General features: G+C 38.5%; 14 protein-coding genes and 2 long non-coding RNA genes across 24 annotated transcripts in view; 12 read left to right on the top strand and 4 right to left on the bottom strand.

Moving 5' to 3' along the window:
* Positions 1–561: 561 nt before the first annotated feature.
* LOC144049966 (uncharacterized) lies at positions 562–2,864 on the bottom strand. The gene is made up of 3 exons (XR_013293743.1): positions 2,544–2,864; positions 1,336–1,546; positions 562–1,244 (listed from the first exon to the last, which is right to left on the bottom strand). It is a non-coding gene; the product is annotated as an uncharacterized LOC144049966 (long non-coding RNA).
* LOC144049965 (actin, alpha skeletal muscle A) lies at positions 1,396–6,113 on the top strand. 2 transcript variants are annotated; one of them, XM_077562734.1, is made up of 7 exons: positions 1,396–1,453; positions 2,569–2,705; positions 3,370–3,694; positions 4,023–4,184; positions 4,306–4,497; positions 4,575–4,756; positions 5,617–6,113. In XM_077562734.1, the coding sequence occupies exons 2-7, from the start codon at positions 2,577–2,579 to the stop codon at positions 5,758–5,760; spliced, it is 1,134 nt and encodes a 377-aa protein (XP_077418860.1). In that variant the 5' UTR covers positions 1,396–1,453; positions 2,569–2,576; the 3' UTR covers positions 5,761–6,113. The 2 variants fall into 2 exon arrangements, with proteins under 2 accessions (XP_077418860.1, XP_077418861.1); XM_077562735.1 differs by lacking the exon at positions 1,396–1,453 and having other exon boundaries at positions 2,565–2,705.
* Positions 6,114–7,376: 1,263 nt separating this feature from the next.
* On the top strand, positions 7,377–9,919 carry ccsapb (centriole, cilia and spindle-associated protein b). 3 transcript variants are annotated; one of them, XM_077563187.1, is made up of 5 exons: positions 7,377–7,513; positions 8,281–8,607; positions 8,690–8,791; positions 8,977–9,200; positions 9,552–9,919. In XM_077563187.1, the coding sequence occupies exons 2-5, from the start codon at positions 8,289–8,291 to the stop codon at positions 9,732–9,734; spliced, it is 828 nt and encodes a 275-aa protein (XP_077419313.1). In that variant the 5' UTR covers positions 7,377–7,513; positions 8,281–8,288; the 3' UTR covers positions 9,735–9,919. The 3 variants fall into 3 exon arrangements, with proteins under 3 accessions (XP_077419313.1, XP_077419312.1, XP_077419311.1); XM_077563186.1 differs by having other exon boundaries at positions 7,430–7,513; positions 8,243–8,607; XM_077563185.1 differs by having other exon boundaries at positions 7,449–7,513; positions 8,260–8,607.
* A 1,560-nt stretch (positions 9,920–11,479) lies between these two features.
* Positions 11,480–17,357, bottom strand: rab4a (RAB4a, member RAS oncogene family). 2 transcript variants are annotated; one of them, XM_077563190.1, is made up of 8 exons: positions 17,214–17,357; positions 16,584–16,664; positions 16,322–16,436; positions 16,007–16,069; positions 15,751–15,905; positions 15,579–15,674; positions 13,356–13,482; positions 11,480–12,668 (listed from the first exon to the last, which is right to left on the bottom strand). In XM_077563190.1, exons 1-7 carry the CDS (start codon positions 17,227–17,229, stop codon positions 13,367–13,369), a joined length of 642 nt encoding a protein of 213 aa, XP_077419316.1. In that variant the 5' UTR covers positions 17,230–17,357; the 3' UTR covers positions 11,480–12,668; positions 13,356–13,366. The 2 variants fall into 2 exon arrangements, with proteins under 2 accessions (XP_077419316.1, XP_077419314.1); XM_077563188.1 differs by having other exon boundaries at positions 16,999–17,331.
* Positions 17,358–18,057: 700 nt separating this feature from the next.
* Positions 18,058–27,613, top strand: phf10 (PHD finger protein 10). Its single transcript, XM_077563184.1, has 12 exons — positions 18,058–18,230; positions 18,843–18,952; positions 19,046–19,176; positions 19,300–19,383; positions 19,475–19,599; positions 19,680–19,829; positions 20,023–20,132; positions 20,571–20,709; positions 20,894–21,031; positions 24,175–24,283; positions 26,483–26,671; positions 26,755–27,613. Exons 1-12 carry the CDS (start codon positions 18,159–18,161, stop codon positions 26,850–26,852), a joined length of 1,455 nt encoding a protein of 484 aa, XP_077419310.1. The 5' UTR covers positions 18,058–18,158; the 3' UTR covers positions 26,853–27,613.
* Positions 27,614–28,274: 661 nt separating this feature from the next.
* On the top strand, positions 28,275–30,281 carry psmb1 (proteasome 20S subunit beta 1). The gene is made up of 6 exons (XM_077563516.1): positions 28,275–28,469; positions 28,772–28,879; positions 28,988–29,069; positions 29,171–29,300; positions 29,418–29,524; positions 29,721–30,281. Exons 1-6 carry the CDS (start codon positions 28,369–28,371, stop codon positions 29,904–29,906), a joined length of 714 nt encoding a protein of 237 aa, XP_077419642.1. The 5' UTR covers positions 28,275–28,368; the 3' UTR covers positions 29,907–30,281.
* Positions 30,282–30,509: 228 nt separating this feature from the next.
* On the bottom strand, positions 30,510–33,649 carry LOC144050362 (THAP domain-containing protein 6-like). 2 transcript variants are annotated; one of them, XR_013293834.1, is made up of 5 exons: positions 33,448–33,649; positions 31,898–32,096; positions 31,658–31,774; positions 31,243–31,522; positions 30,510–31,207 (listed from the first exon to the last, which is right to left on the bottom strand). XR_013293834.1 is itself a non-coding variant. In XM_077563517.1 (4 exons), the coding sequence occupies exons 1-4, from the start codon at positions 33,525–33,527 to the stop codon at positions 31,346–31,348; spliced, it is 573 nt and encodes a 190-aa protein (XP_077419643.1). In that variant the 5' UTR covers positions 33,528–33,649; the 3' UTR covers positions 30,510–31,345. The 2 variants fall into 2 exon arrangements, 1 of the variants encoding a protein (XP_077419643.1); XM_077563517.1 differs by having other exon boundaries at positions 30,510–31,522.
* Positions 33,623–38,002, top strand: mpc1 (mitochondrial pyruvate carrier 1). Of its 2 annotated transcripts, none has more exons than XM_077563519.1 (4): positions 33,623–33,917; positions 35,319–35,415; positions 36,629–36,761; positions 36,887–38,002. In XM_077563519.1, exons 2-4 carry the CDS (start codon positions 35,373–35,375, stop codon positions 36,906–36,908), a joined length of 198 nt encoding a protein of 65 aa, XP_077419645.1. In that variant the 5' UTR covers positions 33,623–33,917; positions 35,319–35,372; the 3' UTR covers positions 36,909–38,002. The 2 variants fall into 2 exon arrangements, with proteins under 2 accessions (XP_077419645.1, XP_077419646.1); XM_077563520.1 differs by having other exon boundaries at positions 33,623–33,921.
* Positions 38,003–38,731: 729 nt separating this feature from the next.
* Positions 38,732–44,601, top strand: kifbp (kinesin family binding protein). Its single transcript, XM_077564847.1, has 13 exons — positions 38,732–39,223; positions 39,665–39,763; positions 39,829–39,908; positions 39,991–40,049; positions 40,228–40,352; positions 40,512–40,605; positions 41,351–41,463; positions 41,542–41,691; positions 41,765–41,839; positions 42,115–42,277; positions 42,375–42,549; positions 43,302–43,487; positions 44,254–44,601. The coding sequence occupies exons 1-13, from the start codon at positions 38,768–38,770 to the stop codon at positions 44,390–44,392; spliced, it is 1,914 nt and encodes a 637-aa protein (XP_077420973.1). The 5' UTR covers positions 38,732–38,767; the 3' UTR covers positions 44,393–44,601.
* A 2,366-nt stretch (positions 44,602–46,967) lies between these two features.
* srgn (serglycin) lies at positions 46,968–52,766 on the top strand. Its single transcript, XM_077563887.1, has 4 exons — positions 46,968–47,136; positions 49,133–49,274; positions 51,974–52,152; positions 52,224–52,766. Exons 1-4 carry the CDS (start codon positions 47,082–47,084, stop codon positions 52,331–52,333), a joined length of 486 nt encoding a protein of 161 aa, XP_077420013.1. The 5' UTR covers positions 46,968–47,081; the 3' UTR covers positions 52,334–52,766.
* A 635-nt stretch (positions 52,767–53,401) lies between these two features.
* Positions 53,402–61,307, top strand: vps26a (VPS26, retromer complex component A). 2 transcript variants are annotated; one of them, XM_077563886.1, is made up of 10 exons: positions 53,407–53,920; positions 55,120–55,282; positions 56,224–56,373; positions 56,655–56,730; positions 57,542–57,698; positions 57,786–57,950; positions 58,038–58,144; positions 58,298–58,399; positions 59,788–59,897; positions 59,973–61,307. In XM_077563886.1, the coding sequence occupies exons 2-10, from the start codon at positions 55,280–55,282 to the stop codon at positions 60,087–60,089; spliced, it is 987 nt and encodes a 328-aa protein (XP_077420012.1). In that variant the 5' UTR covers positions 53,407–53,920; positions 55,120–55,279; the 3' UTR covers positions 60,090–61,307. The 2 variants fall into 2 exon arrangements, with proteins under 2 accessions (XP_077420010.1, XP_077420012.1); XM_077563884.1 differs by lacking the exon at positions 55,120–55,282 and having other exon boundaries at positions 53,402–53,920.
* A 428-nt stretch (positions 61,308–61,735) lies between these two features.
* supv3l1 (SUV3-like helicase) lies at positions 61,736–70,890 on the top strand. Of its 2 annotated transcripts, XM_077564898.1 has the most exons (17): positions 61,756–61,826; positions 61,987–62,193; positions 63,356–63,433; positions 64,075–64,182; positions 64,277–64,391; positions 64,465–64,633; positions 64,709–64,820; positions 65,014–65,091; positions 65,257–65,348; positions 65,812–65,992; positions 66,829–66,922; positions 67,692–67,811; positions 67,894–67,993; positions 68,099–68,179; positions 68,279–68,455; positions 69,088–69,236; positions 69,337–70,890. In XM_077564898.1, the coding sequence occupies exons 2-17, from the start codon at positions 62,052–62,054 to the stop codon at positions 69,749–69,751; spliced, it is 2,211 nt and encodes a 736-aa protein (XP_077421024.1). In that variant the 5' UTR covers positions 61,756–61,826; positions 61,987–62,051; the 3' UTR covers positions 69,752–70,890. The 2 variants fall into 2 exon arrangements, with proteins under 2 accessions (XP_077421023.1, XP_077421024.1); XM_077564897.1 differs by having other exon boundaries at positions 61,736–62,193.
* A 1,791-nt stretch (positions 70,891–72,681) lies between these two features.
* LOC144049936 (hexokinase-1-like) lies at positions 72,682–100,043 on the top strand. Its single transcript, XM_077562679.1, has 21 exons — positions 72,682–73,080; positions 81,232–81,394; positions 84,616–84,764; positions 84,839–84,958; positions 86,244–86,339; positions 86,410–86,509; positions 86,594–86,777; positions 87,808–87,963; positions 89,046–89,133; positions 89,412–89,557; positions 89,704–89,896; positions 89,976–90,087; positions 91,626–91,774; positions 92,531–92,650; positions 92,733–92,828; positions 93,795–93,894; positions 94,329–94,512; positions 94,943–95,098; positions 95,701–95,788; positions 96,513–96,658; positions 97,928–100,043. The coding sequence occupies exons 1-21, from the start codon at positions 73,018–73,020 to the stop codon at positions 98,073–98,075; spliced, it is 2,757 nt and encodes a 918-aa protein (XP_077418805.1). The 5' UTR covers positions 72,682–73,017; the 3' UTR covers positions 98,076–100,043.
* Positions 99,895–119,663, bottom strand: tacr2 (tachykinin receptor 2). Its single transcript, XM_077562681.1, has 8 exons — positions 119,399–119,663; positions 115,599–115,751; positions 115,197–115,492; positions 104,210–104,404; positions 102,755–102,905; positions 102,544–102,663; positions 101,128–101,204; positions 99,895–101,053 (listed from the first exon to the last, which is right to left on the bottom strand). Exons 1-8 carry the CDS (start codon positions 119,426–119,428, stop codon positions 100,861–100,863), a joined length of 1,215 nt encoding a protein of 404 aa, XP_077418807.1. The 5' UTR covers positions 119,429–119,663; the 3' UTR covers positions 99,895–100,860.
* LOC144049939 (uncharacterized) lies at positions 101,858–115,476 on the top strand. The gene is made up of 3 exons (XR_013293727.1): positions 101,858–102,238; positions 102,769–102,912; positions 115,166–115,476. It is a non-coding gene; the product is annotated as an uncharacterized LOC144049939 (long non-coding RNA).
* Positions 119,664–124,536: 4,873 nt separating the features above from the next.
* tspan15 (tetraspanin 15) overlaps positions 124,537–139,650 on the top strand; it is an 18,393-nt gene continuing 3,279 nt past the window's right edge. Inside the window, exons 1-5 of the mRNA XM_077562682.1 lie at positions 124,537–124,706; positions 129,036–129,221; positions 129,432–129,506; positions 129,983–130,078; positions 137,033–137,146. Of these exons, the coding sequence (XP_077418808.1) occupies positions 124,617–124,706; positions 129,036–129,221; positions 129,432–129,506; positions 129,983–130,078; positions 137,033–137,146 (561 nt within the window). The 5' untranslated portion in view covers positions 124,537–124,616. The remainder of the gene's footprint in view (positions 124,707–129,035; positions 129,222–129,431; positions 129,507–129,982; positions 130,079–137,032; positions 137,147–139,650) is intronic.

Here is a 139,650-nt window from a genome sequence, read left to right as displayed (position 1 = left end):
CGGCGAAGAACCAATTTGCTGCTTGTATAATGGCAAGGTCGTGAAAGGTGAAAACGTTTGTGCTCTTATTACTACATACAGGCTAAATGCTATTGTGCTAACTATGCTGCTAACTAAATTCCCAACATACATTTGATGACATTTGAGATTTGATGACTATTTCTGTTCCATTACAAAGTGCTCATTGCTTCTATACATTGCTATCCGTCTTTTCAACTCTATACCTACCAATTTATTGTATGTGTAAACTATTTATGCCATGGGTGATTATCTTTTTTATTTATTATTATTTTAGTTTATTAACCAAATTCTCATTAATCCTATTTTGCTTCCGTCTAAACATGCCCTCCCTTCTCTCCTAAATCCCTGGAGTTTATTTTAACCTCCTTGGCCGCTCCTCTTTCACTCCTTGCGGCCCCTCATACGGCACTCACACCTGCCAACAAACATATGTGCACTGCATGTACACACTGTATTCGCTTTCCAGCCTTCTTTTATGCACACACACATGCACAAACAAAATGGAGTGCGGCAGAGTTATAATTAATCAAAGTGCTCCTGTGATGTTGGCAGATAAGGTTTTTATTTACTTAGTTAATCTCACAGTTTTGATGTTGCTTGCTGTCTGTGGCATATTATAGAGGATTGAGGATTTGAACAGGTTAATGACCACACATTCCTGTTAGGGAATACTGTAGATTATTAGTGCAGATACTTATCTATAAATTTGCATTTAAAAAAAAAATTGTGCTAAAATTTGATTTGCAAAAAAAAAAAAAAAAGTAATTTTGTATGGACCAAGGTGGTGAAGTAATTACAAGCGCGTAAGTGCAATTTGAAAGATTTCTATGTCTTTTATGTCATATACCTGACTTGATAAGACTATGATAGTTGTTTTTAACCCAATGGACTTGACCTTCCACACATTTGGGCTGAGGCCTATATGTGTTCAGATGAGGCTAGCATTTTCCCATTTTAAGGCCGCATGAGGCCTACTAGCAGCAAGTCTCTAACCCTGCTTGGTAGCAACTGGCATCTCCCTCTGGAAACCCCACCCCACCGCCAGCAGCAGCACCCCCAGGGGTCCGTGTGCTCCTTATACGGCCCTGAGGAGTGCCCGCGAGCCTCTACGGGAGGTCAAAGCGACAGTTCCAAATATGGCAGGCGCTCCTCGATGTCGCGGGGGGCGCGCCGCGCTGTCACTCATGAGCCCCCTGGAACCTGATGGATGGCCGTCATGGACTCTACACCCCCCCCCCCACACACACACACAACTCCCCCTTAACCCCCATGCCCTGGCAGCATCCAAATATGGCAGAGGGCCGGGGTGGGTACCTTTGTGAATGGTGGAGGTTGTGTATATAAGCCGGCCTGGCAGCAGGGAAGAACGTAGCTGGTTCAGCAGTAGCATTGGTTGGGTCATTCTCTCCGAGCCGCAGACACTCTCCCTAAGGTAAGATGCTAATGCTGAGACTTCTGGGGGCCACACATCCAGGATAGGGGCAACCACACTGGGGGACACGCTTAGGATAGAACCACTCTGGAACTAACAGTATAGGGAAAGGGAAATAGAAATTGAATGGTAATTTATTGTTTTTAAAGAATAATCATACATACTAGTGATGGCCCCTAATGGGACCAGCTGAAAGATAGGCCTTATATACTAACACTTATTATCTAATGAAAAAGTGTACCTTTTTATTTAAACAGTTGACCAACCCATTCAACCATTATGAGACAGAAACAAAGCTTATAACAATAGATGTTGATAAATGTATTTTGGATGTTTTAATATACAATATATAATTATATACATTGTAACCGGCAACCAGTCGATGGTGTAGTCCACCTTTATTTCTCTGGCTTCCGCAACCCTTAAGAGGATAGGCAGTATATTAAAAATAAAAATAAAAAGTAATATTTCATTTAATGACATATTCAAAGTTGACTTAGACATACCACTATAAACTTTCTCTAAGCTTTTATGGTGTTTGCTCAGTTTTACCTATCTATAGTTTAAAAAAAAAAGTGTTAAGTGTTTTTATTTCCATTTAAATGTATTCTCACCGGTTCGTTTCAGTTAAAAGCCCAAAAATAAGATAATATTGCTTTCTATTTATTCTTTTATCTAGTGCCAAATGTTATCGGGCAATAGAAAGTAAGTTTTCTGTATGTCGTTTGCTCAGTTTTAGTAATAGATGAATTGGGGGGGGGGCATACTAAAAAGCTAAAAATAGGATATTGACTCTACTTAATATCAGCAATCTGTCTGCCTAGTGCCAAATTTTATTCGGCGATAAATCCCCTTTATCCTTAAAATGTAAAAAAATTATAATAATAAAATGCAGCATTATGGTATACACAATATAATTGTGTTGTATTGTATTGTATTGAGGTTCACGCCGTGTATATTCATTACTTTGAAGTGGCTAGAACAGAGTTTACGCAATGGTTTTACATTATATTTAACCCATTAAGCAAAACGAAACTTGCTGTAATCACTTTCACACATACTACCAGTGTATGTCAGTGTAAAGGCTTACCTTAATCGCCGTGTTTCGCCCGCAGAAGCCAACATGTGTGACGACGATGAGACTACCGCCCTTGTGTGCGACAACGGCTCCGGCCTGGTGAAGGCTGGCTTCGCCGGAGACGATGCCCCCAGGGCAGTGTTCCCCTCCATCGTGGGCCGCCCCCGTCACCAGGTAAGCAGGGCCTGAACAGTTAGCAGCCACCATATCACCACACAACAGTAAACTGTTAAATTTGAATAGTTTATCTTCACGGTTGCCGCTATTCATTTCTATTTAGAGGAATGGGCATTAATTGGGCACGCCTCCCTACGAGGACGTAAACCACGTGACTTAGCCCAGCCAATCAGGGAAAAAAGATAAGCATCTGGCCAAATAAATACACGTGCGTTATACGTGTAGATTTTCAAAACCATTATTTTATTTTTTTTTAATGATAAATAAACTTGTTTTATACAACAATAAATATATTTTTAAGTATTTTACACACAAATATATATATATATATATATATATATATATATATATATATACACACAAACCATATATATATCATTAAACATTTCATGCAGTGTTCAGGTTTGAATGACATAGAAAAGTCACTCTTTCTAATTTTTTTAGCATAGGGTTTATTGAGCTATCCTTTATTGTACCAGCGTGGTATTTGCTTCCTTGAGATAAAATTAGTCCCAAATGAGGTGACCTGCGTCGTTATTTAGCACCTTTACGCAATGATCACCATGCGCACCAGTGGAGAGAGTGATTAACAACAAGGTCATTCTGTTTCCATGCCCCGTGCAGACGTATCTTTTCATCACCCATTCTTCTCCCATTCCAGGGTGTCATGGTCGGTATGGGTCAGAAGGACTCCTACGTCGGCGACGAGGCCCAGAGCAAGAGAGGTATCCTGACCCTCAAGTACCCCATTGAGCACGGCATCATCACCAACTGGGACGATATGGAGAAGATCTGGCACCACACCTTCTACAACGAGCTGAGAGTGGCCCCCGAGGAGCACCCCACCCTGCTCACTGAGGCCCCCCTGAACCCCAAGGCCAACAGGGAGAAGATGACCCAGATCATGTTTGAGACCTTCAACGTCCCCGCCATGTATGTGGCCATCCAGGCTGTGCTGTCCCTCTACGCTTCCGGCCGTACCACCGGTGAGACAATCACAATAATCGACTATTAAATAGATGCATTATGTTTAATTCACACCGTCACATGCAAGGCAATAAGGCGCTAGTTAATCTGAGTATTTTACGCACAGCATTTACGCACAGCATTTACGCACGACTTTTACGCACCTTCACTCACCTACATTTTATATTCAAGAGTATTTGCAAAACTCTGCAGGATACACCTGTTATAGGCTACAACATCGTATTTTACGCACAGCTTTTACGCACGTGATCCATGACTCGCGTCTTTCTCATACTGTATTCAAGAGCCACAATATCTAAACCCCTTGCACCCTCTGCCTCCTTCTAGGTATTGTGCTGGATGCTGGTGATGGTGTGACCCACAACGTCCCCGTCTATGAGGGTTACGCTCTGCCCCACGCCATCATGCGTCTTGACTTGGCTGGTCGCGATCTGACCGACTACCTGATGAAGATCCTGACCGAGCGTGGCTACTCTTTCGTCACCACCGGTGAGCAGCGATAACAAAAATAAATACAAATAAAAACATAATTGCGCAGGGAATCAATGTGGGGGTTGTTTATTAAATAAAAAAAATGACTTAAAACTCTCATATTTTCCCCACTCGACAGCCGAGCGTGAGATCGTGCGTGACATCAAGGAGAAGCTTTGCTACGTGGCTCTGGACTTCGAGAACGAGATGGCCACCGCCGCCTCCTCCTCCTCCCTGGAGAAGAGCTACGAGCTTCCCGACGGTCAGGTCATCACCATCGGTAACGAGAGGTTCCGTTGTCCCGAGACCCTCTTCCAGCCTTCCTTCATTGGTGCGTTGTCTTTCCCCCTCCTCCGCACTTTCATAGCGCATCCTGCGAGTCTTAACATTTGTCCTCTTCAACCACAGGTATGGAGTCTGCCGGTATCCATGAGACCGCCTACAACAGCATCATGAAGTGCGACATTGACATCCGTAAGGACCTGTACGCCAACAATGTGCTTTCCGGTGGTACCACCATGTACCCTGGTATTGCTGACCGTATGCAGAAGGAGATCACCGCCCTGGCCCCCAGCACCATGAAGATCAAGGTAAATCAAATAATATGACTCATCAAACCTAACAACAAATCTAAATAAACTGATTCATGCAAAGATTTGGCCACGCCCACAAGGCATATATAACCCGGAAGTCAGACAGACTAGACACTTATTAAACTTTTTACACTAAACAGTACTACACCTAAAAAAATAATTACTATGTACTCCAAGCGACATCGTTAAAATACAGTAGTAAGATGATGTCCATCAAAAATAACAAGTATATTTAACATTATTATTATTATAACAGTATGCTTTTTAACATTAACACTGCACTTCAATTTAGGAAAATAAACAAGCTACTTAAGTAAAGGATTACATAAAATTTATTCTTCATAGCTAAATATAATATACCCTCATAAATCTTTATAAACAAACAGTTCTCAGAAAATAAATCCAACCGTAGCCTATTTTACTTGAATACTTCTTATTAATTAAAAACTGTACAGTAACTTTTAAAAAGTTTAAACAGGTGATATATATAGCTACAAGCTTCATTCTAAGTTTGTTTACAATTCTGTTGTGTTTTATTTTAATTAATGTTCCACTATCTGTGCCACATTTCAAGAATCACTAAACAATTTCTGTACTGTGAACAATGCCAATTTATGTAGGGCTATGTATTAATTATTTCCCTTTTTTTTTTTTTAAAGAGTGCAAAGAATTAAAGAGAAATTGTGTCCTCTCCACATTGTATTATATGAAAGATTATTGATGTACAGAATGCACGTTAAAGGCAGCGTTAGGGATTTGGGGACCCCATGAAAAGTGTCGCAAATTGGATGATGCTGATGAACGTTTAGTGCCGACCCGTTGCTGACCGACTCTCTCCCACTTTCTCCTTCACCCAGATCATTGCTCCCCCTGAGAGGAAGTACTCTGTCTGGATCGGTGGCTCCATCCTGGCTTCCCTGTCCACCTTCCAGCAGATGTGGATCTCCAAGCAGGAGTACGATGAGGCAGGCCCCAGCATTGTCCACAGGAAGTGCTTCTAAATCCCTCGTCTGCCCCGGCTTCCCCACCCTCTCCGCCACCAGCTTTGCGGAATTCGAGCGAGGGAAAGAAGCAGGAGAATCAACCTCTGCTGCACTGCAACACTCTGCTGTCAATGGACTGCCTGTCTGTGCTATTGACCTTCTTAACTATGCAATATTTCAACAAATGTGCATATTTTGTTGCTGTCTGTTGCCTGTGTTGTACGGAGAAAGGCTGTGAAAAAAAACACCACTGAACCATGCATCCAACCCAAAAAAACTTTAATAAAAAAATAACAACAACATGTTGCCCAACACATGTGAATGTAAGTGTATATACATATTAATAATTTATTAAAGTCCATCATTTGGTACATTTGACCCTGCTTTATTATTTACTAATAGATAACAAGGCAAATTTAATGATAGTTACAATGGCAATTTAGCCAAAGGGGAAATCCTAGACTGATACTAGAAATTGAGCAAAATATTCACCAAGGGGTCAAACAGGATTAACAAACTGTAAACATGTAAGGTATTAATCTAAGGAATGAATGACAGGGTCTCATCCATCAGAGCTGGGAAGAGGAGAAGGTCTCTCTCCCATTCCCATCAACCACTGCGGTTGGGTCGCAGAGTCCAGTAAGGGGAGCTCTTGCTTCCGAGTCTCACTTGCCAGGAATGTGCCTCAACAGCAAAAGCATGGGCAACTCCGTTTTTGGGCCCCGACTGGATGACAGACACTTGACACCTTGAGTCCTGTACTATGCTTTGAAAGGATCAGGGCCATCTTTAGGCAGAACCTGAATCCGAAGGCCACAGTGGGGGGCACCCTCCAACCATCTATACCTTATAAAGCACACAACCTTTGCTACAAGTTTGAGTATATGGACTTGAGTGTATGGGGGGGGGGGGCGGGTATCTGTGACACCCATTTCTAAATAATTTAGTTACGAAATGATTCTCAGAATCCCAATAATCTTGATTATCATCAGGAATTCCCAATTACTGTGCCTCGGTATACATGACTGGGAAATTTCACTTATAGTAATTGGTCTGAAAATTTGTTACTTACTACAAATAATGCGTCTTTATCTATGCCAGCGATGTATAGTGATCAGAGGAGTAATTAAATACTCCTACACTATGACAAAAAGTACAATTAACCTGTACATCCACGTTATACAGCAGAAAAATATCATTTAGTTCAACTAACACACAAAGTAAATTTGTGAGTGAGACAAGGTCATTCATTATTTGAGTATAGAGTGGTGCCTTGCGATACGAGTGACTCGAACTACAACCTTTTCAAGATACAAGCAGTCATTCAGACACTTTTTGCGTTGACTTGCGAGTGGGGGGAAAAGGCTTCAGGCTGTTTATTGCCAGCTGCATTTTATTGTGAAACTAAATCTAAACAAGGATATTTAATACACTATTTAGAGACAATAAGTCAGTCAGTAGGTAACAGTTCTAATATTGCATTAGAATTAATTGCTACACGAACAGCAAAGTAAAGTGTTGCATGTAACCAGTAACCACTGCAAACCCCTGCACTTATACTACTTTATTTATACCTCATCCACTACAAATCATTATCACTGCTCTGGCCGCATGCATCCCTGACAGTGACACCTCGGGCACCTGTTGCTGGATGTGTTTGGCTTTTTAAAGAGACGTCTCCAACTGGGCGGTGCTAAAGAGGAGCATTACAAACAGGCGGCTCCGACATGAACGCCATCTGTCCCCTGCTTCCGTGAAACCCGAGCCTAGTGTAAGTATAACAGTGCACCGATTTAGAGTCTTAGCCAACCGGATTTTCTACTGTAATGTTCTCTGGTGCTACCAGAAACAATATACGGCATTAACGAGACTGACAGCTAGCATCGGGTCTACGTACGCGGTCAGGTGATTAATTATTTGCGCTGAGGTTTCTATAAATAGCGCGGATATCCAATTTTATCCAGGTTTTAAAATTGCGCACTTTATATCTAGTTCTTACCGTTTTGCATTAATAATTGCGTCAGTTGTCTTTTGTTTGTTTACCGGGAATCAGAATTGTTTTAATTTGACAGACTGTGCTTTTTATTAATGTACTGTACTGTATTAGGGGGCGTGCTGTGCTGTGCTGTGCTGTAATTTTTTGACAGCCATTTAAATTTCTGCTCGGGAGGTGGCGGGTACGTCATTCTTTCGCGACGCGTCGGCTCAAATATGATTCGGTCGTTTTCTTCATTTACAATAATAATATTTTACAACATCTTATATAAATGCAAAATGTAATTTTGCTGGTTAATTTTTTCAAGGCGAAGGCATTTGTGTGTTTTTACGTAACAGCATAAATCCGGTTGAAGTCGGAAGTAGGCGTGGTCAGGAGCTCAGGCTTCTTCGCCATTGGTTGAAAGCTTCCTGATGTTTTGGTTTAAATAAATAACAGCGAAGCTCAGATCAACGATAAATAAGAGCTCTACTTTACATTTTATACAACAACGATGTTTTTCAGTCTCATATAATTTATAGATCGACTGTCTATTGGTTAAGGGAAGAAGATGGTCACCAAAAGGCTCCGCTCGGAGTACATGAAGAAATTTAAAGACCCCAAATGGGAGACTTACTCGAAATGTTATGAGGAGTTGCTGAAGTACAGGCTGGCTCGCAGACTTATTGAGCAATCGCACAACCCCTGGTTCTGGAGTGGATCCGACAGCGACTCGGATTCCCCTGCAGGAAATTCACCTCAGGCGGACAGGAGCCGTCGGGCCCAGTGTTGTGAGAAATGTGATGAGCCTGCAGGGGTCCAGCTGGAGGAGTGCCAGGGGGCCAAGTCTGACTTACCAAGACTTCCCGTTCTGGAGAAGGAGGAACATGGTAATATTTGAGTTAAAATCTCCAAAATGGAATATATTGATGCTGTTTCTATATTATCAAGCGTTTTTTTCTTTCCTGTTAGCTTCCCATCCTCAAGTAGTCATAGAATCACGTGCACCAGAGGAGAGAGGAGAACAGAGTGACAGTAAACACAAAAGTGCTGCTCAGAGGGAACCACAAACAGGTATTTAAAAAAATGATATAGTCATTTATGACCTGCACAAGATAATGTGTTACAGAAGATTAAAAGAAAAAATCTCCTAGATTGACTGACAGAGAGGTATTTGAAAGTGTACATTAGAACAGGAAGTCACTAGAAATACTATTAAAAGTTCTTCATATGATTCTGTGCTTCTTCTGTATGTTGAGTGTCTCATCCAGAAAAAGAACCTGCAGCTCCACACGCACCGCAGACAAAGCCACCGAGGCGTTCCAGGTTTGCAAGCGTCCAGCGGGTCAAAAAAGCAGCACCGGCACGGCCCCCGGATGAGGACAGCAAACATCCTTTTGCTATGTATGCTTCTGGTGAAAAGGACGCCGACATCGCCGGCAGAAAGACTCACAACGTCCGACCTGCTGCTTCGACCAATGAGGTCATTCATTTTCCTTTACTCTTTTTTTTGTGTGGACATTCTTGATAATCCAGATTAAGGTACATTTACTAGTATGCTATCTAGTAGGTCAATTTTGGCATATGAGATAATTACGTGTTACTAGTCAGGCAAAAGTGAGCACTAGTCGACTGTATGCTACTATGGAGCACTAGATGCTAACTTGTAATAACATATGTTGTTTCCCTGCAGATCTCACTCATAAAATACTAGTAATGTACTAGCGGGCCCTCATTGTTCTACTAGTTCCCGGAATTGTCATAATAGCTAAAACAAAGAGCGTACTAGTACAAGGCGGACCTTAAAGTAAAAACTGTTTTGTGTTGCTCGTAGATCCATGCATCCGCTCTGAGGGCAAAGTCCAGACGGGAAGTAGAGCGACAGGTCCAGACCCGACGATGCGAGCGGCGCAGAGCCAAGTCGGCTGAGTTGGACAAAGCCAGAATAAGGGTTCAGCCTGAGTTTGACCCTTGGCTCACTGAGTACATGCGCTGCTTCTCTGCCCGCTCTCGATGAAACACAACACACTTAACAATGCTAAGCTATTTGATGTTCTTGCCAAACAGGTTCATTGACTAGTGGGTTATCATTGAAAGTAATTTACTGTCATTCTAATGGCTTTGATGTAAAGACAGATATTTAGGAATTTTAAAGCCATATTTGGATCTACTCCCTTTAAAAATAAACACTCTGTATAAGTGTGGGTCTTAATCCTTTACTAGTAATTATAAAGGGGCAGCACGTTGCACTAGTGGTCATCATGTCTGCCTCACAGTTTTGAAATACAGGGTCCTAATCTGGGTTTTAGGCTACTTATGTTTTTTTTTTTTGCATGTTCTCCCCAAACTTGAGTGGGTTTTCTCCCACTTTCCTAAAACATGCTTATTAGGTTAATGGAAGACTGGGATAGGCTCCAGTTTACCTGCCAGCCTCGTGAAGACAACAACAAAAAAACACGAGTAGCCACTTTTTGATGTTTTTGTCATTAGATTGTGATCGCCACAAAGAATGTGCGTTCCTTATTGAATACGCAATAAGAATAAGACCATCAGTTTGTTTTTGCGTGTTGGACATGAAAAAGTTGACCCATTCCTGTTGTAAATAAGTTTCAACCACTAAGTTTGAATTGATTTTTCATAATTGTCATTTAAGTCATTCACTCTATAGCCGTCAAAAATTCATTTGAACTATTTCTATTAGTTTAACATTTTTCCCCACTTTTGTTAACAAGAGTTTTTATTTTATTAAAACAGATATAAAATCTGTGATTAATCGTGTGTTAACTAGTAAAGTCATGCAATTAATTACGATTAAAAATTGTAATCGCCTGACGCCCCTAATTTTTAATAATCTTTTCCTTATTTAAAAAAAAAAGATTATTAAAAATAAAATATTTAAAAATAAAAAGGAACGATTATTAAAAATGTGGGGTATCGGGCAATTAAAATTTGTAATCGTAATTAATCGCATGACTTCACTTGTTAACTCACGATTAATCACAAATTTTATATCTGTTCTAAATGTACCAAAAAAATATAGGTTTTCATACTCTTGTTAACAAAAATGAAAAAATATGTTAAACTAATAAGAAATAGTTCAAATGAATTTTGACGTCTATGGCTGTCAATGGCAGTGAATGAGTTGAAACAAATTAGACAATGGATGTTAAGCCAAATGAACTCTAATTGAAAGACGCTTGGAGGGCCAATCAGCTCTGTGCCATAAAATGACATTTTGTTTATATTGATGTAAGTTTAGGCTAAAACCTTTTCTTTAGTTCAGTATTCGGGATTCAGGTTTTTTTGTACTGTACATGTTTACTATAACTGAAAATCCAGTATGATTTTGTAAATATAACTTGGAACAAAAATGTGAAATGTGCAATATTAAGACACCGGCAAGAGTGTAAAGTTTGACAATCTCTGAACTGAATGTGAATGTTTGTCACTCTTTTGCTTACCTTGTTGTTGATTTAAGTTCTTTTCTCCATCAAGCAGATTTTGATTTGACAGTGAGGAATGTTCACTGATATTTGAATATATTAGAGCAGCAGATTTTCAGTCTGAATTGAAAGGTTTGGTTCAATGGACATGTTAAATGTTTTTGTTCTTTTGTCCTCTCATTTTAACACTAACACAATTTTCTCATAAAAAACAATGTTACAACAATGTCATGCTTACCTTTCAATATTTTAATAAATGCTGGTTCCAACATTTTTTTTTTTGTACCCACCAAGTTATTTATCTTAAGAGAAAAGTGAATCATGGATTTGCACTTTTTATTTTAAAAACATATGCTTTTATCATACACAATAAATTAAAAATTCATCATATTCACAATGAAAGAAAAGCGACATTGATGAATTGAATTGATGACGCAAATGCAAGACAACCTGATATCAAGCAGACAACGCCACCATCAGATTGATTAAACCTTGGTGTGCTTTAAAGTTTCCATAATAGGGACAATGTAAAATAAAAATACACAATGCTAATTAAATACAGAATTTATATCAAAATACATAAAAGAGGCCATGGCTAATTCTTCAAATGAAATCATATTTCGAAGAGAGTCGAAATAAAAACAGCTTAAGCCCCTTTAGGCAGTTTTACATTTGCAAACAATTGATGAAAAATACATCTGATTGTTGTTGTGTGTGTTTTTTTTAACAGCAGTTCAAGTCAGGGGTCGTGTAAACAAGCAACACAAAAAGTGAGGGACATCTACATTGAAATCCTTTGGATGAAACATGCTACAGTTTCAGATATGTTGCTTATGCTGAATGATAATAATTGTGAGATGTATTTAATTTACACATCAGATAAGCTGTATGATAGAAGGATAAGAATCTTTCTTACATTAGTTTTTTATTGATCATTATTATTATAATTATTATTACAAATATTATTAATTTTTAATTGAGTGCATCTACAACCGGTGCCATCCATTTACAAACTATACAATCGGCAGTCCATCATACTGCTTGTATACACTGTAGCTGAATATGATAATAATAATAAATGGGAGGGTGAGGGAAGCGCACGCACATATCTAATTCAATAACATGTCTTCATAATGAAATTGTCTGATATTTTGAGAAAACATGCGTCACGCTCTATATACAGTTTCATTGTACAGTGTAGAAGACGCTTCCGCAAAAGGGGAGGTGGCAGGTGTACGTACCTGTCAGTGGGAAGCGGAGTGAGTTGTGCACAAGCAAGAGAGGGAGGCCACGGTAATGTAACAAATACAGGTGAGCTGGCAGTTAAGAGTACGTACACGAATGCCAGTCGTTCTACCTCCGGGGCAAAAAGCGCAGAAGAGGGTCGCTGCAAAAGCGGATGCGGTGCGGTGACCAAGGAGCTCTGTTAATGGGGAGTGGCTAGCTGGGAAGGCTTCTCGGGTTCCTGGCTGGTGCAGGCATGGCCATTGGTGTCTTCAATATCCACTCTGAAACATACATTTCAAAATTTGCTCATTTGATGCTACGTTCTACCCTGAACTGCGTATCCTTCACTTCCATATACATTATTTGATTTTGTAAAAAAACAAAACAAAAAAAAACTGTACATAAAAATGTCATTGGAAAGGAAACTTTACACTAGGGGTGGGAATCTTTGAATGTCTCACGATTCGAGTCAGATTTTTGGGTGTGCGATTCCATTCAGAATCGATTTTTGATTGAAAATGATTTTTGCTTCAATTTATAGATGTTCAAGGAATCGTAATGATCTACTCCAGTCGGACTCGCTTATGCTAACTAGTGCGGCACTTTTATCACTCAAAAGAACGGCTCCACGCTGTAAAAAAACTGCTTTTATTGGAATAACTTGATCGTGACGTTTTCCTCCTACTCTCTAACTTAACAGTGTATCAGACCGCGTGGAACCACACTGCCCCTAAGTGGCCAAATTGGGTACAACATGAACAGCGCTCCCAATAAAAGGCATACACAAACAAAGGGAAGACAGTATCAAATCATTTAAATAAAATCAATTTTGGGACATTTAAAATCGATTCTGAATCGTACTAAATGAGAATCGATTTTTTGGCACACCCCTACTTCACACCTTTGAATAACGGACCAACCAGTTTTAAGGATTTGAACTGTACAAGCTTGCAATACAAGAAGCGTACCTGAGAGCCTACTAGCAGCCACACTCCTGGGTGCCCTGCGGCTGAGCGCGACGGGGGGAACGGAGCTGGCGCAGTGCAGCGTCCCCGTACTGGATGCCAGATCCCATCCTCTCTGGATCTAACTCCCCTGAAAAAAAAAGAAAAAGAAAAAGAAAAAGAGAGTAAATTAATGGGTCTTCCTGCTCCTCAAAACAAGAACTTGCAATAAAGCTCCTCAACGTCAACTTGGAATCATGAAATGATATAAAGTCAACACTCGTCAATTTCTCATTCTCACCTACTTGTGACGTTAGTAGAATGTAAGTGAAACTATTCACTGAAAAATGCACCTAATTTGTCAAAATAGGCTTGTTTCTTTTGTCAACCGCTGTGGAAGATGAGATGACACAAAAAAGATGTCAATAGAGTGGAAAAGTCAGATGCAGTTGAGATCTTGATTGATTGAGATCTTGATTGATTGAGATCTTGATTGATTGAGATCTTGATTGATTGAGATCTTCGGGACTTATAAGTGGGAAAAACTAATCATGGCGAATATGTCATGTCTTGTGGTGGCCTAATAAACAGCAACCCCTGGAGTTAAAAAAAAAAAAATCTCCATCTAATCTGAAAAACATATACAGTGGTACTTCAAAGTTTGAACATAACTCGTTCCTGCAAAGTGTTCAAAGTCCGAATTATTCAACCTCCGAAACATTTTTCCCCATAAGAAATAATGTATATGCAATTAATCCGTTCCCAAGCTCCAAAAACAGAAATTTCCTATTTTAATTTCTATTTATGTGTTTTACATTTACAGTACAGTACAGTATTTAAACAATAAAAATACCGTAACTTTTTTTGTTGTGGTGTGATGGCATCAGTGAATGATAAATGCTATGTTAATGCTTGATTTAGTTCGGTGCTGAGTTTGTGTATTTTACATTGGGCATATTGTTAGACTACTAAGTGGTCCTTACGTGCGTTGTTTAACGTCAGGCACGTTGTTGACCAGCAAAGAGGGGTCCTCATGCCAGTATTTACAGAAGTAGTCACGGTAGCTACAACGGCGCGATAATCTCCTTCCTAATTCCACTGTGGTTTGTAGCACTGTATGATTTTCTTTGCCACCACTGGCACTGTTGTCTTTCTTCGGACCCATGGCGAAGAAAATTGTCGTGGAAAAATAAAAATGCACTTGTGAATGTATGGAGCACCTCCGGGAGTATTCACGATTTGGATGGAAATGAGCAGATCATCGTCTCAACTACCGCAACGTGAGCATTCTGCATTGCTCGGCTTCTCTCGGCTTCACTCGGCTTTGCTTGGGTGTTGGAACTCCGAAAATGAGTTCAAACTCAAGAGGCATTTTTTACTCAGATTTTTGGGTTGAAGTCCGATTTGTACAAATTCAGAGACGTTCAAACTCCGAGGTTCCACTGTACAGGTAAGGCATATTTTTTCAGTTGTTATCATTAGCTAATTTAGCTATCTTTTTTCTTCTAAGTAAGAGCATTATGAAAGTTAAAAACGAGGCAAACTATTTTGTGTGCATAGAAGTCCCCCATTATGGCAAGTTAGCAAAACGATTAATGTGCTGTATACTACAGTGACACATGTTGATGGTTCAGCATTTCCTACCCTTGGTAATTTGCTAAAAATCATCTATTTGTTTTTGTGCTAGGCCAAAGCAACAAAATTATTACTTTGGCGCTACCTGGTGGATAGAATTTTGGTGTTAATACTGTTTATGTAAGGCGCTAGTGTGCACATTTATTTGGCCATAGTTCTGTTTCAGTTTGTGCTAGCATGTTATTGAGGCTAATATGCTAGCTAATACAATTTGATGAGCTTCATGAGAGGTGGTTTGTTTGTGTTGAATTCTTTACTGAATGCAATTGTTTATGCAACGTGGGTTTATGGTTGTGTACATGGCAGATGCATGGAACTGGTCCTTTTTTTTTTTTTTAAGTTCTTTGTTGCTGTCTTGGGAAATCTATACATTATTACAAACCCCTTTTTGGGGGATGGACGTCATTTATTTGCTTACTTCCACTATTCATGGCAGGAGTTGGTCCCTTTTCCCTTCACTGTATATAACTGACAGTAAAAAATAAATGTATTTAACTTACTTCATTTGTATTTAAGTAGATTGAAGTAAATGAATTCTACTGAGGGGTTCATAGGAGGGTCATTGGAGTGACGTCAATATTTGCGCTTGTGGATGAAAACGAGAGCTCCTACCCGATTCAATTTTGTTGAGAATTTTCCGAGCACACTGCACAAAAGCTTCTTCCACGTTTTCTCCTGTCAGAGCACTTGTCTCCAGGAACATCAGCTCTGAAACACACAGAATGTTTTTGTGAATGGAGCACTCTTCTACTGAATACAATACAATTCTGTCACGTCAATATACCGTTCTCCTGAGCAAAACGTGACGCCTCCAGGAAGGTCACCTCTCTATCAGCATCCAAATCCTTCTTGTTTCCACAGAGGATGATGACAATGTTCTGACTGGCCAGCATTCGGGCATCACTCAGCCACGTGGTGAGAGCGTTGTAGGTCTCACGACTGCAGGGGGGAGCGGCAAATGAACTCAAGAGAGCCGTCTCACAATGGTTTGTGATGTCTTGGAATAAGATTTTTTTTTTTATTGGGAATTGTGTAATTACCTGGTGATGTCATAGACCAGCAGGGCCCCGGCTGCTCCTCTGTAGTAACTTCTGGTCACTGACCTGCAACACACAGTGAACATTTAGAATAAAGTCACATCCCAATTAAGTGTCATTAAAATAAATGACAATTAAATTAATATATATTGTTGTCATGAGTTGTTTCTACTGCAAATGTATTATAGGTTTTCCAAATTCTTATTGTGTTCGACCCAAAAAGGATTGAGGATAAATTTACTGTGTCTGTCTCTTGTCAGTCTAGATGAAAGCACTGTATACTGTAGGTTAGTAAATAAATTATGGAAAATGCCCTACCTGAACCTTTCTTGTCCAGCTGTGTCCCAAATCTGCAGTTTGACAATTTTGTTGACCACACTGATGATTTTGGAGCCAAACTCCACTCCGATGGTGTGATTTGATTCATCCTTAACTGGGGTGGGGGACATTAAAATATACTGTGACTGTTTACCAAACCAGTAAAATACACATGATACTACTTATTCATCTATGTATTTCTTTTTTAGTACTTTTAAACAATATCACAATATTGTAATAGCAAAATATGTCGGACTCTTACATCTCTTCTCTATAAACTGGTGCAGCAAACATGATTTGCCGGTTCCAGCATTCCCAATCACCAGGAATTTAAACAGGAAATCTGAAGAGACGGAAATAAACAAATCATTTATGCTGGTGTCCTTAAAATCTAATGGTGAATTAAATATCCTTAATAGTATTTAAAAAAAATGGAATGTTGGAACAAGCCACATAAGCATACATGCAAATTCCAAACAAGCCTGAGCCGAGACTCGAACCCAGAACTGTGAGGCAGATGCGTTATTGAAAACACCATTAAAGCTGGACAAAATCAAGTTCTAGATACAGTAGTTTAAACTCAATAATAACCCAGTAAGAGCAGAGGAAGTTAACATCCAAAAGATTAAAAAGGGCAGACCGTCATGATGACATTTTCAAACAAATCAGATACATACTTGAAATCTTCAGATTTAAGTGCATTGCACTGTACGGGCGTCTTATGTGACCGCTGTTGTCAAATGGCCAGCATCCTTTTGCCAGCGGCTAGCTTAGCATGCCAGCTAATTATTTACGATGAGAAAAAGCCCCCTCGACACACCTGCCCACTTTCCCATCTCTGAGACTACATGGCGGCGTCGACTGTGGCTACTCGACAAAACCGACATCTTACCGTAAGACTCCGACATCGCCAGATTGGCGTGTTGTAACAGTAATATTGATTCTAGTAAGGATAGAGGTTGACAGATGGAGAGCTAAGCTAAGTGAAGAAAAATAGTCCTGTTGATGATTTCCGCAAATTGCGACTGAGTTTATGCTTCGACTTCCCGTCTGTTTTTTGTTGTTTCAAAATAAAAGGATATATTTGTTGCATTCTTTTCTCTTTTTTTTGGTAAATTAAAATACATTTAGTAATTATATTTAATAACAATGATTTATTATTTACGTATGATAATAATAATAATAATAATAATAATAATATACATTTTTCTTATTAAATTTAATTTATTTATCAATTGTTTAGATGAGTTATTGTAGATTGTGAAGAAACAAAGTTTTGTAAAATCAACAATTTATATATTTATTGTTATTATTAAAGGACTGTCCAATTGCTTATAATTAAATCAATTAAAAATTTACATTAATGATGATAATTAATAAATATTTAAAGAAAGAATTGTACATATTTAATTTAAAAAAATACATTAATGATGAGAATCAATAAATATAAGAAGAAACAATTTTACATATTTTACCTGCAATTTATTTGCTTTTTCGGGGGGGATGTTTAATTGTATTTTTATTTCCGTTTTTAAATTAATAATTGATCGATTTATTATCATTAAAATATTTAAATAAATAATACAATTAAACACTGACAATGTTTTCTATTCTTAGTTCATTATAACATTAGATACATTTTCACAACAAAACATTAGCATACAATCTCTATGAACTGTTTCTTTTTAAACTTTTCTCATTTCCTCCAGGTCACGAGGTGGCAGTATATCGCGCTTCACATTCACGAATAGCCAGAAAACCGTACAGAACGAAGACAAAAAGCGGCTAGTTTTGCTAGCTTCAAGCTAGCCCAGCAGCAAGCGCTAATTAATAAAACATGGCTACTGTGCTCACCCCGAGACCACCGTGCGACAGCAACCCCGCTACTCCCGGAGCACAGTCCCTAAAGGTAGTGGCGGTTCTGGTCAGAAAAGGCCAATTGCGAAAATAATTGTTTCGGGAGCTCCGCGTCTTTACATGTTAAGCTAACTGCTAATTAGCACACCAATGGCTGCCATTGTAGACAAATATCATCTGGTAGTTATTTTCATTTCAACGTGACATATTTTGGCGAATGTCCATCATTTCAATTTAATGGACAACAGTATGTCCGTTTTGACCTATTTTCCTCTCTCTCTCAACATTAGGTGATTAGACTGTTCTCTCACTTTTTCTCACAACAAACTGTGATCTTTCTGTCATTGTTGTTACATACCTGTAAACAATACAGTTGTTGTTATTAGTTACTGAAGTTAGTTGTGCAAGGCTTGGGATGCGCTGACTTGTTTAGCAGCCTGTTCTGCTTAAAGCCAAAAGGAAGTCAAGTAATACTCCTTCCATTATTAAATTTAAAACTATAATTATTACATCATACTCTAATACTGACATATGAATCGTTTGTAAGAAAATACTTGGTGAATTTGTTTCCACGGGCAATCAGATGATTTCCTGTGGTATAGTGGTTGGGAATAACTGCTAAAGACTATGTATCAATAATTTGCCTTGAAATTGTCTTCTTTAGGAGGACATAACAGAAGAGGAGTCCAATGATGGCAGTCAGCCCCCTAAAAGGCGAAGAATGGGTTCAGGGGATAGTTCACGAAGCTGCGATACCTCCAGTCAGGACCTTGGGTGGGTTTTGCTTGTAATCCTTGCAAAATTGTCTACCATGTCTAAATATGGGTAGATTTTAAAAATGCTGCTTTTCCCACTCACCTACTCCAGGCCAACATATTTCCCAGCGGAGAACCTAACAGAGTACAAGTGGCCAGCAGATGACACGGGAGAGTATTACATGTTGCAAGAGCAGGTCAGCGAGTATCTGGGAGTCACGTCCTTCAAAAGGAAATATCCTGGTATGAACTGGAGTCTGTTTAAGCATTGAAAAAAATGTTCTTGTGGGTAGAAGAAAAATGTTTGTCAAGCTTTTCAAAGCAAAGTATAGCTTTGTCATCTTTTGTATTTCAACTTCCCTCTAGATATGGAAAGGAGGGACCTATCACACAAAGAGAAGCTCTACCTCCGTGAACAGAATGTGATCACTGAAACACAATGCACTCTGGGTAGAAAGCATCACCCTTTAATTTGACTTTAGGATTTGTGTCAATGAATGAGTGTGAGGCTGACTGTGAATGTGTTATTGTTTGTTCCCAGGTCTAACAGCTCTGCGGAGTGACGAAGTGATAGACCTGATGATAAAAGAGTATCCCTCCAAGCATTCAGAGTACTCGGTCATACTTCAGGAGCGAGAGCGACAGAGGATAGCTAAAGAGTACTCTGTAAGTACATAAATCCAAATGAAAATGTCATGTCTCACCACTCCTCGTTTTACTGTCACGCGTCTACTGTCGCGTTACAGCAAATGCAGCAGCAGAACCCTCAAAAGGTGGAAGCCAGCAAGGTTCCAGAGTACATTAAGAAGGCAGCCAAAAAGGCGGCCGAGTTTAACAGTAATTTCAACAGGGAGCGAATGGAAGAGAGGAGGGCCTATTTTGACCTCCAGACGCATGTAAGTTCCAATTTAGCATTAGCGCAGTTCATGATGACTTACGATGGTTTGAAATCAGTTGTCACGCTTGAAAATATTGCTATTTTTTTTGTTTGCTCATTTCTTCATTTGTAATAGTTCATGATTTCCAACATTCGGGTTTGTGCTTTGAATGTTTTCCTAATGAGTCTTGACTTTATTTTCTTCCTCCCAGGTTATCCAAGTGCCACAGGGCAGGTTCAAGGTGCTCGCTCCAGAATTGACCACGACGGGGCCCTACCCGGTTGCTTTAATACCAGGGCAGTTTCAAGACTACTACAAAAGGTACTTCTATAGAAACAAGAGTAAACCTCAACAAACTATGTGTGGCAATGTTAATTTTGCTACAGCCTGTCTAATAGACTTAGGGTTGAATGTACAATTTCAAGGTTTTTTTTTTTCTTACAATAGTCACATAACAGCATAATCTTATTAGACTTAAACATTTAAGATGGCGACAAATTGAACTGGGGATGGAATAGTGGACCTCACTAATCGTGGGGCTTAGGGACCGGGTTGGCCCATGATTAGCAGAAATCCGTGTATAACTGCCGCAGATCTAAATGCAGAGCAGTTTTTTATTATGATTATTTTTGTAAACGCAGACAAATTCTTCTAAAAATGCGAATATATTTGGTAATATGTGGGTTTGCTCGTTGGTCCACTGTAGAGTACACATATTTTCTAACTCCCACCCTCCCCCTGCTGTATTGTGCCTAACAGGTACTCGCCCAATGAGCTGCGATACCTGCCTTTGAACACAGCTCTGTTTGAGCCTCCGCTGGATCCAGATCTGCCTGCGCTGGACTCTGAGCCTGACTCTGATGACGCAGAGGATGACAAGAAGAACAAGAACTCTTCTGTAAGTTAGACACAAGCAAATCTAGTGGGTTGTGGATGAGCGTGAAGGAAGTGGGCATTGTAAACTACGTCTTGGGCAATTAGTCCAATTATTGATTAAATTGAGGTTGTTGTTTTTTTTGACAGGACAAGTTTAAAAAAAATAAAAAATACATGAAGACTCACGCCACTCTTTGTCTCTGCAGGACAGTTCTTCAGGCAACACATCAGATGGCGAAAGTCAGGAGGGAGGAGGCCACAAGTCCAAGGCCAAAGACAGGTCGTCCACGCCGGGCAAAGATGGCAGCCACCGCCACTCCCACAAAGCCACCCCCGGGTACAAGGTAGAGGACAAAACCACCTGAACTCTTCTCCAACAACAGCAGCAGCACTTTTCTACCCCTCCTCCTCCTTTTTCTACTACTTCGACCACCTCCCTTACTCCATCCATCCCGACATCCCCTCCCTTTAGCTTTTCCTCACTTTGTTCTCCAGCTTCTACATTTGGTCTCAGCTGGAACCAGCACACACATTTGCCCTCACATTCCCGCTGGGGCTCCCGTCTTCACTTTTTTTCTTTTTAGGATTACTACATCGCTCTTTTTTTTTTCTCTCCTTCAACCAGACTGTGAGCAATAAGAACAATAAGAAAGGAACAGTTGAGTTTGTTTTGCATTGCACTTTTTTTTGTTGTGGACAAAATATTTTTTTTTTTTGAATGTCTTCAGTTAATCGCCTCACTTGTCTTTAAAAAAAAAAAAAAAAAAAAAAATGAAAGGAAGAAATTTGCAAGACAAGTCAATTTATCTTTTGGCTCTACATTTTCATTTTTGAAAAAAATATATGGATACAGATAATACATTCATTTTGTGTTTGCTTTTAAAAAGTAGTCAATATCAAAAGTAGAGAGTACTTAAAGATGTATACCCGAAGTGTGTAACACACCTAAATGTTTACTGTGTGCGTGTGTCGGTGTTAAAGATATGCTGTGTATAAACATGTGGTGTACTGTTGGCCTGTGGGTAAATATCAGAGAGCGCTGTATTGCTGTATTACAACAACACAAGTGCATCAGTGAGGCGATGACATGCTGACCTTGTTCACACTGAGCTCAAATGCTGGAAACCAAAACATCGGCTTGCTTCTCTAAATCAGGGGGCAGGGAACCTAACGTATGAAACCAACTACAGCATTTGATCTGGCGCGCCATACACTTACAAAAAATAAATTAAATATATAAACATCGGATCAACAATACAGTGGTGCTTTGAGATGCAAGTTTAATTCATTTTGGGGACAGTATAAGATAGACTGACAAACATTGTTCACTGAGACGTCTCAACTCCTCTACAGCTCATCGGTGCAGCACTCATATTTGTATTTCTATGCAGAGGATAAAGAATATATGGCATACTGTTATATTGTCCGTCTAAGGTGCTGCTGCACAGTTTATGTTCAATGCGTTGCTTAGAATATTAAAACACAGCAACATAGACAGTGGTGGGCGTTAATATTAAAGTAGCATGCTAAAAGGCTAAGCTATGCGGTTGTTTTAAATACGCAAGCTGTAGCTGTTTTTGTTTTATGTCCAGTTTCTGAGGCGGCAGAACAACTAGTGGAGTGGCACGGGCGCACTGCTCAGGGGGGACTTCCAGTAAACAGCCATGCTTAAAAAGTAAATACAACTCACTTTTTGATTGGTACCGGGGGTGTGTAGACTTACATGATAAAAGGCAAAAGGTCCTGCCGCGTCTGTTCAGTTAGACAGGAAACTTTAAATGGAAGTCGCAGTACAAAGCTTGAATCCTCCTTTTTTTTTTTTTTTATTGTTCAGTAATTGTATCTGCTAAACTCTAGCTTTTTTTAATTAGTTGAGTCACTGGCACCATACAGCGCTCGTATCTCAAGTCTGCTCTTGCAAGCCAAATAAAAAAAAAAATGGTCGAACTATGACTCGTATTTAAAATTAAAAAAAAAAAAAAACGAGTCACTCGTATCTCAAGGCACCAACCACTGTATTTAATAATAAATATTTATCCGACCGTTGCATCGTATTTTCTCCGTTACATATTTAGTATGTTTTTTTTAAAGGACTTCTTTTTTTAAACAAAATGGCCCCAAATAGAAAAAAAAGGTTCCCCACCCCTGGTCTTTAATATTACATACAGTGGATCCCCGCTATTTGCAGAGATTAGGGGGCAGGTCGGCCTGCGGGTAGCAAAAGTCTGCGTATAATTGATTGACGATCATTAAAACTGCATTTTGAAAAAAATATTTTTTAAACCACAAAAAAAACGGAAATCTTTTGAAGAGGCGGAGAAGTACCACCACTAAGTTTATCCATGACTTTTTTCTTTTGAGGTGAATCCATGGGTGTCGAACCGTGAGCATTTCGGGATCCACTGTATTTCATAATTACTCCAAATAAAAACTTTTATTATAGTCTAATTAGTGAAAGCCTTGCATTTGTGCTAAAAGCAAATATTTGAATTAGTCTTTAATTTACAACTTCAACTATTTTGCATCCGGTCTGGCTTTGCAGTGTGGACATGGTTTCTTTTCTTAGTGTGTTTCAATAAGACATTACAATATGTTAACGAGTCATGTTTTTGCACGTTTTTCTTAGTTGATGTGACATGCAGCTAAAATTGATCTGTGTCCATGTACTCTTTTTAAATGAGTGCAAACGGACCGAGAGTAATGCTAAATATTTATTTATAAAGTCTTGAAAAAGTAATACTTTTGTAACTATAAAGTACGGTGCACCTCCCTCTGGGTTACGTATATAAACACACATTTATATAGTTATTATTCATTGAAAAATATTTCCAGATTTTGTATATCACATTGTGTGTTGCAGGCTGGTTAACACTACTTAACTCTGGTCGGGCTCCAGTCGACATTACATTTTATGCAATGTTTTTTGGCCAAGTGTTTTGAATAATGTGATATTTTCACAATGCAGCTAATCAATAAAAAGTTATGATACAAAGCTGATTTTAAATGCATTAAGTGGCTGTACTTGCATTCCAGGTGGGATTAACGGTTCTTCTCATTCCAGTGCTTTAAATCATAAAATTAAAATGGTAGGTAGATAAAACTACGTAGTGGATTGAGCAGCATATTGGCGATATATTCCTGTTGTAAGAAATAAAATTTAAAAAATCTCTTAACTATGATCATGTCTAACATGGGAAAGGCTGAGTTTGCAACAAAATGGAGGACTACCTAAAAACAGACATCAACGAGAAAATTGATCCGCAATTGGGTCAGTCGGACACCATTTTTCCGCTCTGCTATATTTCCTCCATTGGTATTTTGTACATTTGTTGTAGCAGCTTTTAGCTGTCAACGAGTGTTTTATATGTACTTACATACATTATTGTCCTTTTCTGAACAATTGGCATTGGCCCAACTGGACTGTGTAGAGAACATGACGTAGCGATGCTGTGCTGACTGGTGTTTATAGCGTTGTTCTGCCTTGCAGCCTAAGGTCATTCCCAATGCTATATGTGGCATTTGCCAGAAGGGTAAGGAGGCCAACAAGAGAGGAAAACCCGAGGCACTCATTCACTGCTCCCAGTGCGATAACAGCGGTAAGTACGCACACATGCACAGCAAAAGACACTCTTTTTTTTTTTTTTTACATATTTAATTTTTCTTTTGAGTTTTTAGATTTTTAGGATCATGCAATTTTGATGTATTTGAAACGGGTTGTCGCCAGTTGTCTGGTTTTTGGCTTTTGAATTCATGCTTGTGTTGTAAATTAATTAGCATTAACTGATTAATTAATCACAAAAAATATTGCATTCCTCATTAATTAACTCTTTCACTGCCAAAAATTCATTTTTAAAAAAGATTATTAAAAATTTGGGGGAAGAGGCGATTACATTTTTTTTATTGTAATTAATCGCATGACTTCATTAGTTAACTCACGATTAATCACAAATTTTATATCGGTTCTAAATGTACAATAAAAAAAAAATTGGTTTTCATACTCTTGTTAACAAAAGTGGGGAAAAAATGTTAAACTAATAGAAATAGTTCAAATAAATTTTTGACGTCAATGGCAGTGAATTAAAAAAAAAAAGAAGAAAATATAAAAAATTTGGGGCGTCAGGCGATTAAAGTTTTTAATCGTAATTAATCTCATGACTTCACTAGTTAACTCACGATAAATCACAAATTTCATATCTGTTCTAAATGTACAATAAAAAATTCTAGGTTTTCATACTCTTGTTAACAAAAGTGGGTAAAAAATTTAAACTAATAGAAATAGTTCAAATGATTTTTTTTTACGTTTATAGCCGTCAATGGCAGTGAATGAGTTAATCGCACTATTAATTTTGATTATCCTTTAGCGTGACAGCGGATGGCTACGTTTAAGGTAGCACAGGTTGTTTGAGCAATAAACATAATTACATGCATTAAAGTAAAGCATTTAATAAATGTTTGCGTATGACATTTAGAATATTTGTTCATGTCAAAATATTGGGGTCATTTTTGTTCCCATTTTAAATTATGCAAGTAATTAACTGATTAGAAAAAGAGGAGGATGAGCGTGTGCAGTGGATCAAAAAATGTTGAAGACATCCTCATAACATTAAATGTCAAAAGAATTAACACAACCGGTGCTCTTCAAATTTGGCGAGAAAAAAGTATTGATTAAAAAAAGGCTTTTTTATTAAGTGATTAATCAAAATTCTAAGATGTGATTAATCAAAATTCTAAAATGTGATTAATCTGTATAAAAATGTAATCATTTGACAGCTCTAAAATTAATGTCTTCTATTTTTTATATCACACAAAGCTGACATTTGAGCCTTTTTATGTTCACTGTATATTAGAATGCTTGGGGAAAAAAATCACAGAAACTGTCCAGTGAGATGCATGTCTTACATTTCTCATCATTTGTAACTTATTTTTCATGCTGTTATTCATCTTTTAAAGTTCTTGTTTTGGAATGGGTCGATTAGCAGCCAGGCCGATATTTGGCATTTTGACTAATAATCAGCATCGGCCTTTTTACGAATCTGAAGGCCGATAAAGCTGCCATCTCACTGAGTGGTGAATACTTGCGAATGTAGCGCATTTTGGGTTTTCATCAGGATTTGTAAGATGTCCGCAGACAGTTTTTACTTGTTGCAAAGACATTTTGAACATGCTCAGACAATGTTTCGCTTTCACTTTTGAAACCTTTTACGAACCCTAACGAAAACCCCAAATTATACATTCGCATGCATTTGTTGCTAAGTGAGATACAGGGAACTTTTCATTTATATATTTATTTAAATTTCCACTTTAGAAAAGAGTATGCTGACACTAGGAACTTGCTTGCACACTTTTTTAATTTTTGTTAGAATTAAGAAATGATGTTGAATTTTTGGAAAACTTTGTCTACAATAGAAAACTTTTAATAGCCTTTTACTTGCTTGTTTTTAATTTAACACATGGTGAAGCTCCCAGCAATTTTTTTAAATTATTTTTTAAACAAAGCTCTTTATTATTTAGATTTAAAATTAAAAGTAAAACCTTCAAAGTGTTAAAAATTTGAAAAGTTGTTTTAACAAACATGCTTAGTGGCATTTTAACAAAGTTAATTAAATGTTGATGCTAATATTTTTTCTTTTACTGCAAATGAATATCGGCTTGAAATATCGGTTATCGGCTTGAAATATCGGTTATCGGCCTCCTTGACTACTAATAATCGGTACCGGCATCAGCCCTGGAAATCAACATTTCAGTCCAACACCGTTCTTGTCTATTGAGAAATATGCTAATCTTGCTAAATGCAGGCCACCCTTCCTGCTTGGACATGAGCGCGGAGCTGGTGCGAGTGATCCAGACATACCGCTGGCAGTGCATGGAGTGCAAGACTTGCACCGTGTGCCAGCAGCCCCACCATGAGGACGAGATGATGTTCTGCGACAAGTGTGACCGAGGCTTCCACACCTTCTGCGTCGGGATGGGCTCCATCCCCACAGGTCTTTGTCTCTCACTTTGCTATTTATTTGCGCTTTTTTTTTTCATAGCTTAGCGTCATTGTTTGTTTTTCCTGATGTTTCAGGTCTTTGGCTGTGTGAGGTATGCGACAAAGATTTCAGCACACCCAAGAAGAAAGGAGGGATGAAAACGCTGAAAAATGCCAAGTCAGCGCAGAAATGACTTCATTAAACACCATAGAAGACGACGTCTGATTTTATTCCACATTAGGATCTAGACCGGGGAAACTGAGAACTACTTCTTAGCGCAACAGAGAGAACAAAGGTCACGACAACAGTTGTACAAACAACCGTAATTGTCGCATTCTTATAAATCTGTCAGTTTACATTTTCAAATGATCACTTGTACAACATTACTAGGAGTTCACAATGTATTTTCACTGCTGTTCTTCTATATAAACAAATGGTGCTTTTATTGATATACAAGTTAAAAACTAAAGGTCAGCTTCATAAATTTCAAAACGTTTTATTTTGATGTGCAGTTTTATATAAATGTGTCTTGAATTCTGTCATGGTGCTAATGATCTTTTGAAATGTAGTATCTGTAGTTTTTGTCCTGTGTATTAAAAAAAAAACTGTCTTAGGTACAATTTTTTTACTATATAACTCTTTTCCGATGCCTCTGACTGCACCAAGCCTGTCAATCAAAGCTACAATAAATCTGCTCGTATTTTTGCATTTGACTTGAAAATAAAATATTTTTCTACTTTTCTATTTCAAAAAAAAAAAAGTACTGTAGTGGTAGTAAATGGTGATTTGTTGATGTCATACTCACTGAATGATGTGTTTGTTTGTTTTTATAAACTTGTATGTAACGACTCAGTATGTCATTCTTTTTTCTTTTCTTTTTAAGAATGAGATGTGTAAAAGATGCAAGTATCCTGGGTTCAGGATTGGTCATGTAGGAGTAAATGTTCCTATTCACTTGTGCAGTCTATTTTCTATAGCAATAGGCCTCAGCGTCATCTGTGAGTTGGAGCCTAGAGTGGGCGTCAGTCACATAGACAACCAACCAACCATTCATGTTAACATATATTAAGAATTAAAGTCTTGAACCTCACAATGTGGGAGGAAGGTACCTGGAGAAAAACAACGAAAGCACAGAGGAACAAGCAAACACCGCATAACCCACAACCTGATGTGCTAACCACTTGACCAACCATGCTGCCTTGCTATTGTAGTTTAATGATGTATTTTTATTTTGTCTAGGACTCTGTAGTGTTTAGTAAAAGTAGATAGAGATATTTCTAATCCAGTAAGGTGAAAGGCATGCATGTTATGACACAAATTTATTGTTCAGTATGCTGAGGGTTAATTAAAATTTTCATGTCATCACTCTTTTGGAGACGTTTATTATTTTGTGTGTGTGTGTGTGTAAGTTTCAGAATCATAACCTGTGTAGTCTGCTCGTAAATTTCCAACCTGTTAGATAAGATAAATAGATAAGTAAACTACATTTTAAAAAATCTACACGGAACGAAATAAATTTTTTGCTGTACTATACAGTAAACAGATGACTAAAATGTACCATGTCATGTCATCGTGCAACCGAAGAGGGCGCCCGTGTACTTCAACCAACTTAAATCTATCCCTCGAAGAATAAGCTGCCATATTGCAGTGATACAGCGACTTTAGTAGGTTGCCAATAAACGGATTGTTTTGTCTGTCTGCATTAAACCATGCTTTCATTTCAAGATTTTAGAGACCCGGGCAAGATGAAGGACTATCATTACACGGGCCCGGTGGAGCACCGGTTCTCACCGTACACGTTCAACGGCGGGTAAGTTTACTTTTCACTTGCTCACTCGTTAGCCTGTTAGCTTACTTACATCCAAAGCGAATGATTGATAACGTTTTGTCCTGGCGAGCTATTATTTAGAATTGTGATACATGTATGTGATTAGTACTTTATTTTTGCTGAAGACACTACTGGGCCAGTATAGGTTTTGATATGGCAAACATTTATTTATTTATTTATTTTTTTACAATTGTTTCACTTTCGAATAACACCGTTTCTGTTAGCATGATAGTACACGTACTTCTTTCCTAAGTCAGGAAGATCTGTAATATTTTTGTTTTCAGGACTGTACTAGCGCTGGCTGGGGAAGACTTCGCCGTCGTAGCTTCAGACACCAGGCTGAGTGAGGGCTACGCGATCCACAGCAGAGAGTCTCCAAAATGTTACAAATTGTAAGTTTCTCTTCTACTGTACTATAGATAAAGCACCACAAAACAATCTCTTTTAGCTATATTAACCATGCCCATTTTTTTTTTAAACTACCCTCGTGTTGCTTCTAGGACAGACACAACTGTAATTGGCTGCAGTGGTTTCCATGGTGATTGTCTGACACTGACGAAAATCATTAATGCTAGACTCAAGGTGGGGAAAACTTATTTTGGCTGCATATTTGATATCTTGTAGAAAATGCACATTTAGTAGCACTCTAAAATTAAAGTGATGGACCTTCCTTTCCTCTTAAGATGTACAAACACTCAAACAACAAGACCATGACATGTGGAGCCATCGCTGCCATGTTGTCCACCCTCTTGTACGGCAGGAGGTTCTTCCCCTACTACGTTTACAATATCATTGGCGGTCTTGATGACGAGGGTACGTGGGAGACTAACACGACACGTTTGTAAATATAGCTGTACAGTGTTGCACCTCCTCAAATGGAAAGTGTGCAAAATCTTGATACACTGATAACAATTGTATTGTGTACATTAGGCAAGGGTGCCATCTACAGCTTTGACCCCGTGGGATCTTACCAGAGGAACAGCTACATGGCCGGGGGATCCGCTAGTGCCATGCTGCAACCACTATTAGACAACCAGGTACACACCATGATTTGTATTGTCAAATGGGGCTAAAAAGATTCATCAAAATTAACCCGAAGAATTTGTGTACAAAATGCATTTCATTCATTAACAGTTAAACAATTGGTTATAATATTTGATATTTGATAGCTGGCAGCATATTGTCAAGCGTAGCATTTGCTACGTTGCACTGACCCCCACGCCTTCTTCCCAGATCGGGTTCAAGAACATGGAAGGTGTAACACGCATTCCTCTGAGCCGTGAGAAGTCAGTTCAGCTGGTCAAAGATGTTTTCATCTCGGCCGCAGAAAGAGATGTTTACACCGGGGATGCCCTTCAGATCTGTGTCATCACTAAAGAGGGAATCGAAGAGGAGACCATCACGCTGAGGAAAGACTAAAGAAGAAATGTTTTGTTTTTTTCTTTCTTCGTCTTCTTTCCTCCACTAGTGCTACTTTTCAGATTCACTCAGCTTGTTTTGGTTGCTTGATGGCAGATTGTATGAAACAGGAGTGTTAATCCAAACATTGAGGAACTTTATTTTTTTTATTTTTACCTAAACCTATATTCCGTTTTTGATACCTGTAATTATCTGTTTGTTTTTTTTCACCCCCCAAGTTATTTTGTCCCTTAATTTGTTTCCGGTTGTCACAACCAGGATCCTTAATCAACACTCCTGTAATTACGAATCAGCCCGGAAAAATTGCCATTATTAGATGCCGTGTACTCTGCTATTCTTTTTACATTCTTAATAAAGGTGAAGAATTGGGGAAAATTCTTCTTGTTTTGTTGCAGTTACCCATAACTTCACTCACTATAATGTTTAAAAAAAAATGTTGAATGAATGCCAATTCCCATTAAAATTCCTGTTAGATGTTAAGAAATTGCACATTTTCAGGTAATTGAAGATAATTATTTCTCAGGCGATTTTTAGCTTATGGTCACTGTCAATTGCTGTTCATATAGAACATTGGATTAAAACAAATGCGGAGGAAAAAAAGGGTTACATGTTAAACTGTTTTTATTTTATATTGTATTACAAGAACACTCACAAGTCACCAAGAGAGACCGGTTGTTCTGTTGACCAGTGTTTCACAACTTTACTAAGCCAAGGCACACATTTTACTTTTTTTTTTTTTTTTTAACTCTCGGTCACGATACATCACTGGCATAGTTGAACAAAGAATTTCTATGGCGCACCTGAGGGTGTCTCATGGCACACTAATATACAGTTGTTGCAAATCACTGCTCCAAACCAAACTTGGCTTCCTTTTTTTTTTTTTTCTGGAGACCTCAGTATTGTTCATTCGGTAATTTTACCGATTTGACATGTCATCATCATTGCTTTTTTTTTTTTTTTTGTATGTGGGTGAGTATTCATTAATTCACCTAAAACCTATTAAAAAATCCAATACCGTTCACCTAAACCGAACACTTCCAGCCAGAGTCGTGAGGCTGTCAGGAGACCCGAGGAAGGACCAAAGAAAGGAAAGTGAAATCTTTGCTTCCTTGATGCGCTCCCACATCCTCTGTGCCAAACTTTCTCACGCCTCGTCCTCGAGAGCCGGAAGAATCCTGCTAATTTTTGATGCAAGCTCCGCAGAAGCCTAATAACGATCCTGATCTTTAGAATCGGCTTTGTTGGAGAACGACAAAATCTAAAACCTGCAAGATCAGGAGTGAGGAAGCCAATCTCTTCTTGGGCAAAATGTGGGACCACAGATTCCTGTGGTATTCGCCCACGAGGACTATGGCAGCACCTCTCATAACCTGAAGAGTGCAATCTGAGGGAATCGCTAAGCCGCCATTGTGTTTTAGGGTCAAACGATGGATATAGCCTCAGACACAAGGCTCACACAGTGTCTTGTGCAGTACAGCCATAAGAGTAGTCCTCGCCCTTCGTTCTCGCACCAACGCATTTCTCTTCTGCTTCTCCAGGCTCCACAATCTGGCTGCGGCCGCACTGAACTTGGCCTTTAAGGCAGCGGGAGAACTGGGCAATGAATAGTTGTGGTCCTGGTGTAAAAAAAAAAAGAAAAAGGGGGGATTATAAATCATCCAGTCAGCACAATGCATTATTTAGACCCAGCCCAAAATCCTCCCACTTTTTTTTTTTTTTTTTTTTTAGGTCTATCAATAACAAATACTCACAAGTGCAATATTAAATCGAGGTTTCTTTTTGCGGACTTTCTGAAGGATGGGTAACGGTAAACTCTCCTTAGCTTTGATTGAAGTTTTTGATGTTCTTATGGTCCTTTTTTCTTCAGGCTAAAGAAAAAATAAATACAGATTTAAGTAGCTCTTGATTGATCCCCAATTAGACATTTCCAGCCTCGCTCAACTCAACTCAACTCAATACAAATGAGAGTAGTTGCATCCTTGTAAACCTACCGGTATTTGTCGAGGACGATCCGGGAAGTTAAACAACGATGGAATGACACCAGTTCTAATCCTGCAAATCTGCCCGGTTCTGTCAAAGTCCCAACTTCTAAAATGTTGACTGCAGAGCATAGATTTATCATTGGCAGTAAAATCCTTCCTCCTCATAGCTTTTTCCCACTCTCTCCTCAACTCATCGTCTCTGGGAAACCTATATGGAGTGAGAGAAAAGTAGACAGAAAAATAATTAAATCTGTACTAGACGACAACATATTTAAAAAGAAACAAAACTATTGGGTCAATAGGCTGGAAACTAAAAGGTATTTTGTTCTGCTTGATTTTTTATTTGATTTTTTACTTTTCACAAAAAGTTTCTTACTCTGTGCTTTTTGGTGAAACCAACCTACTGGTGACTAAAATAGTGATTCTCAACTGGTAGGTCGTCACGGACACATTTTGGGTGGTTCATGGACAGATGGTAAAAAATGACATGTATTCTTATTTGGATTTTTTCTGCTACAGTACAGCGACGTACCAAGTTCCCACATGGAACACGATTAGGTAACTGACAGGAAGTGCAGCTGTCCCGCTTTAGCCAACTATTTTCTCCGTAAACAAATACAGTGCAGCTCAGCCTCTGGCTCATGGACATCGTGGTGAGTCATATGTTTTAGGTGGTACATTAAAATCATTTTACACAGCTTTTGAAAATATAACACATTATACCAGTGGTGGGCATCGAGGGCCGGAGTCCTGCAGGTTTTGCATGTTGCCCTTCTCCAACACAGCTGATATATGATTAGCTCATCGGCAAGCTCTGCATAAGGCTGATAACGATCCTGTTGATTGGAATCAGCTTGTGTTGGAAGTGAGAACCTCCAAAACCTGCAGGACTCCGGCCCTCGAGGACCGAGATTGCCCACCTCTGCATTATACATTAGTTGTTCGAGGCAATTTTTAAACAAAACATTTTGTTGTTGTTTTTAAACAATCAAACAAACAAAAAACGTAATGTCTATAAAAACGGATCAGGACTGCTCAACAGAAGGAACTACGGGTCCCAGAGTGACAACCGTTGAGAACTACTGGACTAAAGAATGGAAAACGCTAGAAAAACTTTTCTCTTCTAGTGAAATATGCGCATACTCTCCCTTTATATTGTGACACAACACAATATTGTGTGGGTCTTGAAAGTTAATTCGAAATGCTCAAAAAGTGAATGAGTTAACCGTTTGGCATTTTGGTAGTCAAGCTCCTAGCTCGTATTCTTTTAGTAAAAGACTAGAAGACATTGATCAGACAACCAGCGTCAACACGAAATTCTAAATCAGGGTATCCGCCACAACGATCGTTAACATCTCTACATTACGGTAACACGCCACCATTGAGCTGCGGGGACAATTTCAAAATAAAGGCGAAACAAATAAATAAATGACATCAACGCTTTTGATTTTGAACAATTGATCTTTCCGTCACCAAGCAACCAGTTGTTAAAGCTTACTGGAGGCTCTCAACAAGATTGAATATTGAAACAAGAGCCAAAAAGTGTTATTAGTTCTTACTTATGAAAGGTTATTCCCTGTGTCTTTGATTCGGTAGTGCGGCGTTGTCTGCAACCGATTGCAGTACAATGTGCAGGCATCCTTGTTGATTATTGTTTTGTGCCTTTTTATTTTATTTTAGCGTTGCCCCTACTAGCTTAGCCTGGCCGTAAGCACGAAACTGCAACGAAAAAAAAGACGCGTCGCGTCTGCCCTACTTACTGGCAAATGACAGAATGCTGCCGTCAAGCCGTTTCTTTGCGACAGTGTAGTAAATGGAAAAGGAGGTGTTTGTGGTTGGTTAGAAATTTGACCGGGCGTCCTCTAGTTTAGACTCTCGACTCAGTTGGCGGCTCATCGCCCTTCAACACAAGTTTATCATCTCTCTGTCATCATAGAAAGTACGCCAAGTGTTAAATCATGGCTGGGACGATTGCACGCAAAGCTATAGACCATCTGAAGAGCAAAGAATTCAGGGAATATTTGATGAGGTATGTATCAAAAGCTGCAATGAGCAGATGTGCTAAATGTAGCCACCAAGCTATTTATGTGTGTTTTCCACACAAGTGACAGCCAGTCGCTAATCTTTACCTGGCATTTGTCTTTGATCATAAAATTAGTGTTTGCGACTATTGGACTGATATTTTCCTTTCTTTTTTTCTTTTCTTTTTTCTTTTAAGTACCAACACGTTTTGGGTTTCCAACTACGCGGGGTCGCCTATCCTGTTTAAATTGTAGGACAGCACCATCTGAAAAAACAACCCCAGTATTTTTAGTACAAGTATTTAATTAAAAGTAAATAAAAATGTGGAATATTTTATTTAGTTAAAAATAAATACAATATTTACTTAAACCCAGATCCTAACTACGTTTTGTTTACATATTGTAAAGACTGCTTACAGTACAGTATTTGCATACGTTTATACATGTGTATCAATATTTAATTATTTCTAATTGTAAATCAACATGCTTGTTATATTTCCTTAAGGTGAAATTAAATTCAGGCTCTGCTGTCCATAATGTGTTGCACACAACACCTCTAGAGCACCGGATCATATTCAACACAGGCTAACACTGCACCTCTTGGGCCAATGCTTGCACAAAATGAAAAACGCCATAAAGACAGGCTAACAAAACGATCGTAAATGTCCCAGTTGTTTTTTTATGCAGTGGGACTCGAACCGTGACCCTCCAGTTCCAAAGTCCCAAGTTCTTGCAGATGTAGATGAATGTTTGACGTTTCTTTGCTCACCGTTATTGAAATACAGACAAAACTGTAGGGATATGGCTTGGAAATATAGAAAACATTGGAAGGACAAAGGTGGAATTCAAACGGTTTCAATTCTAAATAGTGGTGTGATTCAAATAATCAGTCTACAACCAGATGTGTGGACAACTTGAATTGAATAATCAAGTAGTCCCACAATGACAACATTTGCGTTTTTTCAGCAGCAATAAGTAAGATTTTAAAAAAAAATATATATATATATATAGACTACCTATTGGATGTGCTCAAACATGTCAACACATGGCACATACTGTGTGCAACCTTATTTGTCTGACTTTTTTGTTTGTTTGTTTGTTTTCTCTTCCATATGGCCTTGAATATTGAAAAACGTACACCAGCACAGTAAGTCTTATTTGTGTTTATCAGACTGCCCATATGAGTATTGTTTCCCAGAATCTGTTTATTATGTGAGCATATGGTATAATTTTACAGTAGAATGTGTTTTAAAATTAGTTTTATGTATTTTAACAGCAGAACTATAATCAATTACAGTATTATTAAAATGACAATTGTTTGTGTTCTGCTTTTTAATCACTCGAGTTCTTGCTTGCTTATTTTTATTTATTTATTATTTACATCTGTGTGTGTGTGTGTGTGCTTACAGCATTTCTGGGGTCCAGTGGCAAACTGGGGTCTCCCTATAGCCGCCTTCAGTGACATGAAAAAGAGCCCTGAGATCATCAGTGGCAGAATGACGTTCGGTGAGACACCTGCATCCACTTGTACCGTATACCCCTAGGCTGCATGACCTACTTTGTTCTAGCTTACAATGCAGCTTCTAAGGTAGAACCCACTTTATTAACTGTACTAGCAACATTTTGATGCACTTAAATATCCCAAAATGTATTGTCTGTCTGGCCAGTGCAACAATAACAATAAAATAAAATAAAAACTATTTTCTTTTCGAGATGATGTCAAGTAACATATTTAATATAATTCTGACCTTAGTACTGCATTAATGAGTTCCAACTCCTGTACAGTACAATTAGAACATTTTTTTAATGTGTGTTTTTTTTTTACTTTTTTCAGTAGTTCAAAGCACACCCTTGCTGACATGCTTTGTTTACACTAACAACATGAGAGGAGACAGAGAGGAGCTCGGTTGCCAAAGCAAAGTTTGCCAACTTGGTGACTTTTCTGACCACTCTGTTGACTATTGTTCTAAAAAGTGAAATGCCCTATGTAGTAATTTGGCCAAAAATACCTTTACAATAGCCTTTTTAATTTGACCATTTATGACTCAAACATCTTCTAATTAGTAGATTAACACACAGCTGTTCACGATGGGTACTCCTGCAAGTCTCTAGCCAATAGTTTTCAGACTGGATTCGGGTTCGAATTTTACGCCCTCTGTCTGTGCGGATGTGATGTCATGTGTACTTGAAGAAAGGACTGTGCAGTTTCATTTTTCAGCCACTGTGGCAGTAGCGATTTGAAATTCAATTTTCTGCGATGAGCAGCTTTAACAAAAATGCAGTATATACTGTACTGTGGATATTGATGCACGGTAATGCTGGGGGGGAGTGGTGGGGGGGGGGTCTTAGAAAGCTTGTGAAGGGAAGAAAAGCCCAAAGAGCAAAACTTGTTCTGAATAATGTCATTGTCATTTGCTTTTTCTATCAGTGAAAGGGGTAAAATACAAAATAGTTTGGATGCTTCAGGGGGGGGAAAAAACTAATATTTGTCGGCCATATTGGCCAGCCCTAAGCACAAATTCAGGATGTATCGCTGCACAACTTCTTTATATATCAAGGACACCTTGTCATCTTTCCATAACCATATGTTAGGTTGTATAATTAACCTTGAGTGTTTTTTAGTCCAGCACCATGTGTCGTGTCACTTAAAGAATTAAATAATTTCACCAAGGTTGTAATAAACCATTTTTTGTGCTTTTGTGTCTCCTTCTCCTCTCAGCTCTATGTTGTTACTCGCTGCTCTTCATGCGTTTCGCCTACAAGGTGCAACCACGCAACTGGCTGCTGTTTGCCTGCCATTTGACCAACGAGTCTGCACAGCTGGTTCAAGGTGGTCGCCTCATCAAGTACAAGTAAGCTCGTTTAGTTTTTAAGCAGCCTTTTTCAGTACCTGCTGCTTCTGCTGCTGCTCTATTCTAAACGGATCATTGTTGCATATATAAAGAAGTATTTTCTCTCTGTTTTTGTATTGTTCCAGTATGGAGAAGAATACGAAGTGACCAAGTGTTCCCTGTTCCACCGCACTAATGAAAGAAGCTACACAAGCGTGTATGTGCACTTAGCTAATCACAGAAGCTGTGGCTACCCCTCTTTTAACTCATTCACTGCCATTGACGGCTATAGACGTAAAAAAAAATCATTTTAACTATTTTTATTAGTTTAACATTTTTTCCCACTTTTGTTAACACGAGTTTGAGAAATAATTTTTTACAATTTTTTTTTATTGTATTAAAACAGATATAAAAATTGGGATTAATTGTGAGTTAACTAGTGAAGTCATGCGATTAATTACGATTAAAAAATTTAATCACCTGACCCCCCTAATTTATAATCATCTTTTCTTTAAAAAAAAAAGTTTATTAATTTACATTTTTAATTTTTTTAAAGAAAAGATTATTAAAAATTAATTTGACATCAGTTCTAAATGTACAAAAAATAATAGATTTTTATACTCTTGTTAACAAAAATAGAAAAAAATGTTAAATAGAAATGGTTCAAATGAATTTTTGACGTCTATATCCGTCAATGGCAACGAATGAGTTAACAATGATTGACCACCCACATGAAGTTATAGCCACATTTTACAACACAAAACAGATTTCCTTTGTGAATTTGATGCTTGAATTTACATTTGCATTGTTTGCAGTGAGCGACCGAATAATCCACTTTGCGCTCTACATCCGACTGTTCCAGTGTAACATGATTTTTAATAACTTATCCCACTATAGGTGTATTGCACATCAGTTGTATTCGTCTTTCGCCATCTTATTGACGATGTTTCCCTGGAAACTAAGCTGAATTTTGAAATTGGGCGACTTAAGGATCACGTTTGACAGAGTGATGACATAACGCATTAAAGACTGTTACTCCTGAAAAGAAAATATACCGTTGAATGTGGTGAAAGGGTGAAGCTGTCTGGATGTGATCGATCAACCCGCAAATATCCAGATTTGTCTGTTTCTGCTGACCAAATGTATACTGTACCATGTGGTACTTTGTGTGTCATTCTAATTTATTCTATAACCAAATCAAAATGTCCCTCATTAATGATCTGATTTCTTTGAGTTTGTAAAAATAAACAGACTAAAACCAACTTGACATTACCTATGTGGTTTATTTACATTATAGTCAGTTTTTATACATTTGCTTTATTTTTGTGACTGTACATTTTAGATTGTCACTGAAGGCATCAAAACTATGGCAACTAACAAACACGTGCACTTATTTACGTAACAAAAAAATGAAAATAATAAAATAAGTACATAAATAAATAGCCACCCTTTTCTCTGATTTGCTTTTTTGTACATTCTTGGTATTTTCTTGATGAGCTTCAAAAGGTAGTCACCTGAAAGGGGTTTCCTGCAGTCGTTTAAGGAATTCCCAGAGGTAAGAATGCCAAGAGTATACAAAAAAAAAAAGTAACCAGAGCAAAGGACGTCTATTTTGAGGAATCTATTATATAAAACATGTTTTAAGTTATTTCACCTTTTTTTTTGTTAAGCACAGAACTCCACATCAGTTCATACATAGTTTTGATGCTTTCAGTGAGAATCTACAACGTAACCAGTCATGAGAAAAAATGAAATGAATTGAATAAGAAAGTGTGTTCAAACTTTTGGCCTGTACAGTAGGTTAAGAAACATTATACTATGTTGTATGTATCTATGATAAACAATATGAATTTTGATACTTTCTGAAATGAATGCGTGTTCCATGGATAAAAAAAAGAAAAGGTGTCATGATCATGTGAGAAAAGGAAAATGACGTACAAAAGGTTGCGTAGCTCATTTCCTATTTCCACCAGTAGGTGTCAGTACTATCACTTTCAGACAGGTCACATCAAAACAAGATAAGCAACATGGCGTCCCTCAGCAGCGACGAGTGGATAGCAATCTGCGATAAATTTACCAACGCCCAAAACTTGACTGAAGTCAAATCACGAAACGACCCTGAAAATGACCCATATCACTCCAAGTACAAAGCCAGAGACCTCCTCCGGGAGATACACTGCTCGCTGAAGAGTTTCGAGGCCGGCGACGGGGATGAAGACGGCGGAGCACAGGGCGGCGACCAAAGGCCGACGGAGCAGCCGATTGACGGCCAGCTGGAGGAATTGTTCGAGCAGGGCTTCGGCGGCGACTCGCCCACCGGACTAAGGACCGCGAAGCTTGCGGCGGTGGAATATTACTTGGGCGTGAACCATGTGGACACGGAGGAGCTGTCGGCCGGCCAAGAGCACCTAATGAACTGCATGAAACTGCTGGAGAGATGCAGAGTGTCTACCGAAAATGTGTCGTTATTCATCCATGTCCGGGTAAATAGCTCGTTTCTGATGATCTCTAAGTTTGTTGTTGCATTAAATAAATGTCTGTTTCTTTACCCAATCGGATTTCAAATTCGCCTCGCCAGTTGGGCCGCAATGTTTTATGTTAAACGTTTAACCCGTGGGCAGTATTTTTATTTTGAAATGGCTTGGTCAGAACCAACAAAAAGCCCAACATTTGTCACAATAACGCCTAGGGGTTTTAAGTAAAAAAATTTAAAAAAGTACAGCACAAATGTACACAGCTGTTAAATATTATTAACCATACTGAAAATTGTATCCAGAGTAAAGAGAGGTAAATGGTGGTGTGATAATGTGTCATTCCAGTAGTAGATATTACAATATCTGTTATCCTGAATCACGATTGAGTTAGATGATTAAACAGCGCTAACCACTCTTCTATTTTCTGCACCTGTGTTTATGTGATTTCAGAACCAGTTGGGCATTCTCTGGGCAGGTCGGGAAGAGATTGACACGGCACAGGGATACCTGGAAACTGCCGAGGCCATATACCTGCGTTACATGAAGGAGGTAAGGTGGTTTGTGGTCTAGCCACCACTGCAATTCAAATAAAATAAAATAAAAATCATGTACAGGATGGAAGTCCTCCTACTGATCTGGTGGAGTATTTTACTACCAATGAGAAGCTGATGACACATCAGGAAAAGAACAAAAAGTAGGTTTTTATTCATAGCACAGCTGTTTGCCTTTGCTCCATTTTTGCCTTCTGCTTTATTATTCATTTCTTCTTTTACCAGGTTTGAGTTGGCCTATACACACACTATGTATTACCTTGCACAGGTCTATCAGAACCTTGGTGAGTCAAATTCATATCTCTTTGTCTCTCTCTTTTTTTTTGAAAATCTCAACATTTTTAATCCATTACTCATTCAGTGCATTGCTGCACGTTTCTAAAACTGACAGTCATCAGACACATCAGAATGTCTTAAGATGTTGTTGTTTAGTGGAAAGTAACAACACAAGTGTCTTGCCAGGTCAAACAGAGCGAGCGGCCACCTACTGCCACAGCACGCTACAGAGACAGCTGCAGTTAGGTCAGTTCAGTCCAATCGAGTGGGCTCTCAATGCCGCGACGCTGTCACAGTATTACATCACAAAGGTGAGGTCCGGGTGGATCTAAAATTAGTTAATTCGAGGGATTGTTAAACTCATAATTGCCTGATTTGTTGATAACTCGTGTGTTATGTGATCTGCAGTACACGGACAGTTGTTGGCTTGTCAGTGTGAGTCACAAGGTTTGTGTGTGGTTTATCCTCAGGGGCAATACATGGAGGGGAGACACTGCCTCTCAGCGGCCACCGTCATAGCTGGTTTAGCAGGAGACGTTCCCTCTGAGGCTGCCGCGCAAGAGAGTGAGTGTTTGTGTTGATGATTTTTTTCCCAATATCTTCTCATCTCTTCCTCAGGTCAGAGCATATTAGGAACACACAAGATGTTTTGTTCCGAGTATGAGGGAGATGGTCAAGTGGGTGACGTTGTAATGTCTTTTTCATTCCTGCTAGATTTGAATGTAGCCTCACTTGACTATAACCCTGGAGAACCCACGGGGTCAAATTTGGCCCCTATAAATTCTGCTGCTCAAATAACAAAGACCTTTTTTTTTTCCAGCAGTGATTTTGTCCCTGTGTTCTTGTTTCCATTGGCCAAAGTGTGTTTGTACATTCAAAATCCAGTTCTAAAATGCAACAAATAAAACAAAAAAAATATATTGTTCAATGTAGCTGTGTATTTGATTGATTATTTTCTTAAATTCTAAGTAGTTTACTGACAGTTTTTGTTATTCTGATTTTTCGAAATGATACCCCTAAATCCCAAAAGGGTCAAATTTCGCCCTAATCCTAAATTAGGGAATAAAGGGTTAAAATTGAAAAAACATATATTTTGGTGTTCAGTGAACTTATAGCAGTCATTTAATGTATAATTCATAATTTTCCAAAGAAGAAAAGGGTTCTTGGGTTCTCCAGGGTTAAATTCATTATACTGTACATAATACAATTACAATGTATTTAATACATGTAATGTAACTAACAAGATGTTTAATTGTATTTGTGTCAAATATAAATACACAAATCTAAAATTCTCTTCCCATGTTTCCAGGCGAGATAGAGAGCGAGCGTCGGGACCAGCTGAGACAGAAGCGAGCCGAGATAGCAAGATGCTGGATCAAATACTGCCGCATCCTCCTTGAGGATGCCAAGAAAGCGCTGGAGGTGCTGTCTTGCTATTTCAAAACTCCAGGGACACGCTTCCCTTTTGCAAACTGAATGGCGACGGTTGTCTCCGAGCAGAACGACATTGGGGAGCTGGATACCGATCTTCAGGATGAGATGAAGACGAGGAGGAGGCTCGAGGTGGAGGAGGAAGAAAAGGGCAGGAAGAGCGCTGTGTTGTTTGGCTCTGAGGACACTTTTGACTCCATCGCAAGCTTGGAGGAGAAGGTCACAGTTCAATTCGATACGATTCGAATGTTGTCTCTGAAAATGATCATATCGTCCCATGTGCCGTTTCCAGGTGAGCTGCTTGCTCCCGCTGGACTTTGACGAGGCCAGGAATGTATTTCTGGTGGGACAGAACTATGTCACACAGGTACTGCAAGGGTCAACATGGACTCACAACACAGCACTCACATACTGGATTAGATGGACCAATTAAAAATATTCACCGCTCAATTTCAATGATTATAAAAAAAACTATAAAACACCGCTACATACAATACGGGCATTTTTATTTGTATTTTTTGCTTTGTAAACCCCCCAAAAAATGGAGATGTGATGAACAGGATTTGCCAAAACACACATGTGGAGAAAGTGATGGAAGCTGTGTCAAATCTTCATCAGCGCTGTTTTTGTTTCACCTCTTAGGCGAAGGAGTACTTTCAGATGGACGGCTATGTGACAGACCACGTGGAGATCCTGCAGGACCACAGCGCTCTCTTCAGGACTCTGGCCTTCTTTGAAGAAGACACCGAGCGACGCTGCAAGATGCACAAACGACGTGTCGACATGCTGGAGACCATCTGCCTTGGTACGCTTGTCACTTGACTTCAATTGTATTTATTTTGTGTGTGCCAATTTTAGCACCGTCTTACAATAAATGCACATCTCTGCTTTTTTTTTTGTAGAACTGAACTCCCAGTACTACCTCATGATCCGCAGACAGTTGATGTTTGAGCTGGCCGAGATCTACAATGAAATGATGGACCTGAAACTGACTCTGGCCAACAGACAGGCTGACACGCAGTCTCTTGATAGCCACACCATAAAGAAATTCAACAGCCTCTGCTCTGCATCCGCCAAGTGAGTGTGCATTAAGCTATAGCGGGTTTACTGCACTTGTATTTAATTCCGTCAAATGTATATGTATTTATAATCTACAAGTTCCCCACCTTTTCTTTCCTGTAAAGTGACACCTCACCAGTTAGTGGTTTGCTTGTCAGAAATGAATCTTTTCATGTTTTTTTCTTTCTAAACTATTCACTGAAAAACATTAACATTCTCCCTATTATTCCATTTTTTCTTGGTAGAGCACTTTGAGTTGTTTCTTTACATTTTAAGTTACTATATGAATAAAGTTGACTTGACATTATTTGAAACATTGGATAAAAATTTATTTTGCATTATTAATCACATCAGCATGTGCGGTGCAGTTATTATTTTTATGGGTTTTAAAAGGCAGAGAGCCTGGCCTGGTGAGTGACGTGGGCGTCATGGAATGTGAGTTGGCTAGCTGTTAATTGGCTAACCAATCGGTGTGCTAAAAGACCTGGCGTGTGGTGGTCATTAGCAGTACATGTATAAATTTGCTTGTAACATGTTTTTTTTTTTTTTACTATTTAATTCAATCAAGTGCACCGGCGGCTGTGTCTATCCTTGACCACTTGCGGGGATACTTGAATTATTCGAGTCATTCTTCTTCTTCTGGTTGCTTCTTGTGGTCTATAAAATGCTACCAACACCTTTTTAATAGGAAAGTAGTACTTGGTGTTCGCAAGGCAGGGATCGGTCCATGGTTTACCGTACGCAATGACTTTGAACCCTCCCCTCGCCAGGTACTTCCAGATGTTCCTGGATTCTCTGCGGTCTCCGGACGGAAAGTTTCCCGAGCACCTGGAAGAGGAAGTGCTCAGACCGGCCCTGGTGGCCCGCTTCAGAGTGGCCCGAATGCACAGCCGCCTGATTTGCTCTCTCCCGCATTCACAGCTGGACAACCTCAACAACTCACTGGAAAACTACAAGTATGTCGATAAGCATTCGTCGCAATCTTTAGGTGATATATCTGCACAAACCAAGGAGAGCCAAAATGGGAGCTGCAGTCAAATCTTTGCCTCTACAAAGACCACAAATGGTCATTGGTGACGGCAATGTGTCATTTTTGCTTTTTTTTTTTTTTTTTAATTCATGAATACCAACATTCAAGTGAATGATATATTGCATTCATTTATATCCTCATTGCAAAAAAACATGAATATATTAAGGGAAGCCAATGTTTGCAAGATGCCACCAGATGGCAGCAAAGCAAGACTTATATTGCTTTTAAATACATACATAAAAAAACAATTAAAAAAATAAATAAAATAATTAAAATTGTTAAATTAATAAAATATACAAATATATTATATATAATACGGAGCCCCTAAAGTGACATAATAGCATTTTTTTTTTTTTATGAGTTTCTTGTTCGGACGAAAAACTTTCTTGTTAGGACGAGAAACATATGTTTGTTTTTTAATTCTCCCATGTCACTCTAGGGGCTCCGTAATATAATATATACATTAATAATTAAAAACTAAATTAAACAATACAAAAAAAGAATACAAAATAAAATAAATCAAAACTAAGCATTAGTATCTTTTGATGTTAGCTGCTTGTATTGGCTCTACTCATATTATACGAGTACTTGTAATGCTTTTTGGTGTGAATGATTTATGGACTTGACTTGACCAAGTCAACGTCTCCAAATTCCAGATAATTATGATGAGCTGCATACTGCTTGTCTTCCAGATATGTGGTTCAGTACTGCGAAGCCCACCCCGAAGCTGCCTCTGTCGTGACATCGGAGCTGGAATTGAGTAAGGAGATGGTCGGCCTTCTTCCTCTCAAGATCAACCGCCTCAAAGCGAGGATGGCTGCTAACAACTGAATTTGCAGCGTTTGAATTTATCATTCATCGTTTGTGCCGTGTGTGCATGCTATGTGCCATCCAGTGAATGGTCGCATACAAAGAATATCGTAATTATTCCCTTCAATAAAACATTGCACATGTGTACTTTTATTGTTTCCCCCCATCCTAATAGTATTATGTAAATGTAGATAATGTATGCAATGATAATAAATACTCCATGCAATTATCATGTGTCTTTTCATATGTAGGTCTTTTTAACCCATCCATTTTCTGTAGCGCTTATCTGGTTCAGGGTTACAGGGAGATGGAGCCTGTCCCGTGCATGACCGATCAGTTCAGACCGTTCAGCCGAACGACAGCTCAGCGCACACTTCCAAAATTTGCATGTTAACCACTACACGCTCTATAACTGAGATTTCACAATTTGATTTTGCAATGCATCAGGTTGAGATTATACATCATGGATCTGTATATTTTACATCACTACGGTTTTCTGTTGTTTTATTGTATGTGTATGTATTTATATATATATATATATATATATATATGTGTGTGTGTATATGTGTATATGTGTATATATATATATATATATAATATCCTTCTGTTCAAATGGCAGTTTTTTTTTGTCATAAAAAAGCCATATAAATCCGTTACTTAAATGGTTATAACATCATGACACCAATGCTGTTTGTTTCCCCCGTCAATAGCATTTTACTTTGTTAGCATTAAACTAAATGGATGTGTTTCTTTTAAATACTCAACATATAATTCTCCGTTTTATAATAGTTTGATGGTAAACCTAAACTAGTGGTGGCAATCGAGAGCTTGAAGCCTGTTTTTCCCTCTATCTGCTGAACTGCTGCTTGTACTGCCACCATAGAAAAATTTGCCCACAAGTCAAAGCAAAAAACAAAAAAAAAGTCTAGTTGTAGCTCAAGGCGCCGCTGTATATTCATTGGTTGTCAACGGAACAGATTGCAAAAGAGTCAGACGCATAAGCAGGACTCATCTGACCGCAAGGCCTTTGTCCGAGATCGCAGTGCTTCCTCTTTAAGATTAAGTTGATAAATTGTGATTTTGTAATTATGGCGTCATACAAACGTAAGTAAATACACTTGACTTCTAAACAACAAAAACACTCAAACTCCCATACGAAATGACAAGCTAGTTAGTAGGAGTAGAAACGTAGAAAATAGTGACGGAAATGTGTCACTTTTAGTTAACAGTATCTGGATGTTAAAAATAAAGTAATTCTGGGTTCATGCTTCATGTAGCGGTAAATTTTTCGGTTTAGGAAAATTGATGTTATCACTTCCTGTGACTTGGTGTTGATGTGTCAGCTCAGATCAATGCTTGACAGACTGATGAAAGGTCAGATGAATGTGGACAAAGACTTTGTGAAGGTATGGAGGATAAAGAATCATTTTTACATGTCCCCGTTGGACGAATACATTTATTTGGAATAAATGAGTTTGGTCATGTGACGCTCACAAATTGAGCCATGATTGGTTGTTACGTGAGCCCCGAACTGGCTTGATGTCATTTTCAATCTACGGTAAATTCAAATTGGGCAACCGTCATATAATCGCAGGCGCCCCATCGTTTCATGGTTTAGTGTTTGACAGCTCGTTTCCTACCACGGCCTGGTTCAGATTGGTAAGAACCAATCTTGACACTTTACAGTCCTATTTTTGTTTTAATTCCGTATTTTAAAAAAGACCATTCAAGAAACATTTTTTCCTTGAGACTGTAGAGTGAAAGTTGCAGTTGTTTGCTAGTGTGCTCTGAATGGGTGGCAACAAAGTCGGGGGATATGCCAGTGTTTTGAGGGTAACGGCTCACTGAAACTTATTGTAAATATTGTCATTTATTTAAAATAAAAAAACATATAAAAACTTGTGAACCGAACTATGAACCAGTTTGCATAGAAAATGAACTTTCACAACACAGCTGTTTGACAATCACCACTTTTTCCACAAAAGCTATGATTCATTGAAGAAGTAAACAATCAATTAATGCAGATAGAGTAGACGTTTATAGCGAAACTAAGTTTCTAGTAAGAGTGACACATGGATTCCACGGAAACACCCTCAAACTCCTGATAATGGCCTGAAAATATACATGAACGTGTGATTTATTTTATCCAATACGCAGATAACAAATGTTAGGAAAATATAAAACTGCTATAATTAATTTGCAAGTTTGATTTTGAATTAATATTCAATTTGTTTTTGTTTTTTAAATACTACTTTTTTACATTTTACTTTATAGAAATATTTGTTAATCAGTGGTTGTTATATTTGTTTTGCGCTTATATAACATGTCAACAACATATTCGGTGCACATTACACAGTTTTTATCTCTTCTTTCTCCTTATCCCCATCATTATCATTATCAGGCCAGTTAAGCCTTAATTGAAACTAATTAGGCAATTATGTCATGTGGTATTTCCCTTTCATGCAGTTAGATGAAGATAAGATCTTGATTCGAGAAAGTAAAAGTTTCCACTCAGGATGCTCACGGACTTTTTTTTTTTTTTGAATGCAAGAAATACTTCAGGAAACCATGACGCAGTCAGAGGGCTGAGCTCAGTCTCAGGAGTGTGTCTGTGAGTGTTTGCGTGCATGTGTCAGGCATTTGAACTCAGTCTTCAGCCCTGGAAAGAAGTGTTTTTGTTCTCTTTTATTGTTGTGTCCTGAAACTGAGAATGGCTTGGACCCTCTTCATCGCTGCCTGCTGCCTCTTGGCCTTACACGCAGAAGGTAGTTTGGAATTCCTACTGATGTTAACATGATAGTGGAGGCTTTTAATTGTGACAGAAAAAAAAAAGTTGTTTTAACAGGCAGTTTCTGGTACAGGCCAGGATACTTTTGTGAGCGACTGTAGTTGATATGTTAACACAGACACAAAAAAAACCCAACTTGAGTTTGTTTCACAGTGAACGCTACTTTGAAAGATACAGTTGTATAGTCCATTTCTGTCTATAGAGACACAATACAGAAATGTACCTAAGACATTTGGGATAGAAGGAAAGTATCCCAAACTGTAGCCGTTTTATACAAGGTCAAAGAATCATTGAACTAGAATGTTTTGTTCTTGTTATATAATTCACTGATTGTTCCATACCTGACCTATTACATTGAAGTGTGGGGGTGCACAGCCAAAACCTACACTGAACCCATTTTTCTTTTGCAGAAACGTGCTATCTGTGTCGTTTTCTGTCGTGGATACAGAGATCACTAATCCAATATTCATACAATTTAAAACTTAAAAAATGTAATGAATTGAGGGAGTTGAATTGCTTTAAAGTAATGTATAAAGCGCATCATTAAATATTACCAATTAACATACAAATCAAAAAAAAAAAAAAAGGAAACGTGAGTACAAATTAAGAGGAACAGATATTTTTTTCAAACCTAAATACAGAACAAAACAAAAAGAACGATTTATTTCAACTCAAGGTGTCAGTTCGTGGAACAATCTGGATTATAAAACAAAAATCTCATTCCATTTCTATTTTTAAAAAATGTATAAAGGCACAATTTCTGGAAAAATATAATTAGCAGACTGTTTGCTGTCATTTATTTTGGTTTGACCTTTGTGTGTGTGTGTGTGTGTGTGTTGATTAGGGGCAAGTTTTTCTTCTTTCTGTCCCCCTTTCATTTATTTTTCTTCTAAAGAATGGAATTAAATGAAATGAAAGTGGATTTTAAAAATTCCAAAAATAATCTTCACGATCTTTGAATTTGATCCTCCCTTGACACAGGGTGGGCCGTACGTTTCCAATGCATACAGAGGATATGATTTGAAACATAAGATTAAAAAATATATATTTTAAAGTTTCTCAACATGTTCTTTCTCATGTTTCAGATATAGAGAGATACATTACATGTATAATAAATGTATAAAAACTTATAGTGCACCATGTATACACCTATATTGCGTATTCAGCAGATCACTTTTTTTTACAGACCACCTGCAATATTTATTATTATTATTATTATTATTATTACTACTTGCTATATTTTTAAATGTGTATATAGTTAATTTAATGATAACTTACTATATGATACATACATGAATAAATTCATGAGCCACTAAAAAAAAAGTTTGTATATATACAGGTAGTGTGAGTGATTTGCCTAATATGGCATCAGGCTAATCACTCACACACAAAATGGCCCCCAATCACTTTTTATTAGTAACTAAGCTATTTTATTTTATTGTAATTCATGTCTGTTGTGCGCTTTATCATTCATTTTAAGTACGGTACAGTATTTCTTGGCGCTTTAGCATGTGTTTGGTAAGCTTTTGTTCTGGCAAGGAACGACACATGTAGTTAGAGCTGAACATGTTTGTGAAGGCCTGCACTGCAAAAATCAAATGCTTTACTGCTTAATTGTGGGTGTTCCAACATAAATTTGAGTCAGACCTGACATTAAACCCTCAGGAGTTACATGATCATGACATCATGTGCTTGATTTGATTTCAACTCCAAATTGGAGTGAACAAAAGATATTCCCTGAAACACCAACGCCCACACTTTCCAGATGATGCTTTTCATTAACAGTTTGTTGAAGTACAAGCACCAACTATTGAGAAAACACCATGTCGCCATCACTTCCTCCACCAGCGTGCCGACTGTTACTTTATCCTGTTGCAGAGTCATGTCGTAATCTCCTGAAACACTCCATATGTTTCATTAAATAAAATAATATTAGAATATAGAATCCTTTTTGTTTTTTGTTTCGTTTTTAGGAGCGCCCAAAACTGCCGTGTATAAGTTTGTCAAGTGTCGACCTGAGGGCGAACGTGCCAACTGCGTGACTCAACAAAGTCCACCGATGGAGTGGAGTCCAGACCTGCCGACCAAACTGCCTGCTTCCAGTGCGCAGTACCTGTAAGTATTTGTTAGTCACGGCTTATTATTGAAGTAGTAATTTGTGGTTGTCTATAAGTGTGCTGCATCACAGTGAGACTTATTTGGTGAAGTACATGATGTTAGATTACCTGTTTTTGTAATCTTTTGCGTGTTCAAATAAATCAGAGTTGAGATCTCGTGAAGAGGGTCCTTGCAAGGTTTTTTAATCAGAAAGTTTCTGATGACACAAAGGAATTTCACCAAGCCATGTTTCTGTCCAAATGTGTGTCCTCTTTCTCAGACACGGGACTTTTATTAGAAAAAAACCCCCAATGTTTCCCAGGAAAACGCCTGTCCCCCTCCCAGTATGCTAGCTCGTCCATGAACTTTCAAAAACCGGATTTCTAACGAACAGAAACTAGACTTCTTAGATAAATAATAGAAACTTATTAACTTTCTCATTTCTGGGAAAAGACAACAGATAACAAAGAGGACAAAAGCATTACTCATCAAGCTATATTGACTTAACATAGTTATATCTACATCTTCACAACTATAACTAAATTCAAAAGAGGTGAAATATAAAATGAAATAGTAAAATGTTAACAATGACAGGGGTAAAAATTTGGCAGGGAGTGCATACGGGCACATGGAGGCCATACAGATGATAATACAGCTTGTGTTAAATCTCACGCTAGTAAAGAGTCTAGTGAATGCACATTTTGGACACACATGCAGAGTAGTGCAAGCTTAATCCTAGCACACAGTGTAAAACGCTAAAGATGAGCTAACAAATCGTATACTGTCGATAGTTGCTGCAAATAGCATCAATCAATGAGTTCCTTAAAGTAGTTATGGAAGTCTTCAGTCCATTTGTGCCATGACCAGAGCCGTGTATAGAGAGAGTTTGGCCAACTTGGTTTCGGCAGGGTAACAAGATGGCGTCTGTATGTCATGTGACCAGCAGTTGACCAATCACAGCGTGATTGGCCAAACTCTTTTCATATACAGCTCTGGTCATGACTGTATTATACTGCCCCCGGTGGCTTAGTCGCACATAGCAAGGAGTCGTATTTAACTAATGACAAGTCAAGTCAAGTCATCTTTATTTATAGAGCGCTATCAAACTGCCATAGCTGTCACAAAGCACTTCACAGAAACACATAAAGAACTGCTTGATTCTTAAGATTCTGAGGATTTTATTTGTATACTTTTATAATGTACTGTACAATTATATTATAGAGTGTTATTATAAAAAGTACATTACAAAAACTTATTTGTTTTGGTTTGGAGAGGCTGGAACAGATTAATTATTAAAATTAATAACTGTACGTAGTTAAAAGACTGTGATGGGTATTTGTACGCTTACCGCATTAAGTTAGTCAGCAAATTGTAGGCTTTCTTCACATGAAAAAAAGTTACCTGAATGCTACAAAACAAGTGCATGTGTCTTTCATGTCGTATTTGTGCGATACCTGACCTGAGATTTCTGTATGTGATTACTGGGTCTGCGTTCGTATTACTCTCATTTCCTCTTTCGGTTCTTCTGAAATGACACAGATAGCGTCAGTTTATCATCTCAAAGGAAACTATGACATGAATACATTAAATCACATTTCATGTAGTTGCTTCGGTGTTGAAATCACTGAAGCGCATACGCAGATCTGTCATGGAAAATGTGTTTTCAAGGGATATTAACTCATTCTCTGCCATTGACGGCTATAGACGTCAAACATTCATTTCAACTATTTCTATTAGTTTAACTTTCCCCCCCACTTTTGTTAACAACAGTATCAAAACCTAGAAAAAAATAATTGTACATTTAGATCAGATATAACATTTGTGATTAATCGTGAGTTAACTAGTGAAGTCATGCAATAAATTACAAAATAAACCCCTAATTTTTAATAATCTTTTCTTCTTTATAAAAAAGTAAATTTATTTATATTTTTTGTTTTTAATAATCTTTTCTTTCTTTAAAAAAAATAAAAGATTATTAAAAATTAGGGGCGTCAGGCGATTACATTTTTTAATCATAATTAATCGCATAACTTAACTCACGATTAATCACTAATTTTATATCTGTTTTATAAGTACAATAAAAAAAATCTAGGTTTTCATACTCTTGTTAACAAAAATGGGAAAAAAATGTTAAACTAATAGAAATAGTTCAAATGAATTTTTGACGTCTATAGCCGTCAATGGCAGTGAATGAGTTAAGTCAGTTACTGAGTGAAGATGGTGACATGTTGTATAGAGGTGTCAATCTCATCTGGCGCCCCGTGATGGGGACTTTTCCTAAATACAGAGCAGCAGCGTTCACGTTTGTCAGCTCGCCTTGAACAGGAAGCCAAAGGGAAGCGTCGACAGGAAGTGGTCTGTGACGCATGGTTGGCTGTCGTTTCTGGTCTATTGTTTAATACGAGGGAATGCGGCACACTTTAGCACATTTTGTTGGATTTAAAGTGGTTAATAAGAGAGTGGTATTTTAAAGTCATGTGTGAGGAAATATGAATAACAAGATTGCACACAATTATGACCACTTGCTGTATAAACAATTGTGTCTTTAAAACAACTCGAACGAAGAGAACAGAATTCTACCAGGGTTCAAAAATCAATTGTATCAAAATATTTGCAGCTGTAATGATGACAATTGATGACTGAGAATCCCAAATTCACTAATAGTTACATTAAATAGTCTCCTATGTCTGATATTTGACTGTGATTGTCAATTCCAGTGATGGCCTGCCATTGGAGGAAGAAGGTTTGACGAGCGAGTCCACTGAGGTTGTACAGCCTGAGGACGGTTCAGGTTATGAGGGGTCTGCCGGTCCATTATGGATGGACTATCCGTTTGATACGAATATCGAACAGGAGATGGGCTCTGGTGAGTCCTTGACAAACATGGATCGATCAGGTGAGTTTCAATATGGATCCTCTCCATCACTGTACTTGAATACCGCTGATTTCTGATGTGTTTGCTTCTAGCCGGACGACTACAGTCAGAGGCCTTGAGGTGGGTCTTCGGCATTTCTCGGCAGGACCAGGACAGGGCAGCTGAGAAGGAGATGCAGGAGGACCATTTTTTGCAGTTGTAGAGTTGACAACCTGTTCTTTACACACTTAACGGCATTACTAAAAATCTACTGTATTAACACCTGGTGGCCACAAATGTATTGACGCTGCGCCAGGCTGCAGCTGTGCTTTACGTGAAAAGAATAATAGAATATATAATGTATTATGTTTAAATTAACATTTTTAATGAGCTTGTTAAACCGTTAAAACTAAATGCAGTCCCGCACTGCACTGCAATCTCCCGTCAGGCTTTAGTCACTTCACATTTACATCCAGAAAAGATTGCGTAATACGTTTAAGAGAGTTTCAGCTGTGCAAGACTTAACATGACAACCTTGCCCAAAAAAATAAATCCCCTCAGGTAAAGATGGGAATTGAGTCATATTCAAAGTATGTATTTTGTGCACAATGCTCTGTTTTAAAGCAAGATTAAATCCTGAAAAGAGTTTGGCTCAATGGTAGTCACATCCATTTTTGTCACCACTATGTTATCCATACATTTTCTACATTTCTTATCCTCGTAAAAGTTAGAGGTGAGCTGGAGCTTATCCCAACTAACTTTGGACAAGAGTTTGTGTAAAACCTGGACTTGTCGCCAGTCAATTGGAGGGCATACATTATGAACAATATAACATCTTAAATGAACCTGCCTTGTATTGCTAATTTTTGATCATCTTCTCTTTTTTTTAAGATTATTTCATACTCTTGTTAAGAAAAAGTGGGAAAATGTTAAAATAATAGAAGCAGTTAAGATTTGTTTTTGACGTATATAGGCGTCAATGGCAGTGAATGAGTTAAAATAAAATGTGAAATGTGAAATAATATTTTTCAATTTTAGGAAAAAACGGGGAAAAACATCTCAATTGATGCAACAAATATTACAGGACTCCCTGGATAGGTCAAAAACTTTAGTACCACTAGTTGAGGGTCAACAGGTCAAAAGGTTTTGAATAAAAGACTTGTAAAAAAAAAAAAAACATAATAAAGTATCACAGACATCTTTTGTTGACCTCTCTTTATGACCGCATCTGTTATCGAGTCAAACACAGTACAAAGCATTTGTGTGATTCAAAAAGCTCAATTTCTTCAATATGAGTAATGCTTACTGTGGGTGTTTCTTTTTTTGTCTGAAATTGATGATTAGCGCCTTGGTTTTTAAAACGCTGAGGTCCAGGAAGATATCATCTCATCAATGGACACAATACAGTCACCTGAACCTGCTGGACTCCGTTAAAAATTTAAATTAAATTAAAAAATAATAATAATAAATAAAAGCTTAACAACATACATAACGCCTTTATAAAGTAACGCCCTAAATCATTTTTTTTTCACAAAACATGAAAAAAATGATGAAAATACTGATTATATTAACTAATAATTTCATGGGACGAATTGAATTATCTGGTTAAACCCAACGATGTAGCTAGTTTTACCACACCTATCCAGCATTATCTTAAAGGTCTTAAAGGCAAAAATATTTTTTTCCGTCAAAGTATGACTTGGGCCATTATTTTAAGAACCCTCTGAACATTTTCCAATATTCTACTTGTCACATGGTCCACAGAAATTTGCATCAATCAGATCCTCTGCAGGCAAAGGGAAGGCCAAAGGTAAGCTGACCCCTTTATTTGTCTGAATATTTATTTGTCTATGTTTAAATACATAGTTAAAATCGACACACAATCTTCTACATAATTTGTTTATTTTTAAAATAAATTTTTGAATAACCAATACATTTTTGAATCAGTGTTGGTTTGTGTCAACCTGCTACTAGCATACATGCTATGTGGCTATTTTTTTTATTTACGAGTTGCTCAATATGTAATATTGGAGTTAAAAAAAAAAGACAAATGTTAATTAGATTTTCAGAGCATTACAACAAGTAAAACGGCACATTTGGTGGAATAGCCTTCTAATATGTTATCTGCAGACCCGCTAGTCTAAACACGGCATTCTGATTAATAGCGTGTTTGTGGAATATAAATCCACCGTTTTTTATTCCATTTCACGGGGCGGCCATTTTGTTGCTAGCTGTCATTGAAAATTACATCACAGTTGCTCAGGGCTCATGGCAATGACCAATCACGACTCACCTGTATTCTGAAGATGAGCCATGATTGGTTGTTACCTGACCTCCAGCAACGGGGTATATGCCACGGAGGAGGCGGGACTTCCGACTTCCTGGTTCTCACTCATCAGCTTTGTTTTAGTTTCCTGTTTGCGACGTGTGGGCCGCGTCCCAGTTCGTGCCCCTCGGTTGCGCGCTCCTGTCGACGGGCGCGAGTGTGTAGTGTGTCTTGTCTCAGTTGTCCAAAGCATTTCAAAGAGTTGAGACGCCCTGCACGTCCCGCTGATGGGCGAGAAGGCGCGGTTAGGGGGTGCGAGTGTTGAAACGCGGCCATCAGTGGCCGGAAATGACACGGGAGTCATTGGCATCTACCCCACTGAGATGTCATATTCAGTCAACAGCAAGTGGGGAAATGGCCACTGCCTGTGATGAATAAAAACAGGTGGAGTTTGCTGCTTAATTGATGATCCACAAACACGATATTAATCAGAATGCTGTGTTTAGATTAGTGGGGGCAAATAATATAAATAATTGTTTTGGGGTTGACTTCCCCTTTAAACCTGGTCCAGAATAAATAACTTAAAAAAACAAAACAAGAAAAGAGATTTTAAAAATAAAAAAAACACATATGAGCGTCGAGTCCATCTTTAATTGCTGCTTTCAAAAATCTTGATAACCAGAGACGTAAATGCAAAAGAATTACCGAAATGAAAATCATAACGAATCTTGTTTTGGTTCTAGTCAACAATCACGTGAGCTTTCCTGCCACGCCCACAGCCACCTGACCCGCGTCACGTGACCACCATTCTCGTGAGCGCGACGCCTGGTTCACGCGCACGCGCACGGGCTAAAACTGAGCGAGGCTAAGTTGTTAGCTTCAAGTGTCTACTTGACGGCCAAGATGGTGAGTGGGAATGCGACCACTGGGCTTGTGCTTGTCCTACCACATTATTGCAAAAAAAAAGGGACTTTTATCGATAAAAGTGCAACGTGGATAAGATCTTCCGGTGTGACTTGAAAGTGACCGGTGACTGCTTTTTAAAGCTGACAGAAAAGCTAGCAGGGCTGGTCGAGTTAGCAAAAGTGCGAGGCCGCCTGTGTTGGTTTGTTGCTTTAAAGTAATTCACTACTGCTAGTTAACTAGTTAAAGGGGTTGGATTGTACACGCGTGCTCGCTAATGTCACTAGTAACGACGCTGTTCGCTGTCAAAAAGTTGTCAAGTGTCACCAATGACAGATGGGTTCACTGTGATTTATTTTCCGATTGGAAATGCAGATGCATTTTTGACGAGCTGTTAATTCAACCGAAGAGAGCTAATGTGCATCCTAAAACAGTCACCAATGACTTCGTTGGTGTGTTTCTTTAGTTTTTTTTAAACACTGCAAAATCTTTGATGGACTTGTATGTGTAGTTGTTGGAATAACCACGCCCCCTCCCGCTCTAACCGGACAGTGATTGTAGACTCCCGACATCCTGGTGACACATTGCATTATTTGTGTGTAGGAGGGCTGATGCTGCTACTAACTGTTAGTGTGTGGTAATAATGTGTGTTTTGTTGTAGTTTTGGCCAGAAAAAAACAAGTGTGACTGTACACACCTATCAGCTGATGAGCATGGTTTTGCTTTTAATTAGTTAAAGAGTATTTGTCTTGAGCGCATGATGACTTGCAAAGGAGTAGATGTAAACCAGTTTGTTGGTCTAGCATCTTTATGCCCACACAAGCGTATAAAACCATATTCGCGTAAACCAACCTCTAGCTCACATGACCTCGTCCCAACAGCTGAGTCACTACTCTGTTTTGTCTTTATTGTGTCACCGCTAACGTTATATACTGTTCTTGCAGAGTTTCCTGGGGGGTTTGTTTGGGCCGGTGTGTGAGATTGATGTCCTGCTCAACGATGCAGAGAGCCGGAAGACGGCTGAACTCAAGACAGAAGATGGAAAGCTGGAGAAACATTATATGTTCTATGATGGCGAATCTGTGTCTGGCAAGGTAACCTGATCTGTCACGTGACTATTGATCAACGTTTTTACATCCAATGACATTTTTTAATTCCTACAAATATTCCTTGTATTATTGTAATGAATGCAAACTCGCTACCAAAATGCCATCCACAGCAAATGTCTTATTTTGCTCATATGGTGATGGAAGTCAATGCAAATATCAGGTTATAGACATTGAATATGTACAAAGGGTATGTATTTATGCTTTTTGACAGTTTGATCACAAGCAGAAAAGAATCATCATAAAAAAAAAAAAATTCTGTCCTGCAGGTGAATCTAAATGTAAAGCAGGGTGGAAAACGACTGGAGCACCAGGGCATCCGCATTGAGTTTGTCGGACAGATCGGTGAGCATGATATGCACATTTTACTTAACATCACCCCTCACCCTGCTGTGAATACAAAATGGTAGGGTGTTGTAGTCATGTGACCTGAATGAATATATTGCTTCAGTTCAATGCATTTTTACAAAACACGTTGGCCTTTAAATCAGATACGTTAGATCAGGCCTTGCCAGGCAATCTAAAAGTAAATAAAAACTTAAAACGAACACACTATATTATCAACAAATACTCACAATATATTATAATAAAAATTTTAAATGCTCTCTAGGGGTGTTAGAAAAAATCGATTCGGCAATATATCGCGATATTACAGTGCACAATTATCGAATCGATTCGATACGCGGCCGAATCGATTTTTAAACATCAATTTTTTATGGGAATATTCAACAGAACGCCTTACTTAGCGTTAGGATTCACATATTAAGCATGGAAGACTGTTATATTAATGGAACATTAAGCCTTCATATTTTATTTCAGTGCTGTTCAAACATGGAAACAGACTGCAACCTGTTTGTTAAATGCAGTGGCTCAGTTATAAGCCTGCATTTTCAGATAAAGCAATACATTTTCATACAAATCTTACAGTGTACATGTACAAGATTACTGAATAGTATTTTCTAAATTTGAGTTAGAAAAAAATCGCAATAATCAATTTATAGATTCGTTCCGGGATTAATCGGTAGCGAATCGAATCGTGACCTATGAATCGGGATACGAATCGAATCGCCAGTTACTAGGCAATTCACACCCCTAATGCTCTCTCATGGTTTGTAGCTAAATACAATCTACTGCAATCTCTTCCTCTTGATGTCAGAACTGTTCTCGGACAAAAGCAACACCCACGAGTTTGTGGATCTGGTGAAAGAGTTGGCATTGCCGGGAGAGCTCGCCCAGAACAGAAGCTACGACTTTGAGTTCATGCAAGTGGAGAAGCCCTACGAGTCGTACATTGGAGCTAACGTCAGGCTGAGGCATGGCACCATCAGAATTGTTTTTTTCAGAGCTGTATATTAAACAAACAGAATGAATAATGAAGCTTCTCTTTCATGTCCGTGTAGGTATTTTCTCCGGGTGACAATAGTTCGTCGACTGTCAGATCTGGTCAAGGAGTACGAGCTGATTGTCCACCAGCTGGCCACCTACCCGGACATAAACAACTCGATCAAGATGGAGGTCGGCATAGAAGACTGCCTTCACATAGAGTTTGAATACAATAAATCCAAGTAAGATGACCGACACTATCATCACTGTTTATTAATTTTATTTAATTTTAAGCTTAAACAACTTCTGTCCACATGTCTCACGACTAGGTACCATCTAAAGGATGTCATTGTTGGGAAGATTTACTTCTTGCTGGTCCGGATCAAGATTCAACACATGGAGCTGCAGCTCATCAAGAAGGAGGTAACGGGCATTGGTGAGCATTCAACGTTTATGTTTCAAAACACCGAAGCACTTTTTTGTGTTTGTGCGTCAGTTTCTTTGTTATGAAAAGCGTAACAATATAGTGACATGAAAGACCTCCATGTGCGATTTGGCTGCCTTCAATCAATGTTTATTACCCTTGCAGGTCCCAGTACGACCACGGAGACGGATACGGTTGCCAAGTATGAGATCATGGATGGAGCACCGGTTAAAGGAGAGTCGATCCCAATCAGACTCTTTCTAGCAGGTAACTTCACTTAAAAAAATAAATAAAATTAAAAAAAAGAATAATCATCAATAATTAGCTGATTTTTACAGTTAAAATGCAAGGCATTATACTGCAAGAAACAGGCAAACAGATGATCTTTTTTGTGACTAAAGTTCTTGGTATTAACTCATTCACTGCCATTGACGGCTATAGACGTCATAAATTCATTTGAACTATTTCTATTAGTTTAACATTTTTTTCCACTTTTGTTAACAAGAGTAGGAAAACCTAGAATTTTTTATTTTTTTTTACATTTAGGAGCAGATATAAAATTTGTGATTAATCGTGAGTTAACTAGTGAAGTCATGCGATTAATTACGATTAAAAAATAATAATTGCCTGACACCCCTAATTTTTAAAAATCTTTTCTTAAATAATTGTAATTATTTTTTAAATTTGTAATCTTTTTTTTCTTTAAAGAAACGATTATTAAAAATTAGGGCCGTCAGGCGATTAGAATATTTAATCGTAATTAATTGCAGGACTTCACTAGTTAACTTATGATTAATTTTCATTCACTAACATTCTAGGTTTTCATCCTCTTGTTAACAAAAGTGGGAAAAATGTTAAACTAAATAGAAATAGTTAAAATGAACTTTTGACGTCTATAGCCGTCAATGGCAGTGAATGAGTTAAACATAAAACAAGTAAAATAAAATGAGCATGTCGTGTACAGCTCTAGTGGCTGATGAGCTAACTTATTACACAGATCCTGGAAAACAGACTTCGACATTGAGTCCTGTGAAATAGGTTATTAGGAACTAACTTTTGCACAGCAACCACATGACAGATGTCTGTCTATTCTCTTTCTACGATTCTTTTCAATTTCTACTATGAGAATCCAATCACTGGATTATTTCTATGCCGTTGCCTTGCTGACAAGCAAGACTATTTGGTTAAATCGGGCTTCATTGCGTTGTCCTTTTTAGCCAACCTGAATCAACAGCGCCATCTTCTGGTTGCAGGCAGTTTTTTGGTGAAATCGGGCTTCATTGCGTTGTCCTTTTTAGCCAACCTGAATCAACAGCGCCATCTTCTGGTTGCAGGCAGTTTGGCCTCCAGCACTTCCAAGACGTAGCCTTGTCATGAAGGCTATAAAGCGATTTCTCCTATTTTTGTGTGCGGCATAACGGGGGAAATGCATCGTCACCATGTTTGCTTTGAACTCTGCACTCCACTAATTGACTCGAGTCTGCAGACCTCAGAGCCCTACTGGGTTTTTATTCCATCTGCATTTCTTTGATGTCGACCTACTGGAGTAATATGTTCTGATTTCTGACATTTATTTTCACTTTAGAGGGAAATGAATCGACTAATAGTTATGGTGCCTCCGTCTTTGCTATGCATAATTACATATTTTTGACCAGGCTACGACTTGACAACCACCATGAGAGACGTCAACAAGAAGTTCTCCGTACGTTACTTCCTGAATTTGGTATTAGTTGACGAAGAAGATAGAAGATACTTTAAGCAGCAGGTAAATCACGTCCACGCAGCTTTTCAATCTGCCACTCGGTCCCACTCACGGCTACGTATTTGCTCATGTCCTCAGGAGATTGTTTTATGGAGGAAAGCTCCAGAGAAGATGAAAAAACGAAACTTCCTCCAGCGCTATGAGTCTCCCGATTCCCAAACTCAACCTGTTAATGCGGAGCAGCCCGAGATGTGAGGGCGAACAAAGCCATGAACTGAAATCCAAAACACACACACAACCGGACTCTCACTGCTGAGCAGCCAGAGATGTGACAGTTGTCCCACTGTCTGCTTGGACTTTATACATGAACACACACACACACACACACACACACACACAAAACGACATCTTCGTCACTTCGGCGAGTTGTCCTATTCGGATTGCTGAATTCCCGACGACACGCTGACATGACAAGGGCAAAGAAGACGGTAATTTGCTCACACCTTTTTTTTTTTTGCTAACAGGATTTCATTCGCTTGCATCATTTAGTGTGGAACCATCCACAGCTATGATACACTGTTGGGCTGTGCTTTCTTACAATATGTGACCTTTCAACCACAATGACACTACATCACTCTTGGTGAGCCATCTTGTTAAGGAGACACCGTCACTCGTAAGCAAAAGATGCAGTTTAGATGTCACATTTGTTTGGAACTGACAAACAAATTTGGTTTCTAATCCTGTCTGTCATGTTCCAGCACAATAGTTCTCAGATTGTACCCCTGAATGTTCTTTCTGATAGCAACTCTTTATAGATGAATACATTTTAAGCTCTGAAGGTATTTGATGCGGTTCCCACAGTTAGACATATTTGGCCCGTTTTTGTGTGTGGGCCTAAGGTTTTCAATTAATACCGTTCAATGTAATAATTATGCTCAAGTCTGCTGTTGCAAGTGCTCAGTTTATGTAAATCCACCACTATTTCACTGTGATGCTAAGACATTTAAACGGTTATATGATGTCAGCAAAATCCATGCAATGGGGAATTAGCCCATAAGCTCTGTGTTGCACAAAGGTGTTTAAATGTCCACTTTATCTGCAATGCGAAACTCGATTTCCATTTATATACTGTATTACATAGTGTTTTACTGGAATTGTGTGTTGTCTAATGTGCAAAGTCATGACTCCATGGCTTTCATTAACTTGGAAGCGCACGTGTCCGCTGTTGAGTTTGTCACTTCACTCAACAGTTAAATAGGAATTTTATCCCTAAATTTGGGAAACATGCAAGATTTTTTTTGTCTGTCTAATCAGGTTGGCTGTTTGTCCTACAAAAATATATATTAAAAATGCTGTCCTCACTTATTTGCATGGTATCGTTTCACAACAAACAAGAACAGTGTATGTACAGTATATACATTGAACCCTTAAATACTAAAAATGAATCGAATAAAAGCAAATTTATATTGACAATATATTGAGTCATTTATTCTAGGTAAAGCGAAAATGAATTTGTGGTTCAGTAATCCCATTTGATAAAATTTTATTTGGAATCACGAGATACATAAATTATAGGGTGGATTGAGTAATACAGCTAGACATACTATTTACATAAACATCCACACGTTTATGAAAACCTTATGGTCCCGCCTTCTTTTGGAGAGCCTTGAAAGTAATCTGATTGGCTGGGCTAAGTACCAACCTCATTAAATGTGCAATAACTATTTTACGGGTTGTGTGCAAATATGCCAATTTTTAAATCACCTTAGCTATTTGTACTCAAACCTGTACAATACGCAGCCATTTCGTTCATACATATTTCACAAAGGCAAGGTCTAAAAAAACATGTGTCTTGTGTAAATATGTGGGTATTATTTTATTTGCCACTCATTTTAACACAGGCATCTTTGCGGACATCTACAGGTAGACTGGTCCTTTCGCACGTTGGCGCATAGCAGGAAGTGTGTTGACCGTCCTCTAGTCAAGCCAGCGGTGTGTTTTCATATTTTGGATGTATGGCGGCTCGTTAACGCCGGTTTTGCGGAATCCCATTTCTGTAAAATAAACTAGAGAGGGGAGGGGCAAACGATGTCGGTGAACCGGTGTTTGTATTTGTTTTCTCGACTTCGTCGCCATGTTGACGCTCGCACAGCTCGCCTGGCCAGAAGTAGCTGTCATGCGTCTACTGGATCTGCTTCGTTGCATGGAGAGCACCCGATGTGTGCTGTGGTTAGCAGCAGGAATTCTTCTTCATCCTCCAAACCTCCGGACACATCTCTTTTTGTCCCTCTCACGCTGAAGACTGACCTGTCTGCGGAAGGGAGTGTGGGAGCGGAGTTGACCCAGCATCTAGACAAAAGTGAGTAAACCCAACTTGAACAAAAGTCATGCTGCTCTTCTCTATCATCAGTGGGCAAAGTTTTCCGCTCAAGGACCACATTTGAGTTTTAAAATGACAACAGATGAGCCCCGACATTTGTAGACGAGGGTTATTAAGCTGTGTGTGTAAAATCGGTTGTTTTACTATAAAATAATAATTTGTTCTTATATATTTATTTTATCATTGCATTAATTAATTATCAATCAAATAGTAAAAGGTAAATGTATTTATTATTATTATTATTATTATTCATAATCTGTACAGACCAATGATTTTACAAAATAGTATGCATTAAATATCTTTAACTATTTTTAAATTATTTAAAATGATTTTGTAAAGCAAGTGTACAAAGAATGTTCATTTACAGCACTGATTATTTAAAAATACAATAACAAATAAATAACTGATAAATGTATGTTATCTAGTCATATTTATTTTATTACACTAGCTACATTAAGTATTTTATTTTCTAAACAGTTGCATGTTTTTGTTTTTCACAAATTTTTAAATTTATTATTTACAATAAATTACCAATTATTTCATAAACTGTTAGTTGACAATTTTTATTCATAATAAAATAAACAATTTAACACTGAAAAATGTATTTATAAAATGGTTTAAAAATGGTTTTAAAATGGTTTGACATACGTAATGTATTTACATCTCCAGTTATTTAAACTAAAAACAATATACTGTATGTGTATTCTAATGTTTGATTATATTATTTACATTAAATACATTAACCAGTCAAAATTGTTTATTTTACTAAACTTTGAAACATTTATTTTTAATTAATAAATTTACCCATTACTTAAAATATTAAATGTACGTTACATGTCAAATTATTTCTTGGAATATCTTTACATTTACAATTTTATATTTTATTAACTTTATTATTTACAATAGCTCTATAAACCAATTATTTGCTAAATAAAGAATAAAATACATTTTAATGAAACATATTTAGGGGGCGGGGGGTCTAAATTAAAAATATTTAATTTAATATCACAATATTATTATTAACGCTTGGTGAGCCGTACCTACTTTGCCTACCTTTAGTATTGACTGTATTAGCTGTCGAACGCGTTGCCTCAAATATTAAACTTTTACATGTGCTTGTACACTCTGTTCTTTTTTTTAGATGAACTTTTGAAAATTGTGAACCGGTTTTACAAGAAGAAAGAGATTCAGAAACTGGCTGCAGATAACGGACTGGATGGTGAGAAATGCTACTACTACTACTACTACTACTACTACTACTACTACTTGCTGCTGCTACTGCTACTGCTACTGCTACTGCTTCTGCTGCTGCTGCTACTACTGCTGCTGCTGCTGCTACTGCTACTGCTACTGCTACTGCTACTGCTACTACTACTACTACTACTACTACTACTACTACTTACTGCTACTGCTACTACTGCTACTACTACTGCTGCTGCTGCTGCTGCTGCTACTGCTACTACTACTTACTACTACTGCTACTGCTACTACTGCTACTACTACTACTAATACTAATACTAATACTACTAATAAACCATTGAATTTAACTTTAACATTTTTTTCAACTGCCATAATATTCCTAACTTACCATAAAGAAACCCAAAGACTACTCAATAGAATGCTATTTTGTGACATTTATCTGTAATAAAATGTTGACTTTTCCTAAGCTGTTAGCCTAATGAGTCCACTTTATATCTGTTCTCCTTAGTATTGGCTATGCTCGTAATACAGTAAGAGTTTCATTTTCAAATAATGCAGAAAGAGTTATCGACAGTGAAATTGAAAGACTGCATACCACCACTGTTGTCAAAGTGTGCATGCTTTATTCACTGTGTGATCTGCTTTTCTGTGTTCATGCAGCACGACTCTTCCACCAGGCCTTTATCAACTTCAGGAAATACATCCTCGAGGTCACATCACTACCCGCTGATCTGCACATCATTCTCAGCGACATTTGCTGTGGAGCTGGTTTGTCCTAAAATATGCAAATCTAGAAAATGGATGGAATAAATAAAAAATAAAAAATCCTACACAATCTTTTTGTGTTTCTTTTGACGTCAAGGTCACATAGATGACATCTACCCATACTTTATGCGACACGCCAAGCAGATCTTTCCCATGCTTGACTGTATGGACGACCTGAGGAAGATCTCTGACCTCAGAGTTCCTGTTAACTGGTAAACACATACCATACAAAATGTGAAGAGGGAAATGATTCATATTCTTATTCTGTATGTGTGTGCTCTGTAGGTACCCCGAGGCCCGTACTATCCAGAGGAAGGTGATCTTCCACGCCGGCCCCACCAACAGCGGCAAAACCTACCACGCCATCCAACGCTACCTGGCTGCAAAGTCAGGGGTCTACTGTGGACCCCTCAAACTTCTCGCCCACGAAATCTTTGAGAAGACCAACCAGGCCGTATGTAACTTCCTGTCTCTCCAATTCATGTATTAAGAGTGTGCTTTCTATACGTGTGAAATTGTCTATTCTCAGGGTGTGCCGTGTGACCTGGTTACTGGCGAGGAGAGGACGTTTATGGACCCGGACGGCCGAGCGTCTGCTCATGTGGCCTGCACCATCGAGATGTGCAGCGTCACAACGCCATGTGAGACTTGAGACGACTTCTGTGCTCATTTAAAATAAATAGAATTGCTGATAATAATTCCTTCCAAAATTGGATTTGTATTTCTTAATGAATACATTTCTGCTGATCACATCAATTGTTAGTTTAGCCACATGGTCAGAATTTGTCTTCTTTTTTTTTCTTTTTCTTCAAGACACTTGTATTTGTTTTGTAGATGAAGTGGCTGTGATCGATGAAATCCAAATGATCCGAGATCCTTCACGAGGCTGGGCCTGGACCAGAGCACTGCTGGGTTTGTCTCGCACGCATGCACAAAAACACGCCACTATGCTTCAACCACGCACATATGAACACACACACACACACACACACACACACAGACATCAATTAATAATTGTTTACCCCATGAATCCAACTTTTATTCAAACAGGTGATGTATGTGTGTGTGTGGAAACAGGTCTCTGTGCAGAGGAGATTCATGTGTGTGGGGAACCTGCAGCCATCGATTTTATCAGAGAGCTGATGTACACCACTGGAGAGGAGGTGGAGGTGAGTCACTGTAAACCCTATCTCACGTGTGGCGTGTACTGTATACATTCACTGCATATCTTTAAATGATCACAAGAGCCAATAAAAGAGCTGTATCTAGTGATGGGAAAATGAAGCTTCATGAAGCACTTGCAATACTTTTTGACTCCTCAAGATGGCACTCATGATTCAAAGATGCAATGCAAATGTAATCAATTTTTATTGCACTTGCCTTTATCTTTAAACCAAGAGCACCATCTAGAGGAGTCAAAAAGTATCGCAAATGCTTCATGAAGCTTTATTTTGCCATCACTAGCTGTATCCAAATAAAATAAAAATAATGCTCACTTTTGAAGTATTAACAATATATTAATTATTGTGGTTGCAGTTTACTGTGTAAAGCTGCACTACGTTATAATGGGAGTTGTTAGAACATATTGGACGGAGCAGGTCTTTCTCATCACGTATCTCTTCCTCTGTCCAGGTCCACACCTACCAGCGTCTAACTCCATTCTCCATCCTGAATAAGGCTGTAGAGTCTCTTGACCACCTGAGAGCAGGCGACTGCATCGTGTGTTTCAGTAAAAACGACATCTACTCCATAAGCAGGCAGATTGAAGCCAGAGGGATGGAATGTGCTGTCATCTATGGAAGCTTACCTCCAGGTGAGCTTGCCTATGTCAGACAAAGAAAAAGGGTTTTCGTGAAAACTCATTCATTGCCATAAATTCATTTAACTATTTCTATTAGTTTAACATTTTTCCACTTTTGTTAACAAGAGAATGAAAACCTTTTTTTAATTGCACATTTATAAATTAAAATTTGTTATTAATCGTGAGTTAACTAGTGAAGTCATGCAATTAATTACAATTAAACATTTTAATCGCCCGACGCCCCTAATTTTTTGTAATTTTCTCTTTTCTTTTTTAATCTTCTCTTTTTTTTTAAATAATCTAGTGAAGTCATGCGATTAATTACAATGAAAAAAAAATAATCGCATGACGCCCCTAATTTTTAAATATTTTTTTCTTTTTTAAAATTTTTTATAAAAATTAACAAGTGAAGTCATGCGATTAACTACAATAAAACATTTGTTAGCGCCTGACGCCCCTAATTTTGTAATAATCTTTTTTCTTTAAAAAAAATATATATATATTTTATCGCCTGTCGCCCCTAATTTTTTTAATAATCTTTTTTTCTTTTATGATTTTTTTTAAAAGAAAAGATTATTAAAAATTAGGAGCGTCAAGCGATTAAATTTTATAATTGTAATTAATCGCATGACTTCACTAGTTAACTCATGATTAATCACAAATTTTATATATTTTCTAAATGTACAATATTTGTTTTCTCTAGGTTTTAATACTCTTGTTAACAAAAGTGGAAAAAATGTGAAACAAATAGAAATAGTTCAAATTAATGTTTGACGTCTATAGCCGTCAATGGCAGTGAGTGAGTTAAAAAAAAAGAAGTGTAACTTAAGATGAACCCCATTTTTCAGGCACCAAACTCTCTCAAGCCAAGAAGTTCAATGATCCCGATGACCCTTGCAAAATATTGGTAGCAACCGATGCGATTGGGATGGGTCTTAATTTGTAAGTGCCAGCATACACACACACATACATTGGGCACTGCATAATAGATTGACACATAATATAAGATCTGTATCAAAATATTTACCGTAAAGATCATTTTTGATTGAGACTAGAGGTATTCATTGACATTAACAATGTTTATCAGGCACATTGCATTCATTTAGCTTTTTTTTTTCTTCCTAGAATTGGTACAACTGTATTGCCTTAAAAAAAAACTAATGGAGAAAAAAAATCATCCAATAATTGGTAAGAAGATTGATAAAAAAAAAGGTAAAAAAATATTATTTTTAAGTAATGCTAAACTTTTTTTTCCCCACCGAATTAGCCGAATAACTTGGGACATAGAACTGTATACTATGTGCAATATTTAGATGCTTTTCATGTAGCTAACTGAGATCAGCATTATAATGCAGTGCAATTCTACTTGATTCTAAACTATATTCACATAAGTTATGCACGTTAAAAATGACCGTGTCAATCAAAAAAGGCTATTATCTTCATAAAGGGCACATTTTCATGAAGCCCATTTTGATTGTTGAACTTGTCACAGTGACCCTGAAGACATTTTAAATTGTCGTGACTTCTGTTGGATGTTTGTTTTTACAAAAAAATGTGATTGTTCATTAACATCTATCAAATCTATCAACATTTCATTACCCATCTTGGAAATTAATCAGGAAAGAGTGAGTGCAATAAAGTCAAAATTCGATCTAAACCTTGAGTTAGCCTACTGTAGTTCTTAAAGGCTCGATTGTCTTCTTCCCTCCAGGAGCATAAAACGCATCATCTTTAACAGTCTGGTGAAGCCGAACGTCAACGAAAAAGGAGAGAAGCAGATGGAGACCATCAGCACGTCACAGGCTCTCCAAATCGCTGGACGAGCTGGAAGGTCAGTCTCATATTTTATTATTATTTTCCCGTCTGTCCGATTATACCTAGCGGTTCATTTCCTGCATTGCCGTCTCCTCCAGATTCGCCTCCAAGTTCAAAGAGGGTGAGGTTACCACCATGCTCAGAGATGATCTTCCAATCCTGAAGGATATACTGAGTCGCACAGTGGAGCCCATTGAGGTGGTCATGCCTCACTTGTCTTATGCCCTTTAGAGATATGATCATGGTCATTTTTATTTTCGTCTCCACAATAAAGTCACAATAAGAATCTCTGTTTCTTCTCAGACCGCAGGTCTCCATCCCACTGCAGAGCAGATTGAGATGTTTGCTTATCATCTACCTGAAGCTACTCTCTCGAACCTCATTGTGAGTTCTAGCACAGCATGAGCTAATTTGACAAAAAGGCCAAATTGAGTATGATGTACAGTATTTATTGATTTTTTTTTTTTTTTTTTTTTTTAACAGGACATTTTTGTCAGCCTCTCCCAGGTGGGCGGCTTGTATTTTGTTTGCAACATTGATGACTTTAAGTTCCTGGCTGACATGATTCAGCACATCCCGCTCAACCTGAGATCACGCTACGTCTTCTGCACGGCTCCCATCAACAAAAAGCAGCCTTTTGTATGCACGTCTTTCTTAAAGGTGAGCACGGGCAACGGATTTCTGGTTTATGGGGATTTGCCAACGTTTTATTCTGGTTGGAAGCTGAATATGGCAATACTAGGAATTAGACTTGTAAAATCTAAATCTGTGATGCTATTTGTCCGCCTAATCATATTCACAATTATGATTACACACACACGCACGTTTATTTTACTGCCTTTGTGGGGCCATCTCATTGACATAATACATTTCCTAGCCCCTTCCCCTAACCCCAACCATCACAAATGATTGCCTATTCCTTACCCTAACCTCAACCATAACCCAATTCAAACTTAAACTCTAAAACCAAGTCTTGACCCTCAAAAAGGAGGTCTAAGCAAAATGGCCCCACATGGACGGGTGGGCCCCACAACTCTGTGAAATCCCGAAATGTTGGCCCTACAAAAACACACAAGCACACGTCCATTTTAATCCCCCATTGAGCTATTGTCAAGCGTCCTTTGGTCCTTGAAAAAAAGTCTACACACCCCTGTTCTAATACCAGGTTTTTGTGGAGGAAAAAAAAGAAAGAAAAAGACCAAGATCATTTCCAAACTTCTCATCCAATGTCACATATTTGTATCTGAATTGTGCACTCACTGCTCTGATTCTACTTCCTGTTTCTACTTCAGTTTGCCCGTCAGTTCAGCCGAGACGAACCCTTGACCTTTGACTGGGTCTGCCGCCATGTCAACTGGCCACTGGCCCCGCCCAAAAACATAAAAGACCTGGTTCACCTGGAGGCTGTTCACGACGTGCTGGATCTTTACCTCTGGTTAAGGTAATTTTGAGGAACTACATTATTATTTTATTAACATTATGATAATACTGTTATCATATTTTCTTCATCATGCTTAACCTCCACGTCGCTTCTCATCTAGTTACCGTTTCATGGACATGTTTCCCGATACTGCCTCTGTCCGAGAAATTCAACAGGAATTGGACACCGCCATCCAAGTGGGCGTCCGGAATATCACACGCCTCATCCGAGCCACAAACCCGGCCATCACCGGCCCGCTTCAGATGCAGAAGAAGGGCGTCCAAACCGACGCCACCAATAGCCATTCGTCAGGAATCACTAAGAACCCGAGCACTACCAGGCGCTGGGGACAGGCCATGGACAACTCGCTCACGAATCGCCTGGTGCAAGATGGACTCTTGACGTCCAAGATGCTGGAGCAGCTGCAGAGCGAGTGGGCTCATGGACAGAGGAAGGAGTCCGCCAGTCATAGCGCACTGGGTTTTAAAAGTCACAGTAAAACAGATAAAGACAATAAGAGGAAAAAGACGAAATGAACCGTCATGTAGGACATCACGTGATCTGAACATATTGGGGGTTTTTACATTCTCCTACCTAATAATAAAAAAAATGGACGTACAACTCTTAGGTAAGAATCATGTGGACCTTCACACACTTAAAAATGTATTAAAGTGTAGTTTCTCCCCAACCAGTCAATCATGAGATAAGACAACATTTTGAGAAGTCACTAAATAAAGCTCTTGTTTTGTATGCAAATAAAGGCAGTTGTGACGTTAATTTTGGTCGACAGCAGAGGGCGCTATTGGCCAAAATACTGTAATGGCTACCTGAAATGGATGAAAAGTGACGAATTTATTTTATTTGTTTTTTTCTTATTCCACAAACACAATATCAATCAGAATGTCGTGTTAAGACTAGTGGGGAATATGCAACATATTCTTACAAAAGCGTTTTTGCGTTAAGTTCCCGTTGTAGTATTTTCTTGTCAACCTGTTCGACACATTTCTATTATGTTAGTAAACTCAAAATGTTATCAAATATTGTTTTTAAAATTGCGTTTAACGTGATTTATGGAAGTGGTTGGCAAGAAAATATTTAAGTCACTCCTCAATGTCATTGATTTGTGTGTACTGTATCACACTAGCAATTTATTATGACAACATCAATGTCAGAGAAATAGAAGTTGAGACCATTTGGGAGTTCTGAATCAAAAATTTCAACGTTTAAAAATATGTGAGAAGGTACATTTTGAAATCAAACAAACCAGGTTTAACCATACCAAAGATACTATTTGGTAGCGTTACTGTTTCTGGTATACCAATCTATGCTTGTACACAGGACTAAGTATTCCCATTGTTTACTATTATGAAGTGGTTAAGAGTTGAAACTGTGACCCAGTGTCCTGCAGTTGCCCATGTTGCAACCTGACTTTGGTAAGACTGTGCTACTATACTGCTTGACGCCAGCAGACCGTGTCATTTTTGCAATAACGATAAAGCTTTTTGTCGCTGTTATGCAGTTTAGCTGTGTGGGTCAACAATAGCAAATAGCATCAGAAAAGAAGCGGATTGGCCATTTGTATTTGTGCTTACCGACTGCGTTCACAAAAAGTAAGCATTACATGTACTGTTATCTAACCTGAGACTGATTTCAACAGAAAATTAAATTCCAAAGAAAGAAACGCATGGACCCATGTTATTGCAAACCTCAGATACCGCGCAAATATGCTCCACAGTTGCTGTGAGTTGCAGAGGTGATGACTTCACAAAAATCGGATTGGTCACTTAGTAAATTTGCGCCTTGACTTAACGGAACAAAAAACAATGTAATGTAAAAAAAAGTAATTAATAAATCATAGCAGTTTTCACTGCCGAAAAAAATGTGTTTGTAATCATACAAACAACTTCATATTCATACCTCAGTGGTATCCAAAAACACACCCTGCAAATTGCCTCAAGGTTTATCACTATGAGACAAAACAAAAACAATATAATCACCTTGATATGCATGTTTTCGCTTGACAAGTACAGCGTTAATATGCCGGGGGCAAATGACAATCAACATTTTAATACTTCAGGATTGCCACTTCATTGGTTTGTCTGACTGTCTGCTCTATTTGAGTCCTTCTGCTTTATCTGCCAGACTGGATCCATGCCCATCTAGTCACGTGTCTACTTGTGTGGTGTACACACACACACAGACAAATCCAATAAAATCCTATGCTTGATGGAGTGGATTGGATTAAAGCCACCGATGTACAAATTCTGGAATGTATTGATGAGATCTCTGTCAGATATGCACTCGCAACAGAGTGATAGACAACAACAAATGAGAGGATTAGAGGAACACAGACAGAAGCAGGGAGAGAGAAATTGCGTGCTCACGGGGGTGAAACCGCTAATCTGCGAAAGATTAACCTGTCCCATTGCCCAGTTTCCCTCTTATTAATTTGCATAGCCCTGGTATTGAGAGAAAATAAAAAACTGGGGCAGTGGACACTATCAAAAGTGTTTCTATAGCATCAAAGACATAAAAGACCTGAGTTAGGCACAAGGTTAGTATCTTTGATCATAAAAAAACAGCTCAGGAAAACACTAACAAACTGTAGGCAAATCGGCAAAATTGAGTTTTTACTAAAAATGAGGTTTTTGATTAGTTGTTGACAGTATCAGTTGAAGTAGGACAGAAGCAGAAACGAGTTGGACTGTATTTGACAGTCCTAACGATGTTTATTTTTTTATTTTTTGCGCTTGGAACATGAAAATGTCAACTTTTCAGTTGACCAGGAACGCAGTGCTTATTTTCCCAGTTCCAGACTCCACATCAGCAACTCCTTTGGGTTTGCAGCTATCTGCAGAACAGCCAATCAGAGACCTCCTTAACGTCAAATCTACCTAGACTTGGTGAGATACGTGAACGTTGCCGCCGTATTCTTTGTGTCGAAGTGGAGCGATTATTATTATTATTATTATTATTATTATTATTATTTTCCTCTGTTTGGAACTTCAGCAACTTTTCCACACAGAAAGCCAGATCTCATAGGATTAAGAGTGACCAATTACATTTGACTGAAAATGGATGGATGGATATTTGGCCATTATGATTAGGAATTTGCTTTGCAGCTAATTAAACCACGCGTCTGAAAACCATTGACTTTTTTTTAATTTATTGAACAACTTTTTCAAACATACACATCTGCATCAAAGACAAATATATACAAAAATTATGGCTTTTGTTGTAGCACGCTACAAAATTCTGAGGAACCAGTACTACAATAAAAAAAAAAAGCTAGAGCTTTTCACATAACATGTATTTATCAATTAGACAAATAAGTTTAAATAGCATTCCTATTTTTCATCAGTCTAAGGCTTGAAAACTTGTATTATCAGTGGACACATTCAATATGGCGCTGCAGGCGCTGTCGTATCCTAGCAACATTCCAGCCTTCTCAAGGCGGAGCGCATATATAATTGTCCAACTCCCATCCAATCAGATGTTAGATGGTGGGCGTGGCTTTCTAGCGGACTATCCCTCTGCCTCCAAAGTTGCTGCCTCACTCATTACCGCTTTCTCGGTTTCACTCACATGCGGAGAGGGCAAGAAGTCCCACACATGACCCGGCTGACTATTTTAAAACCCGCATCGACTCGATTGTGGATATTTATCCATCTCTTACAGGCTTGTAGTGTTAAATATAGTAGACGTTTAAGTGGGCTTCTTTCTTCCCTCCCCAATTTTGATTCCCCTCCATCTGTGTGAGCGTGTGTCAGTGTGCATGTGTGTGTGAGAGAAGAGGAGCAGGATGATCGCAGCCCAGCTTCTAGCCTACTACTGCACCGAACTCAAGGATGACCAGATTAAAAAGGTGAGTGCTCCATGTTGTCTGACTTCCCGGTTTCAGTAGTGTTTTGTAAGTGTCCGTAACAGTTGTTGTTCCTCTGGTTCGGTTACCTGGCAGCGCGCATACATGACGCACTGCACTGATGTTTAAAAGCCGTGACTCAGCAGCCTGGCACCGGTGGTTCCTTGTTGGTTTTTAAGAGGTGTGGTGAAGAGGAGAGAGGAAATGAGAGATGAAAGGACAAATGATCACTCAGAGGAAGCGATAAAAGTTGTTGGTAGGAAAGCCATTTCAGCATTTAATTTTATATCCTGGATATATCATTTACTAATAGACAGGTCACGGTTACTTTTTTACCTTTTCCACATTCGTCATAAATTATTGCCTGGCGTTTTTTAAATCATCATATGTATAGTGTAAGTCTATGTTATGGTATTGCATCATCTATTTTCCACAAGGAAGAACCAGACTTGAATAAGATTGTGATAGTGAGCTCTTATTTCTAAGTAGGAATCTGACGTCAGTAGTTGAGGGGTGGCCACATTTTTATTGGAAACAATTTTGTATTTTCTCCAGTGGCCAGGGTGAGACCATGACCCAACAAAGGGGTGGCAATAAATTGCCACACACACAAGAATGATACATTCTACTTGCACCATCCACAACTTCCGAAATTAACCAAGTTGACCTTGGCATTCTGTGAACATGGCAGTTTATTTTCCCATCTACAGTCGCTGGGTTTTATGAAATAAAATGGACGCATACCAACCTTGTCCAACATACTCATAATACAAACAGGAACACATATAAGTCAAAAGAAATGTTTAGCTGAGTTTAATTGACTAAATAGCACCTTTTTCTTTGCTGTTTGTTTGCTTTTGTCACTTCTGTTTCTTGTCTTGTGCTAGCAAATCAGATCGATCTGATCAATTGTCGCCAACGACTGATGTCATTAAGCGTATTGATTCTGGCGATAACTGCCAGCTGATCGACAGCTCATTCATTCAAGTCGTACCTAAGAAGCACAACGACTCGGAAAAGATACAACAATCTCTTAATTCTTCCCATGCAAGACAGAACTGAATTTTATTTTTACACAATCACAATTACACAATTAGTGAACAGAAATAATAAATTAATGTGTTCTTTTGGGAACTGTATACAGAATTTTAACAGCTCTGCTCTTTCTGCTTTCTTTCCATAGTAAGTTGTGTGTTGCAGTGAAATGTGTCCCAAAACTAATATCGTGTAACATAGAGCTTCATTTGTCAAAATTATCCCGTAGCTAATTTTCTTCCCCTAAAATGAGCTGCATGATAAAATTCGAATTTTACAGATGCATTCAAAAATAGTCAATTAATTTGATCATTCATTTTAATTTAATTAATGATCAATTAAAGTCATGAAACAATATAAATGAATTACTTTATTAAAAATATAATATTTGACATACCTTTTTAACATTTCTACTTCCTCTCCGAATGACTTGGCTCATTTGTTTTAAAAATAAAACCGAGCCCTTGAGAGCGCAAACATTTGCCCACCCATGCAATAAAGTGGAGTGGAAAAAAAAAGTTGAAATGGACACCATGAATGTGTACCTTTTTACTACTTCCCCCACTGTGCAGCCGCCTTATTTAGATTCCTGGTAAAGTGTGACTGAGCCTATTTTCGTGGGCGTCGAGGTGCCTTTTCGTAAACTTGTAGTCTCTTCCATCTTTTAACAACCACCCACTTAAAAGTTTCCTGCAAATCCAGATCCGATAGTGTTGCCAGGCAACCGGAACGGAACACATCCCTATCAGGCGTTACAGTAGACCAACGCTTTTATTTCCCCCCTGATCAGAACAAACGTATTCACATTTTTCCCCCTCAACATGTGCTCCATGAATCACATATGAAGCCTGGGGCCCCTTTAAGGGCGCTTACTGATGATGTCATCAGCTTCTCTTTCAGCCACGGCTTCCTTTATACATGGAGGAAAGTTTAGGCCTGTCACGCCTGCCGAACAACGAATGGCCTGCGGTGGTAAAAAGTAAAACACATGAACCGCATTGGGGATCTGATGCAATGCAGCGCATCACCCCCCCCCCCCCTCTCCCCTTGTCCTCTCTCGGCCTCCCTGAAATAGGCCAGCTTTGAGCCATGTGACTATAAGCACCATGCGCAAGCCTTACACACGTCCTTGTAAGACTCCATCCAGCCAGGTGTGCGGTTGTGTAGCTCCTGAGCCGAGGGATGTTTTTTGTGACCCTTCTGCTCAAGACACCAGCTCAAATATGCTAATCAGTTGTGAACATTCCACACGTTGTCACGATGTCATAAAAACGGCATCTGCGGCATTCAGTGGGCCCCTGAATGTTTTTAGTTTGAGTTATTTATTTATTTCAAACAATACAACAAAAACAAGGCATATTCAAGGGTACACCAAAAGAGGCTAACGGCTAACGCTAGTTTTTTTTTAACACCCTGTATCTCCATCCACTTAAGTGCTCTTGACTAAACATTTTTGTCATTGTTGAACGTGTGTGTGTTTTTCACCATAACCGAGTCAAGATACACGGCGAGGGTAGTTTTCCATATGGCCGCTTTTGTGTGTGTGCGCACGTCCAAACGCCACGGCTTCAGGTTTCAGAGTTTCCCCGAGCAATCGTGTGACAAGGCGAGCAGGACATTGTTGGCCAGGTGGAGGGCGTGTGTAGGAAGGGTGAGGCAGTGAGTGGGAAGAAAGTGGAGAGGAATTACCACAGAGAGAATGACCTGTAAGTTCAGCAAGAGGTTCCAGGTGAAGTCACAAAGGCAAAGGTGTTTTGTGTGGAGAGAGAGAAAAAACACACACCATTCCAGCTTTACAGTTCCCCTGCCTCTGGGTTTTGACCTTGAAACCCCGCCTCTCACAAAAAAGGATATCTATCTATCTATCTATCTATCTATCTATCTATCTATCTATCTATCTATCTATCTATCTATCTATCTATCTATCTATCTATCTATCTATCTATCTATCTACAGTATCTATATTAGGGGTGTTGGAAAAAATCGATTCGGCAATATATCGTGATATTACAGCGCGCAGTTCCCGAATAGATTCTATATGCGGCCGAATCGATTTTTAAACATTCATTTTTTATGGGAATATTCAACAAAACGTCTTACTCACACATTAAGCATGGAAGAATGTTATATTAATGGAACATTAAGCCTTAATATTTTATTTCAGTGCTGTTCAAACATGAAACAGACTGCAACATGTTTGTTAAATGCAGTGGCTCAGTTAGAATCATACAAATCTTACAGTGTACATGTACAAGTTTACTGGTAAGTATTTTCTAAATTTGAGTTTTAAAAAAATCGCAATAATCAATTTATAGATTCGTATCGAATCGAATCGTGACCTATGAATCGTGATACAAATTGAATCGCCAGGTACTAAGCAATTCACACCCCTACTATCTATCTAGCAAGCTAGCTAGCTAGCTAGCTTGCTAGCTAGGTCTGTCTGGTCTATACTCTTATTGTCAAATCAGTTTTTCACACTGACTTTAATAGAAATGCCATTAATATGTTCAAGCCCGCCGAAAAGCATCAGCATTTTTTGGTCACATGTTTTAATGTGACATTTTCATAGCTTGAATCCAAATAAAATTCATTTTTGAAGCAAGCTCCCTTGAAAAGCGCTGCGTCATGGTTTTCCGCTGCAGAGGCAGTCCTATGACGCAAGTGACCCGTCATTCTCGTCTTGCTGCAGGAGCTAAACCTGTCATGCCACTAGTGGAAGAGAAAAATGTCAACAATGCCTGTTTTTTCTTCCTCTCCCCACAATCACATTGTTCAACAAAGACACACACAGTGTTATTTAAGCCGACTGTCTAAAGATGTACTCGGAATAGAAAAAGGCGCTCAATGTTAGTGTAACAAGGTCATGAACAAAAAGGGTGAGGGAAAACAAAGTAGAATCTCTCAAGTTGATCACAGGCCGTTCTGCGATGCTGACAGCGCTTTGATTTGTGGTTTGAAAACTTTTCTCATGAAAACAACAGAAATCGAGCTCACCCGAGCTTACTGTTTGAGACACAAACTTGCTGTATCTGGCAAAGGGTATCTTGAAGAAAATTTGTATTTATTATACTTTTGTCATTTTCACGTTTATTTTTGTTGAAAAATGCGGGCTTTTTCCTCTTTTATGGAAGGGAATCAGCCATTTTGTCCACGTGTGTATAAGGGCGACTCTGTGCCATTTGTTGCGACTCTCTTTATTTTTTTGTCATTGTTTTATTGAACTAAAACTCCTCGTTTGATTAACTGGACTGAAATTACCAGGGGCCATTTTTATTTATTTATTTATTTATTTTTAAAGCAAATACATGTCATTTATGCTAATAGCTTGTTGACAGCGATGCTAAGCATATTACAGTGACTCAACAAAAATTGCATTTTAAAAATGAACAAGTACAATTTTAGGTAACATGATTAAGCTGCAATTTTGATCCGCCTGTCACATTTCAAATATCTTCAAGTATGGACAATTCCGAGTTTACGTTGCAATTGTCACAAGTCAAAATGGCAGTGTGTTACATTCGAGGACAAGAGGAAGGCGGTAAGTCGGACTTTTCTGACTTCAGACCAGGAAGTGAGCATGGCAAAGCATAATTTACACAATTGTAAACATATTTATCTCTTTATTTTTGTGACATTTAGTTCTTTGAAGTAAGTAACTTTACGTAACCCAACGAGATTTTGGACTGATTGTGTTAACCAACAACAACAAACAAATCTACCAGTGGGACTATCCCGAATTCCCACCGTCCTCGAATGCAGCGTTAACTCTGTGGAAGGAAGCTCCTCCTCTCTGCTTATTGAAAAGCATTGGACTTTGAATCGTTGTAATTTGATTTGTGAGGATTATTTTCATTTCAAAATGTGATGAAATGAAACTTATTATTAAAAAATTTAAAATTAAAATTATTTGACTACTATAACAATCTGCCTGTTTTTTTATGCTAGTCACAGGCAAAAGCAATACAACACGCCTTTGGTTTTAACCACGTAAGGTGTGGAAATATCAAATATGCTGTGTCATATAAACAATGACACAGATTGGATGGAATAGACCTGGACTATTTTCAATGGAATTTCATTTAGCCGTAGCTTTCTTTAGAATAGGCATCAACATGCCGAGGTGCTGTTTGTGCTGTGCAATTACGAGCATGTGCTAATGAGCTTCCGTGCCAGACTCCATATGTGGGAATGTAATAAGGAATTTAACACCCCCACACAAGTAAACACTTGAAATATTTATTTCATTCCTTTGAGGCCGTAATTCTGGATGATGATGACTTAAGCACCTTTTAAACAGTTACTTTCCTGTTTGATTTAAATATCTGTACGGTTATTAATTATTTCATAGAGAACTAATGTCTCAAAAATGATCCTGTGTATGTTTGACACACTGCATCCAGTCAAGTTTACTTCTTCTAGTACAATAACTAGGGGTGTGCCCAAAAAAAATTGATTTTCATAAGAATCGCGATTCGCATTTTGTATGATTCAGAATCGGTTTTAAATGTCCCAAAATCGATTTTATTTAAAATATTTTATACTGTCTTGCCTTTGTCTGTGTGTGCCTTTATTTGGTGCACTGTTCATGTTGTACCTGGTTTGGCTACTGAGGGGCAGTGTGGTTCCACGCGGTCTTATACTCTGTTAAATTGTAGCCACATTAGAGAGTAGAAGGAAAAAGCCACCATCAAGTTATTCCAATAAAAGTTTTTTTTTCAGCGTGGAGCCGTTCTTTCAGGTGATAAAAGTAGCGCGCTAATTAGCATTAACGAGTCAGACTGGAGTAGATCATTACGATTCCTTGCACATCTATAGATTGAATCATTTCGAATCGAAAATCGATTCAGAATCGAATCGCAGGCCCAAAATTCGGAATTGAATCGAATCGTGAGACCTTCAAAGATTCCCACCCCTAACAATATCACTGTAATGACCTTGTTACCCAAAACACAAGGAGTGACTTCCAGGGATTGTGATGTCCAGAACAAGAAATGAAAATCAGCATTCCGAATGTGTATGTTTCAAACGTGTTCTGGAATGTACATTGATGAAGTACAAAGTGACAAAAAAGCGTGAGCGTGTTCATTCGCTGACGTGACACCACAGCAATTTGTTTCACATCCTGTTCTACTCCACACAATTGACACAGGCAGTGTGAGTGTGTCAACACTGTGGGAAGTTTTCTGCTTGTCGAGTGACGTGTTACAGCAATGGACAGCTATGGCGCAACTATGACATCGTGTAAAATAGTGCTGTCACTATTGAGTGTTTTTAGAAGTGATTCATCTATCGGTTATTCAATCGATTAATCAGATTCATTTAAATTTTGCATTGAAGTGTATTACAAAAGCATTTCCCCCTTGATTACTTTGTATTAACCAGTGATTGATGTATGAGTGTACTTTGTATTTGTATAGTGATTTAAAAAAAAATAATGGAGGGGTGGGGGGGAGATTGATGTTGTACTATGTTGCTGATTCGGTCATTGTTTTCCAAAGTAAAAACAGATGTTTGCAAATGTCTTATTTGGATTAAACCCAGAAAATAATCAGTCTTAATATGCTGAAATCAGAGGATTTGGACAAATTGAAATAACCAAATGGTTACTCGGTTATTAAAATAGTTAATTTGATAATTAATTACTTGTCAATCAATTAATTTTGACAGCTCTACTAAAACATGGCAATGACGCAAGTAGTCTTAAAGGCACTGTCCGAAGTTTTGACCATTTCTGTTTGTAAACAAACAATTCAAAACGGACCCCTCCCAAGGTTCAACCCATACGAGCTCAACGTTCACGCAAATGGTCACATTACTGTTCCGAGACTGTGCGCCGGCGATCGCCTTGTAACGATGGTGAAATAATCAGGACAAGTGTGGAGCTAACAGTTTTCAAGAACAAAACAGCAAGCTCAACTACCAAAACACAACAGCCAATAGCGCGCATAGCTTCCCCCCAAAAATGTGTGATGCCTTCATGGCCCGTCCAGAGCGTCGGAAACTACCCAACCCGCTAGGAGTGTGAATTGCCTAGTACCTGCCGATTCAATTTGTATCACGATTTATAGGTCACGTTTCAATTTGATACCGATTAATCTCGATACAAATCTAAAAATTGATAATTTTAAAATACTAAATATATTTAGAAAATACTAATCAGTAAACTTGTACATGTACACTGTAAGATTTGTATGATTCTAACTGAGCTACTGCATTTAACAAACAGGTTGCAGTCTGTTTCCTGTTTGAACAGCGCTGAAATAAAATATTAAGGCTTAATGTTCCATTAATATAACATTCTTCCATGCTTAATGTGTGAATCCTAACCCTAAATAAGACGTTTTGTTGAATATTCCCATAAAAAAATGAATGTTTCAAAATCGATTCGGCCGCATATCGAATCAAAAAAATCACCACCACACATTAACAGAAGCCCAGAGGTGTAGTTTGAGAAGAAGGAGTTCATGTTTAAACATCGTGTGTTTAAGAAGTGTTTATTTCTGAGTCAAAACGTTGGACAGTGCTTTTCATGCTGGTTTAATGTTATTGACTTCCTTTTGTAAAAGGGTAGGGTGGTAATAATTGAACAGTATTCATTTCACAGCTATGTGGGTGTGGCCTTGTATATCTGGAAATCTGGATTCTCAATTTCTTTGTGAGATTTGATCATTTGGATAATGAGGTTATGCAGTATGTGATTATGTAAATAATTGTTTTGGTTTTACTTTTATAGTGTGCCTGTTTATTTAGAAGGGAGTGAACCTTTTACGTTTTTTTAGAAGCTCTTTAAGGCCCATATAGCAACTTAAAATGCAAAGAATGAACAAAGTCAATTATTTATATTGTATACATCATGACAAATTGTGGATTACATGTTTTGGGTGTATTTCTTTAATAGCAGTTCTACTGAGGTTTTTTTTTCTTTCTGAATTGCCTGGCAGCCTCGATCTAAATCCCACCTCCATGATTTATTTTTATGAGGATAAGGAAATCCCACATTGATGATATTGATGATCTGCTCTGAAGATGTAATGTTAAACTAAGTACTCACTTTGGAATCATATTTCAATGTATTCTGATCTCAAACTAATGGGTTTTTATTCTGTGTCTCGCCAGATTGACAAGTACTTGTATTCCATGCGCTTCTCTGATGAGACGCTGCTGGACATCACGCAGCACTTCCGAATGGAGATGGTCAAAGGTTTGAGCCGCCACGCCTGCACCACGTCGTCGCTCAAGATGCTGCCGACATTCGTACGCTCCATCCCCGACGGCACGGGTCAGTGCTGCATTCTTGTTGTAATCCGACCAAAATGTTCCCATGTGGTCCAGACCTTCAGTTCTACTCATTTCCGATTTGAAAGACCTCTCTTGTGCCGCCATTAGTCATCTGATGACTTCGGAAAATGAATAATCCGTCTGTTTCGCAATATCCCTCGCCCCCCGTTAGATGTGTTTTTCGTCTGTGACTGCTTTTGAAAAGTTGTGGCTTTGAGTATGTTCTGCATCATTACGGAGTAGAAAAAGAGCAGACTGTTAAAAGGGTAGTCAATCCCCCCTTAAAAAAAATGTGCAATATGTTCTATGCACTCTATTCTTTTTTTTTTTCTGGAGAGCTCAGTATTGTTCATTCGTCAATTTTACCGATTTGACATGTCATCATCATTGCTCTCTCTCTTTTTTTTATTTTATTTTTTTTACCTTTTTTTTGTATTTATTTTGTATGTGGGTGTGTATGTGCATGTGCGTGTGTTTTTTATTTTATTTTATTTTTTTAAACTTTTTTTTTTGTATTATTTTGTATGTGCGTGCATGTGCGTGTGTTTTTTATTTTATTTTATTTTTTTTACTTTTTTTTGTATTTATTTTGTATGTGGGTGAGTGTGCATGTGCGTGTGTTTTTTTATTTTATTTTATTTTTTTTTACTTTTTTTGTATTTATTTTGTATGTGTGTGAGTATGTGTATGTGCATGTGCGTGTGTTTTTTATTTTTTTAAACTTTTTTTGTATTTATTTTGTATGTGGGTGAGTATGTGTATGTGCATGTGCGTGTGTTTTTTATTTTTTTAAACTTTTTTTGTATTTATTTTGTATGTGCGTGCATGTGCGTGTGTTTTTTATTTTATTAATTTTTTTTAAACTTTTTTTGTATTTATTTTGTATGTGGGTGAGTGTGTATGTGCATGTGCGTGTGTTTTTTATTTTATTTTATTTTTTTACTTTTTTTGTATTTATTTTGTATGTGGGTGAGTGTGCATGTGCGTGTGTTTTTTATTTTATTTTTATTTTTTTAACTTTTTTTTTGTATTTATTTTGTATGTGTGTGCATGTGCGTGTGTTTTTTATTTTATTTGATTTTTTTTACTTTTTTTGTATTTATTTTGTATGTGGGTGAGTATGTGCATGTGCGTGTGTTTTTTATTTTTTTAAACTTTTTTTGTATTTATTTTGTATGTGCGTGCATGTGCGTGTGTTTTTTATTTTATTTTATTTTTTTTACTTTTTTTTGTATTTATTTTGTATGTGGGTGAGTGTGCATGTGCGTGTGTTTTTTATTTTATTTTATTTTTTTACTTTTTTTGTATTTATTTTGTATGTGCGTGAGTATGTGCGTGTGTTTTTTATTTTATTTTTATTTTTTAAACTTTTTTTTGTATTTATTTTGTATGTGCGTGTGTGTGAGTGTGAATTCATTAGTTCACCTAAAACCTATTAAAAAAATCCCATACCGTTCACCTAAACGAACACTTAAGAACCCAGCCAGAGCCGTGAGGCCGTCAGGAGACCTGAGGAAGGACCAAAGAAAGGAAGTGTGCATGGCACTATATTCTGATGAAGTCAACCTTAAACATTTCCTGACAATAATATATGTGATTCCCTAGTCTAAACATTTGTGAAATATGAGTTATGAAGCAAAATCCAGCCGTTTTTATTCATCTCAGGGCGGCCATTTTACCATTTGCTGTTGACTGAAGATGACATCAATGTTGCTCAGGGGTCTGGGGCCCCGTGTACTAAAACTTCCGTGGCTTTCATACTAAAGCACGCCGTAACGTCCATATCCGGAAAACGTCGCACGCATAAAAGAAATCCAGATGTACGAATCTGTGCTCAATCTCAATCAATGCAGAAATACCAGACTCCTCCCTCTCCACGCCCGTACATAAAAATGCAAATTAGTATAAACAGGGCTTGCGGGTGGGAATGATTACGATGCATGATAAGATAATTACATTATAAACCATGAGGCACAAATGAAAAAAAAAAAAAAACCGAAGTGAGCTGGAGACACTTGTAAACAAAGAAGAGGCCCGGAAAAACTGATTTTTTTTGGCAGGCTGTCTTCGGGAGTCAATAACAACCTGCGTGATGAAAGTGCCGTCAGAGTATCTCGGTTAGCGGCTGAATGTTGAAGGGGCGTCAAATTGAGATCGTGGAGGCTTTAAGTTAAATTTATTACAATAATATAAGACAAAACTCCGCCGCCGCTGATACCGAATGAATGACTTGTTTAAGGAACATCGACATCAGGGCGGCCATTTTGCCACTTGCTGTCGACTGAAAATGGCATCACAGTTGCTCAGGTAACGACCAATCAGGGCTCAGCTGTTTCCTCAAGCTGAGCAAAAATGCTTAACTCAAATTCCACAAACACAATATTAATCAGAAGGCCATATTTAGACTATTAGGGCTGCATAGAACATATTGTAAATATTGTTTTTTCTTTATCTGACATGAAAGATGATTTAGCAGAAAGAAAAGATCAGAATGTTCAGAATACTGTTGAAAAGAAGATTTGTCACAGTTAAGACGTGCAGTTTTATCTAATCTGAAAGCCATAAAACAGTTGCAATTAAACTGCCGTCTCAACTCACCAATTCACAAGTGACTATTCAAATATTCCACACCTTATTGTAAAAAGCTATTTCACACTAACTCAGTCATTTCATGGAATCCTACTCTTGGATTTAGCAATAAGGAAAACATTTGATTGCTTCCGGACCTGAGTTATAAATATAGTGATCGTTCAAGCTACTGCTGGAGTAGATAATTTGGTGCCACACCTCAAAAATAAGTATACGATTGACCTTAAGAATGAAATGGATTTCACTTTCCTTTCCTTTCTTTTCTTTGGTCCTTCCTCGGGTCTCCTGACAGCCTCACGACTCTGGCTGGAAGTGTTCGGTTTAGGTGAACGGATTTTTTAATAGGTTTTAGGTGAACTAATGAATACGCACGCACGCACGCACATACACATACTCATCCACATACAAAAAAAAAAAACATTAAAAAAAAAAGTGAGCAATGATGATGACATGTCAAATCGGTAAAATTACCGAATGAACAATACTGAGCTCTCCAGAGAAAAAAAAGAAAATAAAAAAAAAGAATTTTAAATGTATTTTTCAATACTCCTCCCACATGTTCCCTTCTGCTTGTTGTTTACTCATCCTTTCTTCTTCTTCTTCTGTGGCAACCTTTCCCCTTGTTTCCTACAGAGAAAGGAGACTTTATCGCTTTGGATTTGGGAGGAAGTGCCTTCAGGATCCTTCGCGTCAAAGTCAGTCACGAGAAGAAGCAGACGGTTCAGATGGAGAGCCAGATCTACGACACACCTGAGGACATCATGCATGGGAGCGGAACTAGAGTGTGTTAATTAACGCACAAGTACACACACACGCACACACTTTCATTCTTACCTCTGCCTCCGCCTTGTTCCAGCTGTTCGACCATGTGGCCGAGTGTCTGGGCGACTTCATGGAAAAGCACAACATTAAAGACAAGAAGCTGCCAGTTGGCTTCACCTTCTCATTCCCTTGCCAGCAAACTAAACTTGATGAGGTAGAACTACATTTTCAACACCTGACAATTTCTTCTTGGTTTATTTATCGCCATGTTATTTTCCTGTGTCAATATTGGTTCTTAACTCATTCACTGCCATTGACGCCTATAGACGTCAAAAATTCGTTTTGACTAATTAATTTAATTTAATTTATGTTTTTATTTTTTATTTAATTTAATTTCCCCCCCCATTTTTGTTAATGGTTAAAGTATGAAAACCTATAAAAAAATTTTTTATTGTGCATTCAGAACAATTATAAAATGTGTTAATAATCGTGAGTTAACTAGTAAAGTAATGCAATTAATTACTATTAAAAATTGTAATCACCTGACGCCCCAAATTTATAATAATCTTTTTTTTAAATCGTGAGTTAACTAGTGAAGTCATGCGATTAATTACAATTAAAAATTTTAATCATCTGACGCCCCAAATTTTTTAATAATCTTTTCTTCTTAAAAAATATTTAAAAAAGAAAAGATTATTAATAATTAGGGGTATCAAGCGATTAAAATTTGTCATCGTAATTAATCGCATGACTTCACTAGTTAACCCAGGTTTTCATACTCTTGTTAACAAAAGTGGATTTTCTTTTTTAAAACTAATAGAAATAGTTTAAATGATTTTTTTACGTCTATAGCCGTCAATGGCAGTGAATGAGTTAAGGGGGAAGTCAACCTTAAACATTTCTTCACAATAATATGTTATATGTGACCTCACTAGTCTAAACATGACGTTCTGATTGAAATTACATTTGTGGAATATGAGTTATGCAGCATAATCCAGCCGTTTTTATCCATGTCAGCGGGCGGCCATTTTGCCACTTGCTGTCAACTGAAGATGACATCACAGTTGCTCAGGGCTTTGGCAACGACCAATTACAGCTTACCTGTTTTCTGAAACTGAGCTGTGATTGGTCATTACCTGAGACCTGCGCAACATTGATGTCATTTTCACTTGACAGCACGTGGCAAAATGGCCGCCTTTTGATATTGATAAAAAACGGCTGGATTTTGCTGCTTAATTCATATTCCACTAATGCACTATTAACCAGAATACTGTATTTGGACTAGTGGGGCTGCATAGAACATATTTTCATCAATATATATTTTTTTTACCTGAGCTGCTATATAATGTAGCTAGAATAAAGAAAAACATCACACATATTGTGAAAGGTTCTTTTTGCATGGTAGAGGTGAATGTGTACTTTTGACCTTTTGACATAGGATGTTTATTTTCTGCAATGCAGCTTGAGTGACAGATTTGCGTTGCGTTGTCTGTCCGCAGAGCACTCTGATAACGTGGACGAAGCGCTTCAAGGCGAGCGGCGTGGAGGGCACGGATGTGGTCCAGCTGCTCAACAAAGCCATCAAACAACGAGGAGTGAGTCCCGCCTTCATCTCGGCTGGAGCTGCGGGGCCGCCATTACTGAAGCGTTTTCCATTTCATCCAGGACTATGGAGCTGACATCATGGCTGTGGTGAACGATACCGTGGGAACTATGATGACGTGCGGCTTCGACGACCAACGATGCGAAGTCGGAATTATTATTGGTATTGCATCTGCAGTGTGTTCACATTGTTTCCAAAAGGAGAGCTGAGTGCATACAAGAATTTATGAAAACTTATTTATTTTAGGAACTGGAACCAACGCGTGCTACATGGAGGAGCTGCGTCACATCGACCTGGTGGAGGGCGACGAAGGCAGGATGTGTGTGAACACTGAGTGGGGGGCGTTCGGAGACGACGGCTGGCTGGAGGACATCCGGACGGAGTTTGACCGAGAGATTGACCGAGGCTCTCTGAACCCTGGCAAACAGCTGTACGTCATTTCGGCCCACTCAGGCTGCTACTGTATATGTTTAGAATCTAACATTACTTTGGGCAGGAGTGTATGCTGTTACAATTATAGGCAGTGAAATAGAACAAGAAATACTCTGTTGGATGGCTCATTGAAGAAAATAAAGGGTGACCTAAATTTTGAATATCTAGTAACTACGTGTCCTAGAGCAGGGGTCAGCAATTCTTTGTTTTTCATACATTTTTAGATTTTCTGCCTTTCTTTTAAATTTTAAATTTCTGACATTTTTTGACATTGCTAATTTTCTGCCGCCTTCATTTTTTTGGACATGCTATTTTAAAAAAAATACTTGTTTCCCCCTTTTTAGCTATCAATTTATGACATTTTTTGACAATTGTGTGGACAATCTATGGTAATTTTCGTGATTTTTTTTCTTTTGTTTTTTGGGACATTTTATGGTCACTTGAATTAAGAACATTTTCTTTCCTGCCTTGTCTTAATTCAATTTTCTGACATTTCTGGCAGTTTCTTGGACATTTTATGGTAATTTTCTGCTTTTCTTCTTCCTTTATTACTAATCCAATATTACTTTTTGGACATTTTTAGGTAATTTATAAAAGTTTTTCATCTACCTTTCATGTTTCTTTATCTGACAACTTAAAATTTTGGACTCTTATTATTATTATTATTATAATAATATTTAATTATTATTATTTTTTTTTAATCTATCATCTTTAATATATATATTTATATATTTTTTTTTTATTTATTTACATACAATATTCATGGTTGTAGATTTTCTAACCAATTTAACAAAGCTTCCAATATGTGCTTTCCAGTTGGTGCATTTATATTGAATCATTTTAAATATGAAAGCTGCATTACTCGTTTGTTGGAAAATTCTAACACACAAATGTGTTTGTATTGCCGATCATTCTTCACCATGATAAAAAGAACACAATAGAATTGTCCAAAAATGTCTTGGTATGATGAAGACTTCGGATTCAGGGAAAACTAGTGGATCAAGTCCAACCTGTTTGATTTGTTACAGGTTTGAGAAGATGGTTAGTGGAATGTACATGGGCGAGCTGGTTCGTCTCATTCTGGTCAAGATGGCCAGGGAGGGTCTGCTGTTTGAGGGAAGGATCACTGCGGAGCTTCTTACTAAAGGAAAGATGGAGACCAAGCATGTGTTCGCCATTGAGAAGTAAGTTGCATTTAAAACCACAAGCATGATTTGCATGAATCAAATGGTCAATCCTGTATTATAGCATACTACAAAGGCAAGTCAACTTTTTTTTTTTTTTATATATCCCAGGAACACAAGCCAAAATCCAGATGCCAAAGTGTGGGGCATGGCAATTAAGAATAGAAACACGCAAGTCTTAAATTGACATTTAAACATTTTTACCAAAAGTAGCTGCTCTACTTTCTGCAGGTAGATCATTCCGAAGGTCATTTTGACCTCCTTTGGCCCAAATGATGATGTACAACACATGGCAGCAGGGGTTAGAGGTCAAATTGTTCTACATTTTGTTTGTGGGATCTCCATTCACAACCTCTTGACAGGGACTGTTAAGACATATCTGTTAGTAATATTGCAACCATTCCTAAACTTAGAAAACCAAATTACATATATATATATATATATATATATATATATATATATATATATATATATACAGAGTGTCCATAAAGTCACTTTACCATTTCAAAAATTTATTAAAAATGCAATTGATTAGATCTTTTATTTAGATTTGTTCTATTGTATTCAGCATTTATTAAAGTTTTTTTTTACCTCTTTTAATACACTTCTACATGGGCACCATTAGTTGCACGAAGCACATCAAGACAGTACTCGATTTCTTGCCATATTCGCTGTAGCATAGCCTCATCAATTGTGGCAATGGCATCAGTAATCCTTTGCTTAAGGTCATTAATGATTAACACTGTGTGTTTTTTTAAACACTGAATACAATAGAACAAAAGTGAATAAAATATCTAATCAATTGCATTTTTAATATTTTTTTTTAAATGGTAAAGAGACTTTATGGGCACCCTGTGTATATATATATATATATATATATATATATATATATATATATATATATATATATATATATATATATGGACTTATCATTAATTCCTATTGATTCGCATGGAAAAAAAGCTCCAACTTTGAAAGTTCTTGAATTGACGCTTCCCTTGTCTTGATCTGAAAAAGTTTGTGACCGTCTGCTTTATTGGATTACAACACAGTGTCACCCTTTCTGTCTATGTCTCATTTAGGAGTAAGGAGGGATTAACCAAGGCCAAAGAGATTTTAATCAGACTTGGTGTGGAGCCCTCGGATGAAGACTGCGCCGCCGTTCAACACGTGGGTATTGTTGCCAAAATAGACGCTTCAGGACTCCACTCTGGAATGGGGGCTGGCCCAATTCTGGTGTTATTTTACCCTCTATTCTAGCTTTTTCCCACAGTCAATAGCATACATGTTAGATTCATTGGAGACTAACAAGTTCTTCATGCGTTAAATGTGATGCACCAGATCATCCGGGATAGATTCCAGTTTTGCAATATCCCTTACTAAGCGGTTTGAAAAAAGGATGCATGGATGTTGTAATGTGTTTCTCCTCCCTCATCCGCTCCATTTAGGTTTGCACCATTGTGTCTTTCCGCTCTGCCAACCTAATTGCGGCAGTGCTAGCGAGCATCCTCATGAGGCTCAAAGAGAACAAAGGTGTGGCCCGACTGCGCACCACTGTTGGCATCGACGGATCGCTCTACAAGATGCACCCGCAGTGAGTCATGGAAACGTGCATTTGTTTAAAGAACGATCACCATCTAGTTTTCTGGGGACAGTATCGGTTAAATCTAGTGTCAATAATAAACCCATAATAAAACCGCACAACCACAATAATAAAAGTAAGCTTCAAATCTACTTCAGATACGCCCGTCGTCTTCACAAGGCGGTCCGTCGGCTGGTCCCCGACTCTGATGTGCGGTTCCTCCTGTCAGAGAGCGGAAGTGGAAAAGGAGCCGCCATGGTGACGGCCGTGGCCTACAGACTCGCCGAGCAATCGAGGCAAATCGCGCAAACTCTGTCAGAATTCCGCCTGACGACCGACCAGCTTCTAGAGGTGAGGAGAGATGCGTCAAAGTGTATTTGATCGTGTAAAGAGCCGTCGTGCTAATGAAGCTGCGGTATGTTTTCTGCAGGTAAAGAACCGAATGAGGACCGAGATCCAAAATGGCCTTTCGAAGGCTACGCAAGAGACTGCCACTGTGAAAATGTTGCCAACGTTTGTGCGCAGCATTCCCGATGGCACAGGTTAGACACTTCCTCATTTTCTTCTGAGGCCTCAGTAGATATGGTGCCTAAATATGCCATATGGATAAAAGTGTTTGGACAGCTTTTCATTACACTTACAGATAATAGAAAATATGGAGTAGGCGGCTCCCATGTGCTGCTACAACTGATTTCAAATGTAATTTAATTAAATTAAGCAGTCTGATTGATTATTTTGTCCTTATTGTGCATTCAAAACCTATATTTTTGAATGCGTTTTACAGTAATAATGATAATAGAATTAGGGGTGTCAGGCAATTACATTTTTTTTAAATCATAATTAATTGCATGGTTAACTCACGATTAATCCCAAATTTTATGTATTGTAAATGTACAATCAAATATTTTATATTTTTTATAAAAGTTTTCATACTCTTCGTAACATAAAAGAGGAAACAAAATTAAACTAATAGAAATATGGCTGTATCTTTTAGTCATTGATAAAGTAATTTCATAATAAAATTATTAAAATTCATAAAATTGAGTTAAAATTAAAAAAGTGTACTGTACTGTAAAAAAAACAAAAACGAGTGATATTGATTTGTGTTGAGGTCATTTTTCTGCCACTAGATGGCATAATTGCATTTGTAAGACGGTGACAGCTCAGTGCATTTTTGAGAGCTAATCTTTAACATGAAGTAACTTGTGACATTCTGCACATTTTTAAAATTGTAAAATACAACATGAGCCCAGTTTCCACAAACATAAACATTATTATTAAAATTATTACTGCAAAATTTTAACGTGGATGTGTCCGTCCGCTGGGTTGTGACTGGAATTCCCCCCAATAGCATACAGGCTTTCCAAGTAAGGGGCGGTCATTAATCGTGCGTTAAAAAAAACATATTGGCATTAAAGGAACTTTAAATTAACTCAAAATGAATGATCTAATTTTGACACCCCAAAATAAAATTAAGTAAAAGTAATAATAATAATGTAGATCTAAATAATGCTTTTCAAGTAATCCAAGAATATTTACTCATGGGAGGATTAAAAATGTATTTTGTGGGCGTGTAGGTGAGTGAGAGAGATGCACACACAAAACAATTTTTTTATACATCTGGGGAAGCCGTGTCACGGATTTTTACAAGGGAGACATTTCCAGTGGTGTGATCTGAACGTGAATCTATCCTCACCCTAAACACACACACATTAATATAAAAATAATCACTATTTAATGCATCTGAAAAGAAGGGTGTTTTCAAGCAGTGCATTTTGCCGTTTGACATTGTCAGCTTTTTACTTGAGATAACTGCCAAGTACCAAGGTCAGGTCATGCCGTGGAACAGCAGGAAGGAAAAGTCGGAGGTGCTATCTTTAGTCTCAGGAGCTGTGTCATGTCGCAGTGTACTGTAACACCTGATTTTATATAAATAATAGTCTCACAATGTGTAAGTCTTAGCCCCTTAATGTTCTCATTGTTAAAACAAATAACAACCTAATTGAATGCTTAATCCAAGGTATAAACATACAAATGCATGAAAAGATTAAATAGCACTGATTATTTGTCTATATTGCAGAAAATGGCGATTTCCTGGCTTTGGATTTAGGAGGAACCAACTTTAGAGTTCTGATGGTCAAAATTCGTTCTGGGAAGAAGAGAACAGTGGAGATGCACAACAAGATTTACGCCATTCCTCTCGAAGTGATGCAAGGGACGGGAGAGGAGGTGATCTTGTCTAATTGAAACAAATAGGGAGAGGCATATGATAAAATAGAAGTGCAAGGCGTGGGAAGGTTGGCAGTAAGCACGTTAGCTGTTTTAATGTAGACTGACTGGTATAGCGTGTCTGATTAGGAGTGCTGATGTCACTTTGTTTGTCAAGGTAATCCTGTCTGTTACCTTTTGACTCTTGCTTCACTTTTTGAAAACGGTTTTCACTTATTTTGCATGAGGACACTTAATTTCACAGCATTTGGCTTGCATGCAAACAAATATTAGTCGTAACCAAAATAGTTATATTAACGGCACAGGTGATGTTTTAATTAACATTACCAATCTCAACTGTCTCAATTGTACAAACAAGTTAATCCGGGTGGGGTATGTTATGAATAAATAAAACAAACACGGTTATTCACCTTTAGCCTAGCTTCCTCCCACATTAGCAAAACATGATTCTCAAAAAAAAAAAAACTTTAAAAAAATAAAATGAAATAAAAAGCAAAACATGATTCTTCTCATTGGCTTGTTTTTTGTTTATCCCCAAATGCACACATCTCATTAATATCTGAACTCGTAACCTACTTTGTTAAGTGACCGAAAAACAACAAATTAACAAGAGTCCTTGAAATTCCTTTCTTCTCTGTCATGGTTTAAAATGACTTCCACTCATGTCCATGATCGTGGTGCAGTTTCCATATATTTGTGTGCATCAAAACAGACCCACACTTATTTTACACGCATGTCATGCCTTTCGTCTTTCAGCTGTTTGATCACATTGTGCATTGTATAAGTGACTTCCTGGACTACATGGGGATGAAGAACGCTCGTCTTCCTTTGGGCTTCACCTTCTCCTTCCCCTGCCTTCAAACCAGCCTGGATTCTGTGAGTGTCTGTCTGTCTGTGGTTCTCTTGACACGTGCCTAATGGTGGCATTTTCTAACACTGTATGTGTTTGTGTGCAAAGGGCATCCTGGTGACGTGGACCAAAGGGTTCAAGGCAACGGATTGTGAAGGAGAAGATGTGGTGGGGCTTTTGAGAGAGGCCATTAAAAGGCGAGAGGTAGGAAAAGAGTTTGGTGGAACCTCTTAAGTCAAACACAATCTGTTCCAGGACATTATTTATACAAATAACAGTTAAAGTTGAAGTCAATTATTTGTTTTTGACAATAATATGTTCTAATATTGCGTTAGTGGAATGTGAGTTAAGCAGCAAAATCCAGCCGTTTTTATCCATCTCGGGGTTGCGGCCATTTTGCCACTTGCTGTCGACTGAAGATGACATCAATGTTGCTCAGGTTTCAGGTAACAACCAATCACAGCACAGCTTCAGAAAACAGGTGCGCTCTGATTGGTTCTTGCCTTAGCAACATTGATGTCATCTTCAGTCGACAGCAAGTGGCAAAATGGCCGCGCCCTGAGATGGATAAAAATGGCTGGATTTTGCTTCATAACTCATATTCCACAAATGTTTAGATTAGTGAGGTCACATATAACATATTATTGTCAAGAAATATTTAGGGTTGACTTTAACTCATTCACTGCCATTGACGGCTATAGACGTAAAAAAATCATTTTAACTATTTCTATTAGTTTAAAAAAAAAATCCACTTTTGTTAACAAGAGTATGAAAACCTAGAATTTTTGGGGGGATATTTAGAACAGATATAAAATCGGGGGTTAACTAGTGAAGTCATGCGATTAATTACGATGACAAATTTTAATCGCTTGACACCCCTAATTTTTTAATAATCTTTTCTTTTTTAAATCTTTTTTTTAAGAAGAAAAGATTATTAAAAAATAGGGGCATCAGGTGATAATTTTTTTTATTGTGATTAATCGCATGACTTCACTAGTTAACTCATGATTAAAAAAAAAAAAGATTATTAAAAATTAGGGGCCTGTACAATATTTATTCATTATATAATGTATATTAAATGTACAGAATGACTTTATTAAATTTGCTTTGGCGACGTTTCCCTCGTGCCTTTTATTTAAACTACCTTGTGTCAATATATTTCTTCTAAAGGAATTTGACCTGGATGTCGTGGCTATAGTCAATGACACAGTGGGCACCATGATGACCTGTGCGTACGAGGATTCCACCTGTGAGGTTGGGCTCATCGCTGGTTAGTTTACGTTTCATTAATGCAACTTCAATGAGATGATCCAAATGACTTAGAGGAATATGAGTTAAGCAGCAAATCCAGCCATCTCATGGGGAGGCCATTTTGCCACTTGTTGTCTAGTGAAAATGACATCACAGTTTCTCAGGTCTCAAGTAACAACCAATCACAGCTCATCTTCAGAAAACAGATGAGCTGTGATTGGTCGTTGCCTGACACCTGAGCAACTCTGACGTCATCTTCAGTCCACAGCAAGTGGCAAAATGGCCGCCCCCGCAGATAGATAAAAACAGCTTGATTTAGCTTCATAACTCATATTCCCAAAATGTAATATTAACCAGAATGTCATGTTAAGACTAGTGAGGTCACATATAACATTATTGTCAAGAAATGCTTAAGGTTGACTTTCGCTTTAATGCCTTGACGTCCATGCGCAGGCACCGGCAGTAATGCGTGTTACATGGAGGAGATGAGGAACATTGAGATGATACCGTCCAACGAAGGGCAAATGTGCGTCAACATGGAGTGGGGGGCCTTTGGTGATAACGGATGCCTAGACGACATCAGAACCGAGTACGACCGTGCTGTAGATGACTTCTCTCTCAATCAAGGAAAACAGAGGTAAAGCACAATTACCTGCATGTACAATATCAGAGTGTTAGTTTTCTTGTTAAATAACACATAAGAAATATTTGGGAGGATTTATGGACTTATCAGTTATTGTCACAAGCACTTATCTTGGGGCAGTTTTGCCTAAACCTCATTGTAGCACCTTTTAAGCTCCATCAGCTTGGGTGGGAGGCGTCAGCAGCCATTTTTAGATACCTCCAGAGATGTTTGCTCGGATTCAATTTTGGACTCTGGCTGAATCACTCAAAAGTATTCATAGTTTTAGAACTCTGAGAGATAAAAATAAATAAAAAATCATTTTACAATAAGGCTGTAACATAATAAAATGTGGAAGAAGTGAAACGCTGTGAATACTTTCCAGTTATACTAAATTTGTATTTATATATTATTGACTTTGAGTGTGTGTATGTGTACCTTATAGATACGAGAAAATGGTCAGTGGCATGTACCTCGGCGAAATAGTGCGCAACATCTTAATAGATTTGACCAAGAGGGGCTTCCTCTTCAGAGGGCAGATTTCGGAGACGCTGAAGACCAGAGGCATCTTTGAAACAAAGTTCCTCTCTCAGATTGAGAGGTAAGAATGTACTCAATGTACTCGTTTAATTTTGTAACATACTCGGCTAAAATGCTTTCGAATCTCACCAATGTTATTTCCAGGGGTGGGAATAATAATTAATCATTTGATCTATTATTTGGATTATTTGTGTGTTAAAGCAGTTGAGGAAAACTGGAGTGGATTATTACAGTAATGTACTAAAAACGTGTTTATTTCAGTAGTTACATTCAAAAAGTGACACTACAGAGAGTGAAATATTAGAATATTTTTCAGTTTTTTATTATTATTTTTTTTTTTACACCTTATTAAAACGCTAAAGTCACCATCTCAAGAAATTAGGATATTACATGAGATACAATGAAATGTTTGTCAGTTAACAAATCGGTCTCTGTTATCTATCTTTTCAATCTCCATCCTGATCAATTCAAGAATTTGCAACATGACTTCAGAATATTCAATAAAATATTCTCCCATCCCTTTGAAAATAATATTGGAAAATAGCAATCTTTGAAATTTGTTATTAATTTAATTTTGCCTAAATGTCTAATTCCTCCCCCCAAATTTTATTTTTTAAAATTCCCGTCACTTTGGTGACTCTCAATGTTTGTGTGTTTCTGCAGTGACAGATTGGCGTTACTACAAGTGAGGTCCATCTTGCAGCACTTGGGACTGGACAGCACCTGTGACGACAGCATCATTGTTAAAGAGGTACGTTGCACCAGATTGTTGAATACAAAAAATAATAAAATATTCATGGACTCTTGATTTGAAGCTGTTGAGAAATGTATAAATGATAAATGTTCACTGTCATTTAATACGACTAAGTTTAACATTTATGGTATCCTTTAGTTTTTTTGACTGCCTTTTGAAGCTATAATATTCTAATAAGTGGAATACTTAAGCCCAGGCTGGTCTTAAAGTTTATGCTGTAAAATTATTATAAACTTATTGTTTTGATTAAAAGCTTACTTGGTATGTGCTAAATCCATCTTTTCCCTCATATTTGACTTAAGGTATCCGTCCCCAGGGGTCCATCTTGAGTCTGATACTATTTTGAATTTAAAAAGGTATTTTTATACTGTACTGAATTTGAATTGAAAAGGCTATTTTAACATTGTACTGCTGCCATTTGTACTTTCACACTCTTAATATATTGTCTCGCCACGGAGGGTTATCAAAGCAAACTCGTGAACCTTATTGCATCCGAGCTGTGGTTTCAAAAGAAGGCGCAGTCGGTGCACATTTGTGAGGAAATTGAACTTACAAAACACTTGCACAACCGAGATTTGTGAAAGAGTCTTGTGTGTGGATGTGAATGTCTCCTTTTAATGTTTTAAGGCCTGATGAGATTCAGTATAGCGTCGTGTGACAAGTGTCGCAATGAAGATAAAGTGTTCTTTCTTTCTTTTTTCCCTTTTGTGGTTGCTTACAGGTTTGTGGAGCAGTGTCACGTCGAGCCGCTCAGCTCTGTGGGGCAGGAATGGCAGCAGTAGTTGAGAAGATCCGGGAAAACCGTGGATTGGACTTTTTGAACATCACTGTAGGGGTGGATGGCACGCTCTACAAACTGCATCCGCAGTAAGTTGTACCATTATTCTACTCAAAACAATTTTCTGCCTCATCAAATGCACCTAAATTGGTCATGGGTGGGGGTGGGGTTTAAAGCAGTGGTTCTTAATCAGGGTTGTTTTTTACGTATCTTTGCAAGCAATATTTTTCTAGCATGGTAGACATACTGTAAATACAAATAAAGGGACCCATACTTTTGTTGCGAAAATGATATGAAACTCACGGGGGGTTCAGTACATCCAACAAAGGTGCATCCTCTAAAAGTTGAAGGTCATTTAAAGTGGAATTTTTAACACTTTTGTGAAAATCTGTCTTCATTGCTCGATTCTACGTGTAAGGTATTTTTACTTTTTCATTGCCTTTTTATTTTTCGCAATACACGAGCAGTCTGAAAAATGGATTTGAGAGAGGAAAGACATGATGAGAGAAGATGAAGTATTCTGTATATGTGAGGAAGATAAAGGTCCCTTTCCATCAAACAAAAACGAAAGTAGCTTAGAAAAGGGCATCCTGCTCATTTCCAACACAAATGAGTTTGCAAACCAGATAAAAGGCAACAAAGATTATAATTTATTTATGCATTTATTTTAAAGGTGGCATGGCACTTAAGTGAATGTAGGCAGCCTCCAAAGTAGTGAAACGCCATAATGTATCATGACTTGTCAAAGTTAAAAGCTTAAGTGTTTCTCCTTTTTAGTCAAATCATGACTTTTTTATGTTTTCCTATATAATGTCTAATTTTGCCATTTTCAGCAATAAAAAGTTAATATTTTTTTCTAGAATTAATTTGATAACGTGATTTTTTTTAAATGTACAATTAATACCTTAAAAATATTTTTTGCCACTTGTCAGCTGAAAATGACATCACAAATAATGACCAATCACGGCTTACCTGTTTTTTTGGGTTTGGTCATGTGACAATAGCAAACTGAGCCATGATTGGTCGTTACCTAAGCACGTGGTGTCATTTTCAGTCGACAGCAAGTGGCAAAATGTGTTTTTAAAGGTATTAATTGTACATGTAAAATAATTAAAATTTCAAATTAATTATAGACAAAATATTAATTGACTTCTTACTGCTGAAAATGGCTAAATGAGTCTAGTATCCCTTTAACAACGCCTAAATTCTATGCCCAGCGATGAGCAAGGGCTCACTTACTGTTTGTCCTACTGGTAAAATATCATGTTCAACATTTGAGGTTCCACCGTACATGAGGAAATGCAGGGATCTGGTCTTATCGCTTAACATCATCCCAACTAATTATCTTGTCTGCGCAGCTTCTCTCGGATCATGCACAAAACCGTCAAGGAACTGGCCCCTCAATGCCATGTCAACTTCCTGCTGTCGGAGGACGGCAGCGGCAAAGGAGCCGCGCTCATCACAGCCGTAGGCGTCCGCTTGAGACAAGAGCTCCACAACAAATAACTGTCACGGTCCACGTCTTCTCTTGACTTCCAACTGGCCCCTCAATGCTCTGCCTACTCCTCTGTCTCGTGTCTATGTGGGGGAGATTGTTACGTAGCCTAATCAACGTATTAGCTAGCCATAGCTCATTCAATTACTCTTAACACACCCGCAACTTTGCTCTGTAGTTGTGAAATGCTGCCACCTTCAGGGTTTTTCTAGTAATTGCAAGGTGTCGGTTGGCGTGTTCTTCCATGATGATTAGTAGCTGCGGGGTGAATAAAATGTATTTTATACCAAAGTCAGCAGAATGTGTCTCCACAAAAGACACAAATGTGATGTGAAAGGGAATTTTGTGGTTGCTTCAAAGATTTTAAGATGTTATTCTGGTATGCAATATATTTTACATGTAGTGTTATTTATTTTATTTTTATATCTAAAAATGATTGAACGCACAATAATGACGAACACGCACACACAAAGAGGAAGCTGTTATTTCTAATCGGCTCAGTCCTGTAAACATGAACATAGAACATCCAATCTGTGCACGGGTCACACAGGCTTACAGCGTGCTTGTGCTCCGATTCTTCCAGGTTTTCTTTCTTTCTTGTAATCTACTGTAAATTATGTCCAAAGAACATTAGTATTTTAACAGACATTTGTACAAATCTTGGCGTGCAGCGTGAATCCATCAATTCGTTAGCAACAGCAATGAAAGTGCGTGAGGTGCTATCATGGGTCCCTGTTGGAGCACCACTGGCCCAAACCTATTGAGCAATATTACACTTGCTGAAACGTTAAGATGATATGAAATACTCTGATGAGGAGACTTTTAAATGTTCTCACTTCTTGGATTATAAAAGATGTTTTAAGGGGAAGTCGACCCCAATTTTTATTTTTTATTTTTATTTTACATTAATACGTTCTATGCAGCCCCACTAGTCTAAATATGGCATTCTGGTTAATATTGTGTTAGTGGAATATGAGTTAAGCAGCAAAATCCAGCTGTTTTAATCCATCTCGGGTCGGTCATTTTGCCACTTGCTGTCGACTGAAGATGATATCAATGTTGCTCAGGTCTCAGTTAACAACCAATCACAGCTCAGCTTCAGAAAACAAGTGAGCTGTGATTGGTCGTTGCCTGACCCCTCCTGAGCAACATTGTTGTCATCTTCAGTCGACAGCAAATAGCAAAATGGCCGCCCCCTGAGATGGATAAAAATGGCTGGATTTTGCTTCATAACTCATATTTCACAAATGTAATATTAATCAGAATGTTATGTTTAGACTAGTGAGGTAACATATTGTCATAAATGTTTAAGGGCGACTTCCACTTTAAATCTCAGGAGGAAGGTATTTAAATGATCATTCCATTAAGTTGTATTTATTTATTGTTTTGCTTTACTAAAAGTGAATAGTGGCGCGTGAGTTGGAAATAGTCTTTTAAGTTGACTCGTGGCGTCTCTCAGGGCTCCATCCTAGGTGCATAGCTTTTTGGGATTTCAAATATTACGATTGTTGGCAAATCTATGTGCACTCTCAGACCCTCTTTTGTCCCAATAAGAACGGCTTTTGAAACTTTTTACATACCAGATGGGAGAACATGTATAGTATCACAAATGTGAACCGCATCGTAGCATTGACATAGCCACACACTGCGGTGAAGCCGCTACAGTGTTTTACATAAGTTAAAAATCTGATTGATGTGGGCAAGATCACTCCATCGTTACACTGTCAGTATTGATCACATACTGTAAACTTGCTTTGCTGTATCTGTCCAACACTGTCAATCATTCACTAAATAAAATCAATGTCAGAATTACTTATGCATTTGGCCTATTCAGCTTACAGTTATGTGGCCACAGTGTTTGTGAACCAAAAGAAAATATGCAACCATTTACTGGAAAATATTCTCACATTTATTAAATATGGTTAAGTCTTGAACAACTACACTGTTTTTGCAGACAATAAACTGATTCTTCACAATGAGACGCTGCTTCTTAGTAAATAACATCAAGAAAGTTTTTAATCAATTCATGATGATTGATTACCACGGATTATTCACCTCACAAAGCAATTACATTGATATTACGTCAATAGGTGCATCTTTTTCCCCAAGCACAGCGTAAAGAAGAAAAGACATTTTATTTTATCTGTATGGCTCTGCATACATTTACACCATCAAAAATGTAATCTTGAATATGTCTTACATTGAATATGCATAATGGATTTAATGTATTCTGCCAATTGTTACTGCACTGGACACTAATAAAGCACATATGCATTTCTATCCGCCCCCACTTCAAATAGCATGATTTAATCATACCTATGATAATTACTCCTCTGTGTGAAAATACTTCCAAATTATCCAATTTAAATGTACATAAATTATTCAAATAAATATCTTCATTAAAAATCCCAACTACGAGTCAGAAAGGCGTTTTTGGTATATACATGGTTAATTCCAGGTAGTCAAACTTAGCTTTTGAATGTTAAATCTATTTGCCATAATGAGGTGCCATATTGAACTTCCAGTATGAGAGCACAAAAACACCAACTTTAGCACAACTAAGCGGTTCAAATGGCGTCATCATCAGTATACGCACTGAATTACACGCAAAGTGAACGAAATAAGACAGTCCTCAACAACCATAGTTTGCTAAGCACAATTATTCAAAACCATCACTGCAACATGTCATCAGTGCTTAAATAATGGCGGCTTCTCTTATTATATCACTAGATTGAGCCTGAATGTCCACGTCGTCGTCGTCGCTTCATAATTAGTAACAGCCGTGATGATTTGGCATCATCCTTGACCACAACCTTTGTTTGCGTCACCTGTGTTGTTTGCGTGGATGGAGGCACGTGGGCTGTTTTTGCGCAGGCTACGTGTCATGGTCACTCTGAAGGTGTGTGTGTGCTGCAGCTCCATCTTGTCCTCCTCTGACACTTTGATGAAGGGACACCAAGAAAATGCGTGGCGGAAACCGGCACGGAACCTGCAACAGAAGGGGAACTTTTTAAACTATTTGTTTAGGATTCATTCAAAGTGGGAATGCAAAGTGAGATTTACCTTTGGTTTAGACAGCAGTAAATGATGGGGTTGTACATAGTCGAGCTCATGGCTAGCCAAAAAATGGCCAGGTAAACCTTTCAAAGATAAGAAACATAATTAAATAAAGACATTATTTGCACATTCGTCACATTTGCTCAGTTAGTTTGTTAGGAGAACAAGATGCAGTACCTCAACACGTCCAAAAGATGACACTGTTTTCTCTGCTTCCAATATCGATCAATTGAGACGTGACAGTGATGAGTCACAAGCGGTGGCCATGGAGTAATTTAAACTCGTATCTCAAGACGCAATTGTACAGTAGTGTTTTAACTCAATGATGAACTTAATGTGTCTTCATAATTTTTTCTTATAATTATATTAGTTTGATGCTTTTGGTCCTCAGTGGGCACATTTGCCAATACCAAATTTAACGCACCTGCTCTCCATTCACACCTGAGACCTTGAAATACTAATAAGTCACATGACACCCGCGAGGGAAAATGACAAATTGTGTCCAACTTGAACATTTTCACTTAGGGGTGTACTCACTTTTGTTATCAGTGGTTTAGACATTAATAGCTGTGTGTTCAGTTATTTTGAGGCAATAAATCTCCATTGTTAAAAAGCTGTATTTTCTTCAGTGTCATTCATGTACATACATACAAAAATGTGAGTTCTGTACTCATTTTTGTAAGATCTAGTTACTGTACGACCGCCTCCTATGAATTCTGCCTGGTAACAAGTAGCTTCAAATATTTTAGACTCTTTAGACTGTTTTCAGATTGAGTCGGTCACTTAGTTAGTTAGTTAGTCCGTTAGTTAGAAATGTAGCATTGGAGACTCAGTTCACCCCTGTCCCAGAATGAAAGTGGTACAGTCCAATCGATATCTGCCCATTAATTTCCCAGCTTCTAGCATACATGGAATTGACGCTATTTAGTTTTCTGATAAAAGCGCAGAATTCATTTGACTGTTTCCATGGTCATTTATGATTAATTGTCATTTAAAAAACAGTTAATTAGTTAAATAAATGTATAATTGTTATGCCCGTCCAATTACAATGACGCATGAACCACGAACTAGCCTGCTAGCTACAATGGCGAGCTAACAGATTGACAAACACAAACAAGTAAGGCGCTCCCAAATATTTTTTTGTATCATTTTGCACTTACCAATTTGGCCTTGGAGGTTTTTTATTTCTACTTTGTTGTCGTTGTTGTTGTTTTTTCCCCCCCTCAATTAATTGCGTAGTGAACAATAGTAGATACAGCCTGTGTAGTTTAGAACGTGGAAGAAACCATTACTTTGAGGGGTTGGTGGCGCCCTACTACAAACTAAACTTAATTATTAAACAATTATACACACACATGCACACTTGAATACTTTATATAAGGATCAATGTACAGCAGACGTATGATGGAAACTCATGCTGACCTGTTGAATGTAATGTTGCTTGTAAATTTCTGTGTTGATTGATCCCAGTATAAAGTAGATATGGTAGGGCAACCAGCACAGGGCAAAGGTCACCACCACAACAACCATCATCTTTACCACCTTAGAAACAAAGGCTTTATAGTCAACCCAGCTCACACATTTCATTCGACTGTAGTGGAATAAATGGCAGTAATAAAGTGGAAAACGTGACCTTTCTCTTTGCAGTGATCTGGCTGTGGTAGTGGTCCGACGCCTCTCCTGGGATGTGGCCCCCCCACAGGGTCTGGCCCACCAAACTGTAGGTCACCAGCATCACCAGTAAGGGGAGCAAGTAGATCAGCAATATCACTGCAAACTGGTAGCTACAAGGTAAGAGTTAATATTTTTGTTAGTAGAATGCCAGAACATGTTCCAAAAAGTTATAATTAAAATAGAGATGATTGTATTATTACTACTGGCTGGCTTCTCCAGCTACTTGATTTAAGCAGGGCAGAAATGCCATTTTTGTGTGAGTGTGTGTGTGTGTGTGTGTGTGTGTGTGTGTGTGCAATTGCCATTTACTGCCTCTGTCATGCCGCAGAAAAAAATCTCATTTATTTGGCTAACATTTCTTTTTTTTTTCTCTTTTTTTTTTGTGCGTGCGTGTGTGCGAGCGTGTGTGTATTCATCAGTTCACCTAAAGCCCATTAAAAAAAATCCCATACTAATAATATAAAATAATAATAAATTGCCAAATGCAGAAACATCAATGTAAGTTATCACGATGTAGTGGCTCTCGCTAACAGACAGAATTAAGTAACCAGAATTAGGTTAAAAAATTCTATATACGTAGACCATGTTTCTATAAATTTTGATATTTGGTTTTTATTTGAGGCAGATATTTTTTCCATTAAAATGTGATTCATGAGGAGGTTAGACCATTGGTCGATATTCAGAGTTTGTTTATTTTTCCAGTTAACAAGAATTGTTTTTTTAGCGATAGTAAGGGCTACAAGTGTAGATTGAAATTGTTTATGTGGTAAGTCAGTTGTTGTTAGGTCACCTAGCAAACACAAGTTTGGAGATAAAGGTATCCTATAGTCCGAAATAGCGGAAAGTTTTTCTAAGACTTTAGTCCAGAAATACATAGCCGGAGTACATAACCATAAAGCATGAACATAAGTGTCTGTAGTGTTTTGTAAACATTGGAGACAAATGTCGGAGTCTGAGAGTCCCATTTTCTTCATCATATATTGAGTAATGTATGTTCTGTGAATAATTTTATATTGGATAAGTTTGTGTGTTTTGTCATTTTAAATGCGTTTTCACAAACTTGAATCCAAAAGTCAGATTCCGGTGCTATAGACAAGTCTGTCTCCCATTTTGAGATGGGTAAAGACATTTTATCAGTATACGAAAGTAACTTATATATTTTTGAAAGTTTTTTTGTTGTTGTCGGAGAAAGCTTGTTAATATCTTTAGCTAAAACAGGCGGTTGGAGCGTACCCCGAAGTGTTGGAATTTTTTTCTTATATATATATCATATTTTTAACTTGTAGATAATGTAAAAAAAATCAGTTTTTTATATTGTATTTTTGGAACAAGGATGTTTATGATATATATATTTGGCTAACATTTCAATGTTAGTTGAGGTTTGTGCTTTTTCGTGCATCACATCACGTCGCACCTGAGTTGGTGCGTTCCTCCGTAGTCATCCGGCCAATCAACCATGCAAACAGTTCTGGGGTAATAAAATCTGGTCACGCTGTAGTAACACTGCGGGAAGGCCAGCAAGACAGCCACGATCCAAATGAGTGCGATGACGACTTTGGTGGAGGTGGAGGAGAGGCGAGGCTTCAAAGGGTGGATGATGGCCATGTATCTAAAGCAGTAGTGAAAGGTCAATGAGTTCACATTCTGAGCAGACACGAACCACGCGCAAATCTGACACCTAAGAGAGCATTAATAGACAACATTGATCAGTCAGGCTTGAAAAGCGGAGATTTTGTGAAGACACCTTTGTGTGATGTTAGAGATCTCCTGACCCACAATCTTGACAGGGTCTTAATCCAACCCAATGGCCCAAACAATCGAAATGAAGGACCGTTGCGCTTGTCATATATTATTTTTTATTTCTGCAGCGCGCCCATCCAGATAAAGTGGTGAGCTGCTCTGTTGGGTCTGATATTACAGATCCCCTTAGTTACTGACCGTGCACCAAGGAAAAAGGAGGCAGAAGCTGTTGCTTTGTTTTATTGCAACCGCGGCTGGGAGAGGAGAGGAGACGCGAGACCTTAACTCACGTTCGGCTCCTTCCGACTCTCTCTCCTCCCCCGGCCACCTCGTCGCTTTTATTACAGTTAAGTTTCAGTTTCGTTTCATACGTCATGGAAAAATACAAAACATTAGAGAAAGTTGAGCGGCGCCTCTAAACGACAGTTGATAATATAAAAACACAAAAATATATACAGGATATTCTTTAAAATACACATAATGTTAAGACTACTGTTTTAAGCAACTTCACATTCCCTCCTGTTGTGGATTTAAAAGGATATCAGTAAATACTAAAACAATTAAGTTTTCTCAGTATTACTTCATTAATAGATTCACAACATTTGAACCATTCTCAGGAAATGGCGAAAACCCTTAACTTAAAGGGAAAAATTCCATAACTCCCCCACCGCACGGTGACGAGAACCTCTTGGTCTGAGAATGGAACTGAATTTGAAGTTAGGGAAACACAATAAGATGAGGGTCACACTTTTGTGTCGGTCTCCACAGTGTCAACATAATCCTCTACGCGTAGTAAGTTATATTGATACATCTGGGCCACGAACATACGGGCGACTAATCTCTTAGACATTGGGACAATACAGCAGGAACAAATAACACATAATAAGATAAACATTATAATGATCAAAAGGAAGGGGCCCAAAATTTTAAGGAGAACCTGGGACCAGGAGCCAGAGAATAACCAGTCTAACCAGCCAGGGGTAACCTGGTCTTCACGTGTCATGGTATCCCTAAGGTTCTTCATAGTGTGTAGGACATCTATTATGGTTTGGTTATTGTCAGGGATGTAAGTACAGCAATGATCTCCAATCATTGCACACACTCCTCCTTGGGGAGCTAAGGCCAAATCAACTGCCATTCTAGTTTGAAGGGCCATAAGGCGAGTGGCAGAAATAACTTCATTCTGGGCTTCTTCTAAAAGGATGGAGGCATTAACAAAACTTTGGAATCTGTAGTCAATAGTTTCTATTCTGAGTGCGAGTTTCACTACACCAGTGTGGGGGAACAGGGCTTGTGTAATTCTGTCACCAGTCGACCAATATCTGTGCTCTATGGGGACATTACTTCCCCAAATGGGATCATGTTCACTGAAAGTAACATAGCGTTTGGGCCTTTTGATTGGGGGGGCTGGTATTGCTGTTACTATGTACGTGTGATCAGAGACAGAGACAGGAGTACAGATGGCTGCGGCGCTGACAGGCAGTTGCATATACGCCTTCCAGCCACACATCCACCAGACTCCCTCAATTGCCTCGGGTGTATCATTATGTGGCACGAGTGTAGTGTGGTTACAGTATTTGGAGTCGACTGATGAGATGGACATGTCCCCTGTTCCTGTTAAGTTGACACACAAGGGGAAACAATATGAGTCGTCTTCAATATCATTACAATGAGCCAAATGTGATTTGTCCAGGGTGACTTTAAATCCTGTAGCAGACGCTTGATTGAGCACAGAAAGGCGCTTGGCATTAGAAGTGGGTGGGGGGGCAAAGGTTTTGGCCCTGGCTTCTAATCCGTCTGTGTATGTAAGTGGCGTAGCATACAAAGCTGGCTGTGCAGCTGCATGGGGTAAGAGGGAACAAACATAACAACCAGACACGTTATTCTTGTATGCAGTCATATTGGCATATTGCCACCAGGTGTTGGCTGCTAGGGGGTGTGTATGTTCACCATTATTAAAGGGGTCATCCCAAGCTTGTAACAGAGTGATCGGATCTTTTTCTTTTACTTTAATGATGCTAACGGGGACAATTTTGTACGGATCGGGGTTGCCCCCAGTATAAGTGGGTTGTGCTTCTGGTTCTAAGATACAGAATTGAAATGGGAATGCTGGATCATAAGCTGATTCCCATGGCACTAAAGCGAACTGGAGACACCCTTGTTCCTCAGTTTTTACAGTTATGGTCAAATGGGTATTGTTCTTCTTGAGTTTGGGGACTTCTTCCTGGTATTGTTTTGCAGTGTCAGTGATCTTCCAGGTGATGGTGGAATCGGACATGGCAAAAACTGAATCCCACCCCTCCCCATATTTCATCCCGTCCCACTCTGGTTGAATCCCTGCATACCACTGTGGTGTTGGATATGCGCTTCCAGTCACCAGTGTAGTAGTATCGAAGTACCCCATACTACAGGGAGTGCACCTGCTTCTGAGTCCTTCTAGGGGCACCACAAGATCTACAGTTCCAGGGGCCTGTGGGGAGCAGACGGTGTAGGCGTACTCGAGGGTTTTGGGGTTCAGCCAAGTTGGACACTGTAAACGTGACGCTTCAGGGCCCCAGATTTGCATTTTTATCTTCGTGGCGCTTGTGGTGATGGTTAGCCACAGGCAAAGTCCAAACAATGTCTGAAAAAGGGTCATCTTCTCCTTTTTGACAATAATCAGGGGGTAATCCCTTATCTGAGTTCGGTGACCTTTTTGCAGTGACTCTGGTGGATCCACGTCTCTCTCTCAGCGATTTTGAGAGCGGTGGGTGTGGTCAGGAGAACAACGAATGGGCCGTCCCAGCGTGGGCTCGACCATGTTTTCCTTTTTATCACCTTCACCAACACCAGGTCACCCGGGGTCACCGTTTCCTGTGCAGGAGGAAGAGAGGTAGAGGGCAGATCATTTGCTCTTGACACAGTCCGTTCTTTAAACAAGTCACATAACCATTTAGTCAGTGGATCTGCCTCTCCTGTTTTGTCTGACCATGGCTGATTTTCCCATAAGGGGAGCACAAAGGGTCTGCCTGTTACTGCCTCAAAGGGCGTGATCCCTTGTGGGTTTGGCGTTATTCTCATGTAAGTTTTTACTAGAGATAAACACTCAGGCCATGGTTTTTTGGTTTCTTCCATGGTCTTTTTGAGTCTTAGTTTAATAGTACCGTTGGTCCGTTCGACTAAGCCTGCGCTCTGTGGGTGATATGCACAATGATTTTTTAGGGTGATCCCTAAGTGAACGGCCATATTGTCAACGATGGTATTTACAAAATGGCTACCGTTATCACTCCACAAGACTCGTGGAATGCCATGTTCTGGTATTATGTGTTTACAAATAGCTTTAGCTACTGTGAGGGCGTTTGGATGTTTTGAAGGAACAAGTTCAACCCATTTAGTTAGTGAGTCTACTAACACTAAACAGTACTTGTGCTGACCACTTTTGTGTAGTTCAATAAAGTCCATGTGTAAAACTTCAAATGGGTAGGAGCCCACTGGGCATTTCCCTCTCTGTGGTCTTAAGTTTCCCTGAGCATTGTGACGACAACACACCATACATGACCTACAAAAAGTTTTAAAATAGGTTTGTAAGCCCTGTGGTATTGTCATTGTCTGTTCTACCATAGATACCATCCCTCCTGTTGAGACATGGGACTTGCCATGACTCAATGTGGCTACTGCGTGGAACAGACTGCGGGGGATGACTGGTCGGTCTTCTTTGTGGTAGAGGCCTTCTGGGGTGAGTTCAATGTTCATCATTTTCCATAGTGTTTTTTCTTTGTCTGGAGCGTTGTTTTGCATGTCAATTAGTACTTGTTTTGGAATGTTGTTGTGTTGTTGTGTTTCTTTGTGGTTGGCGAGCATGACGATCTTTGTTTTGTCTTGGCCTGCTTGCTTGGCTGCCAAATCTGCTTTTGCATTTCCTACAGAAACGGCGTCTTTTGCTGAGGTGTGAGCTTTGCATTTGCATACTGCTATTTTGGAGGGTAGCAGTACAGCGGCCAAAAGGTCAGTGAGTAATTTGGCGTGTTGAACAGGTTTTCCTGTTGATGTTTTCATTCCTCGTCGAGCCCACATGGCGGCAAAGATGTGCAATGTCGAGTGGGCATATTGGCTGTCGGTCCAAATTGTTACTGCTTTGTCTTTGAATAATTTACATGCTTCTGTTAGCGCGATGAGTTCTGCTGCTTGTGCTGACAGATTTCCTATTAATCGTCCGCTCTTCAGTGTCTTTTGTTGTGTGACCACTGCATAGCCTGTGTTGGTGTTGCCTAGTTCATCTTTGCTTGAGGAACCATCTACAAACACTGCTTCTCCTTCTTGTAAGGGTGTGTCTAACAAATCTCTTCTTGGTTTGCAGATTTCCTCGGTGGCTTCTGTGCAACTGTGTGGTGTCCCATCTGTCTCCACTGGGAGGAGACTTGCAGGATTAAGAGTGCTGCATCTCTTGATGGTAAGATGGGGTTGGGACAACAGTACAGCTGTTAGGCCAAGATGTCTTGCTGGTGAGAGAAATGACATCTTTGTTTGAGTCAAAAGAACATCTACTGAGTGTGTTACTAGTAGAGTGGTGGGATGGAACAACACCAATTCGGCGGATGCTTGGACAGCCATTGCTGCGGCACACACTGCTTGGACACACTGGGGCAGGGCTCTGGCGACAGCATCAAGTTTCTTTGAGTAGTAGGCCACTGGTCGCATTTGTGTACCATGTTGTTGGAGTAGGACGGATGTCATGAATCCGTCTTTGCAGTCCACTGTTTGGGTAAACAGTTTCTTGTAGTCGGGTAGGCCCAAAGGGCCTGTGCTTGTGATGGTCTGTTTTATCTGATTGAACTTGTCATTAGCTATTTTCGTCCATGTGATGGGATCGGCCAGGGCGATGTCTTCTTGGTAAATTAAATCCACCAGTGGTTGCGTTATTTCGGCGAAGTCCAGAACCCATAGACGGCAAAAGTTCACTAGGCCTAGGAAGGCCATCATCTGTCTTTTGGTCTTTGGTTTGGGGGCATCAAGGATAGCTTGTTTCCGATCAGAGGTTAGTTTTCTTCCTTCTGCCGATATGATGTGACCTAAGAAAACTACTTCGGTCTGAGTCCACTGTAGTTTGGTCAGTGAGGCTTTGTTTCCTGTCTTTGCCAGGTGTTGACACAGTTTCACTGCTTCTTCTTGATTTTCTTCTTTGGTTGGACTGGCGATGAGAATGTCATCTACGTAAATCAAGATTTGAGTGGTTTCACTGTGTTCATGGAGGCTCAGACAGTTGTTGATTTCTTGAGAGAAAATGGTGGGGCTCTCTGCATAGCCTTGGGGTAGTCTCGTATAGGTGTACTTCTTTTGATTAAAGGTGAAACCAAACCAATGACGGGCAGACTCGTGCAATGGGATGGAAAAGAAGGCGTTGCTTAGATCAATTACTGTGAACCATTTCTGTTCTGGCTTCAGCGCATTGAGTAGAGTGTGGGGGTCGGGGACGCAGGGGGCTCTCTGTTTTACTGCCTGATTTACGGCTCTTAAGTCGTGGACCATTCGCCAGGTCGTGGTGTCTGCTTTCTTTACTGGAAAGATTGGAGTGTTGCAAGTTACCTTGGGGGCTTCTATGAGCACTCCAGCTTTTACCATGTTCATGATTACTGGTGTGATTCCTTCTTTGGCATCAGGTTTGAGTGGGTATTGATTGATTCGTGGGCGATAGTTTGTTCTTGGTTCAATTGTTACTTCTGTGGCTGTGGTCATTAGGCCCACATCGGTTTTTGACGCTGACCACAGCTGAGGTGGTATTTGATCCATGGCGTCTTTTAGTGCCAGGATCGTGGTTTCCTCCGGATGTCATGTACTTAGGTGGGTGCTGGGGACAAATGTTGTCACCCAGTTTAGTTTTTTCCTCCAGACCACGTTTCCTGATGACATGATGCGTTTAAATCTTCCATCTTGACATGGAGTCCACGGAAGTCGTTGTTCGGACCATGTTACATCTCTTATTTTTGATCCTATGTCTTTCCATCTCCAGCCTGTTGGTTTTGCCAGTGAAATGTGAAAGGGAATGCCAAAGCCTTCATATGTGGTTAATGCATATATGTAATCTGGAAAGATTACTGTGGCTGCCATCCATCCTGCCTGTTCGTCCCAAATTAGGTCTTTTATTTGGGCCCGCATGGTTGTCAATCGGGACCATTGATCAAAGAAGTCTCTGTCCTCTTTGTTCGGGGCGAAGCGGATGGTGGAGTGAAGTGGGTACGTGGTTTGGGGCACCCAATTTGAATTTGGTAGGATTTGTTCTGGCATCTGTTGCAGGTTGTTTGTTACTGATGTTGGACCTTTTTGGATCGGATCCAGACTGTAGAATGGGCGTGGTTTGTCTTTTCCTTCTAGTACTAACATCTGCATTGGTGTTTCTTGTCCTCTTTTTGTCACGACCATGCTGGAGCCTTCGACCATTAATACAAGGCTCATGGCTTTTATCAAATCTCGTCCGATGAGGTTTTCAGGACAACGAGGCACGTAAACGAAAGTTTGATCTGGGTATTCTGTTCCGTCTTCATCAATAATGGTCAGTGGTTCGGTAAAGTAATGGATGGCTGGTCTACCTCCCACTCCTATGACCATTATTGTGCTTTTTGACAATTTGACACCTGTTGGTAGATCAGTGATCACGGAGGATTGTGCTCCTGAATCCACAATGAATTTCAATGTTGTAGTAAATGGCCCTAAGCCTAGTTTTCTTACTGCTGGGTCAATAGAAGACATCTGGCTAAACAGGACTGTCAGGTCAAGCACCTCGACGATCGTTCTGGTGTCATCAGGGTTTTCATCACTTGACCTTTCCTGCTCGAGTCATTCGGTTGGATCCCAGTGGTCAGATCTTGGGGTCTCAATTTTTTGTTTGGAGCGGCAATCTCGGGCAAAGTGGCCGTACTTGCCACAATTGTAGCACACATCCTGTCTGGTGGCTGGTCGGCCTCTTCCTCTTCCGCGTCCACGTCCTCTACCCCGATTGGGTTGGTTTTGGTAGTAAATTGGTCCAGAAGGTGGAGGAGAGGCATGTTGAAAAAATGTGTGCATGGCATTGAAGACTGATGATTGCGCTTTTTGTCTTTTTAGGTCTTATCTTCATCTGGTACATTTTTCTTTCTGTCTTTTCCTTTTTTCTTTTCTCACTTTCCAAAATGCTTTCTGCCCTCATTTTACACTGTTTTATCCACACTTCAACAGCACGTAGTTGTGCTTCCAATTTTTCTACATTCTTTCCCTTTTTAATCTTCTTTGCTCTTTTCTCCACTAAACTTTTCTTAACTTCCTCTTTGTTCCTGACATCTCTCAAAGACGGGTTAAAATCATACTTGGTCACCCAGGATTCCAGATACTTGCACGCATTAGCGTCAAAGCTTGCAATAAATTTAACATCCTGGTGTTGTTCTATTTCTTTTCTCAATGACTGGCCCATTGTATGTATTCCCGAGCGGGCAGCAGTTACTCCCTTCAAACCTTATCTCATAAACACGCACAAAGTACACACCCACACAAAAACACACGCACACAACCACACACACACAAAAACTCACACACAAATACACACACTTAGTCTTTTCTGTGGTGCACCACTTTCTAATTTAAAACCATGATTTGTGTTTTAGGCGATTATTTTTAATCGCAGTCAGTTCTGTTCTGACCTGATAAATCTTAGTTATATTGAACACAGATATTTTGGTAACCAATGAGTGGGGAGGTGTAAATTATTACGTATTTACGGCAACGTTTAATTTCCTCTACCCGGGCACCCGAAAACGACACTTTTTTTTTAACAAGTTAAAAACTAGTCAATAAAAGTATTTTGGATCTCATCTAATAAAACCGTGATCCCTTTGATGCCCGGATCATGTATACCATGGGTTTTTTTTTCTCTTCTTCACGGGCCAACGCCCAAGCGCTTCTCTTTTACTCCCCACTTTTCTATTTTTCTCTTACTTCTTCAGTATATTTAGTGTTCCTTTTTTCAAACTTCTGTGTAAATCGTGATAATTAAACAGCATAATACCTGTTAGTCCTCTGTGCCGGTCTGGTCCGCAGGACCCGGTGTCCGGGCGAACGGCCGAGGCCGGAGCGACGAGACCCGTCACGCAAGGGGAGACGCTGTCGACAGATTCTCGGTGTCTTCGGTTCGGCGGCGGTCGTCCGTCCAGATGCAGGTCCCGGGTTTCGGCACCAATTAAATGTTGGGTCTGATATTACAGATCCCCTTAGTTACTGACCGTGCACCAAGGAAAAAGGAGGCAGAAGCTGTTGCTTTGTTTTATTGCAACCGCGGCTGGGAGAGGAGAGGAGACGCGAGACCTTAACTCACGTTCGGCTCCTTCCGACTCTCTCTCCTCCCCCGGCCACCTCGTCGCTTTTATTACAGTTAAGTTTCAGTTTCGTTTCATACGTCATGGAAAAATACAAAACATTAGAGAAAGTTGAGCGGCGCCTCTAAACGACAGTTGATAATATAAAAACACAAAAATATATACAGGATATTCTTTAAAATACACATAATGTTAAGACTACTGTTTTAAGCAACTTCACAGCTCTCGCCACTAGCTGACAATGACCTGGGAGAGAGGGGCTCATGGTTGCCCGTGGGTCGGACCAGACCCACGTTTGAAAGGCCCCTCTTATTTAACACCTATTGAAAGGCCCATTTTATTCTCTACTGTGATTCAACAAATGATGACAGATACATGCTTTTAAATCAATTATCACATAGACTTGAGAATGGAGTCATTGTGGAATGGTTGCATTAGTCAGAGACCGACACAATGATCAGATCCATGTTTTCTCTGCAATTGCTGTTTTATAATAGCTTGGATTATTATGTTGTATTGTGGGCAGAGATAAACTATGTAGTTGTGTCGTCTTTATTCTCTGAATAATCATTCTACTCTACTTAAATGGCAAATATATAGCAGGAGCTCATTTCACAGATTTATATAAAATGCAAGTCGCTTTTATATTTGCAAATTAAATCATTAATCATTCCGTTGAATCATTTAGCACCACAAGAGTGGGCATATTGAAATACATATTTATGATTTGTTTGTATTGCAGAAGAATTCTAATTTGTAAAAAATGCACAAGCACAACATAAGAGGAAAAAAAGAACCTACTGCAAGTTACAGTACTAATTATATATGGGACATAATATAACATGATATTTGAAGGGCTATATTTATATGCAGATTTATGAGACAATGCTGAAACCAAAGTAGTGCTGTGAGAGTGTGAATTCTTCAAAAAAAAATTGATCTTGCAAGACATCAGCGATGTCTTTAGTGTCTAATGCTGTCACGAGGTCTGTCCCTATCGAATATTTATGGAATTGATTATTCTATTGATTATTCCATCACTAAATTGAAGAATCGGCTAAAATTATATTTTTCATATTACATTTCCCGATTACTGTTTACTAACTAGGGGTGTTAGAAAGAAAAAAAAAATATATATATATATTAGGGGTGTTGGAAAAATCGATTCTGCAATATACCGCGATATTACAGCGCGCAATTCTCGAATCGATTCGATATGCGGCCGAATAGATTTTTAAACATCAATTTTTTTATGGCAATATTCAACAAAACGTCTTACTTAGAGTTAGGATTCACACATTAAGCATGAAAGAATGTTATATTAATGGAACATTAAGCCTTAATATTGTATTTCAGTGCTGTTCAAACATGAAACAGACTGCAACCCGTTTGGTAAATGCGGTGGCTCAGTTATAAGCCTGAATTTTCAGATAAATAAATACTTTTTCATACAAATCTTACAGTGTACATGTACAAGTTTACTGATTAGTATTTTCTAAATTTGAGTTTTTAAAAAATCGCAATAATCAATTTATAGATTAGTATCGGGATTAATCGGTATCGAATCGAATCGTGACCTATGAATCGTGATACGAATTGAATCGCCAGGTACAAGGCAATTCACACCCCTATCACTTAACCAATTCTTGTTGTTCATAAATTAACCTACTGCTCATATATTGAAATTAAACTTGTTTCTATTGATTAAATAAAGCGTCTGCTCACTCAAAATTAAAACATGCATCATGCAAAAACAACAGACACTAGCAGTTGCAAATAGTACAAACTTAAATAAATAATAACACAAAATAGTAAAAGTGACACGCTGTTACTGTTCAATGCTGAAGTGTCTTCTGAATCCACTCTTTTCTATCTCGCCAACGCTGTCTTGTCTGGTCTGTTTGTTTGTGGCTTTCTGTCAGCATCACGTACTGCTGTGCACTCTCTCACGGCCACTAATCAGCACAAAATCACTTGCTCCTCACCTCGTAAAGTCTTTATTGAGCCAAAGCACATATTTACCATTTGGAAAACCTCATGGCACACCACCTAACAAGAAATCTCACGAAGAGTAAAACTACTGAAATAAAAGCAATCTTCTCTCAATTTACTTACAAATGGACTTACTCAGTGTAAAATCTGGTCGTGGTGAATAAAAAACAAAGCTCTTATTCTGTTGTATGAATACAAAAGTTGAACTGCCAACCAGTGGAAGAGCATTTCATTGCCGTGCATGTCACAATGTCACAGTCATAGACAGAGACATTATTTGTAGTAAATGAAATATCAATTTGGTACCATCTCGCATTTAGCGTTTTTAAGTTGACCAAAACCTTCCCTTACCTGTCCACTGCGATAGCAGCCATGGAGTAAATGGACGAAAACATGGCGGTGATGGGGAAGAAGTTTTGGAATCGACAGTAGCCCAGGCCAAAGTACCAGTCGTTGTGCAGCGCATAGACAAAGTTGAACAGAGTGTTGAAAGTTGCCATCGAAACATCGGAGAAAGCCAAGTTGACGATGAAGTAGTTGGTCACAGTCCTCATCCGCCTGTGAGCCAGAATGATCCAAATGACCGTCACATTCCCGGTGACGGACACCAGGATGATGAGCGAATATGCCAGAGCCCACAGTGCCACCTGAGGTGAATGGTCAGAAGAAACTTCATTTCACACAAGGTACTTGTTATGAATCGATTGAACTTCCTTGTTCTGAGATTGATCTGAAGCAAGAACTGACTTGTACCTGCCAGTCAGGCTGCTGAAATTGATTCCCTGTGGTCTCATTTGCGTCCTCCAGCGAGTCTCTGGTGACGAGCAGCGGCAGCAAAGTGGCCTTCAGGTCCCGTTCAATACGCCGAATCAAATTGTCACTGTCCATATTCGCGTCCCTCGTCGCCTGTCGGCATAGGAAACCGAATGTCAGAAATAGCAGTGCATTAGGAGCTCCATTCATGTCCCTGGAGGAGGTACGATGTACATTAGTGTTGCTCTCAGATTGATCTCAATGTACAATTTCCCGTGGCCAAGCAGGCCAACAGACTGCATTTATGTCCGCTATGATGCTCAAGGGTACAAAAACAGTACCTTCGAGGGGACCAAGGTTGCTGTTTAGAGTGCGAGACTTGTTGTTTTTATTTTTTGAAACGTGTGTTTCTATTTAATTCTATATCATCCGTAAAAACAATTTCATCTAATCAGGATTATGTGGCCTTGGTGGAGGTCTCTAAATATTACATAGTGAAGAGGAATATTTTATTTTTCCTCTTTGCGTGTTCCAAAAATATGAAGACAGATTTAATGTAAGAAAAAACACCTTTGCAAAAATGTTTTAATAAAAAACAGAGATCTCTGGACATCGTGACAGACTCCAAACATCACGTAACAGGTGGAATTTCAAAGTGCCGAATGTGTCTCTTCCGCGGGGAAGATGGCTTCTTATAGTTAAACCGACCGCCTCTCTTTCATTTGTAGACAAAACATACTTTCTGGGCACTTTTCCGTGAGCGATGGCGCAAACAGAGTCAGGGGTGTGTGTGTGTTCGAAGCAGATTCTGTTCTCAAGGACTAAATGTGTATTTGCACAGAACACTGAGAATAAATTTTTTAGACCAAACAATATGTTCCAGCTTAGTTCAAGGTCAAATTATACTGAGTTCAACACTATCTCACATCTATAAAACATTTCGACATGGTTAATATAAAGAATTAAAATGTTAATAATGTATAACAATAGCTAACTAGCTAGCTAGCTGACTAGATGGATGGATGGAAAGATAGATAGATAGATAGATAGATAGATACTGTAGCTAGCTAGCTATCTATAGCTAGCCTGCTACTATAGATAGGTAGGTAAGTAGCCTGCTAGCTAGCTATATAGCTAGCTCGCTAGCTTTTTCGATAGATAGATAGATAGATAGATAGATAGATAGATAGATAGATAGACACTGTAGCTAGCTAGCTAGCCAGCTACTATAGATAGGTAGGTAAGTAGCCTGCTAGCTAGCTAAATAGCTAGCTCGCTAGCTTTTTCGATAGATAGATAGATAGATAGATAGATAGATAGATACTGTAGCTAGCTAGCTAGCTATAGCTAGCCAGCTACTATAGATAGGTAGGTAAGTAGTCTGCTAGCTAGCTTGCTCGCTAGCTTGCTCGCTAGATAGATAGATAGATAGATAGATATTGTCGCTAGCTAGCTAGCTATAGCTAGCCTGCTACTATAGATAGGTAGGTAAGTAGCCTGTTAGCTAGCTAAATAGCTAGCTCGCTAGCTTGCTTGCTAGCTTTTGCGATAGATAGATAGATAGATAGATAGATAGATAGATAGCTGATAGCCGCATCTGTTAACGGCTGATAAAATACGGTGGGTGCATAAGGTGAAAGGTAGAATAAATAAAATGACCCAAAAAATGTGCTGATGTAAATATAGAATTTTATTACACATCACTACTAATAAGATCTACATTCCCTTCACAAGAAGTGATACAAGATTTTGTTTTACTGCACATGTTGGGTTGAGTAATAAGAGTTCATAGGGCCCCTCAGCGCCATTTAAATGCATGACAGCCAGTACAGTGCATGGCCACTCCAGCGATTGGCTGTTGTTCAAGGTCGTAATGTAGGTGCCAACACTGACCTTAGGTTTATTTTACTCCAGGCAACGTAAGGGTTAGCTCACCCGTGACGCTGAGGAAAAGCGCACCGGAAAATGGATGGATGGATAATCCAAAGGGAATTCGTTACAGGCTTAATTGCCGCCATCATAAATCTTGATTGACCTGTTAGGATTATTTACTGCTGTACAAGTGTAAAAACAATTAACTAGTTTATAGTAAAATTGTAATCAAATAAAGCTGCTCACTCTTTGGAGACGCATAACAGAAGTGTTTACAAAACTGGCCCAAACCGTAATTTTGGGTTAGCCCTAATTCGTGAAATAATTTGCAATGAATTACTGTGTCGAATAATAATTAAAAAAAATGCATACCTACACAAAAAATAACAACAAATACACTAGCTCATTACAAGCTCATAATATATTAGCTCATTAACGGGATGTTTGACTCTTTGAGCCATTTTCAGCAGTAAAAAGTTAATATTTTGTCTAGAATTAATCTGACATTATTATTTTTCATGTACAATTAATACCTTTAAAAACTAATGTTTACACTGAGGAATCATGCCTCACCTGTTTCTGGGTTTGGTCTGCAAACTGAGCCATGATTGGTCGTTACCTCTACTTCCTCAGCACAGGTGATGTCATCTTCAGTCGACAACAAGCGGACATGTTTTTTAAAGGTATTAATTAAATAAAATGAAAAATAATGAAGTTATCGAATTCTAGGCAAATTATTAACTTTTTACTGCTAAAAAAATTGCTCAATGAACCAAGTATCCTTTAGAAGTTCTGATATGACTGTGACGCTTTGGCTCCCCCTTGTGGAGCTATCTTCCATAGGCGAGACACATGCATTGCTCTGTCTCTCTTTGTGATAGAAGAACCAAACCAGTTATTGTTAATCCTGCATGCTTAGCTGCAGTCTCACAAGATTTGCTGTGTGATGATTTTTATTTATTTTTTTACTTATTGACTGAACCTTTTTCGTGTGCTCCAAATGACCACTTCAGAGGCATTTGACTTTGGAGGTTCCGCTGGATGCGAGCGGAGCTGTCCTTGGTGCTTAAGTAGTTGATAGCTTTCTAAATGCATTTTCTTTGCTCTCTTGAATTTATATGGTCTATTAAACTCAAGTATGTAATCCATTACAACCCATTAACTCTTTCTCATTCAGCAACGACAAACCACCTCCGATATAAAACAGGTCGTTGGCCAATATTATAGCTCAATGAATAGAAATTGTAATACAAGTGGCATTGAATACAAATAGAATATCAAGGGCCAATACTCCCTCCCCTTCCAAAACCATTAGGTTAATTGAACACTCCAAATTGTCTATAGGTTTGAATTTGGCTGTGAATGCTTGTTTGCTCTCACCCAAAGTCAGCTGGGATGGGCTCCAGCTCAACCGCAGACAAAGACAACAACAACAAAAAAAGAAGGGGTAATACACATTTGGTTTGGGCTTTCGTTAAGAAAAATCCCACAAACTATCATAATTGGGAAGCGTTGTAAGGTTATGTAATTATTATAATCATAATATTAGGTACACTTGTACAAAAGCTATATCAAGCATCTTTGCTTGCAAAAGGTAAATTCAGCTTTTAAAGTCATACCTCACTGCATCTTCCTGAGGTCTGACCCATATTTTACCAACCAAAATATTAGAAACAGCTAGTACAGTAAACCACAATAACGAATAAATTATTAGAGAAACACATTCTTCTTCTACATTTATTTGACACAGAATTACATTTTTCAAACAACATCCCTTCGTCCATCCTCACATACTATCTCCAGTGAGCAAGTCTTTGCAATTGGCTCACAACAATTATCCAGCCCAATTGATGAATTAGTGCAAAGCAACGCTGTGCAAGTATTCTCTATAAAGAGGAGCAAAATTTATGTGTTGTGTTATTTCTTACCTTACGCAGGAGAACAGGGCAGTCTGTCATCCATGTGTCCACTTGCTTCTAGATTACAGCCAAGAATTAAGTGTCCCTTGGTGCGATGGATAACCAGGTCCAATCCATCAAGACGCCCCCATTGTCCCTCGCTCTTCCACTCTCTCTCCCTCTCCCCCTCTCACGCACACCCTCTCTCTTTTTCTCTCTCTCTCTCTCTCTCTCCTGGAATGTACAACTTGCAGATCATCCACCTGAGAGTGACCGCACACACACAGACACTTGAATGAGTTTGTTTGTGCGCGTGAGTGTGCACACTGAGTTGATCGGTTCACAGGTGGTGGGTGGGGGTGAGTGGAGGCGGGGCCTGGTTCTATAATGGAGACATGAATAAGAAAGAACAAAAAAAAAAAAGTCCTTTAATATAATTTGCATGCAATTTGCTTCTGTTGCACATCATGCACCCTGAAATTGATGAGAGGATGAAAGGACAGTGTTTTACGTTGCAGATATTTGTGGTCAAAAACAAAAGAGATGCTTGCATTTCATCTGATATACGGTAATTATTTTTTTTGTCTTATGCATCCTCTCGCTCTTCCTTCTTGACTACCTTTGTGTCTCTCTGATGTCTCTATCCATAGTTAAACTTCAACAAACCGTGATCACAGAGCTAGCTTAAATAATAGATTGTGTGTGTGAGGGGGTGGGGGTGGGGGTGGGGGGGGTATTCTGCGCTCAGGTGGACTTTGTCCCATATTGTATCTACCTAATGTTAAGTGTGTACTGTATATTTAAAGGAAATGTCAGGACTTGAAAATGAAAACGACAAAACAAAGCATGGGGTGCCGGTGTCATCAAAAACATGAGACACAAAGCCATACTATGGGACAGCGCAAGGAGACTAAATAGAAAGCCTGTCAGCTGCAAGAAGTTACGAGAAAGCAACAGAAATAATTGACTATAATTTCATCAGTAATAGTACACTTTTGTGGGTGTTTTTTCTTTAACGAAACTAACTGCCTCCACAGTGCCTTCAGTTTGGTTCAGATGTAGCATTCACTAAAGCACTGAAAAGGGTCCATGAGCCATTTTCTGTCTCTCTGGTGAGGGCTTTGACACAGGCAATATAGAATTATGTTAACGTGTGTATACTAACTGCAGGTCAAGCTGAGATCTTACTTGGCACAGTCTGTAATTTCCAGCCATTCGACCTGAAAGCTGCAATATCTTTCACAACTCTCATCCTCAAGCACTAACATTATAAAATTTATTGCTGGGCCGTGAGTTGTGGATAAACTACCAGTGGAACAAATGAACATGATGCTGATTGTGGAGGTGGGAGGTGGGAGGTGAATGCTTACTGAGAAGTTTCATCATTTGCAAATGACTGTCATTGTCTTTCTCATCAAAGAAGAAGAAAAAGAAGAAGAAAAAAAAGCTCCTTGTTTTCCACGTTGTCCTTTTCCACAACAGCGTAGGTTGTTGTTTGCGAAATCGTCCTAGCATCTTTACTTTCCCACAAAGAATGAGCCTTTGACTATGTTTCCTTGATTTATTATGGGTAAAACTATAAATCAATTAGTTTATTTTCCCCATCCATATGTTGATTTTCTATAGTGCTTGTCCTCATTAAGATATAAAATAAATAATAACCTATACTTTTGATATAAAGGGAGAATTTCTCAGAATTTTACGAACTCCTCTTTCTATGCAACCATATAAAATAGACGGGTGTCTGTTTGCTAACATTAGTTGCTAACGTTAGCCGCTCATTAGCTAGCCGCCAACTGATTAGCTGCTATAGTTTTATCCCGAAAATAAATAAATAACTAAAATAACCACAACTTTTGTTTTTGCTCAATTTTTTTTTCTTTGCAAGCATATGGAATAGACACCCACTGCTAACATTAGTTGCTAACATTAGCCACTCACTAGCTAGCCGCCAACTGACTAGCTGCTAGTTTTATCCTGAAAATAAATATTGTAAATAAAACAACCACAACACTTTTGTTTTTGCTCTCATTTTTGTTGTTGGTGTTGAGTACAGATCTAAAACTACCCATACAAAAGGACTACTTCTCTTATGAATTATTTTAATGATTATTTACAAATCGGTCTAAATCTCTGTTAGTTGTTTTTTTTTCCTTAAAAAAAAACTTTATTTGTTTAACTTCAAATGTGCAAAACATATTGGCATAGTACTTTGGTAACTAAACATTATATAGAAAAAGTAACCTATTTTTGACCATTTAATGTGCTTTGACAGTTCAGAAAATGTACTTTGATCGTTATTAAAGTAGTGCTTGTGTTTTGACGTCACCTGTTTTTGCATTACAAAAATCAGTTGTTTACTGCTAATATTGTCTAATTTTTTTTAATTTTGGTTTAATTTTCACATAAAACATGATTTCCATAAAGAAGGCTCTCTGCAATAACTATTGCCATCTTTCACAATATTGAAAGATTACTGTATGCTCATGTTTGAAAAGACAGTTACAGCCTCATCAAAGTTAGCATAAAGTGAATACCAATGTCATAACTTGCGTATTTAGTCCTTTTTTTAAAAAAACAAAACAAAAAATATGGAATATCTAAAAAACTAGAGCCAATTCAAATAAAACGTTCATTTTCAGATTCAGCAATATCAAAATACCCTAAAGTTGAAACATTTTTGGCACCAAAATGTGCGTTGACCGTGTAATCCATCCACCTCACAGGTGTGGCAAAGGTGAAGTGACTAACAGATTTAGATACATTTGTGAACAATATTTGAGAGAAATAGGCCTTTTGTGTACATAGAAAAGGTTTTGGATCTTTGAATTCAGCTCATGAACAATATTTAGTTTGACCTGGGAACAATTACTATCCTTGATTATTTTCCCTAATGAGAACAAATTCGGGGTCACCAAGGTCACGGTTCGGATTGTATTCAACCTTACAAGTTTGACTGCATTTTTTATTTTCTGCTGTTTTGTTTTGTTTTGTTTTTATACAAAAAAATAATGTGAGCCGAGATACCCAACACAAAGACAATAAAGTCAGGCTAAAGATTTATTTGCGGTTCATGCCTGTCTAGCAATCTAGGAGGATGCTGTTTTGGACATCTGCTTGGAAAAAATTGCATCTGAAATGGCAGCAAAATAATGAAAAAGGCCCTTGAGACTGTGCTGGTGAGGATTTTGCTGACTTGTTTGTGTGCCAATTGTTCGCAAACTAAAGGGATCCATTTAAACTTGCTAGGGGGGAAAATCTATCAACGTTTGAAAAGACATAAGTACCTGTTTTCTTTTCGGCTTTGTGTTAAGAAGGCAACACAAAAGATTATTGGTGATGCCAGTCATACACATTTGACATATATACTACAAGCTGCTCTTTCCCGCTGATACACAGAAGATGGTCGTGGGTTTTGAGCGCCACTTTGACAACTTGGTGTCTGTGATTCCGACGTTTAATCTTTTACTCTAATTTTGTGTGTCAACTATCTGCTGTATGAGCTCGGATGTGTTTGCACAGAGATGGAATGCATCTGTGGTGGGGGCTGCTGACTTCAGCGCAACTGTTCTTTTCCCTGTGATTGTTTTTGTGCACACAGTATGAGAAGTACTTTTACATGCTGACAAATATATTGTCAGAGTTAGGAGGCAGATCTTTTCCTCTGCATGTTCGTTTTCTTTCGGGTAGTGAGAATGTTGGTTATCCGAATACAGGCTGGAGATCGTTGAACAGTCACTTCGAAGCTTTTATTTCTACAGAATATTCCGGGCACAAGTGAGTTACAGACAATGGCTGCAGCCTCTCACAAGTGCAAAGATTACAGAGGATTTACAACATTCTTATACTATCTTGAAGGGCGGTACCACAAAGCCCCCAGCAAACAGCCCACTCCGGAGTTCACCGGACATGAGAAGACTTCAAAGACATCATTCAAACACATTGACTTTCAAAGACATCATTCAAACACAGACAATGGCCCATTTGAGGAACAGAGGAGGTCCCCCAGTCATGACGGCACCTGGCAGAAATTGCGATAACACTCACAAAGATACATCCGCAGAAAAAAGCTCTACTGAGGAAATAAGGAAATTAAAACAGTTATGACTAAATCTGGCAGAAGACCCTCTTCATCAGATAAGGCCTTGAGAACAGGGAGAGTCGCCTCAATTTGAGGAGAATCCTACCAACGTAATATGTTACAATTGCATTCAAACAGGATGTGAAAGACTTAAAAAGATTTATTTTGCCGATGTTGTCCTTTGGTTCAGCATATTCCAGCAAGCACGTATTTCGGTTCTATAGTTCATCACAGTTCCTTGAGAACTGAACTGACATGTTTATGACCACATTTGAATCTTTTGACCTTTTTCCTAGCATGTTCGTAATATATCTCAGTGAAATATATTGATTCCTTATTCGTGAAGGGGTCTTGATAGGAGCATATTGTAGAAGAGGATGAGGAACTAAAGGGTTCAATTGAACTGGATTGGAATACAGATTTCACAATTTAAAAACAGTTCGGTCAAAAGTAACCCTATTATGGATAAAAAATGGACCGATCCACTTAATGGTTCAATTTTACCGAACTTTCTGGGTCGTTTGATACAAAATCACCCAATTTTGTGGTCACCTATTTAATATAATTAGTTATTCCTAGGCCTACAATTATATTAAAAAATATATGTTGATGTGACAGAAATTTTTTTGGGTTGCGCATATCATTGTAATTAATAGTGTGTGTGGGGGGGGGGGGGGAGGGGTAAAAAATTTCTACACAGTACACAGGGTTCTTTAAATAATTTGGTTTAAAATTACAAAAATACTAGGAAAATAAGCAATTTTACTAGTACTAAGTACTCTTAACAGTTGTATTTATTTTATTTTATTAGATCATTACTAGATCATCTTTTATGTTAAAATTTGGTCCAAATTTGCAAAAAAAAATTATACTTTTTAAAAGCTGACATTGGTATAGTGCAAGCATTTTTAAAATACTAAATCCCACATAAAACAATAGCTCAAATATTTATATTAATTTAGTTAACCTGTAATAATGAGGTGATTTAGTGACGAGACGATTGCGTTTTTTAAAGTTTTTTTTTTTTTTAGGGGTTGCTTTGATCGTGAACGCGCATCAGTGTAAATGAACGTGAATAGCGTGCACGCGCCCCTAGGTGTGTAGCTAGACGACAAGGCGGAAGTGAGTGGTCACAACAAGACAGGACAGCAAGAGCCGGCCGCCACGATGTCTAACAATGAAGAACCACGCTACTGTCACAAATTCTCCTACGTGGTTCTCAAAATTCTCCTCTGCTCCTACGCGATCGTTTGGTGGGTGAGTACAGGTTGTTACCCCTTTGTAATTCTGTACGGGCGCGTGTTGCTTTGTTTTCTAAAGACGGTGTGTGTTTGCGTGGGAGTCGTCGTAACGCTGTGTTTACAAACAAAAGTTGGCGAAAGTTGACAAAAGTGTTTATTACTGCCAAAACCGATGATTGTAAACGAGTGAATGACTTTCCAGCCAACAAAATGGCCACTCCCTCTACTACACCTTTACCTTAGCTGGTATCGCTATCACTTGTAGTTCAGTGTAAACACAAGTAAACTTTTTACACGCCCTTTGACTATTTTAATATCGACCTCGCTCGACGTCTTCTATTTACAATATGATTTTAGTTTCAGTTGGTCACAACTAAAGTTGTTCAGGGTGTTTGGTAAGTCACTATGAACTTATGTTTTTATTAACAGGCTTTTTCAATATATAATACCATACAGATTACTGTACTGTATTATATGTTAAAGCATTTCCTTTAATAAAAATAAAAGTGTAGTAACACGTAGATGGACTATAATAGAACAAGCATATATATTTTGTCTTCTGAACAAAACGACTAATGTGGCTGCACCTTACTGAATCAATTGCAGGCAACATTAATCACATTAATAAATGCTATAGTATGCTATTGACCAAAACAATAGCCACAACTCTGATTAGGATGCAGTTCTACGCCACCGTAAACTACAATCATAATTAATAAACATAGTGAAATGAAGGCCAGTCACAAATGTTTTGCATAGCGCATTTCATACACAATGTGCTAACCTCAAGGCAGAATATATGATTAAGTGTATGAGGCACTATATAAATAAGGTATAGTTGTTATTGTGCAAATAATAAATAATAACCAAAGTATTAATGCAGTTGTGCTAAAAGAACATACAGCTTTCCCGCTGTATCATGGCAAACCTAGCACAGTCTTGCAATGTTGTGGAAATCTGTGGTTTATTGATCATTTTCTATGGCTTTTTACATGATCAATATTGAGAATATAAATATTGGTTAAAATTTTGTAGCGATAATATGTATACATACCGTATGTAACATACATTCTTCTGGTCTCACTGCTGGTAGCATATCTGATTGAAAAGGAGTCCGCATCAGGGTTCACAATATTTGCCTTATGTTCCCTTGCATAACAGCATTGACATTCTCTGAATAGATTTGCCCTCAGGCAATCAAACGTTATTGTCTTTGGAAGAGGAAAGTCACGAAAAAAAGATACAGACTTGCTCAATAAAGACTCTTTTGTGAACAAAAGTTTGTTATTATTTCTGTTTTGAATTGAATGAATTACAAATCACAAGCACCCCTATGCCTTCATTTTCACCCAAAGAAAAAAAAGTTTTGTGCCAAGACAATGTTCTTTCAAGGGCAACCTAACTGGCTGTTTTGCTGAAACAGATGGCTGATTGACACTTAATGTTCTGTCCTTATATGAGGTACTTTTTAAGGAGGAAGTGGAGTGTGGTGCTGGTGCAGTAATGTGTATATTATGGCGAATGAATGCTTTCCTGATAATGGAGGCGAAACAGATTAATGGCCGCTGTTTACGTTTCGCCTTCTTGTTGATGCCAGACTTGGTCTCTGTGGAGTGTGGTTTATCTCAGCGGGATGCGGCATACAATAATGAGCACTTAAGGTCATATTGTCACTTCCTTCAGGAAATGCAGACCTAAGCAAAGCTTCCAACACTTATGTTAACATTTGCCCCCGCAGTGTTTTGTTATACACATCATTACATACTGGTGAATTTTGTCCATAAATAAAGTAGCATTAGTATTTAAAGCATACATTTTTTTTACGAACAATTTTTCTACATGTCTGTGAGCACACTCCATTTAGATAACATGCTGGAACAGAAAATGCCCAATATCCTAAATTGTTCCCTTGCAGTTGGAAGCATAAAATTTTTCCATAATCTGCATCTGCTTTGCGATCTATGCAAACGATTGTTTCCTGTGTGTCTTTGAAATGCTTTCAGACGAACATGGTCATGCTGAATTATAAACTTGATGGATTGGTAGAAGGCTGACAACAATATTGTGCCAAGGAGGCTGCTGTGTGTGTTCAGAATGGAAGAAGCATGTCTCACACCAGACAAAATCTGAAACCCACAAAAATAGTTTAGTCTTCTAATGAGCATGGTATCGCAGTGATAGCAATGGCATTTTCCAGGTATCATTTCCTTAATGGCGGAAATTGAATCCAAGTGACATTTTGTATTTTACAGGAGGTCATTCTCGTAATGAGCTATTTCATTTACAATACCCTTTATAAAGGCTTTTAACCAGGCAAGAAACCATCCACTTTTATGAGCACGTTAACTGTAATATTTTGCTTATCGTTTCCTTTATTGTGTGTCAGACTGTGTTCCCATGTTCTAGCTCTTGCTGATACGTGTTTGTTTTTGTCCCATGCCATGTATGTATATTTTTTGCTATGACTGAAGGTATTCCTTATTATTTCTGACCAAAGGGCACATCTGACAGGCTTATTAATTCGTCAGCCTGGTCTAATCACAGGACGACAAGGTCAAGTGTAAAACTTAACTTGACCAGTTTTATATGGGAAGATTCAACTACTGTAAACTTTAAATGTACAGTATTAAAGACACAGTGGCTGATCTGCAGCTTGAATGTTAAAGACAACGTTTAAGTGCTGTACACCTGCACAATCTGGTATATAACCACAGTATTATTTATATTTTTCTACTTGACTTGTGTTGGATGGATTGTGTCCAGGTTATACACCACCGAGCTCACATTGGCTCCAGATCACCTGCAACCCTAATGAGTACTCTAGAAAATGGATGGATAGATATTTAGTAGTGAACGTTTTCTTGTTTGTAAAAGCAATTTCTCTATTTAAGAAAGCGCTGGTTTGTGGGAGTTGTTTATCAACTAACCCTTTTATTTTGTTGTAGCAGAAACAAAATATCTGCTGTTGTGGTCCATCTTAGTTTGCTATAAATGCAGGTGATAATTTGACTGGATCTTGCCTTCACGACTCAAAAGCCAGCTTTTTAATGGAGACCCAATTCACACATTACGTTTGGTCCACTGAGGAGTGAGAAACCATTTCCGTTGCTTAATTTGTTCCATGTTATTTCTAGTCTGAAAAGTTTCCATTACTCACGTCTTCGCTTTGGCATGATATTGCCTTTCCGCAGATTGGTGGTTCTATCTTTGACTGTTCCTGGTGACCCTGCTTAGTGATGAGCCCTTACAGGAGACATATTACACCGCATTCAATCTTATTATGCAAAGAATGTTTTTCAGATTTTGTTAAATAGTTGATGCAAATGACATTCGGCATATTTCCCAAGTCATCAAGCAACAAATAATGATTTGTCAATATACAGACGCTCCCCACCTTACGAACGAGTTACGTTCCGGACGATCGTTCGTAAGGTGAATTTGTTCGTAAGTTGCTTCAGTGCTATATTTTGTATTATAATTTATGTTTAAAGCCAAATAAGTATATTGAAGGTTTATATAAGTATGTTTAAGGCTTGTACAAGTAACCTGCATTGGTTTGTACTGAAAAAAACTTAATAAAATGGAGAGAATACGTACAGTACTGTACTGTACTATGTATGTTAGAGAGCGAGAGCGAGACACACACACACACAGTATGTACATGTAAGTAATAAGATAAATAAAATGAAGTTTAACTTACTTTTGGAAGATGTACTCGATGCTTAAGGAGATGATGGAGGAGGAGGAAGAGGAGGATTTTATATCATGAGAGATTCTTCGTCGTCGCTGGAATCGTCTTCAAAAGTTATTTCCTGCTTCATGGGGACCGGCGTTTCTTCCTCCTCCTCCTCGCCACGTTGCTCAGCCTCCAATGAGCTCTCACAGCGCCAATCGTCGGTATTGGCGGCGGAAAGAAGCACTACGCGCAATACAAAATCTAACTTACAGCATTTCTTTCCGAACATTTTTCGACATACTGTATGCGCAGAAATGTTCGTATGTACCGTTGTTCGTAACTCGAATGTTCGTAAGTAGGGGAGCGTCTGTAATACAGTATTTTCAAGCTGTTTTGAACTTTGTTGTTGTTGCCGTTATGTAAATTAGCCCTACTGTTATGTAAACCCTCCCTCACTTTTCAAGAATAGGCAGATAACGAAATATTTACTTGGTTATATAATTTCACATTTAATGGGTGGCGGGCACTCCAGAGACCCAACTGTACGTACTACAAACAATAAAAAGTAAACTTTCTTATACTCTATGTCCCCCTGAAACAAACCGACATACACAAAGACATGAAACCACGTATTAGACTAAATCCAGTGGATGTCTTTTGTGTTTTCAGCTGATAGGCGGCTTCATCCTGGCGATTGGGATATATGCTGAGGTGGAGAGGCAGCGCTACAAGACACTGGAGGGCTTGTTTCTGGCCCCTGCCCTGATTCTCATCCTCCTGGGAATTGTCATGTTCATCGTTTCATTCATTGGCGTCTTGGCATCACTCAGGGATAATCTAGTTCTGCTCAAGGTGGTAAGTAGTACGCTAAGAGCTTTGCCCACACAGGTAGTTTAAAAAAAAGAAATGTTTTTTAACTTTTTCTAGTGTTATTAAAAATGTCAGTACATGTAGGGTGAACTCTAATTTTCACCGTGGTCTTTGAATACCTTTTCAGTATTAGAACCAGTGCAACATATTGAAGTACACAATGTTTTGATGATTGCTGTGTCTTGTTCGACACAGTTCATGTACACACTGGCGGTCTGTCTCATCCTGGAGCTGCTGGGAGGAATTTTGGCATTAGTGTTCCGTAACCAGGTAGGCACTTACAAAAAAGTCAATTGTTTTATATTGTTTAAAAGGATTTCCATTTGTGCGATCTTTCTCTGGTTAACTGCATGATGAATAGCATTTACAGTGCTGCCCACCACAAACTGACATCCATGTCAAACATAAGATTTGAGTGTAATGTATGCTAGTAAAATGCAACCACCAGTTACTGCGGTTATTTATCCATGAAATGAAAAGCTTCCACAGGGAACTTTCTTGTCTCTTTCTGGGCGTTTGGACACATTAGCCCGATGTGATCCTGCCACGCCAGATTGCAACTGGCAGATGTGGGCTGTTAAACTGTCACATTTCCATTTCTGCCTGATTGGGTCAGTCACCTTGACAAACCAGGGCATACCTAGACAAGCATGCCACTCTGGCATCTGTTTGCGCAATGATTGAAACATGACGCTAACACCACTACTTTTGAAAGAGTTTGATTTCTTCCTTGCTTTGTTGTCCAGACAGTCGATATACTGAACAAGAACATACGAAGAGGCATCGTTAACTACTATGATGACCTGGACTTCAAAAACATCATGGACTTCGTTCAGATAGAGGTACAGTTACATTTTTTTGTGCATCAAAACAAGAAGTGTTTGAAGCAAAGGCTACAATAATACACCACAACCAATCCTGCTAAGCAGTGAGCATTGCACACCAACCGGTATTTGCTTGGCTATACTTCACTTTTTGCAAACTTCGAACATTACATGTAGTTATCACTTTGTACCTGCTTCCAAGTATTCCACACTTCTGGCCGATTAAACGGCCTGAAGCAGATCTCATTAGCAGCTTTTATCAAAGGACAATAAAATGAATAATCTGGTGGTCGCAACTCCTCCTGCATTAAGATTAGGCAGACTAAAAAAAAAATCTTCGGGAAAAAAGGCTGGCAAGGCTGCTTCACAGCATCTGTTATCAAATAAATTGCAAATGCTATGATTAATCTTGGCAATAAAAAAAAGAACAAACAACCAAAACTTGGTGAAGGTATGTAGTGGTTAAGACCCTGTACAGTAAATTCACTATTTCATCCACAGGTCCATATGAAATTGTGAAAATGTAAAAATTTATGATTTGGTGGCAGCCGGTGGGCAGCTGTGTCTCCCTTGTTTCAAACCCATAAATAAATTTTTGATTCGGTATAGCCTGCGATGTCGAGAATCTGCAATTCAGATTTTGCATGACCGCAAAACCATTGGCTGAGATTAGGCCACTTGTGATATTTAGTGGCAGAACACCACACGGCAGCCCTAAATCACACCTTGTATCACAGCCAGTCTATATTAATTTCAAGTGACATTTCACTCTATTCTCTTTCTGTATTCCAATGGAAATGTGACATTTACTGTCAAAAGGCTCAGGACAATGCATTTCTAATTGAAATGCATAATTATTTAACGTGTTAAAAACACGTGATGTGATCAATTTGATAACAATTTGAAGTAGGTAGCATAGGCCTCGTGGAATATGATTTAAGCAGCAAAATCCAGCTGTTTTTTCCCATCTCAGGGGGCGGCCATTTTGCCACTTGCTGTTGACTGAAGATGACATCAAGATGACAAGTGACGAAATGGCCGTCCCCTGAGATGAAAAAAAAAACCTGCTGGATTTTGCTTCATAATTTATATTCCACGAATGTAATATTAATCAGAATATGATGTTTAGACTAGTGAGATCACATATGACATAATTGTCAAGAAATGTTTAAGGTTGACGTCCACTTTAAAAGAACTAGGCAGTCACTGCCTTTTTGTTGGTTCAGGCACATGTGCTGCTGCTGCAGGACCCTTGATTAATTAGCGTGGTTTTCAAAGTGTGTCAGACTAGGCCGCCTGATTGTGGGCGGGAAGAATGCATTTATCACTTTAAGTGATACATTGTTCGGCTACATTATTGCACTTGCACTATTGGCGCTCCCAATTCTGCAGAACGTGTTCTTTTTTGTCCATGTACTTACTGTCAAGTTGTTTTAGGGTGTTACAGCTCACAATAATTGGCCTGTCCAGCTACATGGTTTCATCTCAGTCTGTTTCTCCTGTGGCTGTAACCCTCGCTAAGAATGTCCTCTTCTGAGAATTGGACAATTACTATCTCATTAAACTGTGCTCATACTGATTTGTCTGTCAGCATCAACTTACTTTGAAAAATTGTGAGGGATAAGAATTTCTACATGCTCAGGAAAAGAAGGAATCAATATTCATTGTGAGCCAGTTTTAGTGGTTTCTTAGCACTATAACTGGATGTGCAAACTGTTTTAGATTGACATGTAAACGGGGTGTCTCAATTAGATCAAGAGCTGAATCTGCCTTTACAAATACATAGTAAGGCTTAGTTTGGATTGCTTCATTCAGGCAGTTCTGATAAATTTGTGGTCTTTATTGTATATACAGTATTTGAGCAAATATATTTTTTTTCATCAATGGATCAGTTGATTTAAAAGTGAGATTAATAGCAAATCTACTGATGCGTTAGAGGTACGTTCAATGTGGTAAAGATGTTTAATGTTTATTTAAAAAAAGACGTGTGGCTTGCTGGCAGACTTTGAGATAATGATAAATAAAATAAACTAGCATGTATCCTCATTACTGTTGAGAGAACATCTGTAGTGGTCCATTTGATGAATACCATTTTAGATTTGGGTTAAATGTATATTTGTTGTAACATTTTTCATATAAAATTCTCTTCCACTTTTCCAAATCAGAGTATGCCCTCCCCCAAAGCAGCATTAAAAAACATGGTTGAAGTGACACAATTTATTTTCCCCTAGTAGCACAGGTAAGCATTATAACAGCAGGGGGAAAAAAACAAAACCAGAATTGGATATCCTCCCATCAGAGTTGAGCTTCAATCATGTGTGACTAAAAATCTCATATGAAATCCTGCACCTTGACTGGAATGTGTGACCATTTGTCACTTCCAGCAGGATGTCCGTGAAATTTGCCCACCGTATGCACCGATGATGTTCAATCAATGTTAGCACAGTTAAATTGAATGGATGAACATAAAAGATGTAATAAGATCATCAAAAATAATTACATATTGCTACTGAACTGATATTACGCATTTAAATCTTGCAGCATAAATCCAGTTTATCAGACCTCCAACATTTATACATGACAACACTGGAGGCACCTTTTTTTTTAATGTATGTGAAATTAACATTCTGTTCACACACTGCTCTGGTGGACATTCTAGCAGTTCACACGCCAGTTGCATGCTTAGTCAAAGCTTTAGGTCTTTGTCTGTGGCATTGTGTTGCATGAAAAAAAATTCTCCTGTGGACCTGCAGAAGTTAGTCTTTCATTGTGGACTAATTTAACAATTTTGTAGGTCTATTTTGCCAGCTTCATATGATTGTTTTGGTGAAAGCTGGTGTGCTCACTAATCCAGAATTAAACACCAAGTTTAAAGACACCGCTAAGTCTTTTTCATGATTTGTTTCTAAATATGTCTGAAGATAAGTCCAGAAAAGATGTGCAAAGACTGAGAATGAATTGTTGAAATACTGTACAGCATTAAACTTGTCACCTTCTCAACTGTGCAGATTTTTTTTTTTGCCGTGGCTAAAACAACACCTAGCACTTTGGCCCCTGGCATGACTCGGCCCTCCGCTCCTATAAAAGCACAGAGCGCAGTTATTTCAACACAGTTGCCTAGTGATAAAACCGTGGCCCATTTCTACCGTCGACTATCTTTGCAAGTTGAATGGCTCCACTGCGAATTGGCCGGCTACTAGCAGCTAGTAGCTTTTTAGCAGCTAGTAGCTTTTTAGCAGCTAGTAGCTTTTTAGCTGCTAGTAGCTTTTTAGCTGCTAGTGGGCTCTGTTCAGAGACACTAACAAAAGTTCATTACATTTGTTAGCGAGTGAGTGAACTCACTAACTTACGGGTGCCAACATAACAGATGTTAAATGTTTACTAAACACAGTGGCACACCTTTTTCAGCCTGCAGCTGACGAGTTACTTGGTGCATTTCATACACGATGTGCTTCACGTACTGTAATTTAAAATACAGCATTTAAAAGCGTAAAGAAATAAAAAGTAGTTTACAAAAAAAAATCTTGAAGAGCGGACAGTGTGGGGGGGAAAAAAAAAGCATAATTTTTAACCTGGATTTAAAAGCATTTACACTTTATTGGTATGTTTGGAATTTTAGGTCATTCATAATATTCACTCTGATAATAAAGGATACCAGCCATTTTATATTATTATACACAAGTACAGAGAAAAAAAAGTAATGCTTTTTATTATGATGTATTTGAGGCTTGTTAACAATAAATATTCTTCTCTAAGTTGTGGCACATTTACAAGATTTTTTTTTCTTTTGGTCTTTTACAGGGTCTTTAAGACAAGTCATGCAAACCCGACCAATTAACACCTTTTCATACAATTTGTCACGACAGTAACAACAGATTTTTCTTTCTTTAAATGCATTTTAGTCCTCAATTGACGTAATGACTTGACAAAGGCAAGGAAAACATGGATCTTCATGCCGAACATGCTGCCAAGATGGCAATTAGTGGCTAGTTAGTTCGTCATTCCGATTGCTATTGAACAGCCAGTCATCAGTCAGGCGAGTGGGCTGGCAGTGTGCTTAAAAATTTATTGATATACCCTTTGTGCAGTGGCATGTCTGAGGATGATTTCCTAGGAAAGGACGGCTGGGGATGGAAATAAGCAAGAGGCGTATTCAATCAGTAAACAAACACTGGGTCCAGTTATTCTTCTGGGACTTCATCTTGGTTTTGTTGGTGTTTGCTTGAAGAGGGAGATATTTCACTTTGGGTTTTATGTGCCAGTACATTCCCCTGAAGCAGATTATCAATCTTCTCATCATCGTCATTCACAGCAGAGCTACAGTATTTGATTGCATTGTTGTATGCAGTAAGCATCTTTGTTTTTTGTACTGTTACAGACAGTAATTGTGCCAAAATTGCTTTGGCCCCCACTGCCCCTTTGTTTTTTTTTTGTTTTTTTTTTGTGTGTGGTGGGGGGGGGGGGTAATAAAACATAGTTGTGAGGAAAGTTTGGTTTAGTAACTAACTTCATGGCACATTTGCATCATGTCTGCATACTGATCACAGCTCTTGGCAAAGAACGGACTAAATGAATCAGACTTTATTCCTTTCTTTTTCTCCCGTCCTTTAAGAACAATGTTTTCTCCGCGACATTTTGTCTCATTTGTTCTTTCTTACATCTTGGTCAGCTCGCTTTCCCCTGCTTCGGATAAAATATTTATCTGGTAAAAGGGCAACAAAGCGGAGCTTGTAGTGTGGCTGCCAAGTTGCTGTGTTCAAAAACTCAGCAGGTGTTACAATTGTTGCTTGATTCAATTTGGTGAATTTGTGCTCAGTTTGTCCCTTTAGGACAATATTCTCATGGTGGGTAACCTCATCAAAACAATTGCTGCTAGTTAGTTTGTCTTGTCTTTTACGTTTTCTAAACCAAACTAGAATTGGCTAAGTCTATTTCTTTTTATCTATTGATTTAATTCTGCCGTGCCTGTCAGAGCTTGTTTTTCTATCTTTCCTGCCCAACACAATTTATGACCAACTGGAAAAGTTTGCCAGGTGAAATTCTGAGCTGTGTATTGACTTTGTCAGTCAACATTCCAGTTTGAGAGGATTCTGTGTTGTCCATCTTATCATATGTGTCTGTATTCAGGTTACCGTAATACTAAAACCTATCAGAAAGTATTTGCTCAAATGTCATTTATTGTTAGCCACAAGCTGAATAATGTGTCGTTGTATTTAATAAACTGTTAACTTTTCCTAATGTGTTTATGTGGATCGACACACTTGCACAACACCAAGTGAGGAGGTGATTGCATGGACGAGCCCACCACACACCCACGGCATCACCTCCAGAATCTATTGTGGCTAGCACCTCTTGTTGCGCCGTGGAAATCCCCAAAACAAGGATGTATTCCAGTCAGCGGAGAGTTTAAGCAGATATATTTTCGGGGCTCAAATGTGTAGGCATTTGCAAGCATATCAAAGGTGTCAGACATGTTTATTTTCCAAGGGGGCATAATGCCCACAGTGCTTGAAAGTGGAGACGATGGATTTGTTTCTCATGATTTTGAAGCCTCATTTTATATACAGACGCTCCCCACCTTACGAACGAGTTACGTTCCGGACGATCGTTCGTAAGGTGAATTTGTTCGTAAGTTGCTTCAGTGCTATATTTTGTATTATAATTTATGTTTAAAGCCTATATAAGTATATTGAAGGTTTATATAAGTATGTTTAAGGCTTGTACAAGTAACCTGCATTGGTTTGTACTGAAAAAAACTTAATAAAATGGAGAGAATACGTACAGTACTGTACTGTACTACGTATGTTAAAGAAAGAGAGCGAGACACACACACACAGTATGTACATGTACGTAATAAGATAAATAAAATGAAGTTTAACTTACTTTTGGAAGATGTACTTGATGCTTAAGGAGATGATGGAGGAGGAGGAAGAGGAGGATTTTATATCATGAGAGATTCTTCGTCGTCGCTGGAATCGGCTCCAAAAGTTATTTCCTGCTTCATGGGGACCGGCGTTTTCTTCCTCCTCCTCCTCGCCACGTTGCTCAGCCTCCAATGAGCTCTCACAGCGCCAATCGTTGGTATTAGCGGCGGAAAGAAGCACTACGCGCAATACAAAATCTAACTTACAGCATTTCTTTCCAAACATTTTTCGACATACTGTACACGCAGAAATGTTCGTATGTACCGTTGTTCGCAACTCGAATGTTCGTAAGTAGGGGAGCGTCTGTACTTGTTGTTGTTTTTTTTTAAACCATTCAAATTTGTCAGGTTTGTTAACAACACTCTTTACTCTTTAGTGTCAAATTCGCAAAAAGTTTATTTTCCACTTTACAGGGACTTCAAAGCTATCTAACGCAGAAAGTTGAATTCACTACTGCCACCTGTGGCTGAAAATTGAAACTGCAGTTTCCTTTCAGTGCACACATGGGTCATATCGAGGGCAGAAAATTCGAACCAGAGGCTTGCAGGAGTGCCCATTATGAACAGCTAAGGTGTTAATCTACTAATTAAAAAATGTTTGTCATAAATGGTCAAATAAAAATGCTATTGTAAAGCTATTTTGGGGCAAATTGTTGCAAAATGCAGCTTTAAATGTCTGGTGCACTCTACAGTTGAGTAAATAACCTCGGGGTTCTACTGTATTTGAGGATTTTTTTTTTCTGTAGTACTGTAGAAAAGGTTAGACTTTCCTTTTTAACTATTTTTATTAGGAGATTTACTTACCCAGGTCCCAGTCATTGAATAACCAGTCAGTGATTTTATGTCTGTCAACAGAAAATTTTCCTATTGATGTTGTTTTTCAGTTCATAGCGGGACAATCACAAACTCATAATTGCATATATATTTTCTTGTCTCTCCTTTTGGCACCCAATCTGAATCATTCTGATTTACAATTTGTCTTCTCAGTCAGTTTGTTCCTCATTCTTTTGAATATTGAACCTCTTCTGTCATGTCTTTTCTCTCCAAAGTTTATGTGTTGTGGTGGCCAAGGGTATAAAGACTGGTCAGTCAACATGTACCACAACTGCTCTGTACGGGGTCCACTGGCCTGTGGCGTGCCATATACCTGCTGCATTATGAAGGTGAGTAACATTTATGTTGACAGATTTTTAGCAACATGAAACAAACATGTGAAAAAAATTGAAAAAAAAACATTTCTTTGTTTTTCAGTTGTGTTAATGCAAACAAAACAAAAAACTATCCCCCCAGAAATTCTATTTGTATCAAAAGACAGCAAGCGGCTTTCACAATTGGTCATTTTTAATCTCACTCAACCCCATTATTATTATTATTATTATTATTTTTTTTTTAAATAATATGTTCTATGCAGCCCCACTAGTCTAAATATGGTATTCTGGTTAATATTGTGTTAGTGAAATATGAGTTAAGTAGCAAAATCCAGCTGTTTTTATCCATCTCAGGGGGCGGCCATTTTGCCACTTGTTGTTGACTGAAGATGACGTCAATGTTGCTCAGGTCTCAGGTAACAACCAATCACAGCTCAGCTTCAGAAAACAGGTGAGCTCTGATTGGTCATTGCCTGAGCAACATTGATATCTTCTTCAGTCGACAACATGTGGCAAAATGAGATGGATAAAAAAGGCTGGCTTCTGCTTCATAACTCTTATTCTAAAAATGTAATATTAATCAGAATATTATGTTTAGACTAATGAGGTCACATATAACATATTACTATCAAGAAATGTTTAAGATTGACAATTTATTCTTTATTTCATTACGCTCTTAACTTTGGCGAAGTGAATATCCATCCATCCATCCATCCATTTTCTTGGCCGCTTTTCCTCACAAGGGTCGCGGGGGTGCTGGAGCCTATCCCAGCTGGCTTCGGGCAGGAGGCGGGGTACACCCTGAACTGGTTGCCAGCCAATCGCAGAGCACACAGAGACGAACAACCACACTCACAATCACACCTAGGGACAATTTGGAGTGTTCAATTAACCTGCCATGCATGTCTTTGGAATGTGGGAGGAAACCGGAGTACCCGGTGAAAACCGAAGTGAATATGTTGCATTGAATGCATGTAATGTTTTATAGTGACACTAATTGCAGACATTTATGGTGGTCATGTTGTATTGGTGAGTGGAAATCAAACCCACTCAAGGAAAGGAATTGGTTCAAATGAAGTCAAGGTCTGACTCAAGAATATTACCGTACTAGAGAGTTGACAACCCTGTTTTATTTCAGATCATTAACATTAAGAGTATAATTTCATATTTCCTGAATGTATATTTACAATGTGTCTGCAAAGTCCAGAATCTGTGGTTCACTTTGTGAATTGTATAGCATTATAATTGTAGTAAGGGGCATATTATGTTTAAAATAAATACACCTTTGCCATGCAAGGCGCACTCTTAGGCAATTTTCGCCCACATAAACACCAGAACTTCACATGGCTACATAAAAATAAAAATAAAACGGAGCAGCTTGTTGTTTGCTTGTATGCTGCTCATATCTTTCCACATGCTGGTCCAAAAGTTCAGCTTTTCTAACTTTATCAAATTTGTCTGGTATGCTTAAGGCAATGACTTCCATGACCGCCTCCTTTCCTTGTGTTTTCTCCCAATAAAACTCCATTTTCATAGCCCTGAGATTTACCACAAATTACCATTATATGCCACCTAATAAATGAAAGTCCAAAGTCCAAAATTTCCACGCCCCACGTGGAAATTCATCCCATCTGTTACTACAAGCTGGCCCTCGCACACGTCGACTCAAAAAGGCGTGTGCGCAGCTGCTCTGTGCAGACATACCCGGAGCCAATTGAAATGCTGAATTGATAACATTCTGCCCGGATATTCATCACCCTACCGACTGATTTGTGCAAATAATCAACACATATGAGCCCCGAGTCTGGAGGGCCACAAATTTGCTCAAGTAACTCCTTGTGCGGAATATGGGCAATTGCAATACTTGCAATGTATTCACACTCAAATGTCAAGTGTGGGCTGCCAAGCCATATTTCTGCTTTTGAAGATTTTCTATCCATGTTCCGAATTTTGATTTTAATCATGTAGTTGATGAGTGATTATTTGTCTCAAGTAAGCACAATCATAAAACGTTGAATATTAAAAAAAATAAATAAATGCATATTGTAATTGAGTGCAAGTTGGAGAAGAGGCTGAAGAAAGCACAACCCCCTTACATTATAATAATTTCAACAGCCATTACAGCATAATTATGTGCTTTTGGAAATTATTTCAACAAGGGTTTCTCTCGTTTCATCTCTTATCTGAATTGACACTAGCAGCAGGGTAACATTTCATGTGGTGTGTGCGTGATCATTGGAATGGAATTGTGTTTACTGATGAATGTATTTCATGCAATATTTTGTCCTGCGCTTCTCTCGGTCATATCGTAATGTTCAAAGTGATGCAGCTAATCTGATGATTCAAACCAATAGAAGCAAATTGCAAAAACGAAAACAAAAAAGATTAATCCTCCACCCTTCATCTCCTCTTCTGTGCCATATGGCTAGATTGGTAGGAGGTCATCTTGGGGATGTTTGATATGAATCTTTGTGGCTGGTGTAGTCTGTTTATCCATTTTGTCACATTCATTTATAATG

This window comes from Vanacampus margaritifer, chromosome 4 (genome assembly GCF_051991255.1).
Source record: "Vanacampus margaritifer isolate UIUO_Vmar chromosome 4, RoL_Vmar_1.0, whole genome shotgun sequence".
NCBI lineage: Eukaryota > Metazoa > Chordata > Actinopteri > Syngnathiformes > Syngnathidae > Vanacampus > Vanacampus margaritifer.
The sequence above is the reverse complement of the archived record's forward strand: the minus strand, read 5'-3'. Positions and strand labels throughout refer to the sequence as shown.

Coding starts and splice junctions, on each gene's coding strand:
- rab4a (XM_077563188.1), bottom strand. CDS start 17,023: ATGCACTTAAATCTGAAGATTTCAA. Junction 15,906..16,006: donor CTGGTCTATGACATCACCAG/GTAATTACACAA, acceptor TCCCCCCTGCAG/TCGTGAGACCTACAACGCTC. Junction 13,483..15,578: donor TCTCAACAAAATTGAATCGG/GTAGGAGCTCTC, acceptor TTTTTTTTTCAG/GGGAGTTAGATCCAGAGAGG.
- srgn (XM_077563887.1), top strand. CDS start 47,082: ATGGCTTGGACCCTCTTCATCGCTGCCTGCTGCCTCTTGGCCTTACAC. Junction 49,275..51,973: donor GCTTCCAGTGCGCAGTACCT/GTAAGTATTTGT, acceptor TGTCAATTCCAG/TGATGGCCTGCCATTGGAGG. Junction 52,153..52,223: donor GACAAACATGGATCGATCAG/GTGAGTTTCAAT, acceptor GTTTGCTTCTAG/CCGGACGACTACAGTCAGAG.
- psmb1 (XM_077563516.1), top strand. CDS start 28,369: ATGCTTTCATTTCAAGATTTTAGAGACCCGGGCAAGATGAAGGACTAT. Junction 29,070..29,170: donor TCATTAATGCTAGACTCAAG/GTGGGGAAAACT, acceptor TTTCCTCTTAAG/ATGTACAAACACTCAAACAA. Junction 29,525..29,720: donor AACCACTATTAGACAACCAG/GTACACACCATG, acceptor CCTTCTTCCCAG/ATCGGGTTCAAGAACATGGA.
- phf10 (XM_077563184.1), top strand. CDS start 18,159: ATGGCTACTGTGCTCACCCCGAGACCACCGTGCGACAGCAACCCCGCT. Junction 19,177..19,299: donor CTTCAAAAGGAAATATCCTG/GTATGAACTGGA, acceptor ACTTCCCTCTAG/ATATGGAAAGGAGGGACCTA. Junction 19,384..19,474: donor TGAAACACAATGCACTCTGG/GTAGAAAGCATC, acceptor GTTTGTTCCCAG/GTCTAACAGCTCTGCGGAGT.
- vps26a (XM_077563884.1), top strand. CDS start 53,864: ATGGTCCACAGAAATTTGCATCAATCAGATCCTCTGCAGGCAAAGGGA. Junction 57,699..57,785: donor GGAGCTAACGTCAGGCTGAG/GCATGGCACCAT, acceptor ATGTCCGTGTAG/GTATTTTCTCCGGGTGACAA. Junction 58,145..58,297: donor GAAGGAGGTAACGGGCATTG/GTGAGCATTCAA, acceptor TTACCCTTGCAG/GTCCCAGTACGACCACGGAG.
- LOC144049936 (XM_077562679.1), top strand. CDS start 73,018: ATGATCGCAGCCCAGCTTCTAGCCTACTACTGCACCGAACTCAAGGAT. Junction 73,081..81,231: donor AGGATGACCAGATTAAAAAG/GTGAGTGCTCCA, acceptor GTGTCTCGCCAG/ATTGACAAGTACTTGTATTC. Junction 95,789..96,512: donor ACAGCATCATTGTTAAAGAG/GTACGTTGCACC, acceptor GGTTGCTTACAG/GTTTGTGGAGCAGTGTCACG.
- mpc1 (XM_077563520.1), top strand. CDS start 33,847: ATGGCTGGGACGATTGCACGCAAAGCTATAGACCATCTGAAGAGCAAA. Junction 33,922..35,318: donor GGGAATATTTGATGAGGTAT/GTATCAAAAGCT, acceptor GTGTGCTTACAG/CATTTCTGGGGTCCAGTGGC. Junction 36,762..36,886: donor GGTCGCCTCATCAAGTACAA/GTAAGCTCGTTT, acceptor GTATTGTTCCAG/TATGGAGAAGAATACGAAGT.
- supv3l1 (XM_077564897.1), top strand. CDS start 61,923: ATGTCGGTGAACCGGTGTTTGTATTTGTTTTCTCGACTTCGTCGCCAT. Junction 65,092..65,256: donor CTGGACCAGAGCACTGCTGG/GTTTGTCTCGCA, acceptor GTGTGGAAACAG/GTCTCTGTGCAGAGGAGATT. Junction 68,456..69,087: donor TATGCACGTCTTTCTTAAAG/GTGAGCACGGGC, acceptor TTTCTACTTCAG/TTTGCCCGTCAGTTCAGCCG.
- LOC144050362 (XM_077563517.1), bottom strand. CDS start 33,527: ATGCCTGCACATTGTACTGCAATCGGTTGCAGACAACGCCGCACTACC. Junction 31,775..31,897: donor ATCGTCCTCGACAAATACCG/GTAGGTTTACAA, acceptor TTTTTTCTTTAG/CCTGAAGAAAAAAGGACCAT. Junction 31,523..31,657: donor CTCGATTTAATATTGCACTT/GTGAGTATTTGT, acceptor TTTTTACACCAG/GACCACAACTATTCATTGCC.
- LOC144049965 (XM_077562734.1), top strand. CDS start 2,577: ATGTGTGACGACGATGAGACTACCGCCCTTGTGTGCGACAACGGCTCC. Junction 3,695..4,022: donor CGCTTCCGGCCGTACCACCG/GTGAGACAATCA, acceptor GCCTCCTTCTAG/GTATTGTGCTGGATGCTGGT. Junction 4,757..5,616: donor CCAGCACCATGAAGATCAAG/GTAAATCAAATA, acceptor TCCTTCACCCAG/ATCATTGCTCCCCCTGAGAG.
- ccsapb (XM_077563187.1), top strand. CDS start 8,289: ATGGTCACCAAAAGGCTCCGCTCGGAGTACATGAAGAAATTTAAAGAC. Junction 8,608..8,689: donor TCTGGAGAAGGAGGAACATG/GTAATATTTGAG, acceptor CTTTCCTGTTAG/CTTCCCATCCTCAAGTAGTC. Junction 8,792..8,976: donor TCAGAGGGAACCACAAACAG/GTATTTAAAAAA, acceptor CTGTATGTTGAG/TGTCTCATCCAGAAAAAGAA.
- kifbp (XM_077564847.1), top strand. CDS start 38,768: ATGGCGTCCCTCAGCAGCGACGAGTGGATAGCAATCTGCGATAAATTT. Junction 39,764..39,828: donor ACCTGCGTTACATGAAGGAG/GTAAGGTGGTTT, acceptor AATCATGTACAG/GATGGAAGTCCTCCTACTGA. Junction 41,464..41,541: donor ATGCCAAGAAAGCGCTGGAG/GTGCTGTCTTGC, acceptor GTCTCCGAGCAG/AACGACATTGGGGAGCTGGA.
- tacr2 (XM_077562681.1), bottom strand. CDS start 119,428: ATGACAGACTGCCCTGTTCTCCTGCGTAAG. Junction 115,752..119,398: donor GCCCTGTTCTCCTGCGTAAG/GTAAGAAATAAC, acceptor CTATGCCGACAG/GCGACGAGGGACGCGAATAT. Junction 115,493..115,598: donor TTCAGCAGCCTGACTGGCAG/GTACAAGTCAGT, acceptor CATTCACCTCAG/GTGGCACTGTGGGCTCTGGC.